Here is a 143,707-nt window from a genome sequence, read left to right as displayed (position 1 = left end):
GAGACAACAGATGGAGACAGAAAAAGAATAGAGTAGTCCTTGTGTGATATATTTTTATATTAAATTCAATTTATGATGCCTCTACATTTTCAAGTTGTCACAGATTTTTATGTAGAAAACACTTGACTCAATGCTGAATATATCCGGGAAAGCTGGAGATTTTGACAGATGGATGGTCAGCACTTGTGGTTTCTGGTATCCAGAGAGGTATGGGAGGTGGCTTTGTTTTTGGCAGTCAGGACCCCACAGCTTTTGATAGTGGGATGGTGGTTAATTTCTACATCCTGGCCAATGAAGGCCTGTTTTCTTATTCACCATTAACAGTAGTGGTAAACAGGAACCTTTGTAATCTAATGTGACCTGAAGACACTCTAATATTTTTATCTCCCCCTAACTATAGTTTTTCAAAACCACGTTTCTCTGGGCTTTACTTTACTATTCCTGAAAAAATGTACAAATGAAAATTTCCTAAATACCATGTTCCCCAGTCTCATTCTTCCTTGTTAAAATCTCATACTACCATGTGGAAATACATACTGTATATCCCTATGTAATATATTGGCTAGTGCCATCTATTCTTCGGGTGATAATCTTGACCAAGATTTTCAGAAATAGGAGCCTAAAATTGGGCAATTTAAATCCGTGTTTAGGTACTTGCCTGATTTGCAAAAATGCTGAGCTCCCAATAGGTCTCACTGAGGTCAATACCTAAACATGCGTTTACAAATCTAATTTTAGGCCCCTATGTCTCCAAGTGCCATCTCTTACCTGTATAGTTTCTTGTGTCTCAACACATAAAGTTTCATGTGACAAAATCCTATTTCCCCATATGCTAAATTATTTTTCTTTGGTGCAATACATCCTCCCATGTGGTAATCTTATACCCTGCACTGTGATAGCCACATATCCTGAGTAATAATTTCACAAACACAATATATGCCTTTCTGGCATAATATATCCTACATGTTAATTTCATAATTTTGTATTTTATAATCTAATATACCCCTTTAAGATAACAAAAATAATGTCATACCCCCTTAGAATAATTCATGACCCCCGTGATTACCTCTTATTTTCCTGTGGGACAATTTCATTTTCCAGTGATAATCCCCACCTGAAATAATCTATGTCCTCCACTGAATATAATAAAAGATCACCATTTAATAACATAAATGATAATGAAAGAATATCTCCTCCAAATGATAATCTTTTCTGCAGCTCCCCAGACTCCACTCCAAATGCCTTGTTCCATATAATAATTGACCACCTCACCACAGTGTGATAAATTTACATTTTCCTGCTGTATATAACACACAGCTCTCATATGTGGTCCCATGCCATATACCTGTGTGACTCTCATATCTCCAGGATATAAAATATCTAGCCTCTTTAACCATCCACAGTTGCATAGACATATTTTCACCCAAGGGGAGAAAAGGGGGCTGCAGGGCAGGGCCAAGGGACATTGGCCAGGTGCTGTGGGGTGCCCAGGGCTGGAATAGCAGGGGAGCTGCAGGGCAGGACTGAGGGGCATTGGCAGAGCTGTGTGGTGAGCCCAGGACTGGAATAGCAGGGGGCTGCAGGGCAGGATGAAGGGTCCTGGGGCTGGTTTTGTTTAACATCTACATTAATGATCTGGCTCATGGGATGGATTGCACCCTCAGCAAATTCACAGATGACACTAAGTTGAGGAGAGAGGTAGATATGCTGGAAGGTAGGGATAGGATCCAGAGTGACCTAAACAAATTGGAGGTTTGGGCCAAAAGAAATCGCATGAGGTTCAACAAGGACAAGTGCAAAGTCCTGCACTTAGGACGGAAGAATCCCATGCACTGCTACAGGCTGGGGACTGACTGGCTAAGCAGCAGTTCTGCAGAAAAGGACCTGGGGATTACAGTGGATGAGAAGCTGCATATGAGTAAGAAGTATGCCCTTGTTGCCAAGAAGGCTAACGGCATATTGGGCTGCATTCGGAGGAGTATTGCCAGCAGATCAATGGAAGTGATTATTCCCCTCTATTCGGCACTGGTGAGGACACATCTGAAGTACTGCATCGTTTTGGGCCCCCCATTACATAAAGCATGTGGACAAATTGGAGAGAGTCCAGAATAGGGCAACGAAAATTATCAGGGGCCTGGGGCACATGACTTACGAGGAGAGGCTGAGGAAACTGGGCTTGTTTAGTCTGCAGACGAGAAGAGTGAGGGGGGATTTGATAGCAGCCTTCAACTACCTGAAGGGGGGTTCCAAAGAGGATGGAGCTGGGCTGTTCTCAGTGGTAGCAGATGACAGAACGAGGAGTAATGGTTTCAAGTTGCAGTGGGGGAGGTCTAGGCTGGATATAAGGAAACACTATTTCACTAGGAGGGTGGTGAAGCACTGGAATGGGTTACCTAGGGAGGTGGTGGAATCTCCTTCCTTAGAGCTTTTTAAGGCAAAGGCTTGACAAAGCCCTGGCTGGGATGATTTAGTTGGGGTTGGTCCGGCTTTGAGCAGGGGGATGGCTAGGTGACCTCCTGAGGTCCCTTCCAACCCTGAGATTCTATGATTTGGTGACATTGGCAGAGCTGCCTGGGGAGCCCGGCACTGGAATCGCCGGCGGGGGCGGGGGTTGCAGGGCAAGACTGAGGGGCATTGACCAGGCTGTCTGGGGAGCTCGGAGCAGAGTAGGGGGGAGCGAGCAGCACGGCGGGGCTGTGTGGGGGGCCGCGGCGGGGGGGCGGGAGAGAGCAGCTGCGGGGACTGCAGGGATGTGCCGGGACTTTCCGGCCAATTGCGCGGATCCACCTTAAGGCGCTGACTAAGCCCCACACGCAGCGCCCAGGCGGCTCCTCCCAGGCCCGTGTCGAACCCAGCCTGGGAACGTGTGGTTGAGGCGCCGCGCCGCAGGGGGAGCCACCCGGGAAGCGCCGCGGGGCCGCGCGTTATCAGGGCTCCAGGCGGCTGCTCCCCCTCCCCCGGTGGGGGCCCGAGCCCTCCATTCCGGGGGGGGGGGGAAGCGCTGGACAAACGCTGCAGCCCGGCCCCGCCCCCTGCGCGGGCGCCCAGCCGGACTACGGGAGCTCCGGGCTAGGGGCCCCCCCGCCCGCGCGCACTCTCCGCCCCATATCAGCGGTTCCAAGGGGGATTCACACACCCCCTCTCCCAGGCCCGTTCCCGCTACCTCCCTCATTCCTCAATGCTAATTGGAGGGGGTGATAATGTAACTTCCGTCGCTGATTGGCTGCTGATCCCATCCATCAGATTGCGATGGCGAGCAATTCGCCCCTTCGATTGGTCAACGATGGGGAGGAGGCGGTTCAGAGCGCGAGCAAGAAGGAGCTCCCCCATTGGTTGCCAACGATCTGTCAATCCAGTGGCGTGTTGAGCGTGTCCGTGCGGTTTGGTGGCGGCTCAGGGGGCAGGGCCCGGGGATGAAGAAGGGGGTGGGGAGCGGCCGTTGCTTGTGAAACGGGGGGCACGTCCTGTCCAGCGTGACGACTTCCGGCGGACCCTGAACGGGCGGGGGCGACACAGGCAGGGTGCTTGTCGCGTGGTCTCCCTGGCAGCCGCTTCTGCGCCCCGCTGGCCTGGGGGGGCGGGTCCTCGGGCCGGACCTCCGGTGTTCGCGTCATCCCCGCTCTCGGCAGCGGCCCGTCCCCTGGCCCCGCCCAGGGCCGGCTCCGCTGGGGCCAGGGGCCGCGTGGGCGCGGAGAAGCCCCTTGCCCCCCCCCCCCCCCCTCCTTAGGCGAGGGCGGCGCTGCGGCGGCGGCGGCGGCCCGGGTGGCCGGGGCTGGCTTGTTCCGCCGCGGCTGTGTGCGGCGCGTGGGCTGAGCCCGAGCCCGGCCCCCCGGGCTGCCCTGCACCGCACCTCCCGTGTTGGTGCGTCCCTGGGCGGCCGTGTCCGTGCAGCCCTTGCTGCGCCGCCCCGGTGTTTCCTGCTGGGGCGTTGTCGCCATGTTGGTCGCAGGAGATGAGAGGGAAACGGTGTGATTGCTTTGTGAAAAGGCCTCCCCCACAAAGCGACCTCCGTAGCTGACCAGTCAGGCCTCCTCTTCAAGGGAAACCCGCGCAGCGCTTTCAAAAGGCCTCCCTGGAAGCTTACATTCATAACTTTGCTAGACACGAAAAACACTGGACTGAATGGAGACACTGGATTTATGGCTAATTACCACAGTCCATAACCTATAAACAATCCCAGCTGTCTTCCTCTCCCTCCCTCCTTATCACTGGAGGGGTGTTGACAGGCCACTTCACCTTGAACGATCCCTTGAAATATGTTTTAACTACTTATGCTACACTATCTATTCCTTCTTGTATTTAGCTGTGACAGTCTGAGGGCAAGTCTGCACTAAATGTTGGCTTACAGCTGCCCCAGTAATTACGTCGCTTGTACGTGTCTACTCTCTGTTCCTCGTGTCTGTGGTGCGTGTCCTGACGAGGCGCGCTTGTACCAATTGGAGTGTCGGTGTGGGATGGTTTCTGAAAGCCAATAACTGTTTATGTAAGCCAGGGGTTCTCAACCTTTGTCTTTGTAAGCCCCCCCCCCTCTCCCAATGTGCTATAAAAACCTCCACGGCCCATAACTGGTTTTCTGCATATAAAAGCCAGGGCCAGCATTAGGGGGTAGCAAGCAGGGCAACTGCCTGGGGCCCCATGCCACAGGGGCCCTCGTGAAGCTACATTGCTTCAGCCCTGGGGGATGGGGCTCAAGGCCCTGGGTTTTAGCCCCATGCGGTGGGGTTCTTGGCTTTCAGTGTAAGTCTAACACTGACCATGCTTGGAGGACCCCCTGAAACCTGGCCGTGCCCTCCCAGGGGGCCCTGGAACCCTGGCTGAGAACCACTGATGTGAGCAACACAGTGTCTACACTGGCACTCTATTGACCTAACTACATTGACATTGATTCTACACCACTCATGGAGGTGGAGTTATTAAACTGGTAGGTTGGGGCAGTTTACATCAACAGGAGTGAAATTTTAGTGTAGACACTTATGTAGGTAGTTTGACATAAGCTGCCTTGTGTCAACCTAGCTGTATGGTAGACCAGGGCTGAGTAAGTTTCCCGGATCTGAAGCAGAGCTCTGTGTAAGCTCAAAAGCTTGTCTCTCTCACCAACAGAAGTTAGCGCACTAAAAGATGTTATCTCACCCACCTTGTCCCAGTGTTTGACATTCATGTTATCGATCTATCTATTGTGCTTTCTCTCATTGTATGTCTCTCTGATTCTTGATCTGTTTGAGTCTCTCTTTGTCTTTTTTTGACATAACCTCTGAATTCAGTAAAGCATTTGACATGGAACCACATGGGAAATTATTAGTCAAATTAGACAAGGTGGAGGTTAGGACAAGGATTGTAAGGTGAGTAGGGATCTGGGTAAAGGGGCGAAGGCAATGGGTTGTGCACAGAGATGAATTATTGGAATGGAGGGAGGTTACTACTGGAGCTCCTCAAGGAGTGGTCTTGGGACCGATCTTATGTAATATTTGTGCTAATAAAATTTGCTGATGCTACAAAGCTGAGAGGCAGCATCATTAATGAAGAGGAGCATCAGAATGTTGTACCGTAAGATCTGGATCACCTTGAAGGCTGGAGTGACAGAAATGGGATGAAATTCAATAGAGTAGTACAGAGTGCAGGGTCATGCACTTGGGTTTAATAGTTTCTGCCACAAGCTGGGGGCTCATCAGTTGGAAGCAACAGAGGAGGAGAGAGACCTGGGAGTGTGGGTCAATCACAGGATGACTATGAGCCATCAGTGTGGTGTGGCTGAGAAAAAGGCAAATGCACTCCTCCATTGCATCAAGTCAGTCATTTCCTGTAGCAATAGAGATGTATTAATGTGATTGGTCAAAGCACTGGTAAGACCTCATTTGGAATTCTGTGTACCATTCTGGTCACCCCTGTTCAAGAAAGATGAATTTAAACTGGAACAGGTGCAAAGATGAGCTACTAGGATGATCAAAGGAATGAAGGACTTATGAGAGGAGATTGGTAGAGCTTGGCTGTTTTAGCAAAAAGAAGGCTGGCAGGGAGGAGGGAGTAAACACCAGGGAGGGCAAAGAATTGTTTAAATTAAAGGACAATGCTAGCACAAGAACAAATGGGTGTACTCTGGCCATGAAAAAATTCAGGCTGGAAACAAGAAGGTTTCTAACTATCAGAAGAGTGAAGTTCTGGAACAGCCTGCCAATAGGAGTTCTGGGGGCAAACAATTAGTTTTAAGAGACAGCTGGAAAAATTTATGAGTGGGATTGTATGATGGAGGACAGGTCTCGGCAGCCTTGGAGGTCCATTTCGGTTTATGTGTTATGCTACTAAAATCTCATGCTTCATGGCTTCAGCTACTTGCTTGCAGGGGTCAGGGAGGGATTTCTTCCCTGCACCACCCCCCTAATGTATTCTTAGGGTTTTTGTGGTGTGTGGGGTTTTTTCTCCCTCATTCCTCTGAAGCATCAGAGATAGCCACAGCTGGAGATGGGACACTGGACAGGGTGGGCAGGTGCTCTGAGGTGGCACATCTCTCCCTCTCTCAAGTATGTGGCTAGCTGGGTCTTGTTCACATGCTCAGGGTTTAACTGATCGCCATATGGGGTTGGGAAGGAATTTCCCCTCGGGTCAGATTGGCAGTGACCGGGGCAGGGGAGGGAGGTGTTCACCTTGGTCTACTGCTTGGGGTGAGAGTCACTTGTTGGGAACATCTGGGTATATCTCACCACCTAAGTCACTTTGTGGATCCAGGCCTTAATCTGGATCAGTCTTGGAGACTGTTTTCCAGGAGGAACAATGTTAGGGTATGTCTACACTACGAAATTGGGTTGAATTTATAGAAGTCGGTTTTGTAGAAAGCGGTTTTATACAGTTGATTGTGTCCTCACACAAATGCTCTAAGTGCATGTAGTCGGCGGAGTGTGTCCACAGTACTGAGGCAACCGTCGACTTCCGGAGCATTGCACTGTGGGTGGCTATCCCACAGTTCCCGCAGTCTCCGCCGCCCATCTGAATTCTGGGTAGAAATCCCAGTGCCTGATGGGGCTAAAACATTGTCGCGGGTGGTTCTGGGTATATATCGTCAGGCCCCCGTTCCCACCCTCCCTCCATGAAAGCAAGGGCAGACAATCGTTTTGCACCTTTTTTCTTGAGTTACCTGTGCAGACGCCATACCATGGCAAGCATGGAGCCCGCTCAGCTAACCGTCACCCTATGTCTCCTGGGTGCTGGCAGACGTGGTACTGCATTGCTACACAGCAGCAGTTAATTGCCTTTTGGCAGCAGACAGTGCAGTATGACTGGTAGCCGTCATTGAAGTAGTCCTGGGTGTTCTTTTAATCGGGCGCCTGGGCAAACATGGGAGTGACTCAGCCAGGTCATTTCCCTTTTAAGTTTTGTCTCGTGCGATTCAGTCCTACCGGCAGTGCATTGTCTTTTAACCTCCAGCCAGCAGAAAATGATGGCTAGTCGTCATACTGCACCGTTTTCTGCCGAGCACCCAGGAGATGACGACGGCTAGCAGTCGTACTGCACAGTCTGCTGCCAGCAAGATGTATAAAGATGAAGTGGCTCAAAACAAGAAATAGACCAGATTTGTTTTGTATTCATTTTCTCCTCCCTCCCTCCTTCCCTCTGGGAAATCAACAGGCTGCCAAACCCAGTTTTGAGTTCTATCCTTGAGGTTTTGAGTTCTATCCTTGAGGGGGCCATTCAGTTTCTCGCAAAGCCACCCCCTTTGTTGATTTTAATTCCCTGTAAGCCAACCCTGTAAGCCATGTCGTCAGTCGCCCCTCCCTCCATCAGGGCAACGGCAGACAATCGTTCCGCGCCTTTTTTCTGTGCAGACGCCATACCACAGCAGCATGGAGCCCGCTCAGATCACTTTGGCAATTAGGAGCACATTAAACACCACGCGCATTATCCAGCAGTATATGTAGCACCGGAACCTGGCAAAGCGATACCGGGTGAGTAGGTGACGTCAGCGCGGTAACATGAGTGATGAGGACATGGACACAGACTTCTCTCAAAGCAGGGGCCCTGGCAATGTGGGCATCATGGTGCTAATGGGGCAGGTTCATGCGGTGGATCGCCGATTCTGGGCTCGGGAAACAAGCACAGCCTGGTGGGTCCACATAGTGTTGCGGGTCTGGGACGATTCCCAGTGGTTGCGAAACTTTCACATGCATAAGGGCACTTTCATGGAACTTTGTGACTTGCTTTCCCCTGCCCTGAGGCGCATGAATACCAAGATGAGAGCAGCCCTCACAGTTGAGAAGCGAGTGACAATAGCCCTGTGGAAGCTTGCAACACCAGACAGCTACCGGTCAGTCGGTAATCAATTTGGAGTGGGCAAATCTACTGTGGGGGTTGCTGTGATGCAAGTAGCCAACGCAATCAAAGATCTGCTGATATCAAGGGTAGTGACCCTGGGAAATGTGCAGGTCATAGTGGATGGCTTTGCTGCAATGGGATTCCCTAACTGTGGTGGGGCCATAGACGGAACCCATATCCCTATCTTGGCACCGGAGCACCAAGCCGGCGAGTACATAAACCGCAAGGGGTACTTTTCAATAGTGCTGCAAGCTCTGGTGGATCACAAGGGACGTTTCACCAACATCAACGTGGGATGGCTAGGAAAAGTACATGACGCTCTCATCTTCAGGAACTCTGGTCTGTTTCAAAAGCTGCAAGAAGGGACTTTATTCCCAGACCAGAAAATAACCGTTGGGGATGTTGAAATGCCTATATGTATCCTTGGGGACCCAGCCTACCCCTTAATGCCATGGCTCATGAAGCCATACACAGACAGCATGGACAGGCGCGCTGATGCAGTTTACTGACTTGGTTATACCTCAGCGAAACTAATATTCCCACTGTTATTACTGCTTGCTCTGCGCTCCATAATATCTGTGAGAGTAAGGGGGAGATGTTTATGGCGGGGTGGGAGGTTGAGGCAAATCACCTGGCTGCTGGTTTCGCACAGCCAGACGCCAGGGCAGTTAGAAGAGCACAGGAGTGCGCGGTGCGAATCTGAGAAGCTTTGAAAACCAGATTCATGATTGGACAGGCTACGGTGTGAAAGTTCTGTTTGTTTCTCCATGATGAAACCCACCGCCCCTTGGTTCACTCTACTTCCCTGTAAGCTAACCACCCTCCCCTCCTCCCTTCGATCACTGCTTGCAGAGGCAATAAAGTCATTGTTGTTTCACATTCATGCATTCTTTATTAATTCATCACACAAATGGGGGGATAACTACCAAGGTAGCCTGGGAGGGGTGGTGGAGGAGAGAAGCACCAGGAGGGGTGGTGGAGGATGGAAGGACAAGGCCACACAGCACTTTAAAAATTTAAAACTTATTGAATGCCAGCCTTCTGTTGCTTGGGCAATCCTCTGGGGTCGGGTGGCCGGAGGCCTCCCCACCGCGTTCTTGGGCATCTGGGTGAGGAGGCTATGGAACTTGGGGAGGAGGGTGGTTGGTTACACAGGGGCTGTAGTAGCGGTCTGTGCTCCTGCTGCCTTTTCTGCAGCTGAACCATACGCTGGAGCATACTGGTTTGATCCTCCAGCAGCCTCAGCATTGAATCCTGCCTCCTCTCATCACGCTGCCACCACACTTGAGCTTCAGCCCTGTCTTCAGCCCGCCACTTACTCTCTTCAGCCCACCACCTCTCCTCCCGGTCATTTTGTGCTTTCCTGCACTCTGACATTATTTGCCTCCACGCATTCGTCTTTGCTCTGTCAGTGTGGGAGGACAGCATGAGCTCAGAGAACATTTCATCACGAGTGCATTTTTTTTTCTTTCTAATCTTCACTAGGCTCTGGGAAGGAGAAGATCCTGTGATCATTGAAACACATGCAGCTGGTGGAGGAAAAAAAAAGGGACAGCGGTATTTAAAAAGACACATTTTATAAAACAGTGGCTACACTCTTTCAGGGTAAACCTTCCTGTTAACATTACATACATAGCACATGTGTTTTCGTTACAAGGTCACATTTTGTCTCCCCCCACCGCGTGGCTACCCCCTCAACCCTCCCCGTGGCTAACAGCGGGGAACATTTCTGTTCAGCCACAGGCAAACAGCCCAGCAGGAACGGGCACCTCTGAATGTCCCCTTAAGAAAAGCACCCTCTTTCAACCAGGTGACCATGAATGGTATCACTCTCCTGAGGATAACACAGAGAGATAAAGAACGGATGTTGTTTGAATGCCAGAAAACATACACTGCAATACTTTGTTCTACAATGATTCCCAAGTACGTGCTACTGGCCTGGTGTGGTAAAGTGTCCTACGATGGTGGGTGGAATAAGGCTGCCCTCCCCAGAAACCTTTTGCAAAGGCTTTGGGAGTACATCCAGGAGAGCCACGAATGCCAGGGCAAATTAATAATTAAACATGCTTGCTTTTAAACCATGTATAGTATTTTAAAAGGTACGCTCACCAGAGGTCCCTTCTCCGCCTGGCGGGTCCAGGAGGCAGCCTTGGGTGGGTCCGGGGGGGACTGGCTCCAGGTCCAGGGTGAGAAACAGTTCCTGGCTGTCGGGAAAACCGGTTTCTCCACTTGCTTGCTGTGAGCTATCTACAACTTCATCATCATCATCTTCCTCATCCCCAAAACCTGCTTCTGTGTTGCCTCCATCTCCATTGAAGGAGTCAAACAATACGGCTGGAGTAGTGGTGGCTGAACCCCCTAATATGGCATGCAGTTCATCATAGAAGCGGCATGTTTGGGCCTCTGACCTAGAGTGGCCGTTTTCCCCTCTGGTTTTCTGGTAGGCTTGCCTCAGCCCCTTAAGTTTCACGCGGCACTGCTTCGGGTCCCTGTTATGGCCTCTGTCCTTCATGCCCTGGGAGATTTTCACAAAGGTTTTGGCATTTCGAAAACTGGAACGGAGTTCTGATAGCACGGATTCCTCTCCCCATACAGTGATCAGATCCCGTACCTCCCGTTCGGTCCATGCTGGAGCGCTTTTGCGATTCTGGGACTCCATCATGGTCACTCCTGCTGATGAGTTCTGCATGGTCACCTGCAGCTTGCCACGCTGGCCAAACAGGAAATGAGATTCAAAAGTTTGCGGTTCTTTTCCTGTCTACCTGGCCAGTGCATCTGAGTTGAGAGTGCTGTCCAGAGCGGTCACAATGGAGCACTCTGGGATAGCTCCCGGAGGCCAATACCATCTAATTGCGTCCAGAGTACCCCAAATTCGACCCGGCAAGGCCGATTTAAGCGCTAATCCACTTGTCAGGGGTGGATTAAGGAAATTGATTTTAAGAGCCCTTTAAGTCGAAAAAAAGGGCTTCATCGTGTGGACGGGTGCAGGTTTACATCGATTTAATGCTGCTAAATTCGACCTAAACTCCTAGTGTAGACCAGGGCTTAGACTACCCTCTAGCTTTATTAGGTATGGCCTGTGTGAAGGTTTGGTTTTGTATTGCTCCCTATAGGTGCTTACTAAGTTTGGGCTTCTGGAGTCTGGTGGTAGCACTGTTGAAGACTCCCCACTGAGAGTGCTCTGCTCCTGGCTGATCACAGTTACTGCAGTGGGGTACAAAGAGAGGTCTTTGAGAGAATACGGATCTTGCTCATTAATAGTTTTAACAAGAAGAGACCTGGATCTTACATGGATTTAGAAGAGAAATTCTACAAACTAATAATTAATTATTTGAGACTTTCTATCAAGCACAAATCCCCATCTCCAACCTGTTCAGGACTGCACATCAAAATAAAAACCAAGTGCAATATCAATAACACATCATGAAATGCCACTGTCCAATAATAAAAACACCTCAAGATAAAGAAAGGGATCCAAAACAAGGGGAGGTTAAGGATCATAGGGGAAAGGAATTAATATAATGCCATCAGTGGTTCTCCTAAAAAAACACCTTTGTATGGAAAAAAATCCTTTCAAGTGAGTATTGCCACTAAAAATGGCATCATGAGGCTCCATGCTGGTGTCTCAGCAATCACCACATTAGATCTGTTCTGTTTACTAGTAAAACAGTGTTTTCTCTAACTGCTGGTCCTGCAAACACAAGATAGGATCTGACAGTTGGGCTGGGTTCTTCTAGTACATGCATCACAAACAATAAACATTTTGCATTCAGAACTCAGTTAAAAGTTTTTCTGTTGATGCATGAGTGAGAATAGTATCCCAGTCATTATCCCTTAGCTGTTTGGACTCTGCAGGGTAGACAGGAGTAAAATAGCAGTTAAAATCTTGTTTTATTCACTAAAGTTAGCAGATATGACTGAAATCACACAGGGTGAAATCCGTCTCTTCATAGAGGGGTAGCACAAGGCCTATGCCTACTTAAGTTCCACTCATACCCACTGCACAGGGATACATTTCACCCATAATGAGCAGACTTTCTGAGTAAGAAGTCATTTTAATACAGTCACTCTTCAAGGTAGAGCTGCCCTTTAAGGTGTTTGTAAACCTTAAGAAGATGAGGAGAAATGAAAGGGCAGAGTGAGGAATGGTGGTAGAGTGTGGTTAGGGCACTAAAGCTTGATACTTGTGTGACGCAAGTTTAAGTCCCTGCTGTGCCACAGGCTTCCTGTGTGACAGTCCATACACTTTACAGGGTTCTAAACTAACTGTCACCTGGGCCTCATTGTAGATAGTTCAGTAAAACTTCTGCTCAATGTGCACATACAGTCAGAAAAATGTATGATGTTCGGATACATAAGGAATGGCATGGAGGTTGGTACAGAGAATTTTATAATGCCTTTATATATCAGTGGTGTGCCCTGATCTGGATACTCTGTGCAGTATTAGTCACACCATCTCCAAAAGGATATTGCAGAACGAAAGGGTGTTCAGAGAAGCGCAGTGAGAATGATCTAGGACCTGGAAAATCTCTCATATGAAGAGAGAGGATTAGTATTGTTACTTTAGAAAGGAAACAGATATGAGGGGATGTGATAAAAATATATAAAATAATGAATGGCTTAGAGAAGGTAGATCAGGAACTTCTGTTCTCCTTGTCTCATAGCCCAAGAACAAGGAGACATTCGGTTAAATTAAAAGGTGGGAAATTTCAAACTGATAAAAGGAAATACTTTTTCACACAATGTGTGATTAAACTGTGGAACTCATTGCCAGAGTAAATAATTGAAGCCAAAAACTTAACAGGACTCCAAAAGGGACTGGACATTTATATGGATATCAAGAATATCCAGAGTTATAATTAATGGTGACAAATCTTGAAGGGATATTAAACCTCGTGCTTCAGCGTTTCAGTCAGTCTCTAACTTTTAGGGACCAGGATGAGATATATGCGGGGAGGGCAGATTATTTCCCACCTGCTTACTACAGGATACTGACACCTTCCTCTGAAGCATCTGGTACTAGTCACTGTCAGAGGCAGAATGCTGGACTAGATGGAATTTACATCTGATCCACTATGGCAATTCCTGTGTTCCTACATGTCCTTGGGCAAGTCACTTAAGGCCAGATATTTTAAAAGGTTTAGGTGTCGCTCGGCTGAGTGGAGCAATGCTTACCCCTTGGTGGCCCACAATCCAATTGGAATTTTCAGCCCTGTGTGAGGTGGCTTTGCCTAGGCTCCCTATAGAATGCATGGGGATAGTGAAATGCCTATAGAAAGACATTCTCAGAAGCCGGATAGCTATGTTTGGAGCCGCCTAACCCAGCCAAGAATGAAATGCTAAAGAGAGGGAAGATGGGGAGGCTTAGGTGCTAAGCAGCTGACCTGGTGTGCCTGGCTGATCTACAGCTGTGAGTGCTTTCCTGGAGTCAGGCACCTAAACTAGGTCAGCTGCTTAGGTAGCCCATGCCCTCGTAGCCAGTCATCTCTGTCTCTCTGTCTCCAGCTCATGACTGATACCTCTCTCACACTTGCCTTACATTTCCCTGTGCACCCAGCTGTCTTCCATCCACCCTCCCTCTGTGGGGTCTGATGGATTTTAGGCAATCTCAGAGTACACCTACAGGACTGGGCCCTTCTGGCAAGCTAGGCATTCCCTCACCTTGTTTAAAAATCCTGCTTTGGGCCTTTGGCTTGAGCTAGGGCTCTGAGCAGCTCATTAGCTTTGGGGCAGCAGCGGCACTTAGGTCAGTGGTTCTCAACCTATTTACCATTGTGGGCCGCATATGCAGCTCTCTATGCATGGGCGGCGGGTCACATAGGCTGCGGGAGGCTGTGCCTCCCCAAACGGCCAGGTATGGCCCTACCCCCCTTCTTGCAGCAGCTCCAGGCCTGCTCCAGTCCCCCAGTGCTCCGGCAGGGGCGGGGGGTGGGGGGCTGGGGCCGCATGCTGCCTGCGCTTCAGAGCTGGGGAGGCTGGGGCCACCCGCCTTCCCAGCGCTCCGGGGCTGAGGGGACTGCAGCCGCACACTACCCAACCTCCCGCCCACGTGCCGGGGCTGGGGCGGCTGGGGCTACCCGCTCTCCCACGTGCCACAGGTGGGGAAGCTGGGGCCACACGCCGGCCCCTCTCCTGGCGCTCTGTGGGTGGGGGGGCTAGCCTGGGGCAGGACTGGGCTGGTGGCTGCGGTGAGGGGGAGGGAAGGGGGGTTCTGGGCTCCGGCAGGAGGGTGGAAGGGGTGGGACCTCGTGCAGAAGAGGCGGGGCTGGTGGCTAGCCTCCCCCAGCCGGTGGTTCACGCGCTGCCCATGTCTCCATGTGTTATGCGGGCCGCATCCACGCAAATATATGAACTATTTGTATGGCCCTAGAGGATGTTGCATGAGCCGCAGTTGTGTGCTGATTGGCCGCAAGCAGGCTCTGGGTTGAGCGCCACTGACTTAGGCTATTTTAAAACTGTTGACTGGTAGAACCTTAAGAACCTATGCAAATGAGACAGTGCCTGAGTGAGAGTTTTGAAAATGTCACGGCACCGACATGGTGGATTTAGTCGACTATCTACCCCTTTAGAAGCCTAATTCCCTTTAAAAATCTGACCCTTAAGGGCTGATCCGAAGACTGATGGAAAGACTCCATTGACTTCAGTAGGCTTTGGATCAGGTCTATAGTTTATCTGTTCCGCAGGTCCCCATCTGTGAAATGCGGATAATAGCACTTTCCTACCTCACAGGGTAGGAAAGTGCAGTGGGGGAGGTTTAGATTGGATATTAGGAAAAACTTTTTCACTAAGAGGGTGGTGAAGCACTGGAATGCGTTACCTAGGGAGGTGGTAGAATCTCCTTCCTTAGAGGTTTTTAAGGTCAGGCTTGACAAAGCCCTGGCTGGGAGGATTTAACTGGGAATTGGTCCTGCTTCGAGCAGGGGGTTGGACTAGATGACCTTCTGGGGTCCCTTCCAACCCTTATATTCTATGATTCTATGATTCAGGGGTGTTATGAAGATAAACACCTTAATGATTGTGAGGCACTCCGATACCACTGGGATGGGAGCCATGTAAGTATTTCAGATAGATAGGGAGCCTCAGATTGTAGGACCCAGAAGTTTGCTGAGATAGAGTTATGTATGATGTGTCAGTACAGGCTCAAAGAGGCAGATCTCAGCTGTAGCCCAGTCCAACGAAGTTAAAGTTTATTCCTCCTTTCAAAAGTTACTATATAAAAGAGGTACCTTCTTACACAGCAGATATGTTCCCAGGATGTGCTCTGACTAATCTGCTGACTTGACTGATTAAAATACATTTTTACTGTTTTTATGCACAGTCGCCCTGCTGAGTCAAAATAGCTCAGCGAGCGGAAGCTGAATTCTATTCCTTCCTTTGCAACATCAACAGAATTGTGTGCTACGTTTCAATCATTTATACCTGTGCAAACCCACTGAAGATTGTGCAGTAGTACAGGTATCACTCAGAGCAGATTTTGGCCTGCAGAACCTTTCTTATTGGCAATGATGCACAAGAAGGCAAGGTTTCAGAGTAGCAGCCGTGTTAGTCTGTATTCGCAAAAAGGAAAGGAGGACTTGTGGCACCTTAGAGACTAACCAATTTATTTGAGCATAAGCTTTCATGAGCTACAGCTCACTTCATCGGATGCATACTGTGGACTGTCTTTCCACAGTATGCATCCGATGAAGTGAGCTGTAGCTCACGAAAGCTTATGCTCAAATAAATTGGTTAGTCTCTAAGGTGCCACAAGTACTCCTTTTCTTTTCAAGAAGGAAAGGTTGATTCTCAGATCTGAGGCTGAGGTGGTTGGTCTGGCAGTAGAAAAATCTTTTTTCTTTTTTTTGCTTGAGCAGATCTGATTTGTATGCCCCTTCTATGCTTCGGCCACCTTTCCAGAGGACACGCTTCCATGCTGATGAGGCTCGTTAAAAAAAAAAATGCGTCAATTAAATTTGTGACTGTACTCCTTGGGGAGAGAATTGTATGTCTCCTGCTCTGTTTTACCCGCATTCTGCCATATCTTTCATGTTATAGCAGTCTCGGCGGATGACGCAGCACCTGTTCGTTTTAAGAACACTTTCACAGCAGATTTGACAAAACGCAAAGAAGGTACCAATGTGAGGTTTCTAAAAATATCTACAGCACTCGACCCAACCTTTAAGAATCTGAAGTGCCATCCAAAATATGAGAGGGACGAGGCGTGGAGCATGCTTTTAGATGTCTTAAAAGAGCAACACTCCAATGCAGAAACTACAGAACCCAAACCACAAAAAAGAAAATGAACCTTCTGCTGGTGGCATCTGACTCAGATGATGAAAATGAACATGCTTCAGTCTGCACTGCTTTGGATCGTTATCAAGCAGAACCCATCATCATCATGGAAGCATGTCCTCTGGAATGGTGGTTGAAGCATGAAGAGACATCTGAATTTTTAGCGCATCTGGCTCGTAAATATCTTGCAACACCGGCTACAACAGTGCCATGCGAATGTCTGTTCTCACTTTCAGGTGACATTGTAAACAAGAAATAGACAGCATTATCTCCTGCAAATTGTAACCAACCTTGTTTGTCTGAGTGGTTGGCTGACCAAGAAGTAGGACTGAGTAGACTTGCAGGCTCTAAAGTTTTACATTGTTTTATTTTTGAATGCAGGTTTTTTTGTACATAATTCTACATTTGTAAGTTCAACTTTCATGATAAAGAGATTTCATTACAGTACTTGTGTGAGGTGACTTGAAAAATATTGTTTTTGGTTTTTACAGTGCAAATATTTGTAATAAAAATAAATATAAAATGAGCACTATACACTTTGTATTCTGTGTTGTAACTGAAAATAATATATTTGAAAATGTAGTAAACATCCAAAAATATTTAAAATAAATGGTATTCTATTGTTGTTTAACAGCGCGATTAATCACACGATTAATTGTGATTAATTTTTTTAATCGCTTGTCAGTCCTAATAATTTGAAAATTAATAAGTCACAAAGCCAAGATGGGATACATCCAAGAGTTCTGAAGGAGCCCAAATATGAAGTTGCTGAGCAGCTGCTAGCAAAAATATGCCGTCTCTCATAAAAAAAAACCTAGCCATTGTTCCAGAGGATTGGAGGATAGCAAATGTTGTTACGGTATTTGAAAAAGGGTCTAGCAGTGATCTGGCAAATGATCTATCAGTAAGGCTTATACATGTACCTGGAAAATTGGTTGAAAAGATCATTTAAAACAATAACAAAACACCGTGAAGATGATGATGTGGTAGGGTTTAACCTGTACAGAGGCTGCAAAATAAAATTTGCAAAAAGAAAAGGAGTACTTGTGGCACCTTAGAGACTAACAAATTTATTTGAGCATAAGCTTTCGTGAGCTACAGCTCTCTTCATCGGAAGCTTATGTTCAAATAAGTTTGTTAGTCTCTAAGGTGCCACAAGTCCTCCTTTTCTTTTTGCGAATACAGACTAACACGGCTCCTACTCTGAAACCAAAATAAAATTGTGTTTCATAGATCTCTTACAGTTCTTTGAATGTGTCTGTAAAGAAGTGGATAAAGGAGAACCAGTTCACAATTTATTTAGACTTTCAAAAAACATTTAACAAGGTCTTGCACAAGAGGCTAACAAAGAAACTAAGTTGTCATGGGGTAAGAGGGAAAGTATTGACATGAATCAAAAACTGGCTATGAGACAGAAAGCAAAGAAGGAATAAAAGGTCAGTTTTCATTATGGCAAAGATTAAGGTGGGGGTATCAAGGTTCTGTACTATGTCTCCTGTTATTTAATGTATTTATTAATTACATGGAAAGGTGTGGGGGTTGAGTAGTGAAGTAGCAAAATTTGCAGATGACCTAAATTTACGTAGGTCAGTCAGGAGCAGAGAAGACTGTGAGGAACTTCAGAGAGACCTAACATGCTAGGTGAAAGGGAAACATGATGACTGAGGGCAGGATGGCAGCCATGGTATGAGCTGGCGTGGCTAATCTGTTCTCTGAACATGGGCTCTAGTGCGACACTGCGGCCAAAACAGCGAATGAGATCCTGGGATGCATAAACAGGGGACTCTCGAGTAGGAGTAGAGAGGTTATTTTACCTCTGTATTTGGCACTGGTGTGATTGCTGCTGAAATACTGTGTCCAGTTCCAGTGTCAAGAAGGATGTTGATAAATTGGAGGGGGTTCAGAGAAAATCCATTAAAATGATTAAAGGATTAGAAAACATGATAGCCTCAAGGAACTCAATCTATTTAGCTTAATAAAGAGAAGTTTAAGGGGTGACTTGATTACAGTCTATAAATATCTATATGGGGAACAAATATTTAACAATGGATTCTCGAAACTAACAGACAAAGGCGTAACATGACCCAATGTCTGGAAGTTGAAGCTAGATAGGGTTGCCAACTTTCTAATCGCACAAAACTGAACACCCTTGCCCTGCCCCAAGGCCTCGCCGCTCCTCCAAGGCCCTGCCCCCACTCACTCCATTCCCCCCTCCCTCTGGCGCTCGCTCTACACCACCCTTACTCACTCACTCATTTTCATCGGACTGGGGCAAGGTGTTGGGGTGCAGGAGAGGGTGTGGACTCTGGGAGAGAGTTTGGGTGCAGGAAGGGGCTCAGGGCTGGGGCAAGGGTTGGGGTGCAGGAGGAGTGAGGAATGCAGGCCTCAGCCGGCTCTTATCTCGGGGACCTCCCTGGAAGTGGCGACATCCCTGGGCTTCTAGATGGAGGCATGGCCAGGTGGCTCCGCACACTGCCTCCTCCCATGGGCGCTGCCCCTGCAGCTCCCATTGTTCACGGTTCCTGGCCAATGGGAGCTGCTGAGCTGGCGCTTGGGGTGGGGGCAGCACACGGAGCCCCCTGGCCATGCCTTCACTAGGAGGTGGAGCGGAGGGACATGTCGTTACTTCCGGGAAGCCATGCGGGGCCAGGTAGGGAGCCTGCCAGCTCCGCCAACTGGACTTTTAACGGCCTGGTCAGCAGTTCTGACCAGAGCTGCCAGGGTCCCTTTTCAACGGGGCGTTCCGGTTGAAATCAGACACCTGGCAACCCTAACGGTAGACAAATTCAGGGTATGTCTACACTACGGAATAAGGTCGAATTTATAGAAGTCGGTTTTTTAGAAATCGGTTTTATATATTCGAGTGTGTGTGTCCCCACAGAAAATGCTCTAAGTGCATTAAGTGCATTAACTTGGCGGAGCGCTTCCACAGTACCGAGGTTAGAGTCGACTTCCGGAGCGTTGCACTGTGGGTAGTTATCCCACAGTTCCCGCAGTCTCCGCTGCCCATTGGAATTCTGGGTTGAGATCCCAATGCCTGATGGGGCTAAAACATTGTCGCGGGTGGTTCTGGGTACATATCGTCAGGCCCCCGTTCCCTCCCTCCCTCCGTGAAAGCAAGGGCAGACAATCATTTCGCGCCTTTTTTCCTGAGTTACCTGTGCAGACGCCATACCACTGCAAGCATGGAGCCCGCTCAGGTAACCGTCACCCTATGTCTCCTGGGTGCTGGCAGACACGGAACGGCATTGCTACACAGTAGCAGCAACCCCTTGCCTTGTGGCAGCAGACGGTACAGTACGACTGGTAGCCGTCATCGTCATGTCCAAGGTGCTCCTGGCCACGTCGGCTGGGAGCGCCTGGGCAGACATGGGTGCAGGGACTAAATTTGGAGTGACTTGACCAGGTCATTCTCTTTAGTCCTGCCTGCAGTCAGTCCTATTGAACCGTCTTATGGTGAGCGGGCAGGTGATACGGACTGCTAGCAGTCGTACTGTACCATCTTCTGCCGAGCAGCCATGAGATGTGGATGGCATGCAGTCCTTCTGCACCGTCTGCTGCCAGCCAAAGTTGTAAAAGATAGATGGAGTGGATCAAAACAAGAAATAGACCAGATTTGTTTTGTACTCATTTGCTTCCCCCCCCTCCCCTGTCTAGGGGACTCATTCTTCTAGATCACACTGCAGTCACTCACAGAGAAGGTGCAGCGAGGTAAATCTAGCCATGTATCAATCAGAGGCCAGGCTAACCTTCTTGTTCCAATAAGAACAATAACTTAGGTGCACCATTTCTTATTGGAACCCTCCGTGAAGTCCTGCCTGAAATACTCCTTGATGTAAAGCCACCCCCTTTGTTGATTTTAGCTCCCTGAAGCCAACCCTGTAAGCCGTGTCATCAGTCGCCCCTCCCGGCGTCAGAGCAACGGCAAACAATCGGGCATCTGAGAGTGCTGTCCAGAGCAGTCACAATGGAGCACTCTGATGGGGCTAAAACATTGTCGCGGGTGGTTCTGGGTACGTATCGTCAGGCCCCCGTTCCCTCCCTCCCTCCGTGAAAGCAAGGGCAGACAATCATTTCGCGCCTTTTTTCCTGAGTTACCTGTGCAGACGCCATACCACGGCAAGCATGGAGCCCGCTCAGGTAACCGTCACCCTATGTCTCCTGGGTGCTGGCAGACGCGGTACGGCTTTGCTGCACAGTAGCAGCAACCCATTGCCTTCTGGCAGCAGACGGTGCAATACGATTGGTAGTCGTCCTCGTCGTGTCCGAGGTGCTCCTGGCCACGTCGGCTGGGAGCGCCTGGGCAGACATGGGCGCAGGGACTAAATTTGGAGTGACTTGACCAGGTCATTCTCTTTAGTCCTGCAGTCAGTCCTATTGAACCGTCTTATGGTGAGCGGGCAGGCGATACGGACTGCTAGCAGTCGTACTGTACCATCTTCTGCCAGGCAGGCAAGAGATGAGGATTGCTAGCAGTCGTATTGTACCATCTTCTGCCGGGCAGGCAAGAGATGGGGATGGCTAGCAGTCGTACTGTACCATCTTCTGCCGAGCAGCCATGAGATGTGGATGGCATGCAGTCCTTCTGCACCGTCTGCTGCCAGCCAAAGATGTAAAAGATAGATGGAGTGGGTCAAAACAAGAAATAGATCAGATTTGTTTTGTACTCATTTGCCTCCTCCCCTGTCTAGGGGACTCATTCCTCTAGGTCACACTGCAGTCACTCACAGAGAAGGTGCAGCGAGGTAAATCTAGGCATGTATCAGTCAGAGGCCAGGCTAACCTCCTTGTTCCAATAAGAACAATAACTTAGGTGCACCATTTCTTATTGGAACCCTCCATGAAGTCCTGCCTGAAATACTCCTTGATTTACAGGCACCCCCTTTGTTGATTTTAGCTCCCTGAACCCAACCCTGTAAGCCGTGTTGTCAGTCGCCCCTCCCTCCGTCAGAGCAACGGCAGACAATAGTTCCGCGCCTTTTTTCTGTGCGGACGCCATACCAAGGCAAGCATGGAGGCCGCTCAGCTCACTTTGGCAATTAGGAGCACATTAAACACCACTCGCATTATCCAGCAGTATATGCAGCACCAGAACCTGGCAAAGCGAAACCGGGCGAGGAGGCGACGTCAGCGCGGTCACGTGAGTGATCAGGACATGGACACAGATTTCTCTGAAAGCATGGGCCCTGCCAATGCATGCATCATGGTGCTAATGGGGCAGGTTCATGCTGTGGAACGCCGATTCTGGGCTCCGCAAACAAGCACAGACTGGTGGGACCGCACAGTGTTGCAGGTCTGGGTCGATTCCCAGTGGCTGCGAAACTTTCGCATGCGTAAGGGCACTTTCATGGAACTTTGTGACTTGCTTTCCCCTGCCCTGAGGCGCATGAATACCAAGATGAGAGCAGCCCTCACAGTTGAGAAGCGAGTGGCGATAGCCCTGTGGAAGCTTGCAACGCCAGACAGCTACCGGTCAGTTGGGAATCAATTTGGAGTGGGCAAATCTACTGTGGGGGCTGCTGTGATGCAAGTAGCCCACGCAATCAAAGATCTGCTGATATCAAGGGTAGTGACCCTGGGAAATGTGCAGGTCATAGTGGATGGCTTTGCTGCAATGGGATTCCCTAACTGTGGTGGGGCTATAGACGGAACCCATATCCCTATCTTGGCACCGGAGCACCAAGCCGCCGAGTACATAAACCGCAAGGGGTACTTTTCGATAGTGCTGCAAGCTCTGGTGGATCACAAGGGACGTTTCACCAACATTAACGTGGGATGGCCGGGAAAGGTGCATGATGCTCGCATCTTCAGGAACTCTGGTCTGTTTCAAAAGCTGCAGGAAGGGACTTTATTCCCAGACCAGAAAATAACTGTTGGGGATGTTGAAATGCCTATATGTATCCTTGGGGACCTAGCCTACCCCTTAATGCCATGGCTCATGAAGCCGTACACAGGCAGCCTGGACAGTAGTCAGGAGCTGTTCAACTACAGGCTGAGCAAGTGCAGAATGGTGGTAGAATGTGCATTTGGACGTTTAAAGGCGTGCTGGCGCAGTTTACTGACTCGCTTAGACCTCAGCGAAACCAATATTCCCACTGTTATTACTGCTTGCTGTGTGCTCCACAATATCTGTGAGAGTAAGGGGGAGACGTTTATGGCGGGGTGGGAGGTTGTGGCAAATCGCCTGGCTGCTGGTTACGCGCAGCCAGACACCAGGGCGGTTAGAAGAGCACAGGAGGGTGCGGTACGCATCAGAGAAGCTTTGAAAACCAGTTTCATGACTGGCCAGGCTACGGTGTGAAAGTTCTGTTTGTTTCTCCTTGATGAAACCCCCCGCCCCTTGGTTCACTCTACTTCCCTGTAAGCTAACCACCCGCCCCTCCTCCTTTCAATCACCGCTTGCAGAGGCAATAAAGTCATTGTTGCTTCACATTCATGCATTCTTTATTCATTCATCACACAAATAGGGGGATGACTACCAAGGTAGCCCAGGAGAGGTGGTGGAGGAGGGAAGGAAAATGCCACACAGCACTTTAAGTACAGCACTTTAAAAGTTTACAACTTTAAAATTTATTGAATGACAGCCTTCTTTTTTTTGGGCAATCCTCTGTGGTGGAGTGGCTGGTTGGCCGGAGGCCCCCCCACCGCGTTCTTGGGCGTCTGGGTGTGGAGGCTATGGAACTTGGGGAGGAGGGCGGTTGGTTACAGAGGGGCTGCAGTGGCAGACTGTGCTCCAGCTGCCTTTGCTGCAGCTCAGCCATACACTGGAGCATACTGGTTTGGTCCTGCAGCAGCCTCAGCATTGAATCCTGCCTCCTCTCATCACGCTGCCGCCACATTTGAGCTTCAGCCCTGTCTTCAGCCTGCCACTTACTCTCTTCAGCCCGCCACTTACTCTCTTCAGCCCGCCACCTCTCCTCCCGGTCATTTTGTGCTTTCCTGCACTCTGACATTATTTGCCTCCACGCATTCGTCTGTGCTCTGTCAGTGTGGGAGGACAGCATGAGCTCGGAGAACATTTCATCGCGAGTGCGTTTTTTTTTCTTTCTAAGCTTCACTAGCCTCTGGGAAGGAGAAGATCCTGTGATCATTGAAACACATGCAGCTGGTGGAGAAAAAAAAAGGGACAGCGGTATTTAAAAAGACACATTTTATAAAACAGTGGCTACACTCTTTCAGGGTAAACCTTGCTGTTAACATTACATACATAGCACATGTGCTTTCGTTACAAGGTCGCATTTTGCCTCCTCCCACCGCGTGACTACCCCCTCAACCTTCCCCCCTCCCTGTGGCTAACAGCGGGGAACATTTCTGTTTAGCCACAGGCAAACAGCCCAGCAGGAATGGGCTCCTCTGAGTGTCCCCTGAAGAAAACCACTCTATTTCAACCAGGTGACCATGAATTAGATCTCACTCTCCTGAGGATAACAGAGAGAGATAAAGAACGGATGTTGTTTGAATGCCAGCAAACATACACTGCAATGCTTTGTTCTACAATGATTCCCGAGTACGTGTTACTGGCCTGGAGTGGTAAAGTGTCCTACCATGAAGGACGCAATAAGGCTGCCCTCCCCAGAAACCTTTTGCAAAGGCTTTAGGACTACATCTAGGAGAACCGCAAATGCCAGGGCAAAGTAATCCTTTCACATGCTTGCTTTTAAACCATGTATAGTATTTTAAAAGGTACACTCACCAGAGGTCCCTTCTCCGCCTGCTGGGTCCAGGAGGCAGCCTTGGGTGGGTTCGGGGGGTACTGGCTCCAGGTCTAGGGTGAGAAACAGTTCCTGGCTGTCGGGAAAACCGGTTTCTCCGCTTGCTTGCTGTGAGCTATCTACAACCTCCTCATCATCATCATCTTCTTCGTCCCCAAAACCTGCTTCCGTATTGCCTCCATCTCCATTGAAGGAGTCAAACAACACGGCTGGGGTAGTGGTGGCTGAACCCCCTAAAATGGCATGCAGCTCATCATAGAAGCGACATGTTTGGGGCTCTGACCCAGAGCGGCTGTTCGCCTCTCTGGTTTTCTGGTAGGCTTGCCTCAGCTACTTCAGTTTCACGCGGCACTGCTTCGGGTCCCTGTTATGGCCTCTGTCCTTCATGCCCTGGGAGATTTTCACAAAGGTTTTGGCATTTTGAAAACTGGAACGGAGTTCTGATAGCACGGATTCCTCTCCCCAAACAGCGATCAGATCCCGTACCTCCCGTTCGGTCCATGCTGGAGCTCTTTTGCGATTCTGGGACTCCATCATGGTCACCTCTGCTGATGAGCTCTGCATGGTCACCTGCAGCTTGCCACGCTGGCCAAACAGGAAATGAGATTCAAAAGTTCGCGGTTCTTTTCCTGTCTACCTGGCCAGTGCATCTGAGTTGAGAGTGCTGTCCAGAGCGGTCACAATGGAGCACTCTGGAATAGCTCCCGGAGGCCAATACCATCGAATTGTGTCCACAGTACCCCAAATTCGAGCCAGCAACGTCGATTTAAGTGCTAATCCACTTGTCAGGGGTGGAGTAAGGAAATCGATTTTAAGAGCCCTTTAAGTCGAAATAAAGGGCTTCATTGTGTGGACGGGTGCAGGTTTACATCGATTTAACGCTGCTAAATTCGACCTAAAGTCCTAGTGTAGACCAGGGCTCAGACTGGAAATAAGGCATGAAGTTTTAATAGTGAGGGTAATTAACGACTGGAACAATTTACCGAGGATTGTGGTGGATTCTCCATTACTGACAATTTTAAAATCAAAATTGGAATTTTTTCTAAAAGATCTGCTCTAGAAAATTATTCTGGGGAAGTCCTATGGCCTGTGTTATAGAGGAGGTCAGATGAGACGATCACAGTAGTCCCTTCTGGCCTTGGAATCTATGAATATATGACTCTAACATTCCTAACAAATTTGACACAAAATAAGAATAATGTGGCAACTTTATTCTTGGTGCAAATAAAGATGAGGGTCTGAGCAAGAACCTTATACACAGAATAAGTTTCCTGGAACGAACAGAAGAGAATGGAGCTTTTCTAAAGGAATGGATGGGAAAGTATAGGGAGAAAAATCTTTGTATTTATCCCAGCTATACCTCAACTAACCACCAGATGGCAGTAAATATCTATGTGACCATATTCACTGGCAAGGCATATACTGTATTACTTTGTTCTATATTTCAACCACTTTGCGGGCTGAAAGAGTCTGAAAGAGTCTTAGTGACGCTAACCAGATGGGCATGCAGACACAGGAAATCAGAAATAGCAAGGGATTGTTTCAGGGCAGTATTGAAGTGTATCATCACAGCTTTGTGAGGCCGCCCCGGACTGAAGTAGCAGGGGGACAGCAGGCCAGGACTGAGATGCATCTGCAAAGCTGTGTAGCAGGCCCCAAGACTGGATATCAGAGGAAGCTGCAGGGCAGGTGGTGATCCCAATGGCTTCCCTAGATTTGATCATCGGATTTAAACTAATTTGCTCCTGTGTTGTCAATTGTCATTTTGACCTCCAGCCAGTCAGATGACTTCAGCTGTTGCCATAGCGACCAGCTTGCCTTTCCCTCTCACCAGTCACATCTCGCCCCTGGGAAACAATCAGCTGTCAGTCAAGCTTTCTGTGGGCTTGGTGTCAATCCAGCCTCTCCTGCTGCTGCAACAGTCCCTGTTTTAGGTGCTTAATTCAGGCACTTTTGAAAATCCTACTAGGCACCAATCTGCCTCTTTAGATACCTCATCCCTTTGTAAATCTGGCCCATAGGGATTATCTAGACAGGAAAGTCAGACTTTCATTGAACACCTTTATAGCTACACCAAAACACTCCCTGTGTGGACACTCTTTTTCCAGAATAAAAGTGGCTTTTTCCAATTTAGCTGATGTTGCTTTGGAAGGCACTCTAAAACTTGGGGAGAGGGATAGCTCAGTGGTTTGAGCATTGGCCTGCTAAATCCAGGGTTGGGAGTTCAATCCTTGAGGGGGCCATTTAGGGATCTGGGGCTAAAATTGGGGATTGGTCCTGCTTTGAGCAGGGGGTTGAACTAGATGACCTCCTGAGGTCCCTTCACCCTGATATTCTATGATTCCATACTGGAACAAGAGTGCCACATGGGGGTTATACTATTGTGGTTTAACTATAAGTGGAAATACCTCCCATGTAGACAAACCCTTAGTCTCTGTGTTCCTCAGTTCCCCCATCTGTAAAATGGGATAATAGTACTTCATTACAACACAGGGGAGTTATAGGGAGAAATACATTAAAGATTGTGAGGTGCTCAAATGCTACAGTAAGGGCAGGGGGGCATATACGTACCTTCAGCATTAGACAGAGGTTTACTTCAGTAGAAGGAAGAGAAGCAACAGCATAAGGGAAAGGAAAGAAAATGGAGGGAGTAAATGAATAAAAAAGCCAAACTGAAACTGGTGAAAGAGAGAATGGAGAGATATTAAATCTGTAGTAACATGACAAGGAGGCTAGAGTGAATCAGAAAGAGAGACAACAGCTTACAATGGGGTGACAGATTGTAGGGGAAAATGCAGAAGAAAAACTAATGTAGAAAAAGGAAAATAGATCAGAAAAATCCAGAGCCAGACCTTTTTCCGTGATTTTCTGGAACATAGTTCGTTGATTATGTTAATAGAGGCTCCCATGTGAAAAGAATGTTTTACTCACAATGGTTTGGACCTCACAATATGAGTTCATTTTTCATGTCCCAGCACAGGTTTGTTGATTGGAGAGGATCCTCCTTCTCACCAGCAGAGATTTGACTTTGATTGACTTAACATTAAAGAAAGACATAGAAAAGCCTCAAAAGGTGAAGAGAAGGGCTGTTTCTTTGGTGGTGTTTTTTTGTTTTTGTTTTTAATTTAGTTGGTCTAGAAAGCCTCTGAAAACTCAAAGAGTCCCAAACAGCGGCACATCTAGCAAGAAGCATCACTGCTCCTCTGGTTTAAAGTATCTTTACAGGTCCTGAGCACAAGCAGCAACAAGCCACAAAACTATCTTTTCAATCCAGGGACAGTGGATTCAGTAGTCTGCATGGCAGGAAAAGGGTTTTTGCTAAGGGGAGATCAGCCAGAAGGCTGAATTCCAGTGGGCAAGTTAACAGCTTCTCCTGAAGAACCTTCAATCTATACAGGTTTCAGAGGAGCAGCTGTGTGAGTCTGTATCCGCAAAAAGAACAGGAGGACTTGTGGCACCTTAGAGACTAACCAATTTATTTGAGCATAAGCTTTCCTGAGCTACAGCTCACTTCATCGGATACATGCAGTGCATTCAATCTATACAGTCTATCTTGTGCACCGAATGAGGCTGGAATGGAATGGAAAAAATAGTATGTCCATGTAACTACAGATTGTACCATAAAGCATAAGCACAAGGGAGAAGAGTTAAAGTTGTCCTGATCCCTGTCCCCAAGAGCTGCCTCCTTGCCCACTCCCTGACCCAGATATCTCCCTCACTGGGTGCAGCCTGATCCCTGCTCCTCAGAGCTGCCTCCTCTGTCTCCTCCCCTCCACTGTGCATTACCCCACTGTGAAGAGAAGACCTTAGTGCATAGCAGGCTCGTGTGAGGTAGATTTACACGCTGGCTTTAGATGCAAGAAGTTTTGATATAGACAAAGCCTTAGTCTAGTGCCTTATGTACCGGACCATGCAGTCATTAAAAGGCAGCCAGCCAGTCAGGCAGCGGCACAGACGGCTGCAGCGGCACAGGAGCCAGCAAACAGAGCTGTAAACAGGGGAGTGTGAAAGGGGCGTTTGTCTTGTGGTGCTCGTTGGGGTTTGTTTTGCTGTGGGGGGTGGTGTTTTGGTGTGGTTTGTGTTTCCCAGATTAACAGGATTTAGGTGGGAAGGCTATGACCGATACAGAGGCAGCAGTGGGAGTGACCCATGTCGTGGAAGACACAATGAAGATGACTGGATGTGGAAGCTGCGGTATTTACGTGATCCTGGAGGGGGCACCTGGTAAGAGTTTTGTCTGCATGAAATGCCGCCTGATAGAGCTGATGGAGGAAAAGATCTGAGGTTTGGCGATGCAGGTGGAAAGTCTGGTTGAGTTTAGGAAGGGGTTTGAGCAGATTATGGGGCCAAGACATGAGGTATCTGAAGGGAAAAGCTCAGACTTGCAGATGGAAGCAGGGCTGGGGAATTTTGAGGGGAGACTGCTGGGTGAGGAAAGTGGCCAGTGGAAGCATGTGACTAAGAGAACCAGGCAGAGGAAAAGACGGGCTAGTGAAGGAGAAATGGAGCTCAAGAATAGGTTTGCAGAGTTGGAAAATGAAGAAGGGGCTCAGCAGGTAATCACTGAAGATGGAAGGGCAAGGAAGAAGAGAAGAGCGGCTAGTCCTATAGGAAAAGGGGAAGAGTTAATGGAGACTACACCAAATATGAGCCCCAGGAGGATACAGGATGGGTTTAAGATGATTACAAGGGAGAATAGGAATGGAAAGAACTTGCAGCCAAAGGGAACAGGGGATAGACTGGAGAGTAGCACCGTCACCAGGAAAAGGCAGGTCTATGTGATTGGGGACTCTTTACTGAGAAGAATAGACAGGCCTGTAACCAGAGCTGATCCAGAGAATAAAAGGGTGTGCTGTCTTCCAGGTGCTAAGATACGGGATGTAGACCTGAGGTTGAAAAGGATCCTAAAGGGAGCGGGAAAGAATCCCCTAATTATCCTTCATGTGGGAACAAATGATACAGCTAGATTCTCGCTGGAAAGTATTAAGGGAGACTATGCTAGGCTGAGGAAGACACTTAAGGAAATCGAGGCTCAGGTGATCTTCAGTGGGATTCTGCCTGTTCCTAGAGAAGAGCAACAAAGGTGTGACAAGATTATGATGCTCAATAGATGGCGCAGGCAATGGTGCTATAAGGAGGGCTTTGGGATGTATGGCCACTGGGAGGCATTCATGGACAGAGGACAGTTCTCTCGGGATGGACTTCATCTGAGTAGGGAAGGAAATAGACTTCTAGGATGGAGGCTGGCACAACTGATTAAGAGAGCTTTAAACTAGGAATTTGGGGGAGATGGTTGGGAGATGTCCAGGTCATCTCCACGCCAGATTTTAGCATTGAGAGGGAAGAAAACGAAGTAAGAGAGGATACAGCCATGGGTAGGAGAATGTATATAAGGAGGAAGGGCAGTGTAGATACCAGTCTAATAGGTTATACTGGCTGTAGAATGACCGTGCCTAATAGGGTACAGAATGTGAGTGAGGCCAAACAGCACAAATTAAGAATTTTGTACACCAATGCGAGGAGCCTAGGTAACAAAATGGAGGAACTAGAGCTACTGGAGCAGGAAGTGAAACCAGATATTATAGGGATAACAGAAACGTGGTGGAATAGTAGTCATGACTGGACTATAGGTATTGAAGGGTATGTGCTGTTTAGGAAAGACCGAAATAAAGGCAAAGGTGGTGGAGTAGCATTGTATATCAATGATGAGGTAGACTGTAAAGAAATAAGAAGCGATGGAATGGATAAGACAGAGTCCGTCTGGGCAAAAATTACATTGGGGAAGAAAACTATTAGAGCCTCCCCTGGGATAGTGCTTGGGGTGTGCTATAGACCCCCAGGATCTAATTTGGATATGGATAGATGTTGTTTTTAATGTTGTTAATAAAGTAAATACTAATGGAAACTGTGTGATCATGGGAGACTTTAACTTCCCAGATATAGACTGGAGGACATGTGCTAGTAATAATAATAGGGCTCAGATTTTCCTAGATGCGATAGCTGATGGATTCCTTCATCAAGTAGTTACTGAACCGACTAGAGGGGATGCCATTTTAGATTTGGTTTTGGTGAGTAGTGAGGACCTCATAGAAGAAATGGTTGTAGGGGATAATCTTGGTTCAAGTGAGCATGAGCAAATTCAGTTCAAACTGAATGGAAGGATTAACAAAAATAAATCTGCGACTAGGGTTTTTGATTTCAAAAGGGCTGACTTTCAAAAATTAAGGAAATTAGTTAGGGAAGTGGATTGGACTGAAGAATTTATGGATCTAAAGGTAGAAGAGGCCTGGGATTATTTTAAATCAAAGCTGCAGAAGCTATCGGAAGCCTGCATCCCAAGAAAGGGGAAAAAATTCATAGGCAGGAGTTGTAGACCAAGCTGGATGAGCAAGCATCTCAGAGAGGTGATTAAGAAAAAGCAGAAAGCATACAGGGAGTGGAAGAAGGGAGGGATCAGCAAGGAAAGCTACCTTATTGAGGTCAGAACATGTAGGGATAAAGTGAGACAGGCTAAAAGTCAAGGAGAGTTGGACCTTGCCAAGGGAATTAAAACCAATAGTAAAAGGTTCTATAGCCATATAAATACGAAGAAAACAAAGAAAGAAGTGGGACCGTATGATTGGAGAATTGCTAACATAGTTCCTATTTTTAAGAAAGGGAAAAAAAGTGATCCAGGTAAGTATAGTCCTGTTAGTTTGACATCTGTAGTATGCAAGATCTTGGAAAAAATTTTGAAGGAGAAGGTAGTTAAGGACATTGAAGTCAATGGTAAATGGGACAAAATACAACATGGTTTTACAAAAGGTAGATCGTGCCAAACCAACCTGATCTCCTTCTTTGAGAAAGTAACAGATTTTTTAGACAAAGGAAACGCAGTGGATCTAATTTACCTAGATTTCAGTAAGGTGTTTTATACCGTGCCACATGGGGAATTATTAGTTAAATTGGGTAAGATGGGGATCAATAGGAAAATTGATAGGGTGGATAAGGAATTGGTTAAAGGGGAGACTACAATGGGTCCTACTGAAAGGTGAACTGTCAGGCTGGAGGGAGGTTACCAGTGGAGTTCCTCAAGGATCGGTTTTGGGACCAATCTTATTTAATCTTTTTATTACTGACCTTGGCACAAAAAGTGGGAGTGTGCTAATAAAGTTTGCGGATGATACAAAGCTGGGAGGTATTGCCAATTTAGAAAAGGACAGGGATATCTTACAGGAGGATCTGGATGACCTTGTAAACTGGAGTAATAGTAATAGGATGAAATTTAATAGTGAGAAGTGTAAGGTCATGCATTTGGGGATTAATAACAAGAATTTTAGTTATAAGCTGGGGACGCATCAATTAGAAGTAACGGAGGAGGAGAAGGACCTTGGAGTATTGGTTGATCATAGGATGACTATGAGCCGCCATTGTGATATGGCCGTGAAAAAAGCTAATGTGGTCTTGGGATGCATCAGAAGAGGTATTTCCAGTAGGGATAAGGAGGTTTTAGTACCGTTATACAAGGCACTGGTGAGACCTCACCTGGAATACTGTGTTCAGTTCTGGTCTCCCGTGTTTAAGAAGGATGAATTCAACCTGGAACAGGTACAGAGAAGGGCTACTAGGATGATCCGAGGAATGGAAAACTTGTCTTATGAAAGGAGACTCAAGGAGCTTGGCTTGTTTAGCCTAACTAAAAGAAGGCTGAAGGGAGATATGATTGCTCTCTATAAGTATATCAGAGGGATAAATACTGGAGAGGGAGAGGAATTATTTAAGCTCAGTACCAATGTGGACACAAAAACAAATGGATATAAACTGGCCATCAGGAAGTTTAGACTTGAAATTAGACGAAGGTTTCTAGCCATCAGAGGAGTGAAGTTTTGGAATAGCCTTCCATGGGAAGCAGTGGGCGCAAAAGATCTATCTGGCTTTAAGATTAAACTTGATAAGTTTATGGAGGAGATGGTATGATGGGATAACATGGTTTTGGTAATTAAATATTCATGATAAATAGGCCCAATGGCCTGTGATGGGATATTAGATGGGGTGTGATCTGAGTTACCCAGGAAAGAATTTTCTGTAGTATCTGGCTAGTGAATCTTGCCCATATGCTCAGGGTTCAGCTGATCACCATATTTGGGGTCGGGAAGGAATTTTCCTTCAGGGCAGATTGGAAGAGGCCCCGGAGGTTATTCGCCTTCCTCTGTAGCATGGGGCACAGGTCACTTGCTGGAGGATTCTCTGCTCCTTGAAGTCTTTAAACCACGATTTGAGGACTTCAATAGCTCAGACATAGGTGAGAGGTTTTTTGCAGGGGTGGTGGGTGAAATTCTGTGGCCTGCGTTGTGCAGGAAGTCAGACTAGATGAACATAATGGTCCCTTCTGACCTAAATATCTATGAATCTATTAATCTATAAATATGAGTCATGCCCATCTGGTGCTTATTGGCAAGGTCTGTGCGAAATGAGTTGGTGAGTCTCAGTCTGGTCTCCAGAGGGACAGACACACCCACATCATAAAATAACAGTTGGGTTTCATCATCACTCTCCTTCCAGTTAGCACTACTGAATCACTTGTCTGAGCTACAAAGACTAAGAGGCAAAGGACTGAATGAGCTATGGAGACTGAGCTCCCCGTTAACTGCTCCAGGGCAGGATTGAAGCTAGGATTTCCAGGTGTCCGATGTTACAACCAGAACGCCAGGTTGAAAAGGGACCCTGGAGTCTCTGGTTGGCACTGCCGATTGGTCCGTTAAATGTTCAGTCAGCGGCACAGCGGGGACCCAGGGCTAAGGCCTGCCCTAGCTCCATGCGGCTCCCGGAAGCAGCCGCCAGGTCCTTGCAGCCCATAGGCGCCAGAGTGGCCAGGGAGGCTCTGCGCGCTGACCTGGCCCCAAGTGCTGACTCCGCAACTCTCATTGGCTGGGAACACGCAATCAATTGGAGCTGCGGGGGTGACTCCTGCAGGCACGAGGCTGTACATGGAGCTCCCTGGCTGCCCATGTGGCTAGGAGCTGCAGGGACCTGGCAGCTGCTTCCTGGGAGCCATGGTAAGCGCTGCCGGGACCCCGAACCTTCTGCCCCAGCCTGGAGTCCTCTCCTGCACCCCAAACCCCTCATCCGCGGCCTCACCCCAGAGCCCGCACCCCCAGCCGGAGCCCTCACTCCCCTCCTGCACCCCAACCCCCCAGCCCCAGCCTGGTGAAAGTGAGTGAGGGTGGGGAGAGTGAGCGATGGAGGGAGACGGGATGGAGCAAGCAGGGGGCAGGGCCTTGGAGAAGGGGTGGGGGAGGGGTGTTCAGTTTTGTGCAATTAGAGAAAGTTGGCAACCCTAATTGAAGCATGCTGGTGGGGGCAAGGGAGAGATTGCTTTGCTGCTGCCCATTCTGTACCAATCTAGTAGCTAAGAGGGGATTCAGTGTCTGGGGGCTGCTGATCTGTCACCTTTTGGCAGGAACAAATTCACTTTAAAGAAGAAAAAGGGAGAGAAAGAGATGAAGGAGGGAGACAGGAGGAAGGATAGAGAAAGAGACAGAAGAGAATAGGGGAACTCAAGAAAGAGAACAGTGGAGGGGACAGAGAGAGATGAAGGAGGGAGACTAGGAGACAGAGAAGGAGGAAGATAAGAGAGAGGGGGAGATGGAGCAGGCTGAAAAGTACAGAGACAAAGTGGGAGAGAATGTCTTTTACTTGATCAGTGATTTTCAAACTGCGGGTCACGACCCAGTACTGGGTCACGGAATGGAAGGGACTGGGTTGCGGCAGCTTTGGCCAGTGCCACCGACCAGGCTATTAAAAGTCCCGTCAGCGGTGCTGCCCAGCTAAGGCAGGCTAGTTCCTACCTGTTCTGATACTGTGCTGCACCCCGAAAGTAGCCAGCAGCAGGTCCAGCTCCTAGGTGGGTGGCCCACAGGGCTCCGCATGCTGCCCCCACCCCGAGCACCGGCTCTGCACTCCCATTGGCCAGAAACCAGCCAATGGGAGCTGGGGGGGGAGGGATTGGTTCTTGCGGGCGAGAGGAGCTGGAACCGCTTCCAGGGCACAGCGGTGTCCACGGTGCCAGGACAGGCAGGAAGCCTGCCTTAGCACTCCTGCTGCGCCACTGACTGGGAGCCACCCGAGGTAAGCCTGTGGTCCAATCCCCTGCCCCAGCCCTGAGCCCCCCCCCAAATCCAGAGCTCCTTCCTGCACCCCAAGCCCCTCATCCCCAGCCCAACCCCAGAGCCTGCACCACCAGCCCAGAGCCTTGACCACCTCCTAGACCTCAACCCCGTGCCCCAGCCCAGAGCCGCCTCCCACACCCTAAACCCCTCATCCCCAGCTCCATTGTGTCATGGGTATTAACAATTTTCTTCAACTGGGTCGCCAGAAAAAAAGTTTGAAAACCACTGTACTAGACCAACTTCTGTGGTGGAAGATACAAACTTTCGGCACAGAGAGCTCTTCTTCAACAACTGGGAAAAGTACAGAGGTAGTCACATGAATGACATGATGCGGCTGAGAGAGTGAGCAAGAGCGATACAGCGATTGGAATTTACTCTCATCCAGGCATGCCTGGAATGTTCCCCTCCCACCCCCCACTACACTTTCAGGCCTGGCTCACCAACTTCCTTTCCCGGTAGGTTTTTACTCTATGTTTTCTAATGCTGTGAAGAAGTTCATCTGAACACACCACAGCTGCTTCCACATGCCGCCCTGATTTCTAGCCAGAGAAGAAGAGGATTAAAATTGTGACTGTACAGGATCTCCAGATGAAGGTGTATCTGTGTGGGGAACCCAGGGCTGGAATAGCAGGGGGGCTGCAGAGCAGGACTGAGGCCATTGGTAGAGCTGTGTGGGGAGCCCAGCACTGAAATAGCAGGGGGGTTGCAGGCAGGATTGAGGGGCACTGGCAGAGCTGTTTGGGGAGCCCAGGACTGGAATAAGGGGTGCTGCTGCAGTGCAGGATTGAGGGGCATTTGGCAGAGCTGTGTGGGTCAAGAAGAGATCATCAGATTTTCTTTAGCTTATCAAAAAAAAAAGTGTACATTTGATTGTTCCTTCCTTATATGTAGTACATTGCACTTATCTTTACTGAATTTTATCTTGTTGATTTAAAACCAGTTCTCCAATTTATCAAGTTAATTTTGAATTCTAATCCTGTTCTTCAAAGTACTTGCATCGCTTCCCAGTTTAACGTCACTTGCAAAATTTATGAGCATATTCTTCACACCATCACCCGAGTACTAGATCCCCGACAGACACCTACTGAATCCCAGTTGATATGTCCTCCAAGTTTGACAGTGAACCGTTGATAACTACTCTTGGAGAATGTTTTTTCAACCACTTGTGCACCCACCCTATAGTAAAAAGAAAAGGAGTACTTGTGGCACCTTAGCGACTAACCAATTTATTTGAGCATAAGCTTTCGTGAGCTACAGCTCACTTCATCGGATGCATTCAGTGGAAAATACAGTGAGGAGATTTATATACACACAGAACATGAAAAAATGGGTGTTTATCATGCACACTGTAAGGAGAGTGATCACTTAAGATGAGCTATTACCAGCAGGAGAGTGGAGGGGGGAAGAAGACCTTTTGTAGTGATAATCAAGGTGGGCCATTTCTAGCAGTTAACAAGAACGTCTGAGGAACAGTGGGGGTGGAGGGGGAATAAACAAGGAGAAATAGTTTTACTTTGTGTAATGACTCAACCACTCCCAGTCTCTATTCAAGCCTAAGTTAATTGTATCCAATTTGCAAATTAATTCCAATTCAGCAGTCTCTCGTTGGAGTCTGTTATTGAAGTTTTTTTGTTGAAGAATAGCCACTTTTAGGTCAGAAATCGAGTGACCAGAGAGATTGAAGTGTTCTCCGACTAGTTTATGAATGTTAAAATTCTTGACATCTGATTTATGTCCATTTATTCTTTTACGTAGAGACTGTCCAGTTTGCTCAATGTACATGGCAGAGGGGCATTGCTGGCACATGATGGCATATATCACATTGGTAGATGTGCAGGTGAACGAGCCTCTGATAGTGTGGCTGATGTGATTAGGCCCTATGATGGTGTCCCCTGAATAGATATGTGGACACAGTTGGCAACGGGCTTTGTTGCAAGGATAGGTTCCTGGGTTAGTGGTTATGTTGTGTGGTTGTGTGGTTGCTGGTGAGTATTTGCTTCAGGTTGGGGGGCTGTCTGTAGGCAAGGACTGGCCTGTCTCCCAAGATTTGTGAGAGCGATGGGTCGTCCTTCAGGATAGGTTGTAGATCCTTGATGATGCGTTGGAGAAGTTTTAGTTGGGGGCTGAAGGTGATGACTAGTGGCGTTCTGTTATTTTCTTTGTTGGGCCTGTAGTCCCACCTTGATTATCACTACAAAAGGTCTTCTTCCCTCCCCCACCCCCCACTCTCCTGTTGGTAATAGTTGATCTTAGGTGATCATTCTCCTTGCAGTGTGCATGATAAATACCCATTTTTTCATGTTCTGTGTGTATATAAATCTCCTCACTGTATTTTCCACTGAATGCATCCGATGAAGTGAGCTGTAGCTCACGAAAGCTTATGCTCAAATAAATTGGTTAGTCTCTAAGGTGCCACAAGTACTCCTTTTCTTTTTGCGAATACAGACTAAGACGGCTGCTACTCTGAAACCTGTCACCTTATAGTAATTTCATCTAGAACACATTTCCCTAGTTTGCTTATGAAAAAGGCATGTGGGATTGTGTTAAAACCTTACTAAATTCCAGATATATCATGTCTACAGCTTCCACTAGGCCAGTTATCGTGTCAAAGAAGGAAATTATGTTGGTTTGGCATGCTTTGTTCCTGACAAATGACAGCTTATTATCCTCTAGGTTTGAACAAATTTATTGTTTAATCATTTGTTTCAATATCTTTCCAGGTATCAAAGTTAGGCTGACTGGTCTGTAATTCCCTGGGTCTTCCTCCACACCCCCACACCTCCATTTAGAAGATAGGTACTATATTTACCCTCTGGGACCTCACCTGTCCTCCATGGGTTCTCAAAGACAATTGCTAATGGTTCAGAGATTCCTTTTGCTAGTTCCTTAAATACTTTATGATGAATTTCATCGGACCTTGCCAATTTAAATACATATATCTTATTTAAGTATTCTTTAACATGTTCTTCCCTGTTTTGGCCTGAGATCCTTCCCCTCTGTTAATATTCATTGTGTTAAACATCTGGTCACAATTAACCTTTTTAGTGAAGACTAAAAGCAAAAAAGGCATTAAGCACTTCAGCCTTCTCTGTTACACGTTAATTGCTCTCCTTCCCCATTAAGTAATGGATCTACACTTTCCTGCAGCTTTCTCTGTAGACATGCTCTGTCTTCATTGTTATTTACCACTCTACTAACTTTTGTGTCATCTACAAATTTTATCAGCAGCTATTTTATGTTTACTTCCAGGTCATTGATGAAAATGTTGAATAGTGATGGGCCTCGTCCTGATCCCTGTGGAACTCCACTAGAAACACCCCGCTTTGAGGATGATCCTCCATTGGCAACTACTTTTTGAGACAATTTTCGGGGTTCTGTCTGTACCAGTTCTGACCTGTGGATGATTTTATGAAATTGTTTTATGAAGTTACCTTGTCATGGAATGTTTAGATGGATGTGGATCCCCCGTGAGTTAGCAGGACTGTGTCATGTCTCTGCCAGACCAGAGACAATGGTGAGTGATCAGCACTCAACAATGGTCTATTCAAAATAAAACACCTTAGGGCAATGAGTTTGGTTTAGCTGGGAGAAGACACTTCCTCCTTTTGTCTGAAGGTTTGAGAGTAATGGGAAGTGACCAGAAGCAGAACAAAAGAAGCAAGGGATCCCAGCAGGAGTCTATAAGGGATTCACAGGGAGAGACATGTTTTGCGCCAGATTAAGATGAGGGAGGCTCCTGCAGGGGTAGGGTAGACAAGGGGATGGAGGACCCTCCCTGCCTACCTGCCTGATGGAACACTGATGAACTCCCAAGAACTCCAAAGGGACAGGTAAGGTAATGAGGGACATTGTATTTAAGATGTTTTTATTGTTTTGTATGATCTGTACTCTCTTGTGCCTTACATGATTAAATATAAAAGAGCATAGAGATGTTAGACAGGGCAATGGGTGTGTGAGTGTTGATTGCTTTACAACATCTGTGTGTCCCTGAGAGAGTTAAATTGCAAACCAGAAGCTTCACACCTTTGGGTGGAGGTCTGGGAGAGGGTGTGATTAAGTACAGAGCAGTCTAAAGGGTCAGCACTGTGCCCAGAGGGCTAGGCGGTTGGACAGTGGGTTCCAACACTTGGAGGAAGGTGCCAGATAGAAGACAGAGCAATAGGCATGTCTAGGGACTGTGAGATTAGGGCAGTGGCTGGGCTCTGTTCAGATTCCAGAGACTTGAAAGATCCTGGGGAACCAGAGCTCAGAGGCTTGAATTCCCTCACAGCAATCCTAGTGGGTGGCCAACAAAGGGTGCTCACACTGCTTTCCATGATCCAGTCTCCCATTCTGTAGGTATGGCCTATATTCCTCGTTCCTGGATGTATAACTTTGCATTTTGATATATTAAACCACATTTTGTCTGAGTGGGCCCAGTTTACCAAGCCAACCAGATCCGTCTATATGACTGCTTTGTCCTCACCATTATTTACGGATTTGCCACTCTTTGTGTCATCACAAATTTTATCAGCAGCTATTTTATATTTACTTCCAGATCATTGATGAAAATGTTGAATAATGTTGGGTCTAATACTGATCCCAGTGGAAATATCCTCACCTGATGATGATTCTCCATTGACAGCTATTTTTGAGACCTGCCACCTAGGCAGTTATTTAATCCATTCAATGTGTCCTCTAATCATGTTGTATAATGCTAATTTTTCATCAGAATGTTTTGCAGTACTAAGTCAAATGTCTGACAACAGTCTATTACATCTGCAACATTATCTTTGTCAACCAAACTTGTAATCTCCCCAAAGAATGAAAGCAGATTTGTTTGACAAGACCTATTTTCCATAAAACCATGTTGATTGGCATTAATTATATTCCCATCCTTTAATTCTTTATTAGTTGAATCCTATACCAGTTTTTCTATTATTTTGCCCAGGACTGAGGTCAGGTTAACCAGCCTATAATTACCTGGGTATTCCCACGTGCCCTTTGTTAATATTGGCACATTAGCACTCTTCCAGTCTTCTGGATGTCCCATGAATTCTAGGATTATTAAAAAGTAACTTTGGTGGGCCAAAGATCTTCTTATCTAGCTCTTTGCAAATAATCCAGGCCTGCTGGTTTAAAAATGTTTATCCCTAGACATTGCTTAACATCCTCTTTAGTTACTAATGGACTGGAGGTTCTTCATCATCCTCATATGATATGAGGATGTCATTCTCTTCTTTATAAATACGGAACAGAAATATTTATTGAAATATTTGTTGAAGCCTCTTCTGCACCACTATTAACAATTTTGTCATCTGTCTAGTAATGAGCCTATACCAGAGGTTTTCAAACTGTGGTCCATGGACCACCAGTGGTCCACGAGCTCCATTCAGGTGGTTCGCGGATAGTTCCCTCTAAGGTGTGTGCCTGAGCGACCGCACAGAAGACAATGAAGGGCCACCCACTAATTAGGTCCCTGGACCCTGGAGAAGACGCACATGTAAGGTGAGGTGGTGGCCTTGGAAGGAATAGGGAGTAGGTGGGAGGGGGCAGTGGGGTGAGAAGAGGGGGTGGGGGGAATTTGGGACATGCAGGGCTGCGGTGGCCAGAGAAAGAGGTGACTTTCCCCAGCTCCAGGGCTGTGTCTGCCGGGCAGAGATGGCCCTCTTTCTCGGCCTCAGTTCTGTGGCTGCTGTGGCAGGGAAGAGACCGCCCCTCCTTCCCAGTCCCAGCTCGGGGGCTGCTCTGGTGGGGGAGAGAGGGAAAGACCCCACTCCTTCCCAGCTCCAGCTCGGGGCCTGCCACGGTGGGGGAGAGAGGGGACATCCATCGCATTCGAAAGGTAAGACTACTGATATTAAAACATGAGCTGTGTGCTTTTATTTGTAGAACAAATAAAGTAAATTATTATCAGTTTTTTTTATATAGTGCTTTTATCCAAAGTGCTTTACAATAGTTAGCTAACGGTACAAACATTTGGAAAGATCATTAAGTGGTCCACCGTGACCCTCAGCAATTTTCAAGTGGTCAACGGAAAAGAAAGTTTGAGAACCACTGGCCTATACCATTGTTAGGATTTCTTTTCTTCATTAATATACTTTAAAAACTCCTTATTGTCCTTTGGTCTGCAAGCCATGGATTTTTCCCTCATGGTTTTAGGTTCCCTTATCAATTTTTGACACTTCCTAACTTCTCATTCATATTGATTTATATCCATTTCATCTTTTTCCATATGTTATTTATTACATTTTATTTCTAATTACTGCCTTCATTTCACCACTGAACCAGGATGGTCTTTTATTCAAAGTTGTTCTGTTGGTTGACTGTGGAATCAAGGCTTTTTGGCCATATAATAAACTCTCCTTAAAGAAGTCCCAGTTTTCATTCAAATTTTTATGTCTAAATTTTTAATTCCAAGTGGTGTTGTTCTTAATTTCCTCAGTTTTAGGAAATTAGCCCTTGTGGAGCACCAAGCATAGGCGTGAACTTTTAATTTTCCCCGGGGGTGCTCCACCCCTGCTCCACCCCAAGACCACTCCCCCTCCCTTGAGGCCCCGCCCTTACTCTGCCTCTTCCCGCCACTGCTCCACCCCCTCCCTGAGGCCCCCACCTGCCCACTGCTTGCCTCTCTCCACCCTCTCCCAAGCCCCTCCCTGAGCCACCAAACTGTGCCACTGATGCCGAACAGCTGTGGTTGGTGGGTGCTGAGCACCCTTTTTTCTTCTGTGGGTGCTCCAGCCCTGGAGCACCCATAGAGTCAGTGCCTATGGCACCAGGTACATATATAATTGATTGGCACTGTCCTCTGTTTGCCCATATTGAGGGTGATCAGGTCATCATCAGTGGTCCCTAGACAACTTCCAAAATCCAGTCCAGTGATTGGTTCATCTTTATTTGTCATAATGAAGTCCAAAATAGTTACCATGCATTGAGTGCAAGGCCTTTTGTATTAGAAAATTATCATCTATAATTTTTTAAAACTCTAATGACATTTTTACTTCTAACGGTATGAGCTATCCAGCATATGTCTCTCAAACTGATGTCCCCTACAACAACACATTTTTTCTTTCCACACGTTACATGCAGGTGCTAACTCATCCTTTGCTGTGGTTTGATTGGGTGGCCTCTGATATACCCACTAGTACCCACACCGTGGCTTTCTTAGGTAGCACACTGATTCCTGTGCATTCAAGGTCCTCTGCTTCTGAGTTATCAATAATTGTAAAGCAGGCAAAGGTGTCTTTAATGTAGAGTGCCACCTCCCACATCTTTTACCCACTCTCTCTTTCCAATCATACAAGTCATCCCATCAGATTTCAGTAATGCCAATTATATCAAACTTCTTCTCATCAATGAGAATTTCCAATTCCTTTTACTAATTATCCACACTCCTAGCACTGAAAAATCTCTTCTCTTCACATTCTGTGGCACTTTGGTTCAGATAGTTTGTGACATACTGAGATTGTGTTTGTACTGCATTTGTCTTCTTAGCAACCCCCGCTGCCCTTGCATTTTTTGTTTAATGCCCTCCTGGCTGCTCCAGCTAGTCTCCAACCAAGAAGATTAGCCCCCATCTTTGTGATGCAGGCTTCCCCATTTATACGGTGCCTCCTCTCTCTGGAACCATGGACCAATGTTTCACAGATCCAAAGCTGACAGTCTCACCATGATCATTGGTCCAGCAGGATCTCTAAGCATACCACTAGAACTTTCCTCTTCATCAGCTCCCTTCCAAGATCCCTGAAGTCTTCTGTAATTGGTGTAGTTTCATGTGATGTCAAGTCATCAGTTCCAGTATGTATCATCACAGGTGAAGAGTTGCCAGACAACTTCGTAATCCTATCCAATCTTATGGTGACTGACTGTGACACCCTGGCACCCCAATATTCACCACTGTCATGTAATTAGGATGTTTTTTACAAAGTATGCCTTGTGAGGTATCATTCTAAAAGTCTTGATCCACTAGACCAGGGGTTCTCAAACTGGGGTCACAAGGTTATTATGTGGGAGGTTGCGAGCTGCCACCTCTACCCTCAAATCCCACTTCGCCTCCAGCATTTATAATAGTGTTAAATATAAAGAAATGTGTTTTTACTTTATAAGGGGGGTTGCGCTCATAGGCTTGCTGTGTGATAGGGGTCACCAGTACAAAAGTTTGAGAACCACTGTGCTTGACGGTAATATTTCGTTGGATTCTATGTGCTATCATGGTATGTGGAGTTATGAAGTTTGGCTGTGTATGTGTTACTGAAACATGTTGTGAGGTTGAAAACACCCACAAGCAGCCTTTCAGGTACAACAGTAAAAAGGCCAAACAATGTTAATGGCTTACTGAGGAAAGGCACACAGGCACAAGGATTACCCCAGGAACTGTGTGCAATAGAAACCTCTCAGAGAAGCACTACACAATGGGAACTGTTTGACCCAGGTCACAGCAAAAGAGCTTTCCAGCAAGTGGGAAGAAGATATAAAAGGGGGACAACCACACCATGATGGGACCTCACTCTCCCTACAACAACATACCTGGAAACACCTGAGGGGCAAGGACTGAATTGTGGGAAGTGATGGTCCCAGGCTAGAAGGATTTTTAGCCTGTGTATTAAAACTTGGGAAAGCCAAGGCAACTTGTGCCTTAAGAATCTGCCTATTTATTAGCCTGATTATCACTCAGGATGAGAATTTGCTAATTCATATCCTACTTATCTAGTGTGTTAAGATCAGTTTGCAGTTTTGTTTATTTACTAAGGTAATCTGCTTTGATCTGTTTGCTATCACTTATAGTCACTTTAAATGTATCTTTTTGTAGTTAATAAACTTGATTTTGTTTTGTCTATAACCAGTGTGTGGAAATTAGAACTTGGGGCAGAAAGCTGTTGCATATCTTTCTCCACATTGAGGGAGGGGGCAAATTTTATGAGCTTGTACTGTACAGTTCTCTGTGCAGCGCAAGATGGTATAATTTTGGGTTTACCCTCTAGAGGGGGATGTGCACTTGAGTACTGGGCAATTCCTTAGCTGAGCCTTCCCAAGCAGAGCTGATCTCAGCATCTGCATGTAAAGCTGCAGTGGGGTGTGTCCCTACCTGTATGTGTGCTGGTAAAGTACAGTCTGAAGCCTGAGGGAGGGCTGAGCTGGCTTGCCTCAGCAGTACAGTGTATAGGGAGCCCAGGCTGGTGGGTGAGGCAGGCTCAGTGGTAACCCAGTTCCAAGTGGCACCCCGGGGGAATCCGTCACAGTGACATCTTGTATTTTTGCTAGAGGGAGACAGCATGCTGTCCTATTGTCCTTGTGTCCTTTGCTAAATTCTCTGTCTTCTCTTCTTAATATGCAGTTGCTGATGAGGATTGCTTGGTCTCTTAAGTTTGAATGAAATTAGGGCGATATTATAGAAGTCGATTTTTAGAAATCAGTTTTATACAGTCGATTGCGTATGTCCACACTAAGTACATTAAGTCAGTGTAGTGCGTCCTCACTACCATGGCTAGCATTGACTTACAGAGCGGTGCACTGTGGATAGCTATCCCACTGTTCCTGCAGTCTCCGTCGCCCATTGGAATTCTGGGTCAAGCTCCCAATGTCTGATGGGGCAAGAACATTGTTGCGGTTGGTTTTGGGTACATGTTGTCAGTTGCCCCTCTCTCCGTGAAAGCAATGGCAGACAATCATTTCACACCTTTTTTCAATGCAGATGCCATACTGCTTTCAGTAGACGGTGCAGTAGGATTGCTAATCGTTGTCATCCACTGCTTCTGCTGCAACTCTGCTCTGCTGCTATTGTCTCAATAGTGAATTTCACCATGTTGTGTCTTGGGCTCCCAGGTATGTGTGTTCTTCCTCGGGAAATGTGCACGGTGCTAACCGTCATCCTCCACCACTTCCACTGCAACTCTGCTCTCCTGCTCTCCTGAATCCACCTTGTGGGTCCTCTCGTCATTCTCTATAAATATCTATTCTCGTGGCATCCATTGTCACCCACTGCTTCTGCTGCAACTCTGCTCTCCTGCAGACGCCATATCACGGCAAGCATGGAACCCGCTCAGATTACCGTGGCAGTTATGAGCATTGTAAACACCTCGCGCATGATCCTGCAGTATGTGCAGAACCAGAACCTGCAAAAGCCAGGCGAGGAGGTGATGACAGCACGGTGATGAGAATGATGAGGACATGGACACAGACTTCTCTCAAAATACGGGCCCCAGCAATTTGGAAATACTGGTGGCAATGGGCAGGCTCATGCCGTGGAACGCCGATTCTGGGCCTGGGAAACAAGCACAGGCTGGTGGGACCACATAGTGTTGCGGGTCTGGGATGATTCCCAGTGGCTGCAAAACTTTTGCATGCGTAAGGGTACTTTCATGGAACTTTGTGACTTGCTTTGCCCTGCCCTGAAGCGCAAGACTACCAAGATGAGAGCAGCCGTCACAGTTGAGAAGCAAGTGGCAATAGCCCTGTGGAAGCTTGCAACGCCAGACAACTACCGGTCAGTTGGTAATCAATTTGGAGTGGGCAAATCTACTGTGGGGGCTGCTGTGATCCAAGTAGCCAACGCAATCACTGAGCTGCTGCTATCAAGGGTAGTGACTCTGGGAAATGTGTAGGTCATAGTGGATGGCTTTGCTGCAATGGGATTCCCTAACTGTGGAGTGATAGACAGAACGCATATCCCTATCAAGGACCACCTTGGCAGCCAGTACCTAAACCACAAGAGGTACTTTTCAATGGTGCCGCAAGCACTGGTGGATCACAAGGGACATTTCACTGACATCAACGTGGGATGGCCGGGAAAGGTACATGACGCTCGCATCTTCAGGAACTCTGGTCTGTTTGGACAGCTGCAGGAAGGGACTTACTTCCCAGACCAGAAAATGACTATTGGGGATGTTGAAATGCCGATAATTATCCTTGGGGACCCAGCCTACCCCTTAATGCTGTTCAGCTATATGCTGAGCAAGTGCAGAATGGTGGTAGAATGTGCATTTGGATGTTTAAAAGCATGCTGGTGCAGTTTACTGACTCGGTTAGACCTCAGCGAAACCAATATTCCCATTGTTATTGCTGCTTGCTGTGTGCTCCACAATCTCTGTGAGAGTAAGGGGGAGACGTTTATGGCGGGGTGGGAGGTTGAGGCAAATCGCCTGGCCACTGATTATGCGCAGCCAGACACCAGGGTGATTAGAAGAGCACAGCAGGGTGCGCTGCGCATCAGAAAAGTTTTGAAAACCAGTTTCATGACTGTCCAGGCTATGGTGTGACAGTTCTGTTTGTTTCTCCTTGATGAAAACCCGCCCCTTTGGTTCACTCTACTTCCCTGTAAGCCAACTGCCCTCCCCCCTTTGATCACCGCTTGCAGAGGCAATAAAGTCATTGTTGTTTCAAAATCATGCATTCTTTATTAATTCATCACACAAATAGGAGAATAACTGCCAAGGTAGCCCGGGAGAGGTGGGAGGGGAGGGAAGCACCAGGTGGGGTGGTGGATGAGGAGAGGAGGGAAAGACAAGGCCACACTGCACTTCAAAACTTATTGAATGCCAGCCTTCTGTTGCTTGGGCAGTCCTCTGGGGTGGAGTGGTTGGGTGCCCAGAGAGGGCCCCCCCCCCGGGTTCTTGGGTGTCTGGCTGAGGAGGCTATGGAACTTGGTGAGGAGGGTGGGTGGTTACACAGGGGCTGCAGTGGCGGTCTGTGCTCCTGCTGCCTTTCCTGCAGCTCAACCAGATGCCGGAGCATATCAGTTTGATCCCCCAGTATCCTCAGCATTGCATCCTGCCTCCTTTCATCACACTGCCACCACCTCTCCTCTTGCTCCTGCAACCTCTCATCTTGCTCGTCCCTCCTGTCCTCGCATTCATTTTCAGCTTTCCTGGACTCTGCCATTGTTTGCCTCCACGCATTCTGCTGAGCTCTTTCAGTGTGGGAGGACTGCATGACCTCAGAGAACATTTCATCGCGAGTGCTTTTTTTTCACCTTCTTATCTGCGCTAGCCTCTGGGATGGAGATGATAGGGGGAGCATTGAAACATTTGTAGCTGTGGGAGGAAAAAAAGGGAGAGTAGTATTTAAAAAGACACATTTTAGAGAACAATGGGTAGACTCTTTCACGGTGAACCAAGCTGTTAACATTACATAGCACATGTGCTTTCGGTACAAGGTTGTATTTTGCCTCTTATATTGAGGGCCTGCTGGTCTGGTGCGAGAGATCACACACGCAGGGCCAGGCAACAGAATTCAGCTTGCAGGCAGTCATGGTAAGCCACAGGCTTTCGGCTTCTTCAACCTTCATAACGTGGGAATGGTTTCAAACAGCAGCACCCTCCTTTCCCATACCAAGCACCCATTGGGTTGGCCATTTAAAAGGAGGGGCTGCGGTTTTCGGGTTAACGTGCAGCACAAACCCAACTAACCCCTCCCCTCCCCAATTCTCTGGGATGATAGTTTGACCCCACCTTCCACCGCATGACTAGTATCAGGGAAGATCCCTGCCAGCCAAACGCGAACAGCTCAGTGTGAACGGGCCCCTGCACGACGTGGCTAAAAGCGGGGATGATTTCTTTTCAGCCACAGGCAAACAGCCCAGCAGGAACAGCCACCTCTGAATGTCCCCTTAATAATGTCCCTGGAGGATTTCTGCTCCTTCCCCAGACACGTTAACAGACTTTTCCAGTAGCTGTTCTGGCCGCGAATGCATCCCAAGTCTTCAGGGCAAATTAATCATTAAACACACTTGCTTTTAAACCATGCGTTATATTTACAAAGGTACACTCACCAGAGGTGCCTTCTCTGGCTTCATGGTCCAGGAGCCTGCCTTGGGAGGGTTGGGAGGGTATTGGCTCCAGGGTGATGAACAGTTCCTGGCTGTCGGGGAGAACGGTTTCTCCACTTGCCTGTTGTGCGCTATCCCCCTCATCATCATCATCTTCCTCATCCCCAAAATCCTCATCCCTGTTGCGTGAGACTCCCCCCTTACAGGTGTCCATGGTCAGGGGTGGGGTAGTGGTAGGGGCACCCCCTAGAATTGCATGCAGCTCATCATAGAAGCTGCATGCCTGGGGCTCTGACCCTGAGCGGCCGTTTGCCTCTTTGGTTTTTTGGAAGGATTGCCTGAGCTCCTTAATTTTCATGTGGCACTGCTGCGGGTCCCTGTTATAGCCTCTGTCCATCATGCCCTTGGAGATTTTTTCAAATATATTGGCATTTCGTCTTTTGGAATGGAGTTCTGATAGCATGGATTCATCTCCCTATACAGCGATCAGATCCCGTACCTCCCGTTCGGTCCATGCTGGAGCTCTTTTGCAATTCTGGGACTTCATGGTCACCTCTGCTGATGAGCTCGCCACGCTGGGCAAACAGGAAATGAAATTCAAAAGTTCCCAGTGCTTTTCCTGTGTACCTGGCTAGTGCATCTGAGTTGAAAGTGCTGTCCAGAGTGGTCACAATGGAGCACTCTGGGATAACTTCCGGAGGCCAATACCATCGAATTGCATCCACACTACCCCAAATTCGACCCAGCAATGTCGATTTCAGCGCTAATCCCCTTGTCAGGAAGAAGTACAGAAATCAATTTTAGGAGCCCTTTAAGTCAACAAAAATGGCTTCATCGTTTGGATGGGTGCAGGGTTAAGTTGATCTAATGCTGCTAAATTCAACCTAAACTTGTAGTGTAGACCAGGACTTAAGACGGCTGGAGAACCCTCTTCTTAGCTGCTTGCTTCATACAGCAAGGATGCCCATCAGATATGTCCCCTGTAGCTGTCTGTTCTAGTCCTCCAGAGACAGGGTCTTCCAGAGTTGACTTACTGAGCAGCTGATAACATTTTGATGCCTCTACCTGGGTTGAATGCCTCCTGGCTCTCTTTCCCCTCTTGGTCACAAATCTCCAGCCCATTTCTCTGGTTGCTTCACTCTCTGGTTCCTTTTTCACTGAACCTTCACCTTGTGGCATCTGTGACAGCAGTTTCCAAATCTGGTTGTCCATGAAGTCTTTGTTTGCTCATATACTGCGCAATGTTGAATCTTGTGCTTCCAGCCCACATATCTTCTCTTTCAATCTGTCCACCAGCTTGCACTTCATACACCTGAAATCACTTCTGTCTTCCAGCAGAAGAGAAAAAGTAGCACACTCAAGGCAGTCACAACAGTTGTTCTCTCATCATCCATATTCGTTATGTGCTATAGAGCCATACCTAAAACAGGAATCAGACTCCCTCTCTAAACTCCCATTGAAACTTGAATGTTTATCACTTCTGTTCACCTGGCAACCAATCTATTTACTAAGACTTGCTTGTCTGCTCTATCCTCCCATTAAGAGGAAGGGATTAACCTGTCCAGGGGCTTACAGCCCAGTCACACAAGCCTCACAGAAAACGCCTCAATGCACAGGAGCTGCAGCTTCACTCTCTGAAACTCCCCTTTGCCGCTTCTTTTTACCCTAAATGGTTTGTGTGTTGCGGAAAGGATGGTGACATAGGCCACAACTTTTTGGGAAGAAAGAAGATTTGGGTGAGGAAGTGGCATATCCCAGCTCCTTCCAAACAGTCCTCAGCAGCATGGATATGTCACGTGGGGTTGTCATGGAGTCACTGGGCTGATGCTCTGGAACTGCTCCATATGAAACCAGCCAGGACTTTGAGGTAACATGCCTCCTGTCTCTGAGCATACCGTTGCCAGAGCAAGAAGTTTACACAGCTTCGGCCTTCCTGGGTCTGACCTCAGAGCATTCAGCATCCCTGTTCTCACTGTGTGCTTCCTTCAGTGAATCTGCCCATGCGGGGCTTCCTTCAGTGAATCCAAAGGGCCTTGCACTCCAATTCCGCAGTCAGCAGTGACTTTCAACCAGCATTGTAAAACGGAAGCTTTATTAGTCGACAGGTACACAGCGTAGAACAGAATTTGTTAACACAGAAATCAGTGACTTTGAGCCAAGTCCATCTTGGCGGAATCCCAGGCCAGATGCACGGGACTCCCCACTCCAGTTTCCCACAGCAGACTGCCCTGGACTCCGCTGCCTGGCCTCCAACACGCCCGTTGCTTCTCCTCCGGTCTTTGTCCTGCTTCCCGGGCAAAGGGTTACCTGGTCGCATCCCCTCCTGGTTCTCGGGTTACGAAGGGCATCGGCCATCACCTACATGCAGGCAGCTGGGCAGCCTCACCTGCCCTGAAGGCCTCAGCAAAAGTCACACACCCAATTCCCACCAGCTAGGCATTGGTGTCGTACACAGGGAAACTGAGGTATTCACAGTATTAGTTTAGGACAGTAAGAGTCAGATGCAACACAACAGGATGAAAAACCTCACTTCACCACAGGGTTGACCCGAGATGTATTTTGTCACATACAGCCAGTCAAAACCGGGTTCCTTATTCAAGCAAAATTTACACAACAGAGCGGGGAGGAGGGAGCATGACATGAGGAAGTATGTTGTGCAGTGGTGGATTTAGAGTTAGTGGGGCCCTGTACACAGCTTCATTTTCGCCCCCCCTTGGGACCCAGCCAAGAAAAAGAACATTCTCTCTTATCTCTCCCCCACCCCATTTTTCATTCTTTTTTCTTCCTTCTCCTCCTGTATTGTAAGTAATGGAAAGTAAATGAAAATAAAGTGAGGTACTTTGATTGGGGCAGCGGGTTGGGGGGTGGGAAGAGGTGCGGGGGGCAGGCTCTGGGAGGAAGTTTGGGTGCGGGATGTGGACTCTGGGCTGCAGCAGGGGGTTGGGGTGTGGGAGGAGGGGTGCAGGCTCTGGGAGGAAGTTTGGGTGTGGGCTCTGGGCTGGGGCAGGGGTCTGGGGTATGGAAGGGAGTGATGGGTGCAGGCTCTGGGAGGAAGTTTAGGTGCGGGGTGCAGGCTCTAGGCTGGGGCAGATGGTTGGGGGATGGGAGGGAGCAGGGGGGTGTCACTTACCTCGGGAGGTGCGGCTCCCAAAGAGACCGGCACACAAACCCCTCCAGCAGCGGCTCCTAGGTGGGGTGGGGGCAGGGGGTCTCTGTGTGGTGCTGCCCCTGCAGCTCCCATTGGATGCAGTTCCCGGCCAATGGGAACTGTGGAGTCGGTGCTCATAGTGGGAGCAGTGCATGGAGACACCCCACCCAAGGGCCACAGGGACATGCCAGCCGCTTCCTGGAGCTAAGTGGCGCGGAGGGAGGGAGGCAGAACGGGCAGGAGCCGCCATAGCCCTGCTGCTGGTACGTCTCTATGCGCCCCTTGCGGGGAGGGGGGCAGCGGGTCTCTATGTGCTGCCTGGGGCAGGGGCAGTGCGTGGAGCTGCTGTGACCCCCCCCCCCCGCCAGGGGTGCGCAGAGACATGCCAGCAGCAGGCCGCTTCCGGGAGTGGTGTGGAGCCACCGTCCACAGCATATAGGCAACCTATCTGCCTGAGCCCTGCTGCGCTGCCAGCCGGGACTCAGGGGCAGGTTGTCAGATATTTGTCCTGCATTTTGGGGGCCTCCCTGTCATTGGGGGTCCCGTGCCACCGCACGGTTTGTTTCATGGTAAATCTGCTCCTGATGTTGTGCAGAAATAAAGCTTCAAGTTGAGGAGTAACATGTCTCAGCTACTTAAGAACAGTCTAGTGGTTTCAGGGATGTGTCACATGAAGACACGTGCAGCCACTCGAAACCAGGTCCTTCTTCAGGGAGATTTTGGAAAAGGTAGGGTGGGGGCATGACACATGGCAGTGTATTTCTCAGAAATAAACCTTCGAGTCAGGGAGTGCCATATGCCAGCTTCTTCAGATCAGAAGATTTGACATAGGAATGTGTCACTTGGGGTGACCCAAGACACGTATTGCCACTTACAGCCAGGAGCGTAGACAGGAATAAAAATTTGGGCCCTTTTGGGAGGGGCACTTTCTGTGTCCCCACAGCTGGAGGAGCTGGCTCTCCTGCTCACTACTTGGTCGGAGGAGCTGGCTCTTCCTTCCCCACCCCACATGGCAGGAGGAGCTGGCCCCCCCACCCTGCCATGGCTGGAGGAGCAGCAGCCAGAGGAGCGGGTCCTCCCCTCTCCCCAGGGCCAGAGAAGCTGTAATTTCCTGCCCTGGCCAGGGGCCAGAGGAGCTTGCTCTCCCCACCCCAGCCCTGGAGGAGTTCTGTGCCCCCACGGATTGGGGGGAGGGGCTGCTTCCTTCCGCCCTTGCACACACCCCTGCTTACAGCCAATTTAATCCAGTTCCTTATTCATTGGTCATGCACTAAAGAGAAGTGGGCTGGGCGCATGACATGTCACAGTATACTGCTCTGGAATAAAACTTTGTCTCATAGAGTTCCATGGCCATGCTACTTCAGAACAGTCACAGTCACAGAGATATGTTACTTGGGGAGACCTGAGACATATATTGCCACGTACTGCCAGTCAAACCCCAGTTCCTTTATTCAAGTGGCATTTACAAATCGGAAGCAGGGTGGGGATGTAACATGAGGCAGCATGTTGTTCAAGAATAAAGCTTTGCCTCACGCAATTCCATGTCCCAGCTACTTCAGTACAGTGTAATGGTTGCAGGGACTAGTCACTAGGGACAACCCAAGACATATTCTGTCACTTACAATCAGTTTAATCTGGTTTCTTTTTTGAATAATTATTCAATAATTAAATAATTGATTACTAATAAATAGTTATAAAATTATATAACATTTTATGGTGGAATATCCTAAAAAAATATTCTTACACTGATGAATGTTTATAAAATTTGATCTTTGAATCCAGAACTGGGAATAAAGGACCAACTTCAGCCTTGTCCAGGGAGCAGGAGAGATGGGCGTGGGCAGAGTTGGGTGGGGAGCCCAGCACTGGAATAGCAAGGGGGCTGCAAGGCAGGACTGAGGGGCATTGGCAGGGCTGGGTGGGGAGCCCAGCACTGAAATAGCAGGGGGGCTGCAGGGCAGGACTGAGGGGCATTGGCAGAGCTGGGGAGGAGAGCAGTCATGCAATAGCAGCTGGTACAGTGGCAGAATTGTGAACGTATAGGACTGGAATTCAAAGCACAGGTCAGGATTAATATATACAATCAAAACTATGTAGGTAGGTGAAGTGGAAACACATAAAAGGTTTTACTGGAAGTGACAAGAAAGGTTTGAGCACTGGAACCTCAGAAAAAAATGAATTCTAATGATAATTATACAGTACAGAGGAAGGAATTATACAGTACAGAGGAAGGAACTCCAATAACTTTACATTTTAGAAATATACAACTTATATATATGTCATACTTTAAAACTACTCCACCATAACACAATAAGAATTTCCTTATAGCCAGACAATAGCATAGAATCATAGAATATCAGGGTTAGAAGGGACCTCAGGAGGTCATCTAGTCCAACCCCCTGCTCAAAGCAGGACCGATCACCAATTAAATCATCCCAGCCAGGGCTTTGTCAAGCCTGACCTTAAAAACCTCTAAGGAAGGAGATACCACCACCTCCCACCTAAACACCACATGCATTATCCAGCAGTATATGCAGCACCAGAACCTGGCAGAGCGATATCGGGCGAGGAGGCGACGTCAGCATGGTCACGTGAGTGATCAGATGGACACAGATTTCTCTCAAAGCATGGGCCCTGCCAATGCATGCATCATGGTGCTAATGGGGCAGGCTCATGCTGTGGAACGCCGATTCTGGGCTCCGCAAACAAGCACAGACTGGTGGGACCGCATAGTGTTGCAGGTCTGGGACGATTCCCAGTGGCTGCGAAACTTTCGCATGCGTAAGGGCACTTTCATGGAACTTTGTGACTTGCTTTCCCCTGCCCTGAAGCGCATGAATACCAAGATGAGAGCAGCCCTCACAGTTGAGAAGCGAGTGGCAATAACCCTGTGGAAGCTTGCAACGCCAGACAGCTACCTGTCAGTTGGGAATCAATTTGGAGTGGGCAAATCTACTGTGGGGGCTGCTGTGATGCAAGTAGCCCACGTAATCAAAGATCTGCTGATATCAAGGGTAGTGACCCTGGGAAATGTGCAGGTCATAGTGGATAGCTTTGCTGCAATGGGATTCCCTAACTGTGGTGGGGCCATAGACGGAACCCATAACCCTATCTTGGCACCGGAGCACCAAGCCAGCGAGTACATAAACCGCAAGGGGTACTTTTCAATAGTGCTGCAAGCTCTGGTGGATCACAAGGGATGTTTCACCAACATCAACGTGGGATGGCCGGGAAAGGTACATGACGCTCGCATCTTCAGGAACTCTGGTCTGTTTCAAAAGCTGCAGGAAGGGACTTTATTCCCAGACCAGAAAATAACTGTTGGGGATGTTGAAATGCCTATATGTATCCTTGGGGACCTAGCCTACCCCTTAAGGCCATGGCTCATGAAGCCGTACACAGGCAGCCTGGACAGTAGTCAGGAGCTGTTCAACTACAGGCTGAGCAAGTGCAGAATGGTGGTAGAATGTGCATTTGGACGTTTAAAGGCACGCTGGTGCAGTTTACTGACTCGCTTAGACCTCAGCAAAACCAATATTCCCATTGTTATTACTGCTTGCTGTGCGCTCCACAATATCTGTGAAAGTAAGGGGGAGACATTTATGGCGAGTTGGGAGGTTGAGGCAAATTGCCTGGCTGCTGGTTACACGCAGACAGACACCAGGGCGGTTAGAAGAGCACAGGAGGGCGCGGTACGCATCAGAGAAGCTTTGAAAACCAGTTTCATGACTGGCCAGGCTACGGTGTGAAAGTTCTGTTTGTTTCTCCTTGATGAAACCCCCCACCCCTTGGTTCACTCTACTTCCCTGTAAGCTAACCACCCTCCCCTCCTCCCTTCGATCACCGCTTGCAGAGGCAATAAAGTCATTGTTGCTTCACATTCATGCATTCTTTATTCATTCATCACACAAATAGGGGGATGACTACCAAGGTAGCCCAGGAGGGGTGGTGGAGGAGGGAAGGAAAATGCCACACAGCACTTTAAAAGTTTACAACTTTAAAATTTATTGAATGCCAGCCTTCTGTTTTTTGGGCAATCCTCTGTGGAGGAGTGGCTGGTTGGCCGGAGGCCCCCCCCACCGCGTTCTTGGGCGTCTGGGTGTGGAGGCTATGGAACTTGGGGAAGAGGGCAGTTCATTACACAGGGGCTGTAGTGGCAGCCTGTGCTCCAGCTGCCTTTGCTGCAGCTCAACCATACACTGGAGCATACTGGTTTGATCCTCCAGCAGCCTCAGCATTGAATCCTGCCTCCTCTCATCACGCTGCTGCCACATTTGAGCTTCAGCCCTGTCTTCAGCCCGCCACTTACTCTCTTCAGCCCGCCACCTCTCCTCCCGGTCATTTTGTACTTTCCTGCACTCTGGCATTATTTGCCTCCACGCATTTGTCTGTGCTCTGTCAGTGTGGGAGGACAGCATGAGCTCAGAGAACATTTCATCACGAGTGCGTTTTTTTTTCTTTCTAATCTTCACTAGCCTCTGGGAAGGAGAAGATCCTGTGATCATTGAAACACATGCAGCTGGTGGCGGAAAAAAAAGGGACAGCAGTATTTAAAAAGACACATTTTATAAAACAGTGGCTACACTCTTTCAGGGTAAACCTTGCTGTTAACATTACATACATAGCACATGTGCTTTCGTTACAAGGTCACATTTTGCCTTCCCCCACCGCGTGGCTACCCCCTCAACCCTCCCCATGGCTAACAGCAGGGAACATTTCTGTTCAGCCACAGGCAAACAGCCCAGCAGGAACGGGCACCTCTGAATGTCCCCTTAAGAAAAGCACTCTCTTTCAACCAGGTGACCATGAATGATATCTCACTCTCCTAAGGATAACACAGAGAGATAAAGAACGGATGTTGTTTGAATGCCAGCAAACATACACTGCAATGCTTTGTTCTACAGTGATTCCCGACTACGTGCTACTGGCCTGGAGTGGTAAAGTGTCCTACCATGGAGGATGCAATAAGGCTGCCCTCCCCAGAAACCTTTTGCAAAGGCTTTGGGAATACATCCAGGAGAACCACGAATGCCAGGGCAAATTAATCCTTTCACATGCTTGCTTTTAAACCATGTATAGTATTTTAAAAGGTACACTCACCGGAGGTCCCTTCTCCACCTAACGGGTCCAGGAGGCAGCCTTGGGTGGGTTCGGGGGGTACTGGCTCCAGGTCCTGGGTGAGAAACAGTTCCTGGCTGTCGGGAAAACCGATTTCTCCGCTTGCTTGCTGTGAGCTATCTACAACTTCATCATCATCATCTTCCTCATCCCCAAAACCTGCTTCTGTGTTGCCTCCATCTCCATTGAAGGAGTCAAACAATACGGCTGGGGTAGTGGTGGCTGAACCCCCTAATATGGCATGCAGCTCATCATAGAAGCGACATGTTTGGGGCTCTGACCTAGAGTGGCTGTTTGCCCCTCTGGTTTTCTGTAGGCTTGCCTCAGCTCCTTAAGTTTCACGCGGCATTGCTTCGGGTCCCTGTTATAGCCTCTGTCCTTCATGCCCTGGGAGATTTTGACAAAGGTTTTGGCATTTCGAAAACTGGAACGGAGTTCTGATAGCACGGATTCCTCTCCCCATACAGCGATCAGATCCCATACCTCCCGTTCAGTCCATGCTGGAGCTCTTTTGCAATTCTGGGACTCCATCATGGTCACCTCTGCTGATGAGCTCTGCATGGTCACCTCTGCTGATGAGTTCTGCACGGTCACCTGCAGCTTGCCACGTTGGCCAAACAAGAAATGAGATTCAAAAGTTTGCGGTTCTTTTCCTGTCTACCTGGCCAGTGCATCTGAGTTGAGAGTGCTGTCCAGAGCGGTCACAATGGAGCACTCTGGGATAGCTCCCGGAGGCCAATACCATTGAATTGTGTCCAGAGTACCCCAAATTCGACCCGGCAAGGCCGATTTAAGCACGAATCCACTTGTCAGGGGTGGAGTAAGGAAATCGATTTTAAGAGCCCTTTAAGTTGAAAAAAAGGTCTTCATCGTGTGGACGGGTGCAGGTTTACATCGATTTAACGCTGCTAAATTCAACCTAAAGTCCTAGTGTAGACCAGGGCTGAGAACAGTCTAGAGCCATCCTCTTTGGAACCCCCTTTCAGGTAGCTGAAAGCAGCTATCAAATCCCCCCTCATTCTTCTCTTCCGTAGACTAAACATCCCCAGTTCCCTCAGCCTCTCCTCATAACTCATGTGTTCCAGTCCTCTAATCATTTTTGTTGCCCTCTGCTGGACTCTTTCCAATTTTTCCACATCCTTCTTGTAGTGTGGGGCCCAAAACTGGACACAGTACTCCATATGAGGCCTCACCAGTGTTGAATAGAGGGGAACGATCACGTCCCTCGATCTGTTGGCAATGCCCCTACTTATACATCCCAAAATGCCATTGGCCTTCTTGGCAATAAGGGCACACTGTTGACACGCTGTTGAGCATATAGCCTTGTTTATTACAATGCCAGCAATAAAGCTGTGGGAAATTTTACAATACTGTGTATGCTTGGGGAGCAAGCCAAAAACCTCCTTTGCCTGTTAAACAGAGGGTATGTCTACACTGCAACATAAACTCAGGGTTAGTGGGATTTAAGTCAGCTGACCCTGGGTTAGAGGACCCAGGCTTGAGTGTGGGCACTGATTGTTAACCCAGGCTTGAATTTGTGATTCTGGCATACACACTGCAGCATATAGAGCTGAGTCAAACCAACATATCCAACGCCCCAACACCCACATCAAATTAGGCTGCTCTAGCCCTTTGACTGTGGTGCACTGTAGGAAAACTTGACTGTCCACCCTGCACATTACGGGAAGTTTGAACAGCCTGCCAATACAGCCTGCCAAGGAGTCATTTGGGTCAGTGCACTCCCATGTACTGGAGCCAGCAACATGGATGAGGCACTTTTTGAAGACTTTCTCTTGCTCGCACTTTCAGTCCTGTGTCAGGCAATGGGCAGTATTTCTGTGACATGCTGGTGGACATTTCAGAGACATTTTCTGAGCTACCAAAGGCATCTGACAGAGCTTTCGATGGAGCAGCAGGAGGAGGACCCTTGCATGGCAAATGAACCGGCTGATGCTTCTCAGTATGCTCAGTACAGCTTCGGATGCCCCTAATGTAGACTGGAACTCCTGGAGCAGGGCCACAAGCACAGATGGGTAGGATCACATTGTCATACAGACCTGGGATGACCAGCAGTGGGTCCTGAACTTCCGCAAGAAGAAAGCTACATTTCTGGAGCTTTGAGAGCAGGTTGTCCTGACCCTCCAGTATAAAAACACATGCATGAGGCCAGTCCAGAAGCAGGTTGCTGTAGCTGAAGCTGTCCCAGACCTCTTGCAAACCAGTTTGATGTTGGAAAGTCAAGTGTGGGTAAAGTGGTTGCAGTGATTTCTGAGGCAATCAGGTGTGTGGTTTACCCCAAAGTGGCTGGGGTCATTGATGGGACTCGTGTGCCCATGGTTTGCCCTCCTCAAGAAGTACATAAACTGCACAGGATACTACTCCGTTGTTATGCAGGCCCTCATGGGCCACAGAGGGCAATTTATGAACATCAGCATGGGTTGCACTGGGAAAGTTCATGATAAGGAGTTTACATTCATGGACAGCCTGGGACACTATTCCCACCAACTGATATTATCATAAATGGATTTACTGTCCCCACCATTATTCTAGGGAACCTGCATACCTCCTTTTGCTTTGGCTTATGAAACCATTCCCTGATCTCAGAGGCCCTGGCAAAAGAAGGTTTATTACACTCTCAGCAGGTGCAGAATGGTGGCTGAATGTGCTTTCGGCACACTGAAATCTCACTTGAGATGTTTACAGCCCCCTTTGGGTGCCAGACAGTGTCATCAGTGCTGTCTCCATTACTGTGGCTTGCTGTACTCTTCACAATATTTGTGAAGCCTGAGGTGAGCCTCATCCCACTGAATGGGCCTACGACAGGCAGGGGCTACTGAATTGGTACACTCAGCTAGAAAGTGAACCTTCCGCAGCTGGATGCACCTGAGCAACAGAAATCTGGGATGCTTTGTGCCCCCATGTTTTGGACTTACATGGTCTAATGGAAGAAGGCGATTAGTATCTTTATGAATGTGCTTGTGTCGGAGGGGAATAGGGCTCATTGATTGTGGGGGGGATATAGTGCTTGGGGAGGGGTGTGGGATTTTAATGCCTTGCGATGTACTTATGAATGACATGACCACCTATGAAATGGGAAAGAGGGGATTATTCACAGTACAGATTGATGTAAGGAAATGATTGAACTATGAATTGCTATATATTGAGGGACAGTCTTTGCATAAAGAAAAGGAGTACTTGTGGCACCTTAGAGACTAACCAATGTATTTGAGCATGAGCTTTCGTGAGCTACAGCTCACTTCATGCATCTGATGAAGTGAGCTGTAGCTCACGAAAGCTCATGCTCAAATACATTGGTTAGTCTCTAAGGTGCCACAAGTACTCCTTTTCTTTTTGCGAATACAGACTAACACGGCTGTTCCTCTGAAACCAGCCTTTGCATACTAATTCCTAATTGTCCCTGATCATGTTTTTTACCTTTATTATCTTGAAGACACATCATATTCATATGATATGAAGCTGTGATAGAAATAAACTTTCTTGATGAAATTAAAAACTTTATAAACATGTATTAGAAAACTACTACCTTCACCCATTCCCAGGCAGGCCAGCTGTCCTTACCATGCCAAAACACGAGTAACAACAGACCCTTACGGAAACAAAACAAAAAAACAAAGTGCATGAACAAGTGCAAAGAGTGAAACCACGTACAAGACAGAAATTCCCTATCCTGTCATGTCCCCAGGCCGATGGTTCTCCTTTCCCTTCTTTTCCCATGAACCGGGCACATGACACTGTAGGAGGGAGATGGAGACATCCACAGGGGAGGAGGTCAATATGGAGGGCTGCATGAGGTAAGGTTGCCCTGCCAGCCACTCATGGGGCCTGATTGCATGCGCCACCCAGCCATAGAGTCTTCCAATCTACTTCTGAATTGCAGCATAGGGTAGTACGCAGGGTACTTGGGCCTGTGGGTGTGGGTAATGCAGCAGGAGCCACAGTCACTATTGACATAAGCCACTCAAACTGCACTTTCTGCTGAGCTCTGTCCTCCTCCCTTAGCCACCTTTCCTATTCCAGAATCTGCAAAGCAAGTGCCAGCTCCCTCAAACTGTGCAGCCAACCTGAGCCTTTCCTTGTGCCGTGCGGCATGCCTTTTCTCTACTATAAGGCCATCTGTCTTTGGTAGCAGACCTGCTTGTTGGCCCTCTCCAGAACTTCAACCATAAGTTCGTCATGGAAACGCTTCTGTCAAGGTCCATTGAGTCAGGCTTCTGCTGCAGTACTGAAGCTTGCAGAGGCTGAGGGGCCTGGAACAGGACAAGACTGTGTGTGGGGGTGGGGGTGAAGAAAGGTGTTATTGTCTCAACTAGATCACTGCAGGAACGCAAAGAAAATCCTCATGGAATTTCAAGGCCATAAAATGATACTTTTTCAAACTGAACGTCAATATATTGTGAAAAGGATGCTTCAGACCACTGAAGTTCCCTAGCCACAGCCTGGTTAATCACAGTGAAAGAATTACAGGCACAGTGGAAAGTTAAAAATGGAAAGCTGATTTTTTTATTTTAGAAAACTGCGGAACACTTGGGTTTGGGGTGGGTGAGAGTGGAGGGCTGCTATCAGTAGCTGTGCTACAAAAGATTTTTCTACAATTTCAGGCCTTTCCAATTTTGGAGGACATAATAGTTCTTGTGGTGCCTGATTTGGCAAAGGAGATGTTATTCCAAGCTGCTGGGGGGAAACCTGCAGTTTATGCAACAGACGTATTCAAATGTATAGTAACTGAACAGCACATCTATGAGTGGAATGGGCTGGTCAGCTACCAAGGTGGCCGTGGAAAATATGCCCTTCCCTGAAATATGATTACCTATGTGAAGTTCCTGCTTCAGGCAAAGCTTCAGCTATTAGCACCCAGGATTAAGTCAGAATTCATGAGGGAATCAAGAGGATGCTGTGTTAGATTCCACATGGTGTAGCCTGTTATGACAGCATGCAAACACGCAGAAATTCACAGCCTTCCTCCTCCCAACCCCCAGCATATTTCCCCTTCCTCCTCACCACCCCCAGAAAATTTCAAACCACAGTCATATTTGGGACACATTATTTTGTCATCTATGGACTGCACTGACTAAAATGAACTAGATTTGTGAATGGAACACATTTCCTCAAACATTCACAGAGTTCACTGTTTCCAGGCAGCTCGATAGACTGTAGAATGGTTACAGAGTGGCGTACTTACAGGCATGGCAATGTAAGGTTATTGTTTTTAAGAAATAGGAATGGCCGAGCAAAAATCTCTGCCTTTCCCGTAAAAATACACTTTAAAGTTGTTCTTTATTGTTTGCATGTCCTGGTCGCTATTTTGAACTCCATGTGATGGCGGTGGTTGGGTGGAAGAGCCATACCGCTGGCATATAATCCGCCACTAGCAGATACAGGCTGCTAGCTGGGGTTCTCATAACTTTTGCATTGGTCACATTACTGTATTAATAAACATGAAAATGGAGCCAGAAACTTACTGGGGCTTAGGAACAGCTTTGGTCCCATGTGTGCCTGCAGCAGGCTCCGCCGCGGGCTGCTCCTTGGGGAGTGCATCAGCCCGTACGAGTACAGACCCAGAATGCACTGCTGCTGCTCCTGTGCCAAAGTCTGCTCTGGAACTGGTCTCAGCAACAGAGTGACTTCATTGTCCCCACTTGGAGACTGCTGCAGGTTCCTGTCATTCCCTATGGTGGATTCTGAAGACAGTGGGGCCCCATCCCAGCTGACCAGGTCATCATGCAGTACTGTTGGCTCCATGCTCAGCGCAGTGCCCGGTGACCAGACTCCTCACAACACACATGATTCTGACGAGTTGCCCGAGGTGTGGTTCTGGCCGTTGGGTTTCCGGTACTTGCTCTTGAGCCATTTAAGCCACGCCCTTGCACTGGGTACTGGTTGGGTAAATGTGCAAAGCTGCCAGCTTCTTCCCTATTTGCTAATATGCGCAGTCATTCCTGGTACTCTTACTTAAGTCCACAGTTTTGCTAGCCTTGCATCAGAGATTTACCAAAATCAGGCTGTGCCCCCATGTCCACAAAGCAGCGTGTTTTGCAAAAGGCTTGTTCTGTTCAGACTCCATTGCAAACACTGATGGTGTGTTTTCAGCTCGATGGTCAGAAGACAATGGAAGGGTTAACACTAACTCAGAGAGTTGCTGCAGTACACCAAGGGTGGTTGCTTCTGTTTTGAATAGAGTAGATTCAAGATTCTTGGGATAGAGAGGACAAAGGAAGTTGGCCCATGGGATTGTGGGATACTTTTTGGTGGACTTCCAGGTCCAGGATCTGAGTCAAGCGAGGCTATTCTGCACTGCAAAGCAATAGGGCTTGAACCTTAGGTTAAGACTTGACTTGTGCTCAGACCCTGCAGCCCTGCAGGCTTCTGAGACCCTGGGTCCGAGCCCTGTGTTAGTGCCACTTGAATGGACAGAAGGGGTGTTAGGCTGGAGGCTGAGTTCAGGGTTCCATTGCAGTGCAGACATACCCAGAGAATGCTCTTCATTCTTTCTTTTAAACACATAAGGATACAATAACAAGTCAGATGACTCTTGGCTCATGATGTTTTTACAGCTTGTCATTGTGCTGCAGTTCATGGCCACTCAGAACTTTGCAGGAGCAGCAGCCGCCACAGATCTTCCTCCTATAAGTGATCACTGGAGCTAAAGGAGAATCATCATTAGATGTAAGCAGTTTAGGGCCTCTGAGACATAGGTAAGCAGTTCTGATTCCATCTATTGTAAAGCAGCGTCACTCTCTCACACACACACTAGAGAGTGTAATATATATATTTATTTTCCAATGTATAGGACATGTACCCGTTGTATAGATGTGATGCATTTACAATTCAAAAAGATCAATTAATTAACCACACCTTGGCTACAATAGCTGCCATTTGACTAAAACTCCCCTGATATTCAGCAGTCCTCAGTCTTACCTTCCTCCCATCTTCCTTAGTGGATGCCTGAGTTAATAGACAGGCTTATAACCAAGTCCAGAAGTCAACACAGACTATGGCTGTGTCACTCTGGTAAAGGGAGAGATGTCCAGAGAGTGGCCTCCCACCACTTATAATGATGCAATTTTTCCCTAACCTTTTGGAAGGGGCCATCAGGGGAGGTGTGAGCTGTTGGAATGGAAGCCCCAGCCTTGGTTTCTATAATTAGGCAACCTGCTAACTCTTCATCCCATACTGGCCTGTCTTCAGGGAGTCTCCAGGATGCTTTTTTGCAGTTATTCAGTCTGACCTAGCCCTTTACTATCTAAATATTACATGGCACTGATTTCTACCCAGAATCCTTTGCATTCATGCTTGCACACTGAAACCTCATTATTCTCTGGTCTCCCTTCTGTCCTGTCCTCCCAGGTTCTGTGTAATTAGCAACCAATCTTCTCCTGGATCCTGGACACCCCTTATCTGTGTCTAGGCGGGGGGGAAATGCTTTGTTATTCTACAAAACCCCATATCTTTGACTTTGAAGCAGAAATGATAAAAGCCTGGGAATGAAAAATAAGCAAAGATTCACACACAAAGAGCGAAGTACTGAAGTGGAAAGGGTGAAAGGATTCCCTTAAGTCTGGAACAAACAACACCCTGCAGGTGGAAGGGAGAATCATAGAAGATTAGGGTTGGAAGAGACCTCAGGAAGTCATGTAGTCCAATCCCCTGCTCAAAGCTGGACTAATCCCCAACTAAGTCATCCCATGAAGATAGGCCATGTTTGTACCCTGCCTGGGGAGGTGGAGAAGTAGCAGCCCCATCACAAGGGAGGGGCCACTGATGTGATTTGGGAAGAGAAAGAGAAAGACACAGAGAAGAGAAACTCAGAGACACAGTGAGTCAGAAGCTGACAGAGATAAAGAGGTGGGAAGAGACGGAGAAACTCAGGCCGGCTCTACACTACAGAGTTAGGTTGATACAAGGCAGCTTACATAGAATCATAGAATATCAGGATTGGAAGGGACCTCAGGAGGTCATCTAGTCCAACCACTTGCTCAAAGCAGGACCAATCCTCAACTAAATCATCCCAGCCAGGGCTTTATCAAGCCTGACCTTAAAAACCTCAAAGGAAGGAGATTCCACCACTTCCCTAGGTAACGCATTCCAATGTTTCACCACCCACCTAGTGAAAAAGTTTTTCCTAATATCCAACCTAAACCTCCCCCACTGTAACTTGAGACCATTACTCCTCGTTCTGTCATCTGCTACCATGGAGAACAGTCTAGATCCATCCCCTTTGGAACCCCCTTTCAGGTAGTTGAAAGCAGCTATCAAATCCCCCCTCTTTCTCTTCTGCAGACTCAACAATCCCAGTTCCCTCAGCCTCTCCTCATAAGTCATGTGTTCCAGTCCCCTAATCATTTTTGTTGCCCTCCGCTGGACGCTTTCCAAATTTTCCACATCCTTCTTGTGGTGTGGGGCCCAAAATTCAGACAGTACTCCACAGTACTCCAGATGAGGCCTCACCAAAGTTGAATAGAGGGGAACGATCACATCCCTTGATCTGCTGGCAATGCCCCTACTTATACAACCCAAAATGCCATTAGCCTTCTTGGCAACAAGGGCACACTGTTGACTCACATCCAGCTTCTCCTCCACTGTAACCACTAGGCTCTTTTCTGCAGAACTGCTGCCGAGCCATTCGGTCCCTAGTCTGTAGCGGTGCATGGGATTCTTCTGTCCTAAGTGCAGGACTCTGCACTTGTCTTTGTTGAACCTCATCAGATTTCTTTTGGCCCAATCCTCTAATTTGTCTAGGTCCCTCTGTGTCCTATCCCTCAACCTAACTGTGTAAGAATCTACACTACAGTGTTGCTCCCACCAATATAACTTGCCCGTTATGCCAACTTAATAACTTCACCCCCATGAGAGGTGTAGCACATAGGTCAACATAGTCGGGTGACACAGTGTCAGTGCAGACGTTGCGTTACTTACGGCAACGTTAGTGGCCTTCACTAGGTTTCCCACAATACCTCACTGTGTTTTGACCTCTTGCAGCGTTTTGACCTCTGCTGCCCGGCGGCCAGGTAAACAGGTACATGCCCCAACCCTTTTAAAGGCCGACACATTTTTGAAATTCCATTTCCTGTTTGCTTGGCGTGGAGAGCTCACATAGCAACTGCCCAGCTGACCATGCCGGCTCCACCCAGCAAGCGCGCTCCTGCCTGGAGTACACAGCAGGTGGTCGATCTCCTGGGCCTGTGGGGAGAAGAGGCTATGCAGGCACAGCTCCGAAACTTTGTCATCTATGAGCAGATTGCTCAGAGCAGGGGGGAGAAGGGCTACAAGGGGGACACACATCAGGGCTGCGTGAACGTCAAGGAGCTGTGGCAGGCAAACCAGAAGGCAAAAGAGGCGAATGGTCACTCTGGTGCCAAGCTGCAGACATGCCACTTCTCCAAGGAGCTGCATGTCATTCTTGGGGGCAACCCCACCACACCACCCCTGAGGGTCCCATGGGTACTTTGCGGGATCTGGAGTCACAGGCCACCACAGTGAACCGGGTGTTGGACAAGGAACAAGAGAAGGAGAATTGGGGACAGGTGACCAGGGGATCCAGTGGTGCTGTGACCCATTTTGACTCCTGAGCAGTTCAGTGAGTCCCAGAAGTCCAGGGATGGCAAGCCTGATGCAGGGGAAGAAACCTCTGGTAAGTATGTAGTTTGCTTTGACATTGCAGGGACACATCTGTTCATTTACTCTTTTTCAGTCACCCTGCAAGAGGTAGTTAATAACCAACAGAGGTAGAGTTGCTATCTGCTTCTCAACAGTTAGGCAGAGGGAGCCCTGAAGAACAGTTTGTTTATGTGCACTGAAGGCCTGTGAATCCTCCACAGAGATCTCGAGGAAGCTTTCCTGGAGGCAGTCTGCAATCCTCTGCCAAAGGTTTCTGGGGAGGGCTGCCCTATTTCTTCTGCCACAGTAGGATGCTTTCCCACACCACTCAGCAATTACTTCAGCAGGCACCACTGCAGTACACAGGGTAGCACCATACACACTTGGTCTGCACCGGATGCGTGCAGGAGCTGTTCCCTTTCAGCCTCTGTTACCCTCTGGAGTGAGATATCAGCTAATGTCACCACTGCCTGTGGAAAACTGTGCCAGTATTCAGTTCAATTGCTCTATCTGCACATAGTCATGCCCATGAGTTCCCCCCAAGTATTCTGCCAGCTCGCCCCCTCATCCCCTGGGCCATCATTACTATGGCTGGGAATGCCACTATGCTCTATGAATCCCAAGCAGAAGTGAGAATGTAGGGCTTGTAACTTGTGTGATCAAGCGGAGTGAATGCACTCACAATAGTATCTCTGCCCACTGTTCTTTTCGCAGCGGCAAAAGTGGTCTTGAGGGTCTCTCCATCCACACCAGCAGAGCGGCTCAGCCAGAAAAGGAGAAAGAAGAGGACAAGGGAAGACATGTTCCAGGAGATCTTGAGCCTCGGTGCTTTGGATACTGAGCAGAGGGCTTGGAGGATGATGCTCGAGGACACAATGGACAGGGATAGTGAAGACAGGAGAAACAGGCAGCAAGAGATTATAACACTTCTCAGGGAGCAAACAGACATGCTGCAGTCTCTGACTGATCTTCAGGCTCAACAGATCTGTGCTTGCCTCCCCCTGCAGCCCACAGAGAACTGCATTCCAGGACCTCCCTACACACTCCTTCCTTTACTACATGGCATCTGGGGCCAGTGCCATACCCCTACCACTCCACCCTGGGGGAAGAGTACAGACAATCACAGCTGCACATACATCAACTGTGTCTCTCACAGGTCAGTGACTGTGTGTTTGTGAAATGGAAATGACTGTTCTTTCCCCTTCAGAGGTTCTTTTCCCTGTATTTATAAAGTTTCATTCAGTTATAAATACGTCTGTTTTCACAGGTTTGGAATAAAAGTCCTATAGGTCACACTATATGCTGGCTGGGGCTGACATCATTCACAGATAATAGTAATGGGGCTGTTGCAATGTTCTATTTCTACATACACAGCACTCATTACAAGGCTCATACCATGGTGAAAAACAAAACAAAACGATGCCAGGCACAGCACAGCAACACACATTACTGTGTCTCATTGTTAAAATGGCCTTTCAAAGCCTCACTGAGCTGTATAATTCCCTGTTGAGCTCTTCGTATAGCCCTAGTATCCAGCTGCTCAAAATCAGCAGACAGCCATTCCACCTCCACCCTAGCAGAAATGTCTCCCTCTTTGCTTCACAGATATTATGAAGTGCACAGCAGGCAACTATGACCATAGGGATATTTTTTTCACTGAGGCCTTAACTTATGAGTAGGCAGTGCCAGCGACCTTTCAGATGTCCAAAGGCACATTCAGGTATCATTCTGCACCTGCTGAGCCTGTTGTTGAAGCACCCCTCGCTGCTGTCAAAAGGGCAGGTGTACAGCTTCATGGGCTATGGGAGCAAGGTGTAGGCTGAGTCTCTGAGGACCACTATGAATGATCCTTGCTGGGATTCTATACTATGAAGAACTGGAAGAACATTCAGAAAGGGATATTTAAATTAGAGATTAGGAAAAACTTTCTAACTCTAAGGATAGGTAAGCACTGGAATAGGCTTCCAAGGGAGGTTGTGCTATTCCCATCACTGGATGTTTTAAGAACAGTTTAGACAAACACCTGTCATCAGGGATGGTCTAGGTTTACTTGGTCCTGCCTCAACACAAGGGACTAGACAACCTCTCAAGGTCCCTTCCAACCCTTCTTTTCTATGATTTGTATGATTGTGCAAGGGATAGGTAGACAACAGGATGGTGTGCGGTCTTCCCAGAGCTAAGATACAAGACATCACTCTGAGATTGGATAGGCTTCTGAAGTCAACGGGCAAGGATCTGCCACTGATGGTTCATAATCAGCTCTAATGATACTGTATTGCAGGATCTCTCTCAGACAATAAAGGACTTCAGGGAACTCAGAAGCATGCTGAAGTAGTACGTCCAGTGGATCGTCTCAGAGATCCTTCCTGTTCTGTGAGTGAAGGAAGACAGAAGCAGAAGATTCTGAAAGTGAACCATTAATTAGTGTGCGTTTGAGGGTTTGGGTTTTGTGGAACACACCCCACAGAAGGTGGGCCAGAGGGGCTGTATAGTTTGGATGGTCTCCATTTCAGTAGAAGGGGGACCAATCTTCTTGGGGACAGGCTGGCTAGCGTAGTCAGGAGAAGTAATAATGAAAAGGGAGGGTAAAAAGAGAGAAGAAATGAGCATTTAGCATAAAATCAAGATGTTGAGAACAAAATTAATCAAGGAACCAAAGGACATGGAGAAGAAATTCTTTAATTGCCTATACACTAATGCTAAGAGCCCGATTAACAGACAAGAGGAATTGGAATTGTTCATTTATAATCATAAATTTGATCTAGTTGGTATTACTGAAACATGGTGGGATGAGTTACATGACTGGAATGTTAAAATCAATGGTTATAACATATAGGAAGGATTAAGTGGGCAAAAGGAGTGGGGGACTGTCACTCTGTCAACAATGGCATTACCTATTTGAGTCACTGACAACTTGGAAGAAAAATGATCTTCTGGATCAATGCTTATGGATCAATGTCCTAATAGATAAAGCACAAGACAGGGTATTAATTGGTGGTATAGATTACCAAATCACAATAGGAAACCGGATGACTGGCTTCTTAAGCAACTCTCTATAATGTGCTGGAGGGGGTGGGGGAAGCTGCATGATCACGGGGGACTTCACTTTGAGTGACATATGCTGCCAATACTAAAACATCTTTGGAATTTTAAATTATAGAAGACAATTTCCGAATTAAAAAAAAAAAAAAAAAAAATTCTTTACTAGAGCTTGTCTTAGCAGATAAAGACCTGATCATGGAACTAAAAATTTATGGTAGCTTAGGTATAAATGATCACAACTTGTTCACATTTGTAAAGTACAAACCGAGTGAAGTTCAAACCAGTAATATATACACACTTGCTGCTTTAAGTGGGAAAATTTCACAATGTTCAAGGCAATTATGAACAAAAACAACTGGAAGGAAGAATTTGAATGGGAAAATGTGAGTAATTGGAAAACTTTTAAGAACACTTTACTTGATGCTCAAAAAGCCAGAATCAAGAAAAGGAGTACTTGTGGCACCATAGAGACTAACCAATTTATTTGAGCATAAGCTTTCGTGAGCTACAGCTCACTTCATCAGATGCATACTGTAGAAAGTATAGAAGATCTTTTTATATGCACAAAAGCATGAAAAAATGGGTATTTACCACTACAAAAGGTTTTCTCTTCCCCCACCCCACTCTCCTGCTGGTAATAGCTTATTTAAAGTGATCACTCTCCTTACAATGTGTATGATGATCAAGGTGGGCCATTTCCAGCACAAATCCAGGGTTTAACAAGAACGTCCGGGGGGGGCGGGGAGAGGGGTAGGAAAAAAACAAGGGGAAATAGCCACTCCCAGTCTCTATTCAAGCCTATTTCCCCTTGTTTTTTTCCTACCCCTCCCCCCCCCCCCCCCCCCCGGACGTTCAGACCGGAAATAAGGCATTTTTTTTTTTTTTTAATAGTGAGGGTAATAAATCATTGGAACAATTTACCAAGGGTTGTGGTGGATTCTCCATCACTGGTCATTTTAAAATTTAGATTGGATTTTTTTTTATTCAAAAGAAGTTATTTTGAGAGAGAAATATTTATTATTCCTGGGCAGAAGGGCAAAGGACCAGATTTTCAAAGTTATTAGGCATCTGTCTCCAACTGAAATTATGCAGTGTTGCAGCCATGTTGGTCCCAGGATCTGAGAGAGATAGGGTAGGTGAGGTTATATCTTTTATTTGATCAAGTTCTGTTGGTGGACGGGATAAGCTTTCGAGCTACAAAGTGCTCTTCCTCAGGAAGAGGTGAAACTGAGGAAAAGCTTTGTTTAGCTCGAAAGCTTGTCCCTTTCACTGACAGAAGTTGGTCCAGTAAAAGATGTGACCTCACCCACCTTTTCTCTCTGTTGAAAAGAATGGGAGTTAGATGCCCAAATATCTTTGGGAATCTAGGCCAGAAATCTTAGTGCTAACATCTAACAAGGTCCATAAGCTGAAGAGCCACTCTGAAGTAGTTACAAATGTGTTACATGCCTGACAGCAGAATCTTTGTTGAAAATGGAGAAAATAAAGCCACTTGACTGCCTCAGTCTGGAGGGGTGGGAACCTGACAGACAAGAAGAAGTGGTGTGTACAGGGCTTCCTAATTTTCCTGGAAGTATGTAGTGTTGCAGAGAAACCAGAGAGGGTGAAATGCTTCACACTGCTCCAGGTGGTAGGCTAGGAGGCACTGGTCACATACAGTACACTCTGGTGGCTCTTCTCACAGCTGGGACCGGCATTACTTCTGCTTTCACTGTTTGAGAGAGTGGAGCAGGAAACCACAGTGGCAGCAGCATACAAAAACAATCTCAGCAGGTGTCAGATTGCTGATTGCACACCATCTCTACAGTGTTCAATCTTTTGCCATCATTTGGTTGCTATGACAGCACTGTCTCCATGGCAACCCCTCAGCTGAGGCCTCCCTTGGGGATAAGAGTGGGGAAGGAGAGAGCATATATTAGAGAAAGGGTGGCAGACACAGAAAGGGTGGGATAGAGGAAGTTGAGAATTCATTCTTGATTACATTTGAGATCCAGCAGCCAAGATCCAGCAGCCAAAGGTAGCACATGGTCTAGGTCACTTCCCTCCTTTCTCTTACACCACAGCACCCCCAGACATTTCATACACAGGACAAGAGCTCTTGTTCAATCCCTCTTGTAGGCAGGGCTTCCAGGACAGTGACCTGGGTTCAATCTTGAGGGTTTCCCTTTGTTGGGCCTCCTTCTCTCCTGGAAGTGGGGATAATATTTCCAAGGCCTGGCCTTCCTTCATCTTTAGGAAACAGTTGTAGAAATAGAAAGGCAAGGAGTTGGCATGGTGGGCTCCTTGTGCCTACAGCCTTGGGGGATGGGAGAGGAGCTCTTGGAAGGAGAGTGCTGCAGGATCCTGTGGCTGGCTCTGCTGATGTGGAGGTATTGGGGTAGGTACTGCTTTCCCCCCCTCCATCCAGATTTCCTGGCAGAGAAATGGCCAAGGCATGAAATACATGGGCTATTTAGAGGTTGGAAACTGAGCTGGTGATGAGTGAGGATAAGTCCTGAGGGGACCTCAGCATCACAGCTGATGGGCATGGGGGAGCCAAGGATTCCAGAGTGGGAGGGAAGCACTGGAGGAGAATATGGGGGGGGATTTTATATCAAAGGTAATTAATATAACAGCTGAAGAGAATGTCAAGGGAGGGGGCTGAGGATGAGGATTTCCGTGTGCATCAGTGGTGGTGGGGGGCAGTGTTCCATTACGGAGGGATTAAGGAGAATATCTTGGGTGCACCATGGAATGGAGTACATCAGACAGAGAGAGGTATGAGAAAGCATGTAGAGAAGGAATGCACCAGAGAAGGGCTCAGGGGAACAGCCTTGCTGGAGAATCAATCCAGATTGGGAAGGGGTCAAAAGTGCCTGGAGTGAGCAGATCAGGAGAGCATGAGAGAAAGGGTGAAGCAGGGAGGGAAGGGTATTAGGGGGAATGCATCAGAGGAGGCCAGGTGAACACTAGTGTGAGATGGGGGGGCAATCAGATACGGCTGGGGGATAGGATATTTATCAGGGAGAGTTGTAGGAGAACCAGAGAGAGGAATGGGGTGCATTTATCTCCTCTACCCTCCCATCCCTCCATAACTTTGGCTTTCCTCTTTTGGCTTCAAAAGATTTCCCCTGCAGTCTATACCAGCCTCATGCTCCCCTTCCTAGAAGCTGACCCTATACCCAGTCATGTGTATGATGGGAAGGTGTCCCCAACAGACCTTTGGTTTCTGTCTGTATAAAGTTACCCTGGCTGGGATCCCTTGGCCTCTCACACCTAAACTCAGCACGGGCTGGAAGAGACTTCACATCAGTGGTCATATGATGTAAAGGAAAAGGATGGAATTGGAGAGGCAGGAGGGAGGTCTGATGGCTCCCAGGGAACATGAACACAGGTTTCTGCCAAGGGACTGGGGTATCTGCTACTTACTTCTGTGTGGAAATGTGTGTGCATCTTGGTAGCTTTCTAAACTAGGGGAAAAAAAAAAGAAGGGATCAAAGGTGCCCCTTCTCCCTCCCTGACAGTGTTAAAAGCTGATGTCACACTGGAGCAAGTTGAGTTCAATGCTGGTGTAGCACAGGCTGCTAGGCATCTGGAAGGATGAGGCTGCTGACCTACTAAGGATTATTGGACTCAGATGACCCTATCCTTGGACAAGTGTTTAACAGTTTTTGAAGTGGGGCCAGCGAGCACAGAAAAGATTAGGGACAGAAAGGATCTAGAGCATTTGATCACATCTTCATTCACCCCTCCCCTGGGATCAAGGCAGGATTTTTCCTTCCCAACAATCCATTTTCCAGAGCTTTGTCTAGTTCTAATTGTCAAAAAGGGAGACTAGGCCACAGTCTAGTAGATCCTCACCAGTAGGATACATTTCCGATATCTGTTCCTCTCCATTCCCCTCCCCAGTTTCAATCTATTACTCCTTGTTGTTGCCCATCAACAACAGTATAGGGACTATGACACACAGTTGAACAGTTCTGATTCCATACAGTAGAAAACAGTAATACACACACTAGCCTGTTCATAACAGTAGTTATGTTGTGGGCAGCAGTCTCCATTATGCTATGCCTATCTTCATCTGGTGAAGGTCTCCAGCCCAGTCAGCCTTTCCATCGGTTTCCTTCCCATCTATCTAAATAGTCTGATTGTTATGTTAGTGGGCCCCAGCCACCTAAACACCATAAAAAAAACTAGGCACAAATGTGCAGTATGCTTTTTATAGTTATTTCTTGCTTCTGCTGTGCCCATATACTGGGTGTAGAGTGGGCAGGGTATGACACATTCATATTCCACTAATATTGCAACCTGCAAATCCCTGACATGCAAGCTGAGGTCCGTTATCTGAAACTACACTTTCTGGGCTTCCAGCCATTTATGCTTTGAAACATTCAATGTTAGAGGCTGCTATTGATACAAGTATGGGAACTTGGGGCCTAGACAGAGTGTGAGCCACATTAAAATTATGTGATATAATAGATCTATGATATATGGAAATAGATCTATTTCCCAGTAACTACAATATTAGTCACTGTGACAAGGCTGACTGTTCATTGTGCAAAGGAGGATTAAAAATAGCTTGTGGGGATGCCATGGTCTAGCACTCAGGAGCATTGGAATCAATTCCTAGCTTTACAACAGACTTCCTCTGTGACCCCAGGCAAACCACTTAATCTCTATTGGCCTCAGGTCCACTTCAGCAAAACAGATATAATTATAATTCCTTTCCCTTGTCCATTTAGGTTGCAAGCTCTTCAGGGCAAGTTTCTTACTATGTGTGTATACAGTTGTTATTACGATGTGGTTCTGATCTCAGCTGGGGGCTCTAGGAGCTACTGTAATGCTATCAATAATCCATGTCTAGCTTGCTCCAAGGTCTATGAGATATGTCAGGAATGGTTCCTTGTGTTGGTTGGTGTAATGTCCTGGGGAAGGTTCCACTTCAGCTTCCCAGAAAAAAAAAAAAAAAACCTTGGGAACAAATAAAGGAGCAGCTGCCTCAGAGAATCTATCCCAGATCTTACATTGCAGATCCGGCACTCATTTATGAAGTCTTTGGCTTTGCTGCTCTTCCTAGGCAAATACAGCACTTCTCAGGCCCTTGCATGGTAGGCAGGCTTCAGGAGCTGTGTGGCCAAAGTGCACAGGGTTTAGCATTTCAGGACACACAGCTTTAAGAATTATGATTCGATGGCCTTTACAAATGTAAGGGGGGCTGTTACCCCCTTACTAACATTCAGTGGGGGTGTTTTGGTTGGCTAGCTCCCAGTACTAAAAGGGGGAAGGGTCGATGGGGAATCAGGACCCTGAGACTGACAGCCCCCAGGTACACTGGGGAGAGGCCAGTGCTCCAGGTCAGCCTGAATGACAGGGCAAGCAGGCTAATCAGAGAGTCAGGAGGCCAGGGAGGTCCCATCCTCTGTGTGAGCTGGATTTGCCTGGGTCAGACAGAGTGGGGCCGAGCTACGGAGAAAGCAGGGGCCCAAACTGAGCTGTCCCAGATCCAGAGAGAGCAGACCCTGTCCTGGGAGCAGAGCTGCAGCCCCAAAGCCAGAGGCACAGCCCAGAGAGAGCAGACTTGCCCTGGGAGCAGAGCTGCAGCAACCAGAGCCAGAGGGGCCAAAGCAGCCGCCCAGGGAGCTGGAGGCAGCAGCAGCGCTGAGACTGAGTGGTGCGGCTGGGGCTGGAGCAGTCCGGAGCTGGGTGCAGTGAGCAGCTGGGGAGAGCGAGGGGGACCCTGGGCAGCAGGCCCAGCACAGGGAGACGCCTCAGCCAAGAGGCTCTGCAGGCCATGCTTGGATCAGAACCCTGACAGGGCGGGGGCGACACTGGGAAGAAGGGTCCTATCACTTAGAGCGTGTGGCCACCACCAGAGCAAGTGTCCAACCCACAGCATCCTTGCAGCACAACCAGGGCCTGAGAAGAAGGCCTGGGACTCACAAGGAACAGACTGTGAACTGCCTTGACATTCCAGAGACACTGTTTGTGATGTTCCTTGCCACAGAGCAGGTTGATGTGTTTCCTTTCACCTTTCCCATTTTTCCTTATTCTTTTTAAAGAAAATTATTGATTAAATAACTTGCATTTGCTTTAACTTGTGTGTAATGGTCAGAGAGGTGCTCAGAGCAGAGAGAGTACCTTGGAGTGGGGATACCCTAGCCCCTGTCCTAGGTGACCACAGCAGGGTTGGGGGTCAAGCCCCCCAGGAATCCTGGGCCCAGCCTTGTTGGGGTTACGAGGACTCTGCCAGACAGGAGAGTGGAAGGGGAGCCCTCAAGGGCAGGGAGGCCACTGGGTAAAGGAAGTGGGAGCAAGGACTCAGATCCTTTCGCTAGCCCACTTCACCGGGGTAGTGCAGAAGCCAGGAAAGTTCCCCACAAGAGCAGGACTATTCCCCCGCTTACATAGAGAACTATTTTGCACGATCAGCTCTTCTCTCAATGTCCACTATTCATGAAAGTCCAGTGGTACTGTGTAGCAAGTTTAGCCAGGGCTCATCTTTCTCTGGGGCAGCAGGGAACCACACTGCCTCACTAAATTGGGGAATAAATAGGTCTTGCGGGGAATTAGTCTAGCTGCAGGAGTCATCCTCTGTGGCCTTTGAGAAGGTAGAAATAACACAGTGAGCCCAGGCCCTAGGTCAGGGCAGGGCAATGGTGAGTCAGGTGCACAGACAGGGGCTGAGCTGTAACACTAGGTTCCAAAGGGCCTGGCAGAGGGGGAGGCTGCCACCTGTGGGTTGGGTGGCAGGGGGACGCAGGCCCTCCCACTCCACTGCGTCCCAGCCCGGGGCCCTAGGAGTAGCAGAAGACCCGCTGCGGAGTCAGTGGGGATACTGGTCGCAACACACTGACATGGGCTCTGGGAGTGCTGCAGCCAGATTAGGGTCAGCTGCCACCAGGCTACTTTCAGACTCCCCCTCTTGAGGTACCTGGGTCAGGGTGGTGTCCTCAGAGGGGTCCAGCACCATGGGGTCCTCGGGATAGCTGGCACGGGGCAGGCTCAGCACTTCCTCTGGGTAGCTGGCACAGGGCAGGCTGGGCCAGTCCTCGGGTTTTCCACAGGCCACTGGGATTTCCCAATCATGAGCTAGGCTGGAGGCATCTGGCCTCCCCAGTGGCTGCTCTCCCAGTGAGCCCTGAGGTTGGGCCTTTATACTTCTGGGGCAATGCCTGACCCTCTGGGGGGCGGGCTTAGAGCTCCCTGGCTCCGCCCATGCTGGTGTCCAGAGGGATTGTTTAGTCTGCGGAAGAGAAGAATGAGGGGGGATTTGATAGCTGCTTTCAACTACCTGAGAGGTGGTTCCAGAGAGGATGGTTCTAGACTATTCTCAGTGGTGGAAGAGGACAGGACAAGGAGTAATGGTCTCAAGTTGCAGTGGGGGAGGTTTAGGTTGGATATTAGGAAAAACTTTTTCACTAGGAGGGTGGTGAAACACTGGAATGCGTTGCCTAGGGAGGTGGTGGAATCTCCTTCCTTAGAAGTTTTTAAGGTCAGGCTTGACAAAGCCCTGGCTGGGATGATTTAATTGGGGATGGATCCTGCTTTGAGCAGGGGGTGGGACTAGATGACCTCCTGAGGTCCCTTCCAACCCTGATATTCTATGATTCTATGATTCTATGACTTGTCTCTCTCCGGGGCGGCGGGGAACCAGACTGCCTCACTACACACCTCTTCTTCAAAGACTCCATAAATGAGTGCAGGATCTGCAGTGTAAGATATGGGATAGATTCTGTGAGCTGCTCCTTTCTTTGTTCCCAAGTTTTTTTCCAGGAAGCTGAAGGGAACCTGTGATGGGTTTCACCCCCTGGGATGTCACCTGATGTGCTGGGACACCACTGAGTCAGACTATTCTGCCAGCATGGGCCCCCTTTCATCTGGTCTTGCTAGGTTAGGCTCCCCAGCCTTTTCCATCCAAGCACACAGGCAGGGCCATACCCAGCTGCACAGAGAGACAGAGATCCGCTCTTGAAAGGCTCAGCTTAAAGGGCTTGCCACAGCACCCAGATGTTCATCCTCCCTTGGAGTACAAAAATTATATGAAATTTGACTCTTCCTTCAGTGTGGAAGAGGGTATGCACAACTTCTTGCCCCCTGGTTAGAAATCACATAAACTGGGTTATATTATAAACCAGAAATAAATTTAGTAACTATTACAAGTGTATTTTAAGTAGTTAAGGAGGTAGCAGACAGAACAAGGCAGATTTCTAAGAAAATTAAAAAGAGCACACAAACTAAGCTTAATACACTAAAGAAACTGGTTACATATAAGCTTCTCATGGAAAAGTACAGAATTCAAGATGGGTTCCAGTATCAGGTGACATGGTCACATGCCTCTGTAGGGCTCCTGTAGCCATTCTTCACAGCTGACCCACACATTCACAGGAAGACTAAGCTCTTTTACAGTCCACTGTCTCTTGCTGATGGGCCATCAGCACTGTCCAGCTTTTTCATTGTTGTACCCTGAATGTGACGTTATGAGTGTAATATAATATCTCATTGAAAGGGGACACAGGGCCAGAAAGAGTTAATTAACTCCCAAACTAACCTGACCCATGGCCGAACTTTAAAGACTTGTTAGGAAGAGATGTAAATGAATAGAGCTTTGAAATGCAGCCTGCATTGTTAGAGATAGAAGAGTAGCTGTTTGCTCAGGTCTTGTGATGTGAGCAAACAAGTCTTGTCTATGGCTATAGCTTTGATTCAAAGATTTAAAAAAAAAGGAGTATTAGTATTTAGGAAGACACTTGAGTGAAACAGTATTATTGTCTATATGTCTCTTTGAAGGTTGTGGTAACCTGCAGCTGAACTATTTAATGGATAAATTATCCTGTGCTAATTGCCATGATGTTTGGGAGAAGTAAAGTTAAGCCTGTTGTTTTCTCAGGCAAAAGCTGCTGCAAATGTATAAAAACCCTGGGACACGATCCTTCTTCATCTCAGATCTGCTTTGGGTTTGAAGAAGGGGAAACCCTAAGCCACAAGAATTGAGATCCCCAGTCATTGACTGGAGTCACCTGAATATGGACATTGGACTATAACCTCTGGACTATTTCTAAAAGGACTTTTGGCAACTACAAGCTCATCTCTGCTATGGATCTGGACCTCAAGAATTGAATTCAAGTCTGTCTGGATATTGATCTTTTAACCAACACTCTCTCTCTTTTCTTTTTTTAATACATTTTAGTTTAGTTAATAAGAATTGATTGTAAGCGTGTATTTGGGGTAAGATCTAAGTTATTATTTTACCTGGGTCTGGGGCTTGGTCCTTTGGGGTCAGGAGAACCTTTTCTTTTATATGATGAAATAAGAGTTTCAGAATTTATCATCATACGTTTGACATGTGTGCCTGGATGGAGGCCTGAGGCTGGGCACTTTAAGGGAACTGCATTGTTTGGACTTCTGAGTAACCAGTGAGGTAATACAGAAGTTGTTTTGTGCTGGCTTGGCAAATCTAAGTACTGGAATATCCACCAGTGTTTGGGGTGTGTCTGCCCCGTTCTGTTTGCAGTTCACCCTAATTGAGTGACCTCAGCTGGCTCCCATAGGCAGCCTTATTACACTGAAGTGTTGGCAGGGGGTGTCACCCAAAGTAACATTGTTGAAATACAAAAACATAGTCAATATTCCTAATTTCAGATACAGAAATGATACATGCATACACATAGATAATCATATTCAGTAAATCATAACCTTTCCAATGATATCTCACATACGCCATCTTGCACACAGTATATCTCAGTTATGTCATATTCATAGCATAAACATATTTTCATAAAGAATATGGAATGCCATGTCACATCGCCCCTCTGAGATTACTGCCAGAGGGTTGGTCACTGATCAATGTATGCCTAAAATCCCTTTTTGGCTTTGGTTATACAACCTCCAAGTGTTACCAAACACTGTAATGCCATTCATAGGTGTTTTTGCAAAGTTCTGGATTTCTGTTCCCAGGTTGCCAGAAAACATTGTGATGTGTAGCATTGTGTACATAATGCAGATGTCAATGTCCTTTAACGTGTAGGTGTCTTGGCATTTAGCCACCAATGCTATGAGGTGGTGTGCCTCAGTTTCCCCTTCCACACAGCAGTTTAGATTGGTTACACTTTCTCTGCTGTGCCAAGCTCTTAGCCTGTTTACAGGTACTAGCTGACAGGTGGTACGCTCATAGGACCTTCTTGTTACTACTCCCAGTCTGTACCAAAGATTTTTCCAAAAATCATACGTCACACATTTTTAAAGTATTTACCACCAGTATCAAATTCTTTATCTTAACCCACAGAGTGTGTAGTAAGAGACATAAAGTTACCAGCAAATTCATGACAGAGAGGTGCTTCCAAGTATGATTATCATACCACGCCTTCTGTCTAAACCAGTGGTTCCCAAACTTGTTCTGCTGCTTGTGCAGGGAAAGCCCCTGGCGGGCTGGGCCGGTTTGTTTACCTGCCGCGTCCGCAGGTTCGGCCGATTGCGGCTCCCAGTGGCCGCGGTTCGCTGCTCCAGGCCAATAGGAGCTGCTGGAAGCGGCGCGGGCCAAGGGATATACTGGCCGCCACTTCCAGCAGCTCTCACTGGCCTGGAGCAGCGAACCACGGCCACTGGGAGCCGCGATCGGCCGAACCTGCGGACGCGGCAGGTAAACAAACCGGCCCGGCCCGCCAGGGGCTTTCCCTGCACAAGCGGCAGAACAAGTTTGGGAACCACTGGTCTAAACAGATCAGTCTGTTCAGCATTTATGGTATTTCTCATCCCCTCAGTAAAGGTTCTTACTTTGGGAAAGTCTTTGGGGTTTTGGCAAGAAAAGGGTGTAAGGAGACCTTGTATGTTACTGGTCCACCCCCTGTGAAGCTGCATTTCCTCTCCAGGGTTAAGGCCATGTGAAGAATCCACCCTCTTTCCTGAGATTCCTTTGTGTTGTTCACCACCATCACTCAGGGCTAGTCTACACTGGCAATGTTAAAGCTCTGCCACAGCGCTTGTGTGGCATGTGTGGTCACGGCAGAGTGCTGGGAGAGAGCTCTCCGAGCGCTCTAAAAAAACCACCTCCACGAGGGGCGTAGCTACCAGCGCTGGGAGCGTGGTTCCCAGCGCTGGTGCACTGTCTATATTGCCGCTTTACAGCGCTGAAACTTGCTTCGCTCAGGGGGGTGTTTTTTCAGTGTAGACAAGCCCTCAGTGCCTGATATTTAGTTGTTGGGAGGGCCATTGGTCATTATCTTTGAAAACTCATGGTGATTGGGGGAGGTCCCAGACGACTGCAAAAAGGCAAATATAGAGCCCATCTTTAAAAAAGGGAAGAAGGAGAACCCAGGGAACTACAGCCTCACCTCAATCCCTGGAAAAATCATGGAGCAGGTCCTCAAGGAAACCATTTTGAAGCACTTGGAGGAGAGGAGGGTGATCAGGAACAGTCAACATGGATTCACCAAGGGCAAGTCATACATGAGCAACCCAATTGCCTTCTATGATGAGATAGCTGGCTCTGTGGATATGGGGAAAGCGGTGGACGTGATATATCTTGACTTTAGCAAAGCTTTTGATACGGTCTCCCACAGTATTCTTGCCAGCAAGTTAAAAAAGTATGGATTGGATGATGGAGTATAATGTGGTTAGAAAGCTGGCTAGATCATTGGGCTCAATGGGTAGTGATCAACGGCTCCATGTCTAGTTGGCAGCCAGTATCAAGCGGTGTACCCCAGGGGTCGGTCCTTGGGCCAGTTTTGTTCAACATCTTTATTAATGATCTGGATGATGGGATGGATTGTACCCTCAGCAAGTTCGCAGATGACACTAAGCTGGGGGGACAGGTAGATATGCTGGATGGTAGGGATAGGGTCCAGAGAGACCTAGACAAATTGGAGGATTGGGCCAAAAAAAATCTGATGAGGTTCAACAAGGACAAGCGCAGAGTCCTGCACTTAGGACATAAGAAACTCATGCACCGCTACAGGGTGGGGACTGACTGGCTAAGCAGCAGTTCTGCAGAAAAGGACCTGGGGATTACAGTGGACGAGAAGCTGGATATGAGTCAGCAGTGTGCCCTTGTTGCCAAGAAGGCTAACGGCATATTGGGCTGCATTAGAAGGAGGACTGACAGCAGATGGAGAGAAGTGATTATTCCCCTCTATTTGGCACTGGTGAGGCCACATCCGGAGCATTTTGTCCAGTTTTAGGGTCCCCACTACAGAAAGGATGTGGACAGATTGGAGAGAGTCCAGCAGAGGACAACAAAAATGATCAGGGGCCTGGGACATATGACTACGAGGAGAGGCTGAGGGAACTGGGCTTGTTTAGTCTGCAGAAGAGAAGAATGACGGGGGATTTGATAGCAGCCTTCAACTACCTGAAGGAGGGTTCCAAAGAGGATGGAGCTGGGCTGTTCTCAGTGGTGGCAGATGACAGAACAAGGAGTAATGGTCTCAAGTTGCAGTGGGGGAGGTCTAGGTTGGATATTAGGAAACAGTATTTCACTAGGAGGGTGGTGAAGCACTGGTATGGGTTACCTAGGGAGGTGGTGGAATCTCCATCCTTGGTGGTTTTTAAGGTCTGGCTTGACAAAGCCCTGGCTGGGATGATTTAGTTGGGGATTGGTCCTGCTTTGAGCAGGGGGTGGGACTAGATGACCTCCTGAGGTCCCTTCCAACCCTAATATTCTATGAGGGGTTTACTTGCCCAGGAAGTGGCTGTCTCTGCCCCTTCATCAGGTGGATTATTAGCATGTTCACAGACACGAAAATGCTTGGAAGAAACACTCCCCGCCAACCCCGCTGCTGCTGCCGCTGCCTCCAAGAGACAGAGTTAGTTTTCACAAGTACAGCAAGTAAAACATTTTGAAAAAGTGGGGCCTGGATTGGGGTACCCTTGATCACCCTTCTCGCTGTTCCCAAAAGCTCAGCTGTATGGCTGCTCCCTTCAGGAAGGTCAGTTACACGGTTCTTTCTTAAAACCTGAGCCACAGGTGAGGTGCCTGGTATTACAGATGCAGATCCAGCAAATTTCTCCTGGGCAAACCCTTCCCTGTAATGAGTGGGGAAACACTCCTGTAGTCCCCCACATTCCTTCTTAACCTCTTTGTCTGGTCCCCCTGCCAGGGCACACACCCCTGTGGTCCCTGGAGGGCAATCTGTCCAGCTGTGAGCTCACAGCTACCAGCCATGACAGACCCTTCACTGGCCAGCCCTATACCCTCCTCTGTCTTTGAATTGGGTTGGCCTCCAGTCACAGAGCCCCTGGAATCCTCACCCTGTACCCTGCAGCACTTTCTTGGATCCCACCTTCCCCCTCTAAGGCTTCCCTTCCTCTAGGACACATTTCCTGATGCATCCTAGAGCAGGATCTATCCCTTGCTTAACTGCAACTTCCTGACAGCCAGCAACGTGAACAGTCTCTCTACTGTCAGCCAAAACGTTCCCCTCCTGAGGGAACAGCCACAGGACAGGAGCTGGTTCCACCCACCCCCACCCCTTGTGACAAATCTATCTCTTGTTCATCCTTTCCTTTTCTTCTGCTTGCATCCTGTGCAGCTCCAACTTTTTGATAACTTCACTTTCACTCGTTTTCCTCCTTTTCTGTCCCTACTTCTCTTTCCCAAAATAAACAGAAAATAACAAACCAGTAACCACCTTGTCTGTTCTCTAGCCACCACACTTAAAACTCTCTTAAAATCATCACTGGTGTTTCAGGCAGGGCCGTCTTTACCCATACGCAAAGTACGCAGCTGCGTAGGTTCCGGGCACAGCTGCATGCTGCGTGCTGATGCAGTCCCTGCTCCGGCTCTTCCCCTGGGCCCCCGCCCCTGCTCTGCCCCCGCCCTGCCTCTTCCCCACCTCCACTCCCCTGAGCTCTGCAGCAGGGTCGGGCCTGCCCTCACTGGCGGCGGGAAGCGCAGCCACCTGGCCACAGCTGGGCCACCAGTGAGTGCCGGAGGGTGGTTCCCCCTCCTGCCCCCCAAGCCAGCTCTCTCCCTCTCAAAGTGGAGGCCTGCCTCCCCTCCCCCTCCCACAGAAGCCTGGGGCCAGCCCCCCCCACTCGCCAGCCCCCCCGCTCCCCACCCCGCAGAGGCCTCGGTCCCTCCATCCCCGCGGGGGCGCTGCATAGGGCCCCAGAATAGCTAGGGATGGCCCTGGTTTCAGGGCAATAAGCTGTGCATAGGATCCTGCTCGACTACACAACTGTGATAGGTTGGACCCAGGCTGGTAGAATAGTCTGACTCAGTGGCGTCTCAGCACACCAGGTGACATCCTAGGGTGTCCAACCCATCACAGAACCTTCCCCAGGACATTACACCAAAAAAGGGAGGAGGTGTTGCCTTGTATATCAAATATGTGTACACTTGGACTGAGGTTGAGATGAAAATAGGAGACAGACTTGTTGAAAGTCTCTGGGTAAGGATAAAAGGGGTAAAAAAAAGGGTGATGTCATGGTAGAGGTCTATACAGACCACCTAACCAGGAAGAAGAGGTGGGTGAGGCTTTATTTAAAAAAAAAACAACTAACAAAATCATCCAAAGCACAGGACTTGGTGGTGATGGGGGACTTCAACTACCCAGACATCTGTTGGGAAAATAATACAGCAGCACACAGATTATCCAACAAGTTCTGGAATGCATTGGAGACAATTTTATATTTCAGAGGTGGAGAAAGCAACTAGGGAAGAGGCTGTTTTTGACAAATAGGGAGGAACTGTTTGAGTGGTGAAAGTGATCATGAAATGATAAAGTTCATGATTCTAAGGAATGGTAGGAGGGAAAACACCAGAATAAAGATAATGGATTTCAAGAAGTCAGACTTTAGCAAACTGATGGAGTTGGTAGGTAAGATCCCCTGGGAAGCAAATCTAAGGGGAAAAACAGTTCAAGAGAGCTTGCAGTTTTTCAAAGAGACATTGTTAAGGAAGGCACTATCCCACTGCGTAGGATAGAGAGGCAGTCTGGCAACTGACCACCCTGGCTTAACCAGGAGATCTTCAATGATCTGAAATTGAAAAAAGAGTCCAACAAAAAGTGGAAACTAGGTCAAATTAAAAAGGATTAATATAAACAAACCACACAAGTATGTAGGGACAAAATTCAAAAGACCAAGGCACAAAAAGAGAAAAAGCTAGCTAGAGACATAAAGAGTAACAAGAAAACATTCTAAAATTACATTAGAAGCAAGAGGAAGACCAAGGACAGGGTAGGTACTCAGTGAGGGGGGAAAACAATAACAGAGAATGTAGAAATGGCAGACATGTTAAAGGACTTTTTTTGTTTCAGTTTTCACCAAAAAGTTGAGCAGCAACTGGACGTCTAACGTAGTGAATGCCCGTGAAAATGAGGTAGAATCTGAGGCTAACATAGGGAGAGAACAAGTTAAAAATTACTTAGACAAATTAGACGTCTTCAAGTCAGCAGGACCTGATGAAATACATCCTAGAACACTCAAGGAGCTCACTGAGGAGATATCTGAGCCATTAGTGACTATTTTTGAAAAGTCATGGAAGATGGGAAAGATTTCAGAGGACTGGAAGAGGGCAAATATAGTGCCGATCTATAAAAAGGGAATAAGGACAACCCAAAGAATTACAGACCAGTCAGCTTAACTTCAATACACAGAAAGATAATGGAGCAAATAATCAAGCAATCTATTTGCAAAGGTTTTTAAGAATAGGTTGGGTAGTCCTGCCTTGCGTGCAGGGGACAGGACTAGATGAAAGGGGGTTTTAAAGAACTGGTTAGACAAACAGCTGCCAGGAATGGTCTAGTTATTATGTAGTCCCACCCTGAGTGCAGGGGACTAGACTAGATGGCCTCTCGAGATCCCTTCCAGTCCTACACTTCTATGATTCTTCATGTCTGGTCATCCTGCCAGAATGACTCTTCTGAAAGATTGAAGCAGGTGTCCATCAGGATATGTCTAAATATCTGTAGAAGCCACTTGTCTGTCCCATGAAGAACCTCTGCATGATTAATGTGCTCAAATGCCCAATGAAACTTGTCCTCTTGGCATGGCATAGGCTGTGGATCCTATATCTGAGGGTGGTTGCAGACATTGTCTGTTGTGGACCTGATATTCTGGACAGAAAACATGCAGAGAACATCAGGGAATCTTTTGGTGTTATACACCCAAGTGATACTTCCCAATGTTCTTCAGAGGAGTTTTGGGACTGGTAACAGAGACTTTCTGAAGGTTTGTAAATAAACGTCACAGAAGTTAGAGATAAAAAAGACCAGAGAGTACATGTTCTTCTCCCCCTCCTTGAAGCACTGCTTCACTTCCTTCAGTGGCTGCTTGAGCATCCTTCTCAAGGTTCCAGCTAACACTCTTGAGCAACTCTTGTTGAGGGAGAAGAGAGAACCCACAAGCCACTTCCAGGAAGTGGGGCAGATCTCATCAATTGCAACAGGGACGTTTCTACATCAGCTCTCCTTCTCTCTCTTCTTTTCTATCTCTTCAGTACTGATCTTATTTTTCTCCATCTCTTTTTCATTCTTTCTTTCCCACACATCTTTCTTTTCTCTCTCCCTTGTTCATTTCTTCTTTTTCAGCATCTCTTAACTTGTCTCCCCTTTTTTCTATTTCATTTACTCTTGCTGTTCTTTCTGTCCCTGCCTCTTTGTATGTTTCTCCTTCCCTCATTCTTTTTTCCCTTCAGTCTCTCTCCCTTTGTTTCCAGCGTCTCCCTCCCAGTCACTGCCTGCTCAAGTGAGGGAGATCTGCAAAGAGAGCAGGTGAACAGCAGAAAGAGAGAAAGGATGGTCCAATGGTTACAGTGCAAGCCTGTGACTTGGGGAAACCTGGGTTCAATTCAGTGCTCTACCTCAGTTTTCCTGTGTGTCATTGGGCAAATCACTTAGCCTCTCTGGGCCTCAGTTACTTATTTGTACAATGGGGATAATAGCCCTGCTCTAGTTAACAGGGGTGTTGTGAGGCAACATATATTAAAGATTGTGAGGTGCTCAGATGCTGTAGTAATGGGGGAGGGAGCATAAAAGTGTGATGGGGGGAAGTCAAACAGTAAATCCTGGGGCTCCACAAACAGTTTTACTTCCTCCCACCCTCCATATTCTTATCAGCCTCTGAAGCCCTGGCTTGAGTTAAGGCTCTCAGAGCTGCTATGTTCCCTGCTTTGCAGCTGGGAGACCTGGCTGCAGTTATCCTGTCTGCCCCACTTGTCACTTAGCCACGCTGTACAGATTTAACTCCTTTAGCCAGCCCCCTTACATCTGTCTTTCCAGCTTCCTTAATCACTTGTGCTGGGGGGCAGAAAGAGCGGGTTTCTGCATCTCCTCCATTTTTATTCCCTACATTTTACTATTTTGTTTTTGACAGAAGGGCTGACAAAAATTACCTCCCCACCTCCACCCCAACGGGACATCTGGTCCTTGTGGTTGGGAAAGGATGTTCCAGTCTTACCAATTTCATTCTCCTTCCCCCTCCTGCTCTTGACTATGTTCTTATCATTGCAAAATCTCATTTTGTTGTCTGGTCTCCCTCGCCACAGCTTCTTCGCTGCACAAGGACTGGCTCCCCTGTCACTTCCTCAGCAAGGTCATCTCTCTAATTGACCTTGTTGGAATGACTGATACTTTAATACTCTCGGTGTGGGGAGCCCAGGATTGTAATAGCAGGGGGCTACATGGTAGGAGTGAGGGGCATTGGCAGAGCTGTGGAAATAGAATATCAGGGGGCTGCAGGGGAGGATGGAAGAAGCATTGGTACAGCTTGGGAGGGGGATTGAGGGCAGAAGTGGAATATCAGCGGGGACGGACTTCTGGTCACGACTCAGGGGCATCAGCAGAGCTTTGAGGACACCCAAGACAGGACTAGCAGGGTGTATTGCAGGGCAGGATTGAGGTGCCTTAGCAGAGAGATGGCAAATGGAAGCAATGAAGCAGAATGAGTTGCACTTTCTTTTTGTCATTTAATAAGAAGCGATAATTCACCACATCGATTCCACTCAAATCTCCATCCTCCTCTGAGATCCACGTGTGGCACTAAATCTCTCTGCCTTGTTCTGAGTTTCCTTTACCTCGCATGCTTCCCCTCCCCCAGGGCTGCAGCTTGCTGCGGGCTGCAGCAAGAATGCTGTCCTTGTGCTGCTGAGGATGTGTGTGCTTGCACACAGCCTCAAAGCTCCATTTCCCCCTGCCAGCTACTGTCACACCATCAGGAGAAGAACAAGTCCAAAGGACAACTAAGGGCAGCACCCCATTCTCTCCCCTTTAACCCCCTCCTCTTAACCCCTCTGTAACCTTGGGACATCCTCCCTCCACAGCTCCTGGGCAAGCTTGAGGGATTAGGTCTAGAGATACTGATAAAATGATGGGGAGGAGAAGGGAGAGTGAGGCTGATGGGGAGAGAGAATCAGTATCTGATACGAAGATATAGAAAGAGGCAGGTGAAAAGAGCACAGGGAGATAGAGGGAGACTTTTGGGGAGAGAGAGAACAGAGGGAGTGACAGAGAAAATCAGGTGGAGAGAAAGGTGGGACGGAGGGAAGAGGAGAAGGCTAGAGAACAGAAGGGAAGCAGAGAACAGGAGAGTTGGGTAGGGAAAGACTGCACTTGTCTACATGAGGAGATTTTTAACAATTTTATAGGTAATGTTTTAAAACTATGGTGTGGAGAGGGCAAGTTGTAGCTTTCACTTGCCTTAACACGTGTGGGGGGGTGACCACAAAGCACCTTGCAAGGGGTCACCGTGACCCAGCAAACATGGCAAACCCACAGCTTGTGCTGCCTACCCAGGGGGTTTTAAAACATATTTAGCGACTCTGCACTTTTCAGAAAGCTGCTCCTAGTGTGGACAAATGCTCAGGCTGACGGGGAAAGGCGCGTCGAGCAAAAAGTACGGGAGCAGCAGGCGCTGCACAGACAAACTGGGTGAGACCGGGGGTAGGGGTAAAAAAGGCGTGGGTAAACTTCAGCTTCAGAAACCAAACTCCAACTTGTCAAGGAAACGTTCTGTTTCTTGCCCTAAAACAAAAGACTGTTTGATAGCTGACACTTCATTTTCTATAAAATAGGAGAAAATGACATAAACCTGTAAAAAAAATAAATGTCACCTGCTTTTAGCAGTCAGCAAAAGTACCAGGCAGAAGCTTGGGATGTCTCGTTGCAGATTTTTACAGGCCACAGTTTTCCCAACAGATCTGTTGCTGAGCGTAATCAGATGGTAGATAATGCACACATCAGTTGTGGTAGTTGTGCAGCCAGGATTCGCTTATCACAAGAGAGCAGTGAGTAAACGCTTTATTCCTTAGGTCAGAAGTGGGCAAATATCATATTCCCCAAATGAGAAGTGAGGAACCTGTTTATCCGGATTTATCCTTGACTACGCTACTGTGTGGGACACCGTCTGTGGTTCTTTCCATCTCTGTCTGCAATTTTCCTTCCGTCTGTTGCCATGCTAACAGGCATGCAGCTCCACCAATGGTAGCACTAGTGCAGACCGGGTCTGCATTTGCCAGCATTTAACCACTGTGTCATATAACCCGGCTCAGCCCAAGCTTACGCCTTCATTTCTTTATTTTAACATGCATCAGGGAATGGGCAGCATCCTGCTTGTCTGTATCATGGGAAAGGGGAACTGTACCCTACTTTCCCCATCCGGGATCAGCTTCTTTCTCCCTGTTCCCCTGCACTTGCTTTGTTTGTAGAGAGATAGGGGCCTACCCAGGAGAGTTGGCACAGGATTATAATCTCCCTCAAACAAAGTGCATGCAGAAGTGCAGGTGGTTCCCACCTGTTAAAATAAACCAGAACTGAGCTGGGGAGTGGCACTGTCCTCAGCCAAAGCACCTTCCCTCCTGCAAAGAAATGGGTACAGCAGTTGTGAGAGCTTCACCCACATACACCACCTCATATCTGCCCTGGAGTGGTAAAAGGGGAGCTCTATTTCCATGGACCATGTCAGTCCTTGGCCTCTCTCCTGAGAGTGACAACAACATGGTCACCTATGCCCATTTGTGATGGTGGTTTTTGCAACATATACACCTGTCCCACTAAGAACTTGATGGAGACACCCCCATCTTATTAGAGAGAGCCCACCAAACATCCATTGGATGGGAATGAATTTGAGTATCTAATGAAGGAAATGAGATTGAAATTAATTTGCACTTGCTGGTGTCCAGGGTTGGATTGGACAAGGTGCCGTTGAGGTAAAAGATTTTGTATTCCAGTCCCCAAACCTCATGAGCTATCCACTCCCCTCTGACCTAGGGCTGTATTGGAACTGATGTTCTAGAGGTGAAATGCTTTACTTAGATCTGTATTAAGATCACACAGAAAGTGAGGGTCTCAGCTCAAATTCAAATCCAGAACTCTACCTTGTGGGTGTTCACAGTTTTAACATGTCTGCACCAGACTGGTTCATCACCTGTAATATCTCTGTGAATTCAGCTTCAGAGCTTCTTTACATTCAGAATCATAGAAATGTAGGGATGAAAGGGACTTCAAGAGCTCATCTAGTCCAGCTCCCTGCATTGAGGCCGGAGCAAGTAAACCCAGACCATCCCTGACAGTTGTTTTTCCAACCTGTTCTTAAAAACCTCCAATGACAGGGATTCCACAACCTCCCTTGAAAGCCTATTCCAGTGCTTAACTATCCTTACTGTTACATTTTTTTTCCAAATATCTGACTTAAATCTCCCTTGCTGCTGATTAAGTCCATTACTTCTTATCCTACCTTCAGTGGACATGGAGAAAAATTGATCACCATCCCTTTTGTAACAGCTTTTAACGTATTTGAATACTTCTATCAAATTCCCTGTTAGTTTTCTTTTCTCAGGAGTATACATATCCAGTTTTTTAAAACTTTTCCTTATAGGTCAGCTTTTCTAAACCTTTTTATGATTTTTGTTGTTCTCCTCTGGATTCTCTCCAATTTATCCACATCTTTCATAAAGTGTGGCACCCAGAATTGGATACAGTACTCCAGCAGAGGCCTCACCAGTGCTGAATACAGCAGGACAATTACCTTCCGGGTCTTACATACAACACTGCTGTTAATACACCCCAGAATGATATTAGTCTTTTTTGAAGCTGCATCACATTGTTGACTCATATTCAATTTGTGATCCACTATAACCTCCAGATCCTTTTCAGTAGTGCTAGCACCTAGCCAGTTTTACTCAATTTTGTAGCTTTGAATTTGACTTTTCCTTCCCAAGTGAAGTCCTTGCACTTGTCTTTATTGAATGTCATCTTGCTAGTTTCAAATTTCTCTCTCCAATTTGTCAAGACATTTTGGATTCTAATCCTGTTCTCCAGAGTGCTAACTACCCATCCCAGCTTGATGTCATTCACAGATTTTATAAGTATACAGGTGCATCGCATCTTACGTGCATTTAACATGCGTGAATTCAGCTTTGCGCGGTTGGCAAAAAAAAAAAAGAAAAAGAGAAAAATAACAATTTAAATACTGTACCTGTAGTGCGGGCGATTCCGCCCGCCATTACACTCAATGTAATTTTGACTATACGCGATTTCGCTTTATGCGCTGACTGCTGAACGTAACCCCAGCGTAAGATGAGACTCGCCTGTATTCTTCACTCCATTATCCAAGACATTAATTAACATATTGAAGAGTAGCAGACCCAGGACTGACCCCTGCAGGACATCATTAGATACGCCTTCCCAGTTTGACAGCAAACCATTGATAATTATTCTTTGAATACGGTTTTGCATCCATCATAGAGTAATTTCATCTAGACCACATTTCCTAGTTTACTTATGAGAATGTCATGTGGGACTGTGTCAAAAACCTTACTGAAATCAAGATATATCATGTCGACAGCTTTCCCCTATCCACTAGGCCAGTAACCCTGCCAAAGAAGGAAATTAGGTTGGTCTTGCTTAATTTGTTCTTCACTAATCCATGTTGGGTATTGCTTATCACTCTATTATCCACTACGTAGTTACACATCCATTGTTTAATGATTTATTCCAGAATTTTTTCAGGTATCAAAGTTAGGTTGTCTGTAATTCTCCAGATCCTCTTTGTTCCCATTTCTACAGATAGGTACTGTGTTTGCTCTTTTCCAGTCCTCTAGGACCTCACGTGTCCTCTATTCTCAAAGTTAATCACTAAGGTTCTGAGATTGCTTCAGTTAGATCCTTAAATACCCTAAATTGAATTTAATCAGATCCTGCTAACTTGAATACATCTAACTTATCTAAATATTCTTTAACCTGTTCCTTCTCTATTTAAACCTTTAATAATTTAAACCTTCAAAATAATTTAACCTTTAAAATATCTCTCTATCTATGCTACTGAAGGAGGTTCTGAACTCATAGCCAGTTCTCCTGCACTGTTCCCAACTGAACCTCCTGCTGGGACAGGAGCTTTGAGCTCTGAACAGCCAGAGCTGCATAGAGCAACTCTTACTGGAGGTTGCTGGGAGACACTAATGCAGCCAGTGTTCCTGCACTTTTGTGTTCAGAAGTTTCTTTTGGGAGGGGCCAGGCCTGGCATGGCGGGAGCTGCACTCAGCGAGAGCTTCTGTATTGTTCCCTACAGCACTCTGCTGGGAGACAAGAAGTGTGGAGAAGCTAGGTGCTCCCTGTGCATTGTGCCCCAGGCCTATTTCCTAGCATTTCTCCTGCTGAGAGATGCTAGGACTGGAATAGTTTTTAATTACCTGTAGCCAGTGATCCCTCCCTGTTCCTTACAGAGCCTTTTGCGGTAGGAGGCTGGGACTGTAGTAGATGTGATCTCTTCATAGCTGACACGACTGTACTATTCTTGATGGCATGCTTTGCTGGAAGATGGTAGGTCTGGAGTAGTCAGGAGCTCCCCATGGAGCTAGTATTCCTTCTACACTTTTTATAGTTTTCAGAGTGGTAGCCATGTTATTCTGTAACAGCAAAAACAATGAGTAGTCCTTGTGGCACCTTAGAGACTAACAAATTTATTTGGGCATAAGCTTTCAAGGGTTAAAATTCACTTCATCAGATGCATGGAGTGAAAAATATAGTAAGCAGTATGAAAAGATGGGAGTTGACTTACCAAGTGGAGGGTCAGTGCTAAGGAGGCCAATTCAATTAAGGCGGAAGTGGCCTATTCTTAACAGTTGATTACTTTTGTAGTGCTAACGAGGCCAATGCAAGGTGGTCCTCGCTCATTTCTAACAGTTGACAAGAAGGTGTGAGTATCAGCAGAAGGAAAACTACTTTTTGTAGTGACCCATTCAGTCCCAGTCTTTATTCAGGCCTAATTTGATGGTGTCCAGTTTGCAAATTAATTCCAGTTCTGCCGTTTCTCATTGGAGTCTGTTTTTGAATTTTTTTCTTGAAGAATGGCCACTTTTAGGTCTGTTACTGAGTGTCCAGGGAGACTGAAGTGCTCTCCTACTGGTTTTTGAATGTTACAATTCTTGATGTCAGATTTGTGTCCATTTATTCTTTTGCATAGAGACTGTCCAGTTTGGCCAACGTATATGGCAGAGGGGCATTGCTGACACATGATGGCATATACCACATTTTATAGTCCTCCTCCTCTGAAAGGCTGTAATTTCCAGAGTCAGTGCTTCTCTTCTGGTCCCTAAAGTTTTATGTGACAACGATAAAGCTACTTACTTTCTCTATGCTTCACTTTACCTTCCCCAGCCTCCACGCAGGTCTGTGCTACAGTTTTAATGAAATAGTGCCCATAGCATACCATGCATACAGTGCCTCCAAATGGGAAAGGCCAAGCTAGGGGTAGCTGTGACCTACCTTATTCTCTATGGTGACATTAAAGTTTACTTGTATTCATTCTCTCTCACATGTTGCTGAAAAGGAACTAGATTTCTTGTGAAGCTTTAGTCAATACTGTTGAGCTACCTATCACGGTCAGCTGAACTCTTATCTCTCCCGTCCAGTTGCTGTGCTCTTTCTGGTTTCCGTGACCTCATTCCTGCCCAGGGAAGAACGCACCAAAATATAAATAACTTTACCAGTACCAAAAGCTTCTGTGTATTTGTATTGTTTTGCCTTACTTTTTGTTCATAAGAACACTGTCCTTGGACAAATTGTACACCGGATACACAAAGGAAAACACCCAGACCCTCAAAACATTCACACAAAGCAGGTGCTACTATAAACGAATAAATAAAAATAAAATATAAACATGCCATAAATAGACAAATACAGTCATGTAGACATGCATCCATGCACACACACACAGACACACACAGACACACACGCCCCCACACAGAAATATCAATACAAATGGACATGCACACAGACAGAAAAACACAGACATACACAAATATGTACACACACAAATACAGACATAGAGACATAGGTGCACACATATACCGATACACACATATAGAAATGCATGCACACATACATGGCATGTAGATATACACACACCCACACACAAAACACAGGCATCTAGATATGCACACACACATACACCAATACAGGCATATAGATATGTGTGTACACACATACACCAGTACAGACATGTAGACATACACCAATATAGACACACACACACATATTAAGACAAATACTGACATATAGACATGTGCACACATAAAGACCAGCACAGACATATGACCAGGCTTACAAAGAGATAAATAGAGGCATCTAGACATGTACACACACACATATGCAAATACAGGCTTATAGACATGAATGTGCATACACACAAATACAGGGATATACAAATGCACATGAATTCACACTTGGATAAATACAGACACACTAATACTTGCATGCTGACATGCAAACACACACACAGATAGATAGATAGATAGATAGATAGATAGATAGATAATCACACCGTCATCTCCATGTGCAAACATAAGTACACATAGCCATATGCATACAGCTACACGGGCATAATATGTGCACTCTCATTTGCGAAATGGCACATCCACAGGGCCGTAGGTAGGCACACACACAATTTAATGAGAATGGAGAGGATCTGTGAAGGACAGAGGACCAAAAAGGCAAAGGAACGCAAGAAGAGCCATTCCAGGAGAGCTGGATCCGTGCCAGGGGGAAGGGGGGGGGAATGAGAGAGCTAGGTGGAGAGCTAGAGAGATGTACTTCTATGTGCAGAAAAAAAAGCAATATGGATGAGAAGCGAGAGAGAGAAAGTAAACAAACACGGTAAAGTGTGTGGTTCTCTCCATAAAGAAGAGAGGGAGACAAATTTCTGCAGGGTGGAGGAATTTCTGTTATCTGAGAGGAAATACTCAGAGGGCTTAGACAGGTTTCAGAGTAGCAGCCGTGTTAGTCTGTATCCGCAAAAAGAAAAGGCGTACTTATGGCACCTTAGAGACTAACCAATTTATTAGAGCATAAGCTTTCGTGAGCTACAGCTCACTTGATGCTCTGCACGTACACACCCTCCTGCCTTGCCCCCCTCGCACTCTCACACTGACACACAGGAGTCCAAAGATGGAGACAAAAAATGTTGTGCTTCCAGGGCCCGCCCCATCCAAACTGCTCCCTCACACAGAAAAAGGTCGTGAGCCTGCCACAGGCCAATGCCTGGCCCGGGGTGCATGAGGTGATCCCAAATTCTTGTGGTCGTGGCTTCACCTCTTGCATCAGAATATAAAGGAACTGAATCTCTGCACCCAATAGTTTGGAGCTTATCCCCACTGAAGGATGAGGGGACGAGTTGCTGCGCTGCAAAAGAGGCCATCCCTTTGGGGGAGTTTCCTTCTGTCCCCTCTCCGAAGGGGTTGGTGGACCCCACTGCTGATGCCAGAGGCCAGCATTTTGGCAGGAGGACGAGGAGTGCAGCAGCATTAGAGGGGCAGAGCACTGGGGGAGACGTTTACCCAAGCTCCCTTTTGCGCCCTCTCTCTCACGGAATGCCTGACAGTGACACCACAGGGCTGGGAAGGGATGGAGCTGCAGAAGTGCCAGAGGGGCCCTCTGAAAAGGAGACAATATCCTGAACTCCTTCCTGCCCCATCTCTGGTGGGTGCTGGCACCACGGGCCAATCCTGGTGGGGGTTGGGTGCTTCGAGGAGCTGTCCTTCAGAGGTGGCATTAACCTGGGGTCCTTTTTCTTCGGTCTCTGGGGAGTACTTAGTGATGACACTTCACGGTAGCATTGGTGGAGGGGAGCGGGGGGGGGCACGGTGCTGCACAGAGGGCCTCCTTCAGATCAGTGTTGATTCTTCCTATAATAATACTAGGGGTGTCCCTGGAGCCTTCTGCTGTTGAGGGCCAGGGGCGGGAGAGGTTACTGGAAGGAGTCAGAGGGAGGGCGTCACAAATTCTAACGTTTCAAAGTGGCTTCGCTGTTATTAGCCTGCAGTGAGCCAGGACCTTTTGACGGGAAGAGGGGGGCAGCTGAAATCCTGCCATTTCTGGATGTCATCCGCTCATCTGCAGCTAATTTTAGACTTCAGTAGTAAGGGGAGCAGGGCTGGGGGAGGGGGGCAGATGGAGGCTTTTTTTTTTCCAATTACTTTTGCTGCTGTAATCACGTAGGCTTAATGGGACTCCTCCCACTCTTCTGCCCCCCCCCCCCCCCCAACCCCATCTCCTCTCCTCTCCATGCAGCTGCTGCAAAAGCCAATGGGATCCAGGCCAAGCAGCTGGGGAGTGGAACATGTTAATTAGGGTGACCAGATGTCCCGATTTTATAGGGACAGTCCTGGTTTTTAGGTCTTTTTCTTATATAGGTTTCTATTACCCCCCCCCCACCCCATCCCGATTTTTCACACTTGCTGTCTGGTCACCCTAATGTCAATAGGCATATCTGCATAGGCATGCCTGTGTGAGTGTGTAGGTGTAAGTTTGTCTGAGTGGGTATATGTCTTTATATGTGTGAGAGCAATTTCCAGCTCGCTTGCCACCATCCTGTGTCTTGCTGGCCCCATGCCCCCTGCACATACAAGACAGAGCTTCTTCAGTGCCTTTTAACAGAAACACACAGAAAACCACACAGGAAACCACAGGCTCATGTGTTTTCCTTCCCCAGAATATATTTTTCTAGTGAATTTCTGACTAACTTGTAGAGGAGAGAGAAGTCACATATTGCACGTTCCCCAGTGGCACCCTGCCTTGTGCTGGAGTGCCCCACCTTCAGGGCAGTCAGAGGAGAATTCAGTTCTTATGGACCTGGACTCCTGGGCCTCTTCTCTGTCCTCCTCCCCACAGCTCCCCTATTGGAACCCGAAACCAACCAGGCAGGAAGCCCTGGAATTGGTATCTTTGCATTGCAGTGAAGCCCCAGTCTGGATCAGAAACCTGGAGAAACAGTCCCTTATTAAAAGTTATCCCCTAGCACTGCTCATTCTCTCTTTGGCTCCATGGCTTTTTTAAATGAACATAATTTGCCAGGTTGTTACCATCCAATGTCCAAGGAGAGAAGAAGCAACTGATGTGTAAGCATAAACCCACACCACAAACAGCTCTCCCAATGCCCCTCCCTTGTGCCTTGCAGCTCCCCTGCTATTCCAGACATAGATTCCACACACAGCTTTGACAAGGCCCCTCAATCCTTTCCAGCAGTCCCCCTGCTACTCCTATCCTGAGGACTGAATTATGGAGTGCAAACCCTGCCATGATTTACCTATTGCCTACGCCTGTCATAACCTATCACGTTCATCTCTGTGATATCCTCTCATGCCACCTTTTCCACTGCCGATTTCCCCTTCCTCAGATGCATTATCTGCAGCTCTCCCTTTCCATCAGCCCCTCTGTGCAGCTCATATGCCTTTCACAGCCTGACACCAACTGGAACATAGCCTGATCAGCAGACCCGTAACTAGGCATTTTAGGCATGCTGGGGCAAGCAAGCATATTTGTGCTGACTACCTTTTTTTTTTTCCTGTCGTTTTTTAGGGTGACCATATTTCCCTAAATTGAAAACGGGACATTGGGTAAGCAGTGATGCCAGGCCGCTTGGGCCAGCCCCACCTGGCGTCACCTCTGGCCCCCTCTGTCCACCCCTGAGGCTTTGTGCCCTGCGGGGGGGCTGCCCTGCTCGCCTCGCCCTGGTTACTGCCCTGGTGATCAGCACCTTCAACTCACAGGGGCTTCACTTATCGCTTTAAATTAAAAGAGGGAAAGAAAGAGGCAGGGACAAATAGAAAAGGATATGGAAAGAAGCAGAGAGAGGCTGTAGCAGAAATAGAGCAAAAAACCCACACCTATACCAGAGAGAGGGGTCCCTCATATAAATAACACTACAGTATTCTCCAGTAATTACATCCAAACATTACAGCATTGCTATTGGGAGATGGAGTGGTGTGGACCAATCCTGGAGTATGCTGCAGTACTTTTTATAAGTGATAGATAGATAGATTAGATAGATGGATTGCTGGAGGCAAATAAATGGGGAGGGTGGGAGACAAGGAGGGAGAGATAGGGTTTGAAAAGGGACAACACACAGAAGGAGAGATATCAGCCTGTAATACATGGTTGCTGCTTTCAGGTCTCCCCTTCTCTTTTTGCTACTAGGCCTGGTTGCCCTGACAACATCAATCAGGAAAAATTAGGCTTGTGCCCTAGATGTTGAGAAGGAGCTTTTTCCAATTAGGGCAATCAAAGAAGAAGAGGCCTGAAGAATTGAGGGGGTAGAGGAAGGACCTCAGATGACCTTCTGGGCAATGTCACGTCTCTCTTGTAGCAGGGAGTGGCATTCAGAAAATGGCCAGCATCATCATTCTGAGAAAGGCCTCACTTTGATTGTGGTTTCCTGGCCAGTCCTGCGCACTGCCTCTGCAGACCTCATGCTTGTTGACATGTTACTGGGTGCTCCCTTCCTTCATCATGCAGTGTCAGTGCAGTGCTAATGCTCTTTGGGTTTAGGGATCCTGCTGACTCACTTCGTCTGTAAGCTGAGGAGCTCTTTCACTCTGTCTGCATCCTTTTTGCTCTCATTCTTCTTTCACTTCCATCCTCGTTCTCTGCATGTCTTTCTCTCCTCTATTATCACTCGTCCACTCCTCTCCACTTCCACCCCCCTCCTCCTTTGTTTCTCCTTTTCCTCAGCTGCCTCCTTCTCACTCTCCTATTTTTGTTTTTTCCTTACCTTTCTTTCTTCCACTTTCTCTGTCCTTCCCTTCCTTTGGTCTTTCTTCCTTTTATCTCTCTATTATTCTCTCTTCCCTTTCTCTTCTGCTTCTCTGCTCTGTCACTCTCTCTGTCTCTAATCACCATGTTGCCTGGGTACCAGGATCTTTCCCCGCTCCTCATGTTGTGGATCTTTCCCCGCTCCTCATGTCTTTCCATTATCCTTTCTCCCCTTTTCCACTCTTTCCGTGTCCTCCCTCAACAATGGAAGTTACTATATTTTTCAGGGAAAGCACAGACCCCTGCACACATTCTCTTTCTCTCATAATACTCTGTCGTTGACCTGAACAAAATTAAGGCACAAAATCATAGCCTGAGGCAAATACGCCACATAACTGTCTCATTTGTCCCTGCCCATCTCACTGAAGAATTTTTTTCTTCAGGCAAAACAGAAACATGAGAAAGGTTTTTCTCAAATTCCAGGAAATGAGCTGAGGGAGGAAGAGATTTTCTGAGTAACATGGAGGTGGGGAAGGAGGGAGATTGCAGAGACAGCTTCATCATATGGGGTAGCACCTACCGAATTGGAAGTGTGACAGTAATGCAGAAATGGATGTATAATATATGCAAGGGGCTTAGATAACAGAGTGATGAGAATAGATTGACAGGTAGATCTATTGCCCACTATGTGTAGTAGTGCGAACATAGAAAAGTGCCTTTAACATTCTCATTCCCTGTATCTATAACCCTAACCCTAACCCCACGTGTCTTAGGGTATGTCTACACTACGAAATTAGGTCGAATTTATAGAAGTCGGTTTTTTAGAAATCGGTTTTATATATTCAAGTGTGTGTGTCCCCACAGAAAATGCTCTAAGTGCATTAACTCGGCGGAGCGCTTCCACAGTACCGAAGCTAGAAGCATGAACTGGCTCTTATGGAGTTGAAGAGACAAAACCCTCCAGCTGCTGGCTCCACTTCCCCAAAAATCCACATATGGGAGAGACTAAGCCCTGGTCTACACTAGGACTTTAGGTTGAATTTAGCAGCGTTAAATCGATGTAAACCTGCACTTGTCCACACAATGAAGCCCTTTATTTCAACTTAAAGGGCTCTTAAAATCGATTTCCTTACTCCACCCCTGACAAGTGGATTAGCGCTTAAATCGACGTTGCCGGCTCGAATTTGGGGTACTGTGGACACAATTCGATGGTATTGGCCTCCGGGAGCTATCCCAGAGTGCTCCATTCTGACCGCTCTGGACAGCACTCTCAACTCAGATGCACTGGCCAGGTAGACAGGAAAAGAACCGCAAACTTTTGAATCTCATTTCCTGTTTGGCCAGCGTGGCAAGCTGCAGGTGACCATGCAGAGCTCATCAGCACAGGTGACCATGATGGAGTCCCAGAATCGCAAAAGAGCTCCAGCATGGACCGAACGGGAGGTACGGGATCTGATCGCTGTTTGGGGAGAGGAATCCGTGCTATCAGAACTCTGTTCCAGTTTTCAAAATGCCAAAACCTTTGTGAAAATCTCCCAGGGCATGAAGGACAGAGGCCATAACAGGGACCCGAAGCAGTGCCGCGTGAAACTGAAGGAGCTGAGGCAAGCCTACCAGAAAACCAGAGAGGCGAACAGCCGCTCTGGGTCAGAGCCCCAAACATGCCGCTTCTATGATGAGCTGCATGCCATTTTAGGGGGTTCAGCCACCACTACCCCAGCCGTGTTGTTTGACTCCTTCAATGGAGATGGAGGCAATACGGAAGCAGGTTTTGGGGACGAAGAAGATGATGATGATGAGGAGGTTGTAGATAGCTCACAGCAAGCAAGTGGAGAAACCGGTTTTCCCGACAGCCAGGAACTGTTTCTCACCCTAGACCTGGAGCCAGTACCCCCCGAACCCACCCAAGGCTGCCTCCTGGACCCAGCAGGCGGAGAAGGGACCTCTGGTGAGTGTACCTTTTAAAATACTATACATGGTTTAAAAGCAAGCATGTGAAAGGATTACTTTGCCCTGGCATTTGCGGTTCTCCGAGATGTAGTCCTAAAGCCTTTGCAAAAGGTTTCTGGGGAGGGCAGCCTTATTGCGTCCTTCATGGTAGGACACTTTACCACTCCAGGACAGTAACACGTACTCGGGAATCATTGTAGAACAAAGCATTGCAGTGTATGTTTGCTGGCATTCAAACAACATCCGTTCTTTATCTCTCTGTGTTATCCTCAGGAGAGTGAGATCTAATTCATGGTCACCTGGTTGAAATAGAGTGCTTTTCTTCAGGGGACACTCAGAGGAGCCCATTCCTGCTGGGCTGTTTGCCTGTGGCTAAACAGAAATGTTCCCCGCTGTTAGCCACAGGGAGGGGGGAAGGTTGAGGGGGTAGTCACGCGGTGGGAGGAGGCAAAATGCGACCTTGTAACGAAAGCACATGTGCTATGTATGTAATGTTAACAGCAAGGTTTACCCTGAAAGAGTGTAGCCACTGTTTTATAAAATGTGTCTTTTTAAATACCGCTGTCCCTTTTTTTTTCTCCACCAGCTGCATGTGTTTCAATGATCACAGGATCTTCTCCTTCCCAGAGGCTAGTGAAGCTTAGAAAGAAAAAAAAACGCACTCGCGATGAAATGTTCTCCGAGCTCATGCTGTCCTCCCACACTGACAGAGCACAGACGAATGCGTGGAGGCAAATAATGTCAGAGTGCAGGAAAGCACAAAATGACCGGGAGGAGAGGTGGCGGGCTGAAAAGAGTAAGTGGCGGGCTGAAGAGAGTAAGTGGCAGGCTGAAGACAGGGCTGAAGCTCAAATGTGGCAGCAGCGTGATGAGAGGAGGCAGGATTCAATGCTGAGGCTGCTGCAGGACCAAACCAGTATGCTCCAGTGTATGGTTGAGCTGCAGCAAAGGCAGCTGGAGCACAGACTGCCACTGCTGACCCTCTGTAACCAACCGCCCTCCTCCCCAAGTTCCATAGCCTCCACACCCAGACGCCCAAGAACGCGGTGGGGGGGCCTCCGGCCAACCAGCCACTCCACCACAGAGGATTGCCCCAAAAAAAGAAGGCTGTCATTCAATAAATTTTAAAGTTGTAAACTTTTAAAGTGCTGTGCTTAAAGTGCTGTGTGGCATTTTCCTTCCCTCCTCCACCACCCCTCCTGGGCTACCTTGGTAGTCATCCCCCTATTTGTGTGATGAATGAATAAAGAATGCATGAATGTGAAGCAACAATGACTTTATTGCCTCTGCAAGCGGTGATTGAAGGGAGGAGGGGCGGGTGGTTAGCTTACAGGGAAGTAGAGTGAACCAAGGGGCGGGGGGTTTCATCAAGGAGAAACAAACAGAACTTTCACACCGTAGCCTGGCCAGTCATGAAACTGGTTTTCAAAGCTTCTCTGATGCGTACCACGCCCTCCTGTGCTCTTCTAACCGCCCTGGTGTCTGGCTGCGTGGAACCAGCAGCCAGGCAATTTGCCTCAACCTCCCACCCCGCCATAAACGTCTCCCCCTTACTCTCACAGATATTGTGGAGCACACAGCAAGCAGTAATAACAGTGGGAATATTGGTTTCACTGAGGTCTAAGCGAGTCAGTAAACTGCGCCAGCGCGCCTTTAAACGTCCAAATGCACATTCTACCACCATTCTGCACTTGCTCAGCCTGTAGTTGAACAGCTCCTGACTACTGTCCAGGCTGCCTGTGTACGGCTTCATGAGCCATGGCATTAAGGGGTAGGCTGGGTCCCCAAGGATACATATAGGCATTTCAACATCCCCAACAGTTATTTTCTGGTCTGGGAATAAAGTCCCTTCCTGCAGCTTTTGAAACAGACCAGAGTTCCTGAAGATGTGAGCATCATGCATCTTTCCCGGCCATCCCACGTTAATGTTGGTGAAACGTCCCTTGTGATCCACCAGAGCTTGCAGCACTATCGAAAAGTACCCCTTGCGGTTTATGTACTCGGCGGCTTGGTGCTCCGGTGCCAAGATAGGGATATGGGTTCCGTCTATAGCTCCACCACAGTTAGGGAATCCCATTGCAGCAAAGCCATCCACTATGACCTGCACATTTCCCAGGGTCACTACCCTTGATATCAGCAGATCTTTGATTGCGTGGGCTACTTGCATCACAGCAGCCCCCACAGTAGATTTGCCCACTCCAAATTGATTCCCAACTGACCGGTAGCTGTCTGGCGTTGCAAGCTTCCACAGGGCTATCGCCACTCGCTTCTTAACTGTGAGGGCTGCTCTCATCTTGGTATTCATGCGCCTCAGGGCAGGGGAAAGCAAGTCACAAAGTTCCATGAAAGTGCCCTTACGCATGCGAAAGTTTCGCAGCCACTGGGAATCATCCCAGACCTGCAACACTATGCGGTCCCACCAGTCTGTGCTTGTTTGCGGAGCCCAGAATCGGCGTTCCACAGCATGAACCTGCCCCATTAGCACCATGATGCATGCATTGGCAGGGCCCATGCTTTCAGAGAAATCTGTGTCCATGTCCTGATCACTCACGTGACCGTGCTGACGTCGCCTCCTCGCCCGGTATCGCTTTGCCAGGTCCTGGTGCTGCATATACTGCTGGATAATGCGTGTGGTGTTTAATGTGCTCCTAATTGCCAAAGTGAGCTGAGCGGCCTCCATGCTTGCCTTGGTATGGCGTCCGCACAGAAAAAAGGCGCGGAACGATTGTCTGCCATTGCTCTGACGGAGGGAGGGGCGACTGACGACACGGCTTACAGGGTTGGCTTCAGGGAGCTAAAATCAACAAAGGGGGTGCCTGTACATCAAGGAGTATTTCAGGCAGGACTTCACGGAGGGTTCCAATAAGAAATGGTGCACCTAAGTTATTGTTCTTATTGGAACAAGGAGGTTAGCCTGGCCTCTGACTGATACATGCCTAGATTTACCTCGCTGCACCTTCTCTGTGAGTGACTGCAGTGTGACCTAGAGGAATGAGTCCCCTAGACAGGGGAGGAGGCAAATGAGTACAAAACAAATCTGATCTATTTCTTGTTTTGACCCACTCCATCTATCTTTTACATCTTTGGCTGGCAGCAGACGGTGCAGAAGGACTGCATGCCATCCACATCTCATGGCTGCTCGGCAGAAGATGGTACAGTACGACTGCTAGCCATCCCCATCTCTTGCCTGCCTGGCAGAAGATGGTACAATACGACTGCTAGCAATCCTCATCTCTTGCCTGCCTGGCAGAAGATGGTACAGTACGACTGCTAGCAGTCCGTATCGCCTGCCCGCTCACCATAAGACGGTTCAATAGGACTGACTGCAGGCAGGACTAAAGAGAATGACCTGGTCAAGTCACTCCAAATTTAGTCCCTGCACCCATGTCTGCCCAGGCGCTCCCAGCCGACGTGGCCAGGAGCACCTCGGACATGACGATGACGGCTACCAGTCATACTGTACCGTCTGCTGCCACAAGGCAAGGGGTTGCTGCTACTGTGTAGCAATGCCGTACCGCGTCTGCCAGCACCCAGGAGACATAGGGTGACGGTTACCTGAGCAGGCTCCATGCTTGCAGTGGTATGGCATCTGCACAGGTAACTCAGGAAAAAAGGCGCGAAATGATTGTCTGCCCTTGCTTTCACGGAGGGAGGAGGGAACGGGGGCCTGACGATATGTACCCAGAACCACCCGCGACAATGTTTTAGCCCCATCAGGCATTGGGATCTCAACCCAGAATTCCAATGGGCAGCGGAGACTGCGGGAACTGTGGGATAGTTACCCACAGTGCAACGCTCCGGAAGTCGACTCTAGCCTCGGTACTGTGGAAGCGCTCCGCCGAGTTAATGCACTTAATGCACTTAGAGCATTTTCTGTGGGGACACACACACTCGAATATATAAAACCGATTTCTAAAAAACCGACTTCTATAAATTTGACCTTATTCCGTAGTGTAGACATACCCTATGTCCACAATATGATGAATCCAATGATATTGCTGAATATTTCATCACCTTTGAGAGACTGTGCACCCTCCATGCAATCCCTGAAGATCAAAAGATGACCACATTGATAGCAAAATTGACTGGCAGAGCTCTGGACATATTCAATAAGATGCCTATTGATGATGCTTCAAACTATGGTAAATTTAAGGAACTGGTTTTGAAACAGTTTCAGGTTACACCTGAAACCTACAGGGTTAAATTCAGAAGTCTTAAGAGGGGATCTGGACTGAGTAATGTGGCTTATGTAAATGAAATGAGAGATTTGGTAGATACGTGGGTGAGGGGGAAAGGCATTACAAGCTTTGAAGGAACGTGTGATTTGGTTAACTCAGGAACAATTCCTGAATATGTGCAGTGATGATGTAAAACAGTATTTGTGGGGCAAAAAGGTGAATGCAGTGGATGAATTAGCTGGGTTTGCAGACTCTTGTAGGCAAGCAAAAGCTGCAATTAAACATAAACCACTGGCAGAGGAGTGCAGGGTTGGGGGAAAGCAAAATCACCGTTTTACTCCTGGAAAAAGGAGGCTGGGTGTTCACCTCCCTGTTCCCCTATTACCGGTCCCAAATCTCCTGTACATGCAGAGGAGCCCCAGAGGTGCTCTCATTGTAAGTCCACTGTGCACCTGAGGAATAATTGCCCTTTGCTAAGAGAGAACAGGCAAAAGGATCACAGGTAACACATGAAGCTGCTGCTTCTCAGAGCCCGGCTGCTGTCTCTTTCCACACAGGATTTGTAAAGGTTGCTTCCACACAACCAAGCAGTGAGCATATGCATGCTGTTAAACTTAATGGAAAAGTACTTGTTGGATTGAGAGATACGGGTGCTGAGATTTCTGTGGTCAGGATCCATGAGGAGGATTTGTTGCCAGGGAAAATGGCAGAATTAGAACTGGTGGGAGGTTACAAAGTCCTTGCACCTTTAGCTAAAGTACATATACAAACTAGTGATTTGCAGGCTGAACTGACTGTTGCAACAGTGGCACACAATTTTGCACCATTTCTACTGGGGAATGATTTCTTTAATGTGGCAGAATCTGTCCCAGGGTTGGTTAGCAGTGAGAAGGAATCTTGTGCTAACAGCCCCGGAGACGGGGGGGGTGGGGGGCGGTGGGGGTGGGGGGTGAGGGTGACGTCACATGGACGGCTGGGGGACTAGAAGGGTGTCTCTTAAACTCCTCTGTAGCAGTAAAGAATGCAGCTTTGGGGGCAGGGATGGTTGTAACCAGTTCCTGTAGCCCCGGGGCTCAAGGCAAGTTCCAGAGGGAAGGGCTGGACGAAGTCAATTCCTGCCCCATAATCATCTGCCCGGGGGAGGGGAATGTTCCTCTTTGTAGCAGGGAGGCCACCCCAGCTGCTGACTGCAAGGAAGTTGCAGGTCAGCAGGGGACAGGGCCTGCCCTGGGGTGCACACAGACATGTGTCCCGAAGGTGGAAGTTGGGGTCCTGGTGACCGCTGCGGTGGGAACAGACCCCAAGGACTCTGTAGCTGGAAGCAAGCCCAACCTGAGGGAAAGGGGGGAAGCATGTCTGGCACAACCAGGCAGGGTTCTGGAGTCCCAAACTGGCAGGGAAGGCAGGGGAAGAAGTAGTCTTGGCAGCCCCAAGGGGGTTTCTGTGATCCAACGCGTAACAACCACATTCTAAATCCATCATATACACACTAGAGATGGGCCGCAAGCAAACCCCAGATTTGAACACACAAAACTAAGGGAAAGTTCAAATTCTGATCCAAACTTTGCATTGTGGACCTGTGTTTCATCCACAGAGACTTTGATGCATTAATTACATCAACACTTGTGCTAGTGACCATGGCAAGAGAGTTACTTAAATGGAATTAAAATTGAATCATTTAAAATCAGATAGGAAAAAGCAATAGAAAGCCATTAAACAACCTTTCTGGGAATGAGGAAATAAGCCATGGGCTACTGTTCTCCCTCCCCAACTCTGAACCTTTGCTACATTCTCAAATCGAAACATCTGAAGGTTCTGAACTAGATAGTGAACTTTATTGTTTTTCAGTGTTTTTGTTACATAGAATCATAGAATCATAGAATCATAGAATATTAGGGTTGGAAGGGACCTCAGGAGGTCATCTAGCCCAACCCCCTGCTCAAAGCAGGACCAACACCAACTAAATCATCCCAGCCAGGGCTTTGTCAAGCCGGGCCTTAAAAACCTCTGAGGATGGAAATTCCACCACCTCCCTAGGTAACACATTCCAGTGCTTCACCACCCTCCTAGTGAAATAGTGTTTCCTAATATCCAACCTAGACCTCCCCCACTGCAACTTGAGACCATTACTCCTTGTTCTATCATCTGCCACCACTGAGAACAGCCGAGCTCCATCCTCTTTGGAACCCCCCTTCAGGTAGTTAAAGGCTGGTACCAAATCCCCTGTTGCTCTTCTCTTCTGCCGACTAAACAAGCCCAGTTCCCTTAGCCTCTCCTCGTAAGTCATGTGCCCCAGCCCCCTGATCATTTTCGTTGCCCTCCGCTGGACTCTTTCCAATTTGTCCACATCCTTTCTGTAGTGGGGGGCCCAAAACTGGATGCAATAATCCAGATGTGGCCTCACAGGTGCCGAATAGAGGGGAATAATCACTTCCCTCAATCTGCTGGCAATGCTCCTACTAATGCAGACCAATATGCCGTTAGCCTTCTTGGCAACAAGGGCACACTGCTGACTCATATCCAGCTTCTCGTCCACTGTAATCCCCAGGTCCTTTTCTGCAGAACTGCTGCTTAGCCAGTCAGTCCCCAGCCTGTAGCGGTTCATGGGATTCTTCCATCCTAAGTGCAGGACTCTGCACTTGTCCTAGTTGAACCTCATCAGATTTCTTTTGGCCCAATCCTCTAATTTGTCTAAAGAAAAGGAGTACTTGTGGCACCTTAGAGACTAACCAATTTATTTGAGCATAAGCTTTCGTGAGCTACAGCTCACTTCATTGGATGCATACTGTGGAAAGTGTAGAAGATCTTTTTATACACACAAAGCATGAAAAAATACCTCCCCCCACCCCACTCTCCTGCTGGTAATAGCTTATCTAAAGAGATCACTCTCCTTACAATGTGTATGATAATCAAGGTGGGCCATTTCCAGCACAAATCCAGGGTTTAACAAGAATGTCTGAGGGGGGCGGGGGGGAGGTAGGAAAAAACAAGGGGAAATAGGTTACCTTGCATAATGACTTAGCCACTCCCAGTCTCTATTCAAGCCTAAGTTAATTGTATCCAATTTGCAAATGAATTCCAATTCAGCAGTTTCTCGCTGGAGTCTGGATTTGAAGTTTTTTTGTTGTAATATCTCAACTTTCATGTCTGTAATCACGTGACCAGAGAGATTGAAGTGTTCTCCGACTGGTTTATGAATGTTATAATTCTTGACATCTGATTTGTGTCCATTTATTCTTTTACGTAGAGACTGTCCAGTTTGACCAATGTACATGGCAGAGGGGCATTGCTGGCACATGATGGCATATATCACATTGGTAGATGTGCAGGTGAACGAGCCTCTGATAGTGTGGCTGATGTGATTAGGCCCTATGATGGTGTCCCCTGAATAGATATGTGGGCACAGTTGGCAACGGGTTTTGTTGCAAGGATAGGTTCCTGGGTTAGTGGGTCTGTTGTGTGGTGTGTGGTTGCTGGTGAGTATTTGCTTCAGGTTGGGGGGCTGTCTGTAGGCAAGGCCTGGCCTGTCTCCCAAGATCTGTGAGAGTGTTGCGTCATCCTTCAGGATAGGTTGTAGATCCTTAATAATGCATTGGAGGGGTTTTAGTTGGGGGCTGAAGGTGACGGCCTGTTCTGTAGTAGGTGACTTCTGGGATCTCTTCTGGCTCTATCAATCTGTTTCTTCACTTCCGCAGGTGGGTATTGTAGTTGTAAGAATGCTTGATAGAGATCTTGTAGGTGTTTGTCTCTGTCTGAGGGGTTGGAGCAAATGCGGTTGTATCGTAGAGCTTGGCGGTAGACAATGGATCGTGTGGTGTGGTCTAGGTGAAAGCTGGAGGCATGTAGGTAGGAATAGCGGTCAGTAGGTTTCCGGTATAGGGTGGTGTTTATGTGACCATCGTTTATTAGCACTGTAGTGTCCAGGAAGTGGATCTCTTGTGTGGACTGGACCAAGCTGAGGTTCATGGTGTGATGGAAATTGTTGAAATCATGGTGGAATTCCTCAAGGGCTTCTTTTCCATGGGTCCAGACGATGAAGATGTCATCAATATAGCGCAAGTAGAGTAGGGGCGTTAGGGGACGAGAACTGAGGAAGCGTTGTTCTAAGTCAGCCATAAAAATGTTGGTATACTGTGGGGCCATGCGGGTACCCATAGGAGTGCCGCTGATTCAATCCATCGGTGATCTTCCTGATAACACCATCCTGGCTACTATGGATGTAGAAGCCCTCTACACCAACATTCCACACAAAGATGGACTACAAGCCGTCAAGAACACTATCCCCGATAATGTCACGGCTAACCTGGTGGCTGAACTTTGTGACTTTGTCCTTACCCATAACTATTTCACATTTGGGGACAATGTATACCTTCAGATCAGCGGCACTGCTATGGGTACCCGCATGGCCCCACAGTATGCCAACATTTTTATGGCTGATTTAGAACAACGCTTCCTCAGCTCTCGTCCCCTAAAGCCCCTACTCTACTTGCGCTATATTGATGACATCTTCATCATCTGGACCCATGGAAAAGAAGCCCTTGAGGAATTCCACCATGATTTCAACAATTTCCATCCCACCACCAACCTCAGCCTGGTCCAGTCCACACAAGAGATCCACTTCCTGGACACTACAGTGCTAATAAACAATGGCCACATAAACACCACCCTATACCGGAAACCTACTGACCGCTATTCCTACCTGCATGCCTCCAGCTTTCACCCTGACCACACCACACGATCCATCGTCTACAGCCAAGCTCTGCGATACAACCGCATTTGCTCCAACCCCTCAGACAGAGACAAACACCTACAAGATCTCTGTCAAGCTTTCTTACAACTACAATACCCACCTGCAGAAGTAAAGAAACAGATTGATAGAGCCAGAAGAGTTCCCAGAAGTTACCTACTACAGGACAGGCCTAACAAAGAAAATAACAGAACGCCACTAGCGGTCACCTTCAGCCCCCAACTAAAACCCCTCCAACGCATTATTAAGGATCTACAACCTATCCTAAAGGATGACCCAACACTCTCACAAGTCTTGGGAGACAGGCCAGTCCTTGCCTACAGACAGCCCCGCAACCTGAAGCAAATACTCACCAACAACCACATACCACACAACAGAACCACTAACCCAGGAACTTATCCTTGCAACAAAGCCCGTTGCCAATTGTGCCCACATATCTATTCAGGGGACACCATCACAGGGCCTAATAACATCAGCCACACTATCAGAGGCTCGTTCACCTGCACATCCACCAATGTGATATATGCCATCATGTGCCAGCAATGCCCCTCTGCCATGTACATTGGTCAAACTGGACAGTCTCTACGTAAAAGAATAAATGGACACAAATCAGATGTCAAGAATTATAACATTCATAAACCAGTCGGAGAACACTTCAATCTCTCTGGTCACGCAATCACAGACATGAAGGTCGCTATCTTAAAACAAAAAAACTTCAAATCCAGACTCCAGTGAGAAACTGCTGAATTGGAATTCATTTGCAAATTGGATACTATTAATTTAGGCTTAAATAGAGACTGGGAGTGGCTAAGTCATTATGCAAGGTAGCCTGTTTCCTCTTGTTTTTTCCTACCCCCCCCCCCCAGATGTTCTGGTTTAACTTGGATTTAAACCTGGAGAGTGGTCAGTTTAGATGAGCTATTACCAGCAGGAGAGTGAGTTTGTGTGTGTATGGGGGTGGGGGGGATGTGAGAAAACCTTGATCTATGCAGGAAATAGCCCGACTTGATTATGTAAAGAGTTGTCACTTTGGATGGGCTAGCACCAGCAGGAGAGTGAATTTGTGTGGGGGGGTGGAGGGTGAGAAAACCTGGATTTGTGCTGGAAATGGCCCACCTGTTGATCACTTTAGATAAGCTATTACCAGCAGGACAGTGGGGTGGGAGGAGGTATTGTTTCATATTCTCTGTGTGTATATAAAGTCTGCTGCAGTTTCCACGGTAAACATCTGATGAAGTGAGCTGTAGCTCACGAAAGCTCATGCTCAAATAAATTGGTTAGTCTCTAAGGTGCCACAAGTACTCCTTTTCTTTTTGCGAATACAGACTAACACGGCTGTTACTCTGAAAGCTGATTTGAAGGTATACATTGTCCCCAAATTCGAAATAGTTATGGGTGAGGACAAAGTCACAAAGTTCAGCCACCAGGTTTGCCGTGACGTTATCGGGGATACTGTTCCTCACGGTTTGTAGTCCATCTTTGTGTGGAATGTTGGTGTAGAGGGCTTCTACATCCATAGTGGCCAGGATGGTGTTTTCAGGAAGATCACCGATGGATTGTAGTTTCCTCAGGAAGTCAGTGGTGTCTCAAAGATAGCTGGGAGTGCTGGTAGTATAGGGCCTGAGGAGGGAGTCTACATAGCCAGACAATCCTGCTGTCAGGGTGCCAATGCCTGAGATGATGGGGCGTCCAGGATTTCCAGGTTTATGGATCTTGGGTAGCAGATAGAATACCCCAGGTTGGAGTACCAGGGGTGTGTCTGTGCGGATTTGATCTTGTGCTTTTTCAGGGAGTTTCTTGAGCAAATGCTGTAGTTTCTTTTGGTAACTCTCAGTGGGATCAGAGGGTAATGGCTTGTAGAAAGTGGTGTTGGAGAGCTGCCGAGCAGCCTTTTGTTCATATTCCGACCTATTCATGATGACAACAGCACCTCCTTTGTCAGCCTTTTTGATTATGATGTCAGAGTTGTTTCTGAGGCTGTGGATAGCATTGTGTTCCGCACGGCTGAGCTTATGGGGCAAGTGATGCTGCTTTTCCACAATTTCAGCCCATGCATGTTGCGGAAGCACTCTATGTAGAAGTCAGCAGACTCCCTTCCCCCCCCCCCCCCCGCCCGACGTTCTTGTTAAACCCTGGATTTGTGCTGGAAATGGCCCACCTTGATTATCATACACATTGTAAGGAGAGTGGTCACTTTCGATAAGCTATTACCAACAGGAGAGTGGGTTTGGGCGGGGGGCAGAGAAAACCTGGATTTGTGCTGGAAATGGCCCAACTTGATTATCATACACATTGTAAGGAGAGTGATCACTTTAGATAAGCTAATATCAGCAGGAGAGTGGGGTGGAGGGAGGTATTTTTTCATGCTTTGTGTGTATAAAAAGATATTCTACACTTTCCACAGTATGCATTCAATGAAGTGAGCTGTAGCTCATGAAAGCTTATGCTCAAATAAATTGGTTAGTCTATAAGGTGCCACAAGTACTCCTTTTCTTTTTGCGAATACAGACTAACACGGCTGTTCCTCTGAAACCTGTAATTTGTCTAGATAACTCTGGACCCTATCCCTACCCTCCAGCATATCTACCTCTCCACCCATTTTAGTGTCATCTATGAACTTGCTGAGGGTGCAATCTATCCCATTGTCTAGATCATTAATAAAGATGTTGAACATATTTTATTCTGGCTGAGATTGAAAACCTATGTCTCCATCTCTTTCCAATGAGAGCATGGCAGCTATTTTGTTATAGCTTGGTTTATGGAGGGGTTGCAAGGAGCATGGAGGGAAAGCCTCTCTGCATGGCTGGAAGGGCCAGAATTGTAACTAGCCATTTTAGTGCCCCGGGTGAGCAAGCATATTTGCTCCCCCAGAGGCAATGTTTGGGGGCACACGCCCCCTCCCCCAGATTTCTGTCTTCCATTATGCTAGGGTTACTAACTTTCTAATTGCACAAAACCAAACACCTTTGCCCCACCCCTTCCCCGAGGCCCCTCCCCTGTTCTGCCTCTTCTCTGAGGCCCTGCCCCCACTGACTCCAGCCCTCCTCCCTCAGTTGCTCACTCTTCCCCACCCTCACCCACTTTCACTGGGCTGGGGCAGGAGGTTGGAGTGCAGGAGAAGGTGAGGGCTCCGGCTGGGGATGTGGTCTCTGGGGTGGGCCTGGGGTCAAGGGGCTTCGGATGTGGGAGGGGGCTCAGGGATGGGGCAAGGGGTTGGGTGTAGATGCGGGGTCTGGGAGGGAGTTAGGGTGCGGGAGGGGGTTCCGACTGGGGGCAGAGGGTTTGGGCTCTGGTGAGGCGGCTCTTACCTGAGGCAACTCCCGGTCAGTGGTGCAGCCGGGCTAAGGCAGGCTTCCTGCCTGCCCTGGCTCTGCGCTGCTCCCAGAAGCGGCTGCCATGTCCGCCCCCTAGGCAGAGGCATGGCCAGGTGGCTCTGTGCAGTGTGCGCTGTCCGTGCCCACAGGTGTTGCCCCTGCAGCTCCCATTGGCCATGGTTCCCAGCCAATGGGAGCTGCAGAGCTGATGCCAGAGGCGGGGGGCAGTGCACAGAGCTTCCCTGACCGTTCCTGCACCTAGGGGTCACAGGGATATGCCAGCCGCTTCTGGGAGCTGTGCAGAGCCAGGGCAGGCAAGAAGTCTGCCTGAACTCTGCTGTGCCACCGACCAGACTTTAAATGATCCTATCAGCAGTGCTGACTGGAGCTGCCAGGGTCCCTTTTTGACAGGGTGTTCTGGTCAAAAACTGGATGCTTGGCAACCGTACATTAAGCACAGAGGTTTTAGGACACACCCCACAGTTTGAAAGCTGTCACCTCCTGCCAGAAGCCAGTGGATTGGAAGCTGGTGGGAGCCACCCGGGCCACTCAGGCACCTGACTCTCCATGCTGGGGGAGCCAGGGTGCTGGCTGGCAGGGTGGGTGGCACAGCTCCGAGCTGCGCTCCTGACACACTCTTGCCTGTCCCCCCAAGGAGCCCAACACCAGCTGGTGACACCCCCTGGAGCTGGCCTCTGCCTGCAAAGCCCGGCTGCCATGAGATGCTCCCCAAGGCACTCGCTCACTGCTATGGAGCAGCAGCAGAGCCATGAGCACTAGGGCAATGGCATTCCTATTGCAGACCCCCAGTTTATACAGCAGAATCAGGCCTCAACCTCTGCCCACAGGGTCTCTGGCTTCAGATGGAGAATGGGGTGTTGTGTCAAAAAGACCACTCTCCAAATCCCATGTAGCTTTTGGGGTCTGTGTTTCCCTTTCACATGTCTCGATGGGGGAGGGGCCATAGGGCCACAGTTACTGAGCATCTCTCCCTTATATTCATTTTATCTATCTATCTATCTATCTATCTATCTATCTGCAATCTACGAACACAGTACAAATTAATTATATCTGGAGACTTTAACACAAATCATTATTATTTTATTGGTATATAATTGCATGGCAACAATAGCCTGCTAAATACTCATCTCCATAATCAGGTCCTTTCCAAAATGCTGTCTGGAGTTAAATAATATGAGCAATCACAACTGGAACGGATGGGAAATCCCATTAGCTGCCCTCCTGAGTGATGTTTTCAGGGTTTGTAGTATCTGTGAAACATAAAGAGGGCTCTGCTCAGACTCCCACACACAAATGCCTTTTAAGGAGAGAAGGAAAATGCCTTATCTAAATTTCCAGTGATGAAACATTGAAGTCACAAAATTAGGCAGGGTCACAAGTTTGTTTTTTTTTTGCTTATTACGGGAGCTGGGCGGGGTCTTGTCTGGCTCAGTCCCTCTCTAACATCCGCACCTCCTAGCAGAAACCATAAATAGATTGCTCTAAGGCAGCTCCTCAGCAGAGTGATATTGCAAATTGCACAGAGCAAAAAATTACAGAGACGGTTCCAGATATTCAATTACGTGGGAAGCAAATACACGACATTTGAGAGATCGTCAACGACTTCATTAAGAAGGGGGCAGTGGGTGTGCAGTGTCTTGACATTCCTTGACATTTACCAAGGACCATGGAGAGCAAAAAGGTAACTACAGCAGATCTTTTTCTCCTTGCCTTTATATTTTTAGCCTGCTTATGAGTGGTTTTGTTGTTCAGTGCGTGCCTTGGTTTGAACATGGTTGCGTCTGTTCATCCGGCATTTATACATTCTGGGTTAGCGCTACCCAATTTGTCTGACTTGTGAAACCCTCGGCCTGGCTTGTTGAAGATGTTTTGAATTGTTGGGCATCCCTTCGCAGGAGGTGTCTTTACAGATAACATCATGGTGTTTGATTATTATTACTATCTCTTTTACTATTTTATTTGTGTGCCTTTTGAGCAGATGAAAGGTCTATAATCAAACACTGAATGTGCATGAGGGCGAGCCTTTACTATGATTATTTAAGGATGACTCTGAGAAAGTGGCAGCCATAGGGGATGCACGGTAGGGGGAGGGGAAGATGTTTATGTAGGGTTGTTGCAAGTCATGGCATTTGTTTGGGTACATTTTTGTGGTTGTAGTTTTTCAAAATATTGCTTTCCTTGTCATGTTTTATTTGGCATGAGATCTATTGTGCTGGCCGAATGAGAGCCATTTGTCTTTAGGTTGACCAAGATGACAATGTGTTCGTGATGAGAAAAGGACAATTTCTCTTAAAGGTTTTTGAAGGCTATTTTTAAAGAAATAATGAGTAACCTTCCGATTTCAACCGAGAGAACATGGCAGGTTCACTCCCTCTCATGACACTGAGCTAGAGAGCCTTTGTGGGCAGCATTGTTGATGGGCGTCCATGTGTGTTGTGTGCATTAATCTGTGAACTAATTAATTGTGTGTGTTTGAGAGCATCAAGGATAAAAAGCAGGCAATGGTAGCTGGGGAAGAGACAGTGAGGGAGGGAGAGTGGCATCAAATAACTGACTGATGCTGGTGCTCATTGAAGGATACCTGGGGGTTACTGCTCTCGTAGAGGTATTCAAGTAGCCATCAGTTTATAAAACCAAGCCTTTCTTTCCCTTTTTCTGGGACAAGAGGAAAGTGTGAGGGCATGAGGGAGGGAACTCTGAACAAGCATCCCAGTCAAGGTCATTTAGAGGAGAGTAAAGAAGCTGCCCCAGTTGAGGTCAATGAGTGCTACTATTCTGGGTTTCCAGCCAATGAAAAGAGAGAAAACTGGTGGGAAATGTCTCCCCCGATAATATACATGCAGTCAGATACCATTGTCACCCATTGTGAGAGGGAGGGGTATGGGTGGTGTTTTGAATTCCCTGCCAGCGTCTAAGCCTCAACTCTGTCACTGTGGTTTGTGTAGATCCCACCCTGGTATTTCTGAGCTCCATGGATATGCTGCTGGCTGGAGAGAATATACATTAGATCATAGTCCTTTCACTGCAGGGTTGGAAGGGGTGAGACCATGTCATGTATACTTGAGTGTGAGACTGGCTATGTAATACAAAGAAATAGATTAGAAAAGGCAGGAGGCATGAAACGTGGTGTGGAATATATATGAACTATACCATCTATAGTATGTGTGTGTATACTATGTAAGCAAAGTATGCCTATGTTATATCGTGCCCAGATGGGTCCTGTGGAGCTGGAGACTTGGCCTGGACATTGAGTAAGCCATGGCAATGCAGGATGCTCTTTTGCTTAAGGCACTGAACTGAAAAACGGAAGATCTGAGTTTTGTTCCCAGATGCACTGTGACCCGGGGCACTTATTCTCTCTGTACCTCAGTTCCTCATCTTCAACATGGAGGGAATAATAATTCCTACCTCATAGCAGTGTTGTGAGGATAAATCCATCAATATCTGTGAGATATTTGGGTGCTAGCCTCTGCATCCAACAAGCTTCTAGGTGGCACTAATCTAGGCCTTTTCAGAGCTCATTGACCCCAAGGGAATGAGAGAGCAAAGCTAAATCTGAGTCTTCTACATGACAGCGCAGAGGGAATCAGGTCTGACCTTGTAGCACTCCCAGTCTCTGCTGGCCCCAGGCGAGAGTATCAGAAATTGGGAATGGAAGTACTACACTGGTCTCCACATTATTCCCAGTCCTCACTGGCCTTAGAGAGTGAAAACTAGGGCTGGGAATACACATTGTTAACACCTTTGGAAGAGTTCCCAGTCCCTAGTGAATGAGAAACCAGGATAGAGTATTAAGGATGGAACTTCTGAAGTGTTGCCAACTCAAAGCATTCAAAAATTATCAGTCAGCATCCCAAAATTGTGAGATTTTAAAACTATGAAAAATGTTGCACACTTTTTATTTGGTTTTTGGTTTCTGAGCCTTAGAATTCACATGGATCATATTTTCCAGCTTTGGTTGGCAGCCAGGGCTAGAAACATACTTTTTACTTTAATGAAAATTGAGAGTCTGATATAATCACTTGACTCCAGGAGCTGGGGCTTTAAGAAATACATGAAATATTGAGAGCCTTGCAAAAAAAAATCACAAGAGTTGGGAGTACTGCCTTCTACCCTGCCATGAAGAGTTTTAACACCATCAGCCTTTGGTTCAGGGAGTAAAATCCCAGTATGGGGAAAGAAATCCAGGTCTCCTGCATGGCAGTGCAGAGAGCTAATCCCTCAGGGCACTAGATCTGGCTTCCACTGTAATAAAGGTATTAATCCTAGGAGTACTGAGACTTATATTTATTTAGTGACCCCAGTCACATTGCATGGGAGATGTTTACAAAACATGCCAGGGGTCAGAATCTACTTCTAAATGAAGCATATAAACCAAAAAATAACAGCCACTAGCTAGTACAGCCAATTAAGAAATGCACATAGAGGGTGTGTAACTGGAGAGCAGGGTGTATAACTGGAACCTCTGACAGGTGAGATAACCACCCTGCCTCTAATTCAATATCTGTCAATAACTGTCAGTGAACCTCAGCGGGTCTCTGAACTTCTTGTTCTCAGAACAGTTCCTCCTGCAATGGCTTGTTGAGCTACTGATCTGGCTCCACCACTTCACGTTTGCTGCACCTGTTTTCCATTGTCACTGACTGGGTGAGCATGTGTTCCATCGGCCAGCGCAGGCCCATTCTCAGTGGCATTCTGGGTATCCTCAAAACATGCAGCACGAGTGTCCTGCTTGGATTTGTTGAGGTGTTTTCTGTTCCTTCAGTAGGACTGGTTCTTGAAATGTCTGTGCCATATGACCTTTGTGTGGATAGTTTGCTGTTACATTGGCAGGTTCCTAACCAATTTTATTTTATTTCTGACCCCATGCAATCAGGATGTAACACACATGGGTGCCCTGTCACATGACAGGGCTGAGTATACATGTGCTCCCATGATTAGCATTATATTCAATATTCCCGGCCCACGTTGGCCCAGGATAATGAAAGATTGAGACTGGGGATGGAACCCTACTCTCCCAAGCGACCCATAGGGAGCACTAGACCTGGCTTCTGAGGAGCTCTTAGCTGAGATTGTTGTGTTAAACAGAAAAACAATTTGTGTGGAAAAAGTGAAAAAATTAATTAAATGACTGATTTTTCCCTCTCTCTCTTCAGAAAATTACTTGTCCCCTTCTCTGTGCCGTTTCCACTGCGGCCATCGGATCGCTCCAGTTTGGGTACAACACGGGTGTCATCAATGCACCTGAGAAGGTGAGAGAGAAAGAGCCCTCTGGGTTTTGACATAGCCGGGTGGTCTCATCTCTTCCATAGAGCTCATTCTGCCTCAAAAGATGGTGCTGAGGATCATCTTAGAGGCAGGGAGAGAGGGAAGGTCATTGAGGAGCTAGTGGGTGAATGGTTTGTCTCTCCTATTTGAAGGGCAAAGGAAGAGAGAGGACCATCCCTTTTAGTGCAGGGGAAGAGGAGGAAGAGGGTCACCTTTACGTTTTGGTGAGGAGAGATGGAGTAAAGAGGGTCATTGTCCCACTTCATGTACAGGAGGGATAAAAGGAGAGGGGTCAGTTTGCCATTTCAGGCAGGTAGGGAGTGATGGGGTCCTCCCATTTATGAGGTACAGTGGGAGTGTGCATGGCATCTCTGTCTCATCTGGACATCCAGAGGGAGAATTATGAAGGGACGCCATCTTGTTTGGGGCAGTTGGAAGCCTTGTCCCTGCATGTTTTGGATGTAGGTAGAGCGAAAGCACGAAAGAGGGGTATCCCTATCTTCCAAAATACACAGGAATATGGGAATGAAGTTGCTTCCTTCATTTTGGGGATGCAGAGGGAGGTTGGAGTGGAGTTTCTGCCTCCATTGTGCAGTAAAGGGGAAAGGAGGGGAAAACCAAACTGGAACATTGGCATAGAGGAGACATTAGAACCAGGAAAGGGGAGGGACTGGGCATATGGAGAGTTTGGGGAGACTCTATAACCCTCCTGCCAATCTAGTTTTCTATCCAGATTCCACCCCTTTAAAATAATTTACTTTGGGGAATATCCTCACCAAAACTATGTGTCCCTGCTGCCAGTCTGTTATCGTTCAAACCACAGAAACCTTCTCACCCTCCCTTATAGATTGGGATGAAGCATACTGACAGGAGTGGGGGCTGTTCTGAGTCACAGAAAAGCCCTTTCAGGGGTTGGAGGGGACAGCAAAGAGCTGAGAAAGGGCTGCATGGGATTATGGTTTCCCTGTTGATTTTGGGCTTCCTCTCTCAGGCTTTCTCCTATCTATCTATCTATCTATCTATCTATCTATCTATCTATCTATCTATCTATCTATCTATCTATCTATCTATCTATCTATCTATCTAATCTAGTTTCATATTAAGCTCAAAGTGGGGGCTTGGTGGGGGATGTGACTGTCTGGGGAAATTCCAACCAAGTAATTTGCAAATTACATCACCAAGAAAAAAAAAAAGAAATGAAAAATGTAGGCGGTTTTTTTTTTCTTGTAAACCAGATGAGCTAAACCTCATGCAAAAAAGTGAGTCACGTCTGCCACATCCACCCTGTCTCCCGGAATACAGATGTCATAACCAGAGATGGGGGTGTGCAGTCAAACTAGCACCTTGCTGCCACCTGCTGGGGGCACATAATGTGAAACTCGTGCCCTGCAACACTTTGTAATCAGACAGGATATCTATCCGAAAACTTAGCAATAGGAAAAGTTCTTTTGCCTATCATCTCATCCATCCTAGAAGACAATGCAGGATAGTTCCCTGGAGTGCTTCAGGATTTTATTCAGTCTCTTGGGGAAGCTATTTCACAGTCTCACATACCCCTCGCCGCTGGGGAATGTATCCTGATACCAGAAATGTTCTCATTTGTGAGAGAACATTTCCCTTTGCTCATTTTAGTCCCATTGCTGCTATTTCTCCTCACTCAGACCTACTGTCACCAAAGACACCCTCCTTGCTGTCTACATCCTTCCGCTACTTACAGAGAGTTAGCCTTATCTCCTTAATCATCTCTTGCCCAATCTCATCATACTAAGTAAATCAGTCTCTCCATCCTCTTAATCATGTCCTACTGCTCTTCTCTGAGCGTCTCTCCTTCTGAAACTTTGGGTTCCTCTTCAGCTGTCCTGACCCACTTTAGCTTCTCTGCTTCCAAATGTCTGAGATCTCTCCCCACCACCCTGACTTTGTGACAAAAGAACCCCCTGATCTCATACAGAGCTCTGCCTCTCCCACAGTACATTATATTTTATTGTAACCCCTCTCTCCTCCCGTTTCTGGGGTGTGTTTTCTCCCATGCAGATTATTCAAGCATTCTTCAATCAAACATTAGAGTTGCGGAGAGGGACCCCAACCTCCTCCGAGCTTCTGACCTCGCTGTGGTCCCTCTCCGTCGCCATCTTCTCCGTGGGAGGGATGATCGGCTCCTTCTCTGTTGGACTTTTTGTCAACCGATTTGGAAGGTACGTTAGGAAGGGGGTCTAAGCCACCATGGAATTTGTCTTTGAATTATGGGATATTGGAAGGATTAGGAGAAATTATTTCTCTCCAAAAAATTGGACCAATGGACCAGAGAAGGAGGGTAGGTTGGGGAGAAGGGACCGATTCCTGGAAGGGCAAGACAGTGGGAGAGAGAGAAGAAAAGAAGCAGACAAAGGGAGTGGCTGAGTGGGGAAGCGTGGCCCGGGGAAGGGGGATCTGGCTGGGCATATAACTTCTGCAATTTTCTCCCTATCGTTGCACATCAATAACCCCTGGCCTATGCTAATGTCTCTCTCCTTGGCAGGCGGAACTCCATGCTACTGGTGAACATCCTGGCCTTCGTGGGTGGCACCCTGATGGGCTTTTCCAAGACGGCAAAAGCAATAGAAATGCTGATCCTTGGCCGCTTTATCATTGGCCTCTTTTGTGGCCTCAGCACTGGCTTTGTTCCCATGTACATTAGCGAGATCTCACCCACCGCCCTGCGTGGTGCCTTTGGCACCCTCAACCAGCTGGGCATCGTTGTGGGCATCTTGGTGGCACAGGTAGGCCTGATCCTGACTTTCTCAATGGCTGTTGGGGAGGGCACTGAAGGTTTTATGGGGCTAACAGGCTGCTTCACGGGTATCATTAGAGGGGAATGAGACCTCATGGACCATTCTATAGTCACCATGGGGAGGAATGGGTGGGTTGAATAGCTAACTGACCACACTACTGTGTAATTCTTGAGGAGGAGAAAGGGTAAAGACTTAATTTTCAACACAGGGGAATATCTCGTAATATTTCTTTCTCTTCTTGTTCGCTGGATTAGATTTTCGGCTTGAAGGAGATCATGGGGAGTGAGAGTCTCTGGCCACTGCTTTTGGGGTTCACTATTATCCCAGCCATCCTGCAGTGTGCTGCTCTGCCCTTCTGCCCTGAGAGTCCCCGTTTCCTGCTGATCAACAAGATGGAGGAAGACAAAGCGCAAGCAGGTGCGTGGACACTTCTAAATGGCACCACAGGACAGCTACTGGTCAGCCCAGTCACCACAGTCCTCCTAGCCTGAACTGAACTTAGGGGAATGGATGATGAGGAGTGATATGAGAACCTGGATCTCCTGCACGATAGTGTAGACAGCTGATCCGCAGAGGTCACCAGACCTGCCTCCGCAGTACCCCCAGCCTGCACGAGCTCCAGGATGTGTGAGAGAACTGTAACTGATCTGGGGTCTGCTGCATGGCAATGCAAAATCATAGAATCATAGAAATGTAAGAGAGGAAGGAACCTAGAGACGTTGTCAAGTCCACCCCTCTCAGCTGCGGCAGGACCAAATATACCTAGACCATCCCTGACAGGTGTTAGCCCAACCTGTTCTTAAAAATCTCCAGTGATGGGGATTCTACAACCTCCCCGGAAGCATATTCCAGGGCTTAACTACCCTTTTAGTTAGAAAGATTTTCCTAATATTTAACCTGTATCTCCCTTGCTGCAGAATAAGCCCATTACTTCTTGTCCTACCTTCTTACCTGGTCCCTATGAGGCATCAGGCTTGCCCATCAGGGTGCTCCCAGCACATTCTTGATGAGAGTAAGAAGTCCAGAATTTACATGGCCTAGTGTAGAATGATAGGGCCTAGGACAACAGGTTTGGCCCCTCCCAATCTTTGGAAAATAAAGTGATTGAGACTAGGAAAAGAGTTCTTCCTCATGGTATCACTGGACTCAGCCTCTGCTGTGCTCCTAAGTAGCCCCAAGGTGAGTGTGTGAACAGGAGCAGGAATCAAATGTAGGTTTCCGGCTCAGAGGCACAGATCACTAGGCCTAACATCTACTGTGCTCCTAACACATTTAGCTCCAGGTTGAATAGGAGGCTAGGACCAGGAATAGAGCCTTAATCTGTCCCACATAGCCAGGCAGAATATTAACTTCTAGGGGGTCCACAGCATTTGATCCCCCCTTGGAGAGTTGGAGACTAGGGCTGAGAGTGGAACTCAAGCCTCTTGTTGGCTGGGGCATGTAAATTGATGACATCTCATGTATTCTATGTGTGGTTCCTCCCTGTAGTTCTCCAGAAGCTCCGTGGTACACAGGATGTGGCCCAAGACATCCAAGAGATGAAAGAGGAGAGCACCAAGATGTCCCAGGAGAGGAAAGCAACAGTGCCGGAGCTCTTCCGCTCGCCGAATTACCGCCAGGCCATCATCATTGCCATCGTACTCCAGCTCTCCCAGCAGCTCTCGGGCATCAATGCTGTAAGTCAGCTTCCTGTTTCACTTCTTGGGCTCAATTCTCTTGCTGCTGTGTATGAGTGTCTCCCATTGACTTCAGTGAGAGTCAGCCAGTCACAATAGCAAGAGAATCTGGGCTCCTGGGCTTCACTTCCTGTCTTCAGTTGAGGTCAATTTTTGTGATACTCCCTGCCAAAAAGAGCTCCCTGAAATATTCAGCTGCGTTATGAGCTCATCAGGTATAGCTCACCCCTGGAAGCAGGTCACTTGGAGTCAAGGGAGATCCATAAAACCTTCCGTGACCTCAGGAACTCATCAGGATCCGATTGTGTTTTATAGCCCAGCTCTAGAAAGGGGCTGCTCAGCACATCAAAGGAGATGTGTAGCTAGGAACTAGGATGACCACCTCCATTTCATGGATAACTATATGAACAAGAGGGAACAAAGATTATTTTAAAGGGGCACTTCCCTATAGTGGGTTTTTTTTTTCATGGAAAATTGTTATACCTGTGTATGACAATGAATGGTCCTTGCATGATCATGGATTGAAGTATATACTTTTTTGACTGAGCTCTTATTGGACACATGGAGAGACAGGCATGAAAATAAGGGGCATCCCTTCAGGTGCAGGAACTTGTAACCATATCCAATTGCTTCTTCTACTCCCAGGTGTTCTATTACTCCACGGGGATTTTCGAAAAAGCTGGTGTCAAGCAGCCTGTCTATGCAACCATTGGTGCTGGTGTGGTTAACACGGTCTTCACTGTCGTATCGGTAAGTAGCGCTGCGGAGAGCGGTTGGTGAGATGATGGCTGGTGTGGATCTGCATGGAGGGAGATTTTGGGGAAAATAGTTATCCTGGAGCCAGTTTTTTTCTCTTCAGCCAAACTGTGGCTGAGATTTGCAGAAGGGAGAGGGGAGGCACAAAGGGAAGTGTGAAAGAGCAGGAGAGGAGAGCATGGCAGAAGGAGGGAATGTGAGCATACTAGAAGAAAGAAAGAGGGAGAGAAGGGTGAGATAGAATGGTGTAGAAGAGATGTGGACAAGGGTAAAAGTCAGAGGAAGAAGAGGGGGAGGAAAGAGTGGGGAAAGAGATAGAAAAACGCTGGGTGAAGGGGTAGGGAGAGACATAGCATCCTATATCCCCATCCATTTAAGCTGCCACTGACCACATGAGCACTGGAGAGGTGGAGGTAAATGGCAGATAAACCCCTTGGGGATAGGGGTGCAGAGCTTGTCAGGATGTGGAGCCAGCCCCTTTGGCTGTTGCTTTCTAATCTAATGTTTTTCTCTCCTGCCACTTTTGCAGCTGTTCCTGGTGGAGCGTGCAGGGCGCAGGACCCTTCATTTGGTCGGCTTGGGTGGCATGGCTCTCTGTGCCGTTCTCATGACCATAGCTTTGACACTTAAGGTGAGTTGACAGCAAACTGCCTATTCTTGTAGAGTTGAGATGTCATTAGGGACACAGAGGGAAACTGAGGTAAAGGACCCAAAGGTAAAGGAAAGGGCATCTTTGGAGGGATTGGGATGAGTATGGAGACAGGGGACTCTTGAGTATAAAGAAAGGAGAATCTATAGTGGGGGTACAGCTGGGATTAGGGGGAATATACATTCCCATACAGCAGGAACTATATACCATGATTAAGGACATAGAGATGTTGGAGCACGTGTTCCGTTATCCCATGTTTGCTTGTTAAATTACAGCTATTCATGTTTCTCTCCCTTGCAGGATGTCTTGAGCTGGATTAGCTATATCAGCATTGTTGCCATCTTTGGCTTTGTGGCCTTTTTTGAAATTGGCCCCGGTCCTATTCCCTGGTTCATTGTGGCTGAACTCTTCAGTCAAGGTCCCCGTCCTGCAGCTGTGGCAGTGGCTGGTTGCTCCAACTGGACCTCCAATTTCTTGGTGGGAATGCTCTTCCCCTATGCAGAGGTAAGGACACAATTTGGAAAGCACTGTGTTGATCTGATTGTTAGCTACTGTTAAGAGAGTGTTGTAGTTTAAACAACATCCCCATTCCTTTGCTTTCACTTAATGTTTATAATCCACAAATAGCTGGACACTTAGTCAACATAGCCAATCAACATAGCCCCCTTTGAGAGCCACAATATTTGTGAGTCATGCTAGCAATCAAAGTTCAGAATCAAGCTTTAAAAATCCCTTAAATGGCCTGGGGTGTTCCTTTAAAAATACTACGTTAAAAGTAAATAAGTCCATATTTTGGGGAGGGTGTTGTGATTCTGAGTTTAGGAGGTTTCAGAGTAACAGCCGTGTTAGTCTGTATTCGCAAAAAGAAAAGGAGTACTTGTGGCACCTTAGAGACTAACCAATTTATTTGAGCATAAGCTTTCGTGAGCTACAGCTCACTTCATCGGATGCATCGGATGAGTTTAGGAGATAATGACTGTACCTTGATTTTAGGCCTATGCACTTTTCAAATTATAACCTTTCCCTTCTTTCCCCCCTGTAGAAATTGTGTGGTCCCTATGTCTTCATCATCTTCATTGTTTTCCTGGTCATCTTCTTTGTCTTCACCTTCTTCAAAGTCCCTGAGACCAGGGGCAGGACTTTTGAAGACATTGCCAGGGGCTTTGAAGGACAAGGGGAAGGAAGTGGCACCGTTGCAGCAGTGGAGAAAAGCCCCATGGTGGAACTGAAGGGCATAGAGTCTGCTAATGATGTTACCTCAAATATTTAACGCACCCCTTCTTGACCCTTTTTCATTGTTAAAGAAATAAGCAGAGAGTCTTTCAAGGATTGGGCAGAGATATACGTCAGGAGAAAATCTAGGACAATTTAAAAATTGCTGCTATTTTATTCTTCCCCTCGCACCGCTCCCTTCCACATTTCCGCCAAGCCCTGCCAGGGTTAAGATGGTCTGAAGTGGGAAGGTCTCATCTGCTTTCAACACGGGAGGGCATCAGGAGCAAAAATAACCTCATCTCCACCTGTTATGCACTTGAGGAGGAGAACATATGGGCAATATTTTTGCTCTCACCTTTAACTGCTCCTAGGTATTAAGGTATTTTTGTGCATAGCAACCTCTTATGTTTTTTAAACTTACTATTATTTTTGTATAGTGAGCTAAAGCAACCAAACAACTCCACAGTGCCGTCTCTTCCCACTTTTAATTCTGCTCCACCGTGAGTATGCAGTATTATGCTGGAATTTAATGTAATTACCCAAATGCAAAAAGCCATTATGTCATATTTGCTGTCTGGTGGGTGCCTCAGGAGAAGCGGACCAAGTTACCAGAGAGGGTTCTTTTTCCCTTTTCTTTTTTGTACAGCTAGTCTGAAAGCTCAGTTTTACATTGGTTTATTTATTTGTGTGTCAGTTTAGTTGTAAATATTTATTTTTTTTATATGTAAAAATATGTACAGATAATGAAGCAGAAGATGTTTATGATAAATAGTTATTTTTAAGAGATGATACTGTAGGTTTGAGGTGCAATAAAACTGTAAAGCAGAAATATGGTACTAAAGAGAAAAATTACACTCTGGTTGTACATGAAATGGAGCTGATTATGCATGGCTCCATTAAAGGACATTTCTGTCCTCCAGACACAAATTTTAAAAAATTGAGTACGAGAGAGAATAAGCATGTGACAGTATTTGTGTACATTCTTGTGTCCACCAACGTTCTTATATTCTTCAGGACTTTTTGGTGGCTATGTTAAATAATGGTCACGTGGATTACTTGAAAATTGCAGTATTACAGCAAAAGGGCATTGTTATTTGACACTATTTTCAGTCACTGTTAGTTCTTGTGGAGGCTGGGTGATTATTTCAGGCCAGACGCTGACTCATCCAACCCTCTTTTCTTGAAATTTGGCTTCTCTGTTCCTCTTTTCTAACAGTAAAGGAAGTCTGAAAGAGACAGATTGTAATTTAAAGAGATGTGTGTATAAAAAAAAAATCCAAAACTGTATATTCTTATCAATTGTTCCTATAGTTAAACTTTAGACAAAGGCACGTAGCATGAACCTTCTGGATACAGGACTAGTTATCCAAGACACAAAGGACTCTGTAAAGGTAGAAATGAAGGAATAGAGACCAAAGCTCCTGAAACCTGATAGCCAGACAGAAAGATGTTTAGTCCATGGCTATAGGGTAAATTTTTGCTACAGGGGCTGGGCTGTCCATTCTGGAGGCTCCAGGGAATACTGTAATGTATTGTGTGTCTGTGTGTGTGTCTCTGTGTGTGTACACTACTGCCCTCTACTAGATGGGATATGTCAGACACATTCAGTTAATAATGGTCCCTCCTCTTGTCTCTTAGTTGCCAGAGGACTGAAAAGTTCCTTTAGCTTAGCAGGGCAAGGCTTAGTGCATGTAGTACATTTGAATCGGAGGGTTGAGAGCTCTGTTTCACTGACTGGAATACTCAGTAGGGAGAAAGAAGGAAAGTCCAGTGTGGTTAGGCCCATTGACACTCCATCAACATCTGTGTAGGAAGTCCAAACTCAAACTCCAGCACTGAGCACCTCTGCATTTTTGGATTGAAACAAACTCTGGATCTGAATGAAGACCCTGGGTCCATTTACACCAAAGCTAGAATTACATGGCTGGACTTCATACAACACACAGCAGGGAAGTTAGTATGCCTGACCTCATCATCACATAGCTGGCTAAAGAAAACAAAAATACAACAATACTCCCCAAATCATCTGAGGGCACATCTTGGTTATTGCCCCCAAGAACCGTGCCCGGGGTTCCTTACCGTGTATTCTCCAGGGTTTGCTCTAGTCTGAGTTTTAAATGACTCAAGTGATGGAGCCTCCACCCCTTCCCTTGTGGACAATAATTGTAAAGTCCAGTAAATTTTGCTGCTGGGAAATATTTCCTGTGATTTAACAAGAACATTTCCCTCCTCGCTCAATTTCATCAACTTACTCCTCGGTCTTCCACCCACACCCACCTTCCTCGGACTCCCTCTTCCTCCTTGCTATTTACATCTTTCAGAGTTTGTAGACGGTTATACTCCCCTCTTTCATCATTTGTCTAAATTATACAGATTTTATTCCTTTGATTCTCCTTATAACTCTGATCCCTTAATATTTGTGGAAGGTACAGCTTTCCGGTTGTATGTCTGTATGTAAGGAAAGGAAATTCCCCTCCAGCTGGGCACTAGAGCATTGCAAACAGCACATCAGGGTGTTTGTATGATGCCTTGGACTCTCCCTCTATCTTAGTCTGTCTCTTTCTCTCTCTCTTTCTCTATGTCTGCAGTATGAGTATTGCCGATGGGTTTTATATACTTATTATTAATTTGTGATTGTGTTACATGTTTCTAAAATAAAAACTGTGGATGTAAATATTACATATCTGCTTCTGGGTTTGTTACCTCCCCTCATTCCAAACCAGTAATAGCACCAGTCCTTGGAACAGACCCAACTCTGCCAATGCCCCTCAATTCTGCCCTGCAGCCCCCCTGCTATCCCAGTCCTGGTCTTCCCACACAGCTCAGCCAATGCCCCTCAGTCCTGCCCTGCAGCCCCCCTGCTATTCCAGTGCTGGGCTTTCTACTTCACTGTGATGCTGACTGGCCAATGGTAATGCTTCTCTCAGCCCCTGTGTGTATGTCCTCTAGAAATTCACCTCTCTACATTTGTCTGTAGGACGATGTTAAAAAGGGGGTTTCCCTGCGCTGGTCTGTCCTGTCCCTCTGCAGGTATCTTCTAGAGAGTCTTCCCCTCTGAGGCCTAGTTTCCACTGGTTAGGTCAATGGAAGGCAGCTTACCTTGACTTAATTATGTCAGTGTACACACTACAGCCTTGTCCCACCGATGTAAGTGCCCTACTACACCGACATCGTAACTCCACCTCCACGAGAGGCATAGCACTTATGTCAGTGTAGTTAGGGTGACCCAGTGTCTGTGTAGACACTATGTCCCTTACATCAGCTGTTGGCTGTCTTGTCAATTTCATGGCTCCATGAAAGCCGGGTAGCTAGAACCCAGCTGCCCCCCGGCTCCCCACACTCCAAGTCGGGCTGCTGCCCAGAGGCTCCAAGCTTAGGGAGCTGAGAAGCCTGGGTGGCTGGCCCCTGCTCTCAGCTGGGAGCGGAGAGGCAAGAAGCACAGGGGGCAGCTGGGCTCCTGGTGGGGAGCTGCGTGGAGCTAAGAGCACTGGCTGGCAGCCCCCCACCCTGCCCCTCTTCAGTCAGTGGAAGCACTCCTGGTGAGGACACACACCACTGAAAGAAGGAGGGTAGTGTGGACATGCATCACTGCAGTGATGGCCTAACGTAGGTCGGCTTAGGGCTGTGGTGTCGACATGCCCTGAGTCTCACTCACTTGTAAGGTGTACAGAGGGAGCAAGGGATGGGCTTTAGGGTGGCAAGGAGGAAACCCCATTGAATGGAGAAGTCACTATTTATCCTTATTCCTGGGGCAGCTATGGCATTTCTGACATACGTGAGTTGGTGTAGAATGCCACGCTTGCCCCACCAGTCCCTCTGCTGAATGTGAAGAGCAGATGTGAGATGATGCAACACCCTCACACCTGCAGCAGATAGACTGCACAACAAGAACCGCCTGGAGCAGCTGAGAACCAGGTAAATCCTTTCCTACCTCAACAGGCCCAAGGTAACACCAATTTCTCTCCAGACTGGGCCTTCTAAAAACTTACATTTTGGAGTGCTGTGGTTTTCCAGCTGATGTTTGTTTTTGCGGCTGCGGGCATGTACTTAGCGAGGAGATGGTTTAGGGGTCCAAGAATCAGCTAAGGAGCATTCACTGGGCAGAAAGCCCAGTTGAAATCCCAGCAGAGTTGTCTTGGCCCTCTTCTGAGATGGATCATTCGCGTTCCATGCTGCGTGCAAGTGTCTCAGATGCAACCTTAAAAACTGAGCTCATACCCTTGAATATTAAGTGTCTCTCATAATATGTTGTAAGAGCAGGGATTAGCAGTGGGGCTGCCTTTTACAGCTAGACTATCCTTCATTCCCTGTTGTGCAGCATGGTGAGCTCTGGCTGCTTGCTGCCTTCCACCAGAGCTGGTTGCAGGTCAGTGCTGGTAGAGTGCACAGTCTTTGGGATGAACAAAACCAGGGAAGCATTACATGGTGTTACCTGGGAGAGAGGAAGGAAGGATGAACATCCTCCCCAGTCTCCTGTGTTGTGGAACCTTGAGACGGTCAGAGCCTTTTGTGATGTCATAGGGCAGGTGATGGCAGAGTCATGAGAACATAGGGCCAGCCTTGAGGCCAATCCCACCTGCTGGCTGATGGGTAGTGATGATACCACACACAAATAAATCCCATGTTGCCCAGAAAACCGGGACCTGCTTTCTCTCCCAGGAGGCCCCAGGGGGTGGCTGAGTGAGCTGACCACCGAAGAATCCTTTTAAGGGGAAAATATCCAGAGAGAAATTCCCCGCCAGGGATTGACAGGGTCACACACAACCCCATTGCCTCACACATCGGCCAGGACCTAGGGTGCCGGCATCATTGTATGGGTTGGAACAAGGTAGATACGATGCAGATTTACTGTGTGGTATAGGGATCCTTACATCAGATAAGAAAAGTAGTTCAGTGAGACTGAATGTGAAACTTGATTGTACAGGGGCTAAATGCCCTCCTTTCCATCTTCTGGAGACTGGGGATATCACAGGAAATTAACAGCATTTTTAGGGGGAGTAGAGGTGTGAGGGGGCAGAGACCCAGGCAGGGCTAGATTAAGGCAATTCTAGGCCATAGTAGGCATACCCTTCAGTGAGGCCCTCAAGGCCCCATGCTGCTTGGGGTATTAGTGGCAGGAGCTACCCAAATGAGAGCCATGTTCTGGACTGCCACCACTCCCTGTTTTCAGGTGGGCTTCTGCAGTCCATCCTGGGAGGCGAGAGGGCTCAATCCCACCCACACAAAGAGAAGGTACTGTGTGGGGATCGTTGTTGACAATACCCCAGCAGAGCTGTGATGGGGAGGCAGCAGAGAGGGCTCCCCATTATAGCATCCTCTACTGGGGTAGAATGAGTGAGTAGGGCCCCCACCCATAGCTGGTTTCAGACTTAACACCCAATTGAGATGCCTGGAGCAGCTCAAACCTCTCTGAGTATCGGTTCAGGCTCTCCTGAATCAGGCAGGCGTCACTGCATTGATAACACTTAGGTCACATTTTCAAGGTTTTGGTTCACAATCAACAGGACTAGAAACAAAACAGCTGAAATTCTGACTCGAAGAGCTGGGACACTAGACACAGGCCTGTAATGCCTATGCTTTAATCTGTCCCTGCCCTCAGAGGCAGGTGTTATGAGAAGGGCGGAAGCACCCTGCAGAGGGTGAGGCTTTGAGGTAGCAGAGCTTAGAGATGGGGGATGTCTGGCATTGTCTAGACTAGAAAAAGAAATTGTGTTTTAAAAACACATTTGAATTAAGTACTTGTTATAAACATGTTAGTATCTAGTGTAGACAGAGCTTAACACCTTTAAAAGCTGGTCATGGCTGACCCTGTGTGTTCACTATCTACACTACAGGACACTGAGATGTGTTAAGTGGTATATTTTAAAACCCATGCTTTTCCCCTAGTGTCTGGTAGACACATGACTGAAAAGCTGAGTTCCTGTTTACTTACCACGTTGTACAACTATTTTCTTGTTTAGCAAACAGTCACACGGACCCTGGTGCATTCAGTGATGGCCTCAGTGCTGGGATCGTTGCAAATTGGTTACCACACAGGAAACATCAATGCCCCACAGATGGTAAATGACCAGGAGAAGGAAATGTGGCGTGGAGCTTGGAGAATGGGACGCGCAGTGCTGAGGAGCATAGAGGGACTGACTCCTGCAACTAAACGATAGGAAAACCATACATTAGGCCTCATCTCAGGCCCACCTTGTGAAAGATGGGCGCTAGCACACTCTGAAAAGCAGGAGAGAGTTCACTCAATTTCTTGCATTATAATAAAACAGTTATTTAATGTTCACCATTGCAGGAAAGGACGTAGGTCTGCTCTGAGCAGAGCGCCTCCACAGAACTTCTCATTTAACAGGACATTCTCTCTGTAGTACTTCTCTGGCCCCCATTACCATATTTATCTGAGCGCCTCACAGTCTTTAATGTCTTTATCCTCACCACCCCCCTGTGAGGCAGAGCAGTGCTATTATCTCCATTTTACAAATGGTGGCCTGAGGCAAAGGGAGACGAAGGGACTTGACCAAGGTCACAGAGGAAAACCAGGGACATGAACATAGGTCTTTAAAATCCCAGCTTAGTGTCCTAATTCTTGGACAATCCTTCCTCTTCATTACATGATATTTTCTACACTGACGGTGAACTTAGGCCAGCAGCTTTAAAAAGCACAGTATTAATTTATCTTAACAGTGTTATCTAGAACAGTCCAGCCCACCCCCACCAACCAGGACAAGGTGGTTCCCTACAGTTGTTCTCCAGGGCTTTGTCCAGTCCTTGTTTTAACTATCCCAAGCAATGGGGCTTCCACCTCTTCCCTTGGGGAGACTCTAGTCTCACAAACGCCTCACTGTTAGGAAATGTTTCCTGATGATCCAGTCTGAAATCTTCACACTTGGCTCAGTTTCATCCTGTTTGCTTCCTTTGCTTCACCCATCCCTGAACAATTTCTCTGCCTCCTTGGTGTCAACACTTTTCAGTCACTGAAAGCTGAGGTGGAGTAAAAGGGGGGCTGATGTGGAGGAAGCTGGGGAATGAGGGGGTGAAGGCTGAAGGGAATTGAAGGAAGATGGAAGGAAATGGAGGAGGCTGAAGACTGTGGAGATGGTGAGGAGTAAGAAGGTATGACGAGATGATCGCTGAGAGGGGGCTGGGGAAAGCTAAGGAGGAGTGATGAAGATTGAGTGAAGGAGGGATGGGATGAAGGATGAGGAGAAGAGAATTAAGGCTGATGGAAAATTGAAGACATTGATAAAGTCTGAGGAGAAAGGAAGGTGACTGAGAGAGGAGGATGGAGTTGGAGGGGAAAAGGGGCTGAAAGGAAGGAGGGATAAAGGTGGAGGGAACAGGAAGAAGGAGGATGAAGAGAGAGGGAAAAGTTTGGTAAGAAATATGGGGTTGTCCTGAGATGAAGGGGAGGAGGCTGGAGGTTGGAGGAAATGGGGACTGACAGGAATGGAAGGAAGGCTGAGCAGAGGGGGTTGTGAGCTGCGTGCAGTGATGACAATGGCAGGTGGCAGATCGAGTCCTGCCTGAGATGTTATCGCTAAACTGATCAATGAGGAAGTGAGTGGTGTCACCAGCAAAGCGGAATGCAGATTGGGCATAATGTAGGTGAAGGGACGACTGCTGAGAAGAAGTTGGCATGAAATGTTTCTCTCCTACACAGGTGATAGAGGAGTTCTTCAACCAGACCTGGAAGGAGCGGTTCAAGGATCCAATGTCTCTCCATGCACTCACCATGTTTTGGACCTTCACCGTCAGCACATTGGCTTTGGGGGGCCACTGTCTCAGCACTCACTGTGGGCATAGTGGCTGATCATTATGGAAGGTACATGCAGTGGGACTGTGTTTAATCACCACACAAGGGCAGAGAAAGTGCAGAGTCAATACTAGAGAGGAACAGGGTATTCCCAGAGCAAGTACCAGAATGGTACCAAGTATCCAGGACCGGCTCTAGGCACCAGCAAAGCAAGCACGTGCTCAGGGCGGCACATTTCCAGGGGCAGTGTTCCGGCCATCCTTTTCTTTTCTTTTCTTTTCTTTTCTTTTCTTTTCTTTTCTTTTCTTTTTATTTGGCTTGGGCAGTTGTGCTCTAGGAGCTTGGGGCAGCAAAAAACTTAGAGCCGGCCCTGCAAGTATTTACAGGGGCCATGTCAGAGAGGAGCTGTATATTTTCAGGGCCTGGGTCAGGGAGAAGGCTGGGCATGTTCAGGGTCAGAGCCAGTGTCTTTGTGCCAGACTTTAATGTATTCCCTTCCTCCATAACCCACCCTGCTATCTCTTTGCTGTCTCAGATGCAATTCCATCCTGACTGCTAACTCCCTCTCTCTCATGGCCGTGGCGTTCATGGGCATCTCCAAGATTGCAGGCTCCCTGGAGGCACTGATTGTGGGGTGCTTCCTCACTGGACTCTTCTGTGGACTCAACATGACCCTGATTCCCCTTTATATCCAGGAGATATCCCCAACCAGGCTCCATGGGGCCTTCTCCACCATGAACCAGCTGTCTCAGACAGTGGGCATCTTCATTGGGCAGGTAAAGAGCTGGCCCTGGGCAAGGATTACAATTATAATTTCCACCTAGAATTTCACAGCAAAACTCAGATCCTTCTGCAACAGAGCCCAGGCCCCTGACTAGCTGAGCTAAAAGAGAAATAATGGCATTTCTGTTAGCTCCAGCAATGTGAGGGCTTATGACTCATAGGCCTGAGCCCATCAGAACATGAGGTGGGGAGCAGGGAGGGAGCATGAGGAAGGATATATCCAGCGATGAGCTGCCAGAAGCTGAAGAACTGGTTCCTTCAGTCACTCCGAGCCTTCGGCGGCACTTCGGCAGCACGTCCTTCAGTCGCTCCGGGTCTTCGGCGGCACTGAAGGACCTGCCACCAAAGTGCCGCCGAAGGCTCGGAGTGCTGCCGGGTGAGTAAAAATTCACAGGGGAGCCTCCCCAGCCGGGACGGACAGGACGGTCCCTCGGGCCGCAGTTTGCCCACCGCTTTAACAACCAGTTCTAAACCGACTTCTAAATTTAACAACCGGTTCGCGCAAACCGGTGCAAACTGGCTCCAGCTTACCACTGGATATATCCCTCTATAGGACACACTGAATGCCTTTGCAGACCTATGCATCTGAAACACGGCACTGCTGGTACAAAGGCCTGGCACACCTAGCAGCATGACTCTCACCTCTTGGTCCAGAAAGGTGCTGGGTTTGGGTCTCTCAGTCTCAGGGTTTATGACACAGGGTAATGTTGGTGGGACAGAGACGGCTACTGCCTCCCCCTACTGGGCATGAGATAATGTTCTCTGGAAAGTTTCTCTCTGTCTCTTGGTTTCAGATCGTGAGCCTGGAGAATGCGTTGGGCACTAGCCAATGTTGGCCAGTCATGCTGTCCTTGTCTGCCCTACCAGCCATCCTCCAGTACCTCACCCTCCCTTTTTGCCCTGAGAGCCCCCGTTACTTTCTCATCAATTGCCACGAAGATGAACTGGCTGCCAGAGGTAAGGCACAAAATGCCCACTGAACCTCCAAAACTGCAGGACTGTGAAACCAAGATCCACAGGCATCAGAGAGATGGGATGTAATGCAGTTGTTCCTTACAGCCTATTCTTCAAGCTGTTACCTATTCCCATACATCAGGGCATAACTGATTTCCAGCTTGCTGGAGAGTCAGGAATAAATGCCTTCTCAGAGGACAATATTGCACAATGAGGGAGGGCTTTGTCTTCTTCTGAACTGAACTTTGTCTTCTTGACTTTAGCAAAGCTTTTGACACGGTCTCCCACAGTATTCTTGTCAGCAAGTTAAGGAAGTATGGGCTGGAAGAATGCACTATAAGGTGGGTAGAAAGCTGGCTAGATTGTCGGGCTCAACGGGTAGTTATCAATGGTTCCATGTCTAGTTGGCAGCCGGTATCAAGTGGAGTGCCCCAAGGGTCGGTCCTGGGGCCGGTTTTGTTCAATATCTTCATAAATGATCTGGAGGATGGTGTGGATTGCACTCTCAGCAAATTTGCGGATGATACTAAACTGGGAGGAGTGGTAGATACGCTGGAGGGGAGGGATAGGATACAGAAGGACCTAGACAAATTGGAGGATTGGGCCAAAAGAAATCTGATGAGGTTCAATAAGGATAAGTGCAGGGTCCTGCACTTAGGACGGAAGAACCCAATGCACAGCTACAGACTAGGGACCGAATGGCTAGGCAGCAGTTCTGCGGAAAAGGACCTAGGGGTGACAGTGGACGAGAAGCTGGATATGAGTCAGCAGTGTGCCCTTGTTGCCAAGAAGGCCAATGGCATTTTGGGATGTATAAGTAGGGGCATAGCGAGCAGATCGAGGGACATGATTGTTCCCCTCTATTCGACATTGGTGAGGCCTCATCTGGAGTACTGTGTCCAGTTTTGGGCCCCACACTTCAAGAAGGATGTGGATAAATTGGAGGGAGTCCAGCGAAGGGCAACAAAAATGATTAGGGGTCTGGAACACATGAGTTATGAGGAGAGGCTGAGGGAGCTGGGATTGTTTAGCCTGCAGAAGAGAAGAATGAGGGGGGATTTGATAGCTGCTTTCAACTACCTGAAAGGGGGTTCCAAAGAGGATGGCTCTAGACTGTTCTCAATGGTAGCAGATGACAGAACGAGGAGTAATGGTCTCAAGTTGCAGTGGGGGAGGTTTAGATTGGATATTAGGAAAAACTTTTTCACTAAGAGGGTGGTGAAACACTGGAATGCGTTACCTAGGGAGGTGGTAGAATCTCCTTCCTTAGAGGTTTTTAAGGTCAGGCTTGACAAAGCCCTGGCTGGGATGATTTAACTGGGATTTGGTCCTGCTTCGAGCAGGGGGTTGGACTAGATGACCTTCTGGGGTCCCTTCCAACCCTTATATTCTATGATTCTATGATTCTATGAAGCATCTGGCATGGGCCACAGTCAAAGACAGTTTGTGGGACTAGACAGAACAACGGTGTGTTCCTGAATGGCCATGGTTGTGTTCTTATGGGTCATCTGGAACCAGGGGAGTTTCAAAGGATATCCATGAAAGGTTCAGAGGTCTCATTAACTCATTTGGCACTGCAGATCAGTTGTGGAACTGTGTCACACTCAGAACCAGGGAGGATTCCAGGGATACCGTCTAGTTGTTCTTCCTGTTCTCTGGTGCCTTACAGAACTCCAGAGGCTCAGAGGTACCCAGGACATCTTGGAAGAGATTGAGGAGATGAAGGAAGAAGCAGCCAACCTTAAGGGAACAGAGGATGTCACCATGCTGAGACTATTCATTGTCCCCAGCTACAAGCAGCCCATCCTGATTGCTCTCATTCTTACTGCCAGCACCCAGCTGTCAGGGTTCAATGCTGTAGGTGGCCACAGAAGGAGCAGAACTTCCAGGGGCAAAGAGAGAGAACAATGATTAAGGGTTCTGTACAGTGTGAGTGTGTGGGACTGAATGTAAATACAGGGGAATCTCTAGGAGTGGTTTAGCTGGCATTCGGGATGAGCTTTGAGGGGCAGACCCTACAGCTGATTTAAAAGGGGAGGAGCATTTTCTCATCATGTTACTTTGTGTCTTTTTCTCCCAGGTAATCAACTATTCCACAAAAATATTCCGGCTAGCTGGTGTTGCCCATCCCACACACACTACCATGGGAATTGGGGCCATTAACATCCTCTTCACAATATTCTCTGTAAGTGGGCTTCACATGGGGCTTTAATTCTGTTTTCTGGCTGTTTGGCTGATAGGCAGTCAGTCTGTCCTGGCAGACATGCCAGCCAGTGCACAGGGGGCAATCAGAACATAGGACTTGCTCACCCTATAGATACAAAACAATGGTCTGTTCATTTTGATATCCCACCTCCTGCCAGATGGGAACAGACCAATAGACTAGCTAGTCTGAAATCCTGCCTCCTGCTGTGTCAGATCCACACTGCACCTATCCCATCTAGTATTCTACATTCTGCCTTACCATCTCAGATCCTCTGGTTCATCTAGTCTAGTATCTCACCTCCTTCTAGTCCTGTATTCTACATCCTACCACTCGGAAACACACCAGTTAGCCTGTCTGATCTGTTATCCACCCTCTTTCCATATCAAACCATATTACTCATCCATCTATTCCAACAGTCCTGCCTGCCAGAGTGACTAGACCAATGGGTCTAATGTTGGGTACTTCATTAGAAGGAATAAAACCCTGTAACAATTTTGCATCACTACATCAGAGTATTGGAGTTGGGCAGGGGGTGCGAAGTGTCTTCCTTTCCCACTGCTGGTGAGCAGTCCATGCCCTGAAGCATGTGGGTTGACACCACTCGTAATTTTCACTCATTTACACCAACATATTTTATGCATTTTTTAAAAGTATTTTCTTCAATAATATCCCGGTAAGGCAAGCACCACAGATTAATTATAATGAATATCCAAAAGTATTTGCTTGTATCCATTTGAAATCTGCTGTCTTTTAGTGCCCTCTTCTTCTTGCATTAAGGAGAAAGGGTATAGTGGAACACTCATATAACCTTCTCTCTACCATTCATTATTTATAGTCCTCCATTATGTCCTGTCTCATTTTTACCTCTTTCTATAGCTGATCTATAATGCAAGGTCAAGGCCTGATGAGCAAATGGAATCTTTCTTGGTTCTCCACTGAAATTTACCCTGGTTCTGAGTGACCCATTTCCCGAGTTCATCTTTAACACATCATTGGTGCCTGCTAAGTTCATGGTACATGTATGATTGAGAGCATGGGTGTTTATGGGTTAGATCAGTGGTTCCCAAACTGAGCATGGCAACCCTAAATGGGGTCATGCCATCAGCAGATGGGGTTGTGGGGATCCCTAGTGTGTGGAGAACGCCATTTTGCTCCACACTGCATGACTTTAGATTAGGGTTGCCAATTTTGGTTGGACGTATTCCTGGAGGTCTCATCACATGACATAATCTTTAATTAAAGATTAATCTTTCGTTCCTGGAGACCCCAGGACAATCCTGCAGGATTGGCAACCCTACTTCGCATGCATGGTGCATGCAAGGTCACGATGCATAGAGGATGCCATTTTGAAGAGCAAAATGGCATCCTCCATGCTGTCTGGGGTCCTGGGAGGATATAATTCATTAAAATGCGGTCATGCCAGTAAAAAGTTTGGAACCCCATGGGTTAGATGCTTAGTACAAATGTGCAAGGGCTAAAATAAAATAGCAGAAAGAACCTCAGGACTGTATGAAGGTTCTTCTCTTTCCTTTCCAGGTCTCCTTGTAGAGAGACTTGGCTGGAGGAGCCTGCTCATGTTTGGCTGGTTTGTTATGGCTTTATGCAATATGCTGCTCACCCTTTCCATTGGTACGTTGGTTAAGTCGGTACTCTTGCATTCTTCTGGGTTTAAACAAATGAGGCCATGTTCCACCTTCCATCACCACAGCATAGTATTGAGGATGCTGGGCTACTGGGGAGATGTTGCTCTTCATTTTCTTCATATAAAAGCATGGTGTTAGGAGTTTACCACACTACTGGAGGTGGTGTCTTTCCTATCCTACTTGGACTTGCTCCATTCCCAGGACCTCAGCATTGAGTTAGGAGGAGCTAATTTGCTGGAGGTGCCATTCTTCATAGTCTCCAGCTGCCAGTTTCCCAGCATGGAGTGTAGTGGTTGGTTGTGCTGCTGGAATAGCCTTCCTTAATAACCAGGCCATGCTGCATCCCCTAGCACCTTAACATGGCAGCAGGGATGTATGATGCTGCTAGAGGCGCTGTCCTTTATATACTAGCTATGCACACTCTCCCAGTGCCCTCCTCCCCACCCGCTACAGCAGTAGGGGATGCTGTCCTGCTGCCCTTCATATCCTATAGTATAGTCCATCTCCCCAAACCTAGCAGGGTATTGGGGGCCCAAAGTACTGCGGAGGTTCTGTGCCTCATAATCTTGACATGCTCTGTCTCCAAGCATGTCTGCCTGGTGGCTGCATTTCAGTGGGTGGGTGACTGGTCTTTAGAGCTGCAAACCGTGGATCTCTAGGATACTTCAGGGTGAAAAGTGCTCTGGAACCGCCGATGCTGCTATCTCCCTCTCACTGGCATGCTTGAATGTGGATGAAGTGGAGAGTATCTCACTCTGAGGGGCAGAGCAGTCTAAAAGCTACCGGTGCTCAATAGCAGTCTCAAGAGTAGAGCAAGTACAGGAAGGTAGTTTTTTTAACTATCCCAAGCAATGAGGCTTCCACCTCTTCCCTTGGGGAGACTCTAGTCTCACAAACGCCTCACTGTCAGGAAATGTTTCCTGATAATCCAGTCTGAAATCTTCACACTTGGCTCAGTTTCATCCTGTTTGCTTCCTTTGCTTCACCCATCCCTGAACAATTTCTCTGCCTCCTCGGCGTCAACTCTTTTCAGTCACTGAAAGCTGAGGGGGAGTAGAAGGGGGACTGATGTGGAGGGAGCTGGGGAATAAGGGGGTGAAGGCTGAAGGGAATTGAAGGAAGATGGAAGGAAATGGAGGAGGCTGAAGACTGTGGAGATGGTGGTAAAATGGCTGGCTCAGGGGAGTGGAAAGCAATGTACTCTATTGACTGGCGCATGGAACTGGGCAGCTGGCAGTGTGTTTAGTGGGTACAGCAGGGAATTGGCAGGCGGTGTCTGATGGACAGAAGGGGGCAGTCAGGACTGCTGTATAGTGGTATAGTGAATACATTAAGTGTGTGAGAGGCAGTGTAATGCAGTGACTGGCACAAGAGATAGCCAGGTACTGAGTGTAGTGGTTAGCACAGGTGACAGGGAAGGGGTGCTGGCTAGTGGTCAGGGCAGAAAGCTGACAGGCAAGGTTGTCTAGTTATTAGTGCACAGGACAGACCTGCAGCGTGTCTAGTGGTTAGAGCAGGAGACAAGAGGAAGTTGTGCGTGGTAGAGAAGAGAGACAAGAAGGAAGTATGTGGTGAGAGGAGGTAGCTGGGAGGCATTGGCCTCTGAAGTGCGAATTGTGGGAGAGACTGTTACAGAAAAGATGCGTGGTTGTGATTACAGCGAGGCAGTCGGGCAATGTGGCTATTACTTAGAGAGGGCACCGGGGAGACGGTGTGCTCTTCAGCCCCATCTCTCAGTCTTGGGATCATGACTTTAAGGGGGACTGTGAGAGGCTGGCTGTGGGGTAAGAGGCATCCTGCTCTCACTCTTCTCCTGCTCTGTCTCCATGACTAGGGGGTGGGCACAGGGCAATGGGGTGTATAAGCTAGAAGGAGAAACTTGCTTCCTCCTCCTGCTGCTGCTGCCCCACTCTGCAACTCATAATCATTTGTGGCCATTGAGGACTGTGGGATTGGGAGCCTGGCAAGAAGCCCTGGCTGGTTTTGGTGGGGGTGCTGAAGGGTGAGAGATGAGATGAGGATAACAGACAGGGCTGACCCCAATACCTCCTTCCTCCTCCCCACGTGTTCTCTGCTAATCTCCAGGGACGGGGCCCTTTCATGAGAGTGATGAGGCACCTGAGCACCATGCCACCTTTACAGCAGGCACCCTTCTGGCCAGAGCAAAGGCTAGGCAGAAAGTTGCAGAGTTGCATGCTCTGAATATTGGTGGAGCACGCGCACCACGGTCCCATATAACTCGCTGCCTATGCCCATCCTTTCCCATATCCCTTACCAGGAGTGTCTGATAGAACACAGCTACGATGAATTTATGAAACCAGTTCCAACTACTGGTGAGCCCCATGGTGACAGGACACGCTGACTGGCTGAAGAGCTCTGCTGTGATGTACCAAGATACGGGACCAGGGTCAATCTCATAGAATGCCACCATGGTAAAAAGGGCCAAGATGAGAAAGTACTTTGTCCATGGCACTTCACCTTGCCTCTGCTTTAGCCCTGAGCCCCCTCCCACACCCCAAACCCCTCATCTCCAGCCACACCCCAGAGCCCTCACCCCCAGCCAGAGCCCTCGTCCTGCCACATCCTCCACATTGGCAATATAGGGAAACTGTTAAATGCTTACTCTTTCCAGTCCATTTTTACGTTATTTTTAAAAATATATATCGGCTTACAAGGCAGGTGTTGGTGGGGTGGGACTTGGACCCATTCTGGGCACCATCAACAATTATACAAACCTGGTGCCCATGAGGATGGGTGACCTTTGCCGGTTTCCAGTGAGAACTCCAGAGACAGCAAACTATGTTTTCACCACAAAGCACTCAAGCAGTGTCCTCAAACTTGGTATATGCAGCATAGGTGCTGACTTTGCGGGTGCTCTGGGGCTGGAGCACCCACAGGGAAAAATTAGTGGGTACTCTGCACCCACTGGCACCCAAGCTCACCTCCCCACCCCCCCCACCTCACCTCATCTCACCTCTGCCTCCTCCCCCTCCCCTGAGTGCACTGCGTCCACACTCCTCTGCCCACCTCCCAGTGCTTGTCCCCACAAAACCGCTGTTTTGTGGCGTAACAAGCTCGGGGAGGGAGGGTGAGGAGTGGGAACACGGCGCGCTCAGGGGAGGAGTCGAGGAAGAGGCGGGGCAGGGGCGGGATTTGGGGAAGGAGTAGAATAGGGGCAGGGAGGGGGTAGAGTTGGGGCAGGGATTTTGGGGAAGGGGTTGGAATGGGGTTGGAACAGATTTCCACTGGAAAATTCGGTTTCATCTAAATCAAAATGTTTTGTTGGAAAATACAGAGACAAGGTGGGTGAGGTCATATTTTTTATTGAACCAACTTCTTCTGGTGAAAGAGAAGCTTCTGAGTTACACAGAGCTCTTCTCCAGGGGACCAACATAGTTACAACAACACTGCAAACAACAATTCTCAGAAATTCTCGATTTCAGCAATATTTTGGAGGGGAAACTGCCAAAACAAGTAATTTTGAAATTTTTGTTTGATTTAGATAATGCTAAAATGTTCTTTTTAATAATGTCGAAACATTTCCTTTCAACAAAGTATTTATAATTTCATTTCAACTTTTATATTACAGTGTATTATTAATGTTAATATTATAATGCTTAGATGTTGTTGAAACAAAATGATTCAACATTATCAAAATGAAACTTTTTGATGTTTCTGAATTGAAAGTTTTGAGAATTTCCATTCTGCAACAAATTTCAAAATTTCAACTTTCTTCTTCCAATTTGGATCAAAAACCAATTTCAAAATGTTATAATTTCCCCCGTGACAGAAATTCCATCTCCCAACCCGCTCTACCGGTGAAGACAAGACAGTCTATAGTGTGCACACTAATTAGCAAGTCAAGGTAAACCTTAGGCTCCCCTGTAGTCTTTAACTCAATCTGCAGACTCACATGAAAACTACAATCTGCCTTGTCTTCACTAGAATTTTTCCTCATGTTAGCTAACTGGAATTCAGAATGCAGCCAAAACCAATCATTACAAATTAGAGCTAGAGACTGGGAGATGTAAGACCCAGGGGAAACCTGAGGAAGACTGGCTGCAGTCACTGTGATGGGAGAAACTGAGACATTTCCTGCATCTTTAAATGTCAAGTGCCAGAAAGCTGCTTCCTTGAGCTATGAGAAGCAGGACAGGACTTTTCACTCCGAAGGGAGGCAGGAAAGCACTATAAAAAAAGTATGTGAGGGCAGGAAAAGAATCACAGTATGGCCAGCTGCCACTGAATCAGAGCTGGATGCTATAAAATCACATTAGCACAGAAAAGGATGCCACGTACACAGGATACCTGATGTATTAACTGTCTTTGGCAGCGCTTAGATGCATGCTCATACCAATACAACTATCAAAATTTACGGAAGGAGAAGCTTTGGGTCTGACTTACCACTGCCTTGCCCCTTGTGTTGTCCTTTACCCCAGTGCAATGTGGATGTGAAATGGGAACAGAATGGTAGCGTTTTATACCCACTTTGCACTGATATAAATGACTGCACAAGGTTCAGGGCGATTGACAAGCAGGCCCTATATTGCTCGTGGCTAATGGAGATTCTCCTTTAGTCCATGTGCTCAGACACTGGGCTTTTGTAACAGGAGTGTTTGAGATCTGTCCTGGAGTAGAACAGTGACAACCACCAAGTTCTAAGTGGCCAGAGGTTTGTTATTGTATACAACCATTACCACTGTGAAACTGGCCCTAGAAACAGGTATGGGATGGGGGGGATCATCATTCCCTTGGAAGCATAAATGTGCACAGGGAGAAAGATCTGCCCCAAATGAGCTTGGCAACAAAGTAGGGCATGTTGTACCCAATCATGCCCTGTGAATGTGGCTCACAGCTGAGCTCCAGGCCTGGGCAAGGAGGCAGGAATGGATCTGAGGAACCAGACAGTGCCACAGTCCCCCTGCTGGCAGGCTTGTTGCAGGCCAAGCACTGATCCCAGTCTGGGACACAGACACAGGAGCACTGTGCCCTGGGAGGTGTGGTCACCTGGCATGGGATGCTCAGGGGCCTGGCCACTATACGAGAAAGGAGTGAGTCCAACTGAGATACTACTGAATGGGCTGGTATAGCACAGGGCATGCCCCTGTCCTGCCAGCCACCTTCTCCTTGCAACTGGGGTGTGGATCCCAGCAGCCACTGAGCCCTGGCTGTGGATCCTGCTTGGTGAGTGAAGCAAGTCCTGAGCACAGCCATACCCAACAGCCATACACGCCATACCCTGATAGGCTTCTGTGTCAGAGGGGTCACTGGCCTGAAGGCCCCATTGCTCTTTATTTCTAAAGCACTTGTGACCTGCTTTAATGTGTGTGTAATGTAGTGCTCCAGGGTAGGGTGTCAGCAGCAGGTAGGGTGACCAGGTAGCAAGTGTAAAAAATCGGGACGGGGTGGGGGGTAATAGGAGCCTATATAAGAAAAAGCCCCCCAAATCGGGACTGTCCCTATAAAATCGGGACATCTGGTCTCCCTAGCAACAGGGACTGAACCTGGATCTCTAGATCATAATACGTGAGCTTCTACTGCTTGATCTAAAAGAGTGAAGGCTATATAGGCAGCTCATCCACTTCAGCCTGAGGCCCAGTCACCACTAGAGGGAAATAGAGAGCCACAGTGAATGGGTTACATACAGTTTCCTCCCCCTGGAGTTGTAGGCTGGGGCTGGGGCTGGGGCTGGGTGTGCACTCCCCAGGCTTATAGAGCGAGGTCCACCCTGGAATGCCTGTCCCTACTCTCCATAGGAGCCAGCAAAGTGCTCCTGCAAAGATTATAGGGCCCCTGATGTACTGTGCCTACTTTTGCAGCACTTGTAACTCTTGCCCTCCTGGTGCTAATAAAGGTACTGACACTGAGAGAAAAAAGTGAGAGAGGGAGAAGGCATAGAGAATAAAGCAATGGAGAGTTAAGTAGACTACAGCACCCTCTTACTCCCTTCCGTTCCTTTCATGTCCCAGGGGCCTGGGGATGTGTGGTACCTTGCTAACCTGCTCTCCTCCCTTCCCTTCCTAGCACCTGGTGGGCCCCTATGTCTTCCTGCTCTTCACAGGCTTCCTGCTGATGGCCGTTCTCTACACCTACTTCCGAGTGCCGGAGACCAGGGGCTGCACCTTTGAAGAGGTGGACGCCGAGTTCCGCCAGACTGACGCCATCCTCACCAGCTGCTTTTAGCGGGTGGGACAGATGGACCAAGAGGGCCCATTTTGAAGAGCCTGGCAGACATGGCCTCTGCAGCCTCACTCCTGTCCTATCCCCCCAGTCACAGCCCTTCCTACTGCCCGCTGCAGGTTTCCACATTTTTACCGTCCCCCAATAACTCCTTTACACCTCCCTCTGCCACCTCCCTGGGGCAGCTTTACATACACATAGTGCAAGGAGCCATGGTTCTAGAGCAGTGGCTCCTTACAGGCCCCCAGCTCCCTCACAGCATTGGGAACAGGATGGAGGGCAAGAGGGAATTCACATCCCAGCTCCCCATCTGCCACTCTAGTGTGGTGCGGTCCCTGCCCATTCCACCCCTGGACCTCCCCCCATTTCTTCCCCTTCTCTCACTCCTACCTGCTCCACAAATTCCCTCCCCCAGCCTCTCATCCTGAAATCCCCCTACCCTGCCGAACACCCCTCCCAACCTCTCTGGAGCGCCTAACTCCTACATTCACCCCATGCCCTTGGGGTTCCCCTTTCCCTTCTCCATGTTGCCCCACCACCAACCACTATTTCCTCTCCCCGTCCCTGAGCTCCAACCCACTTCTCTTGCCCAGTCCCTGCCTTCTCGATCCC

The 143,707-nt window shown here is 47.7% G+C and overlaps 2 protein-coding genes, 3 long non-coding RNA genes and 1 pseudogene across 8 annotated transcripts; 4 read left to right on the top strand and 2 right to left on the bottom strand.

Moving 5' to 3' along the window:
* Positions 1–23,118: 23,118 nt before the first annotated feature.
* LOC142070637 (uncharacterized) lies at positions 23,119–25,058 on the bottom strand. The gene is made up of 2 exons (XR_012666577.1): positions 24,266–25,058; positions 23,119–23,677 (listed from the first exon to the last, which is right to left on the bottom strand). It is a non-coding gene; the product is annotated as an uncharacterized LOC142070637 (long non-coding RNA).
* A 3,022-nt stretch (positions 25,059–28,080) lies between these two features.
* On the top strand, positions 28,081–77,223 carry LOC125623447 (uncharacterized). Of its 4 annotated transcripts, XR_012665281.1 has the most exons (6): positions 28,081–28,508; positions 37,682–38,262; positions 39,738–39,919; positions 62,013–62,153; positions 65,770–66,211; positions 76,964–77,223. It is a non-coding gene; the product is annotated as an uncharacterized LOC125623447 (long non-coding RNA). The 4 variants fall into 4 exon arrangements; XR_012665279.1 differs by having other exon boundaries at positions 62,013–66,211; XR_012665280.1 differs by lacking the exon at positions 76,964–77,223 and having other exon boundaries at positions 62,013–66,353.
* On the bottom strand, positions 45,822–91,872 carry LOC125623443 (uncharacterized). The gene is made up of 4 exons (XR_012665283.1): positions 91,066–91,872; positions 90,698–90,913; positions 60,921–62,101; positions 45,822–46,440 (listed from the first exon to the last, which is right to left on the bottom strand). It is a non-coding gene; the product is annotated as an uncharacterized LOC125623443 (long non-coding RNA).
* Positions 91,873–98,114: 6,242 nt separating this feature from the next.
* Positions 98,115–100,112, top strand: LOC125623409 (uncharacterized). The gene is made up of 2 exons (XM_048822739.2): positions 98,115–98,982; positions 99,571–100,112. Exons 1-2 carry the CDS (start codon positions 98,400–98,402, stop codon positions 100,110–100,112), a joined length of 1,125 nt encoding a protein of 374 aa, XP_048678696.2. The 5' UTR covers positions 98,115–98,399.
* Positions 100,113–103,044: 2,932 nt separating this feature from the next.
* Positions 103,045–112,003, top strand: LOC142071047 (uncharacterized; annotated as a pseudogene).
* Positions 112,004–112,654: 651 nt separating this feature from the next.
* Positions 112,655–126,258, top strand: LOC125623402 (solute carrier family 2, facilitated glucose transporter member 3). The gene is made up of 10 exons (XM_048822724.2): positions 112,655–112,925; positions 116,401–116,496; positions 118,547–118,707; positions 119,031–119,271; positions 119,538–119,700; positions 120,772–120,959; positions 121,605–121,709; positions 122,245–122,346; positions 122,665–122,868; positions 123,407–126,258. The coding sequence occupies exons 1-10, from the start codon at positions 112,911–112,913 to the stop codon at positions 123,632–123,634; spliced, it is 1,503 nt and encodes a 500-aa protein (XP_048678681.2). The 5' UTR covers positions 112,655–112,910; the 3' UTR covers positions 123,635–126,258.
* The last annotated feature ends 17,449 nt before the right edge of the window (positions 126,259–143,707 follow it).

Source organism: Caretta caretta, chromosome 1, assembly GCF_965140235.1.
Source record: "Caretta caretta isolate rCarCar2 chromosome 1, rCarCar1.hap1, whole genome shotgun sequence".
Classification (NCBI taxonomy): Eukaryota; Metazoa; Chordata; order Testudines; family Cheloniidae; genus Caretta; species Caretta caretta.
This window is presented reverse-complemented; position numbering and strand designations above follow the sequence as displayed.

Coding starts and splice junctions, on each gene's coding strand:
- LOC125623402 (XM_048822724.2), top strand. Junction 119,701..120,771: donor GGAAGACAAAGCGCAAGCAG/GTGCGTGGACAC, acceptor TCCTCCCTGTAG/TTCTCCAGAAGCTCCGTGGT. Junction 121,710..122,244: donor CGGTCTTCACTGTCGTATCG/GTAAGTAGCGCT, acceptor CCACTTTTGCAG/CTGTTCCTGGTGGAGCGTGC.
- LOC125623409 (XM_048822739.2), top strand. CDS start 98,400: ATGCAGAGCTCATCAGCACAGGTGACCATGATGGAGTCCCAGAATCGC. Junction 98,983..99,570: donor AGGCGGAGAAGGGACCTCTG/GTGAGTGTACCT, acceptor TTTCTCCACCAG/CTGCATGTGTTTCAATGATC.